This window comes from Esox lucius, chromosome 25 (assembly GCF_011004845.1).
Source record: "Esox lucius isolate fEsoLuc1 chromosome 25, fEsoLuc1.pri, whole genome shotgun sequence".
Classification (NCBI taxonomy): domain Eukaryota; kingdom Metazoa; phylum Chordata; class Actinopteri; order Esociformes; family Esocidae; genus Esox; species Esox lucius.
The window spans coordinates 16,198,402-16,342,580 of NC_047593.1; the positions used below are offsets into that span (position 1 = coordinate 16,198,402).

The 144,179-nt window shown below is 44.5% G+C and overlaps 4 protein-coding genes across 9 annotated transcripts; 1 reads left to right on the forward strand and 3 right to left on the reverse strand.

Annotated features, from left to right (window-relative positions):
* Nucleotides 1–4,524: 4,524 nt before the first annotated feature.
* fbxo8 (F-box protein 8) lies at nucleotides 4,525–12,362 on the reverse strand. Of its 2 annotated transcripts, XR_828778.5 has the most exons (7): nucleotides 12,085–12,362; nucleotides 9,388–9,761; nucleotides 9,110–9,236; nucleotides 8,356–8,474; nucleotides 7,294–7,490; nucleotides 5,454–5,698; nucleotides 4,525–4,987 (listed from the first exon to the last, which is right to left on the reverse strand). XR_828778.5 is itself a non-coding variant. In XM_010888255.5 (6 exons), the coding sequence occupies exons 2-6, from the start codon at nucleotides 9,750–9,752 to the stop codon at nucleotides 5,511–5,513; spliced, it is 996 nt and encodes a 331-aa protein (XP_010886557.1). In that variant the 5' UTR covers nucleotides 9,753–9,761; nucleotides 12,085–12,362; the 3' UTR covers nucleotides 4,525–5,510. The 2 variants fall into 2 exon arrangements, 1 of the variants encoding a protein (XP_010886557.1); XM_010888255.5 differs by having other exon boundaries at nucleotides 4,525–5,698.
* A 430-nt stretch (nucleotides 12,363–12,792) lies between these two features.
* Nucleotides 12,793–24,402, forward strand: cep44 (centrosomal protein 44). Of its 2 annotated transcripts, XM_010888253.4 has the most exons (11): nucleotides 12,793–13,066; nucleotides 13,241–13,340; nucleotides 15,866–16,013; nucleotides 18,746–18,892; nucleotides 19,125–19,220; nucleotides 19,346–19,513; nucleotides 20,672–20,887; nucleotides 21,134–21,200; nucleotides 21,382–21,500; nucleotides 24,171–24,208; nucleotides 24,295–24,402. In XM_010888253.4, exons 2-11 carry the CDS (start codon nucleotides 13,249–13,251, stop codon nucleotides 24,341–24,343), a joined length of 1,140 nt encoding a protein of 379 aa, XP_010886555.2. In that variant the 5' UTR covers nucleotides 12,793–13,066; nucleotides 13,241–13,248; the 3' UTR covers nucleotides 24,344–24,402. The 2 variants fall into 2 exon arrangements, with proteins under 2 accessions (XP_010886555.2, XP_010886556.2); XM_010888254.5 differs by lacking the exon at nucleotides 18,746–18,892.
* Nucleotides 24,403–42,095: 17,693 nt separating this feature from the next.
* Nucleotides 42,096–51,872, reverse strand: hpgd (15-hydroxyprostaglandin dehydrogenase). Its single transcript, XM_010888252.5, has 7 exons — nucleotides 51,530–51,872; nucleotides 51,178–51,301; nucleotides 50,429–50,535; nucleotides 50,017–50,113; nucleotides 45,290–45,366; nucleotides 44,810–44,973; nucleotides 42,096–42,915 (listed from the first exon to the last, which is right to left on the reverse strand). Exons 1-7 carry the CDS (start codon nucleotides 51,620–51,622, stop codon nucleotides 42,792–42,794), a joined length of 786 nt encoding a protein of 261 aa, XP_010886554.1. The 5' UTR covers nucleotides 51,623–51,872; the 3' UTR covers nucleotides 42,096–42,791.
* Nucleotides 51,873–52,117: 245 nt separating this feature from the next.
* On the reverse strand, nucleotides 52,118–108,847 carry glra3 (glycine receptor, alpha 3). 4 transcript variants are annotated; one of them, XR_003778094.2, is made up of 10 exons: nucleotides 108,422–108,847; nucleotides 81,659–81,789; nucleotides 80,142–80,209; nucleotides 74,182–74,405; nucleotides 71,903–71,985; nucleotides 69,078–69,215; nucleotides 58,823–59,037; nucleotides 58,540–58,686; nucleotides 53,394–54,673; nucleotides 52,118–53,127 (listed from the first exon to the last, which is right to left on the reverse strand). XR_003778094.2 is itself a non-coding variant. In XM_029118182.2 (9 exons), exons 1-9 carry the CDS (start codon nucleotides 108,490–108,492, stop codon nucleotides 54,362–54,364), a joined length of 1,389 nt encoding a protein of 462 aa, XP_028974015.1. In that variant the 5' UTR covers nucleotides 108,493–108,847; the 3' UTR covers nucleotides 52,118–54,361. The 4 variants fall into 4 exon arrangements, 3 of the variants coding, with proteins under 3 accessions (XP_028974015.1, XP_034146975.1, XP_028974016.1); XM_029118182.2 differs by having other exon boundaries at nucleotides 52,118–54,673; XM_034291084.1 differs by lacking the exon at nucleotides 108,422–108,847 and adding an exon at nucleotides 91,981–91,999 and having other exon boundaries at nucleotides 52,118–54,673.
* Between the last annotated feature and the right edge of the window lie 35,332 nt (nucleotides 108,848–144,179).

Below are 144,179 nucleotides of genomic sequence, written 5' to 3' on the forward strand. Positions count from 1 at the left end.
GGCTGAACAAAACCAACACCTCAAAAGTCCAGCCTCGGTCCTCTCTGGCCTGCTACGACGAGGGTGACATTCAGAGGTATTTTCGTATTATAGCAAAACTGTACATTTTAAGTGTAGCCTATGCCTACATTAAAAACAAAAATAATGGAAACCGAATTTCCAGTTACCTTTGAAGAGGCAGTTGGGTTTTTGCTTTTCATTGGGATGTTGGGAGGAGCGGTTGAGAACTTTTAGAACATCCCCAAGTTTGGCATCTGCTTGACATTTGGACCCGAGGATGCGTTGCGTGAGAGTAACACCAATAAAATCGCTAAAGCACTAACATTTTTGGGCAGAAATCATTATTGGCGGTTCCATACCAAAATAATGAAAGGAGATGAATGCGGTGCACGGTTGCCTCTTTTATCCAGTGATGTAATGGATAGTATTGCAAAAATGTAGGTTGCAGTGTTTCTGATTAACATAATTAGTCCAGCATGATAACGTTTACGGCCTGACGGTCAGTTCACCACAGTTGGTGAGAGACCAGTGGCAGTAGGCCCATGTTGCTGGCGGTGTCATGCTGTACCAATAGAATGGATAGCCTAGGCCTGTTTTGCGGAATCAAAAGAATCAACAAAATAATTATGAACCATTTCCTCTCTTTTAAAGGTTATATTTAACTCTCGGCCAATGTAGCCTATAGCCTAATCGTTGCACTTAATAATTTTAGTAATTGTTGATAATAGGCGTACTCTTCAGATTATCATAATTTTTTTGTGAGCGTAAATGTAACGTTTTTTTGGGGTATTCTAACAGTAGCCTATTTTATTTTAGGCCTATTTTTAATGTTTGTTTTTTTATCATAGTTTATTTGCATAGATTATTTTTTAGATTGTTGACACATTTTAGCCCAATAAAATCTATGTTCATTGCCTATATTCCCTTTCGTTTAATAGGCTCTCGGTTCGAAGGCTACACAGATGTCCTTGACTTTTATCCAGCGAGGCCGGGAATATCGGCGGCGACAGCTTGGCGTCAAGCTCCGTCCGCAGGTAGTTGTGTTGACAAACTGCAGAATATGGAGAACCGTAAGGACTTCATCAATCATGTCAAATTAAAGGCAACTTTGGTGTCAGCCACCCCGAACATAATATTACCGTTATGAACAGCATCAACTGACGGAAACTCTGATTAGGCTCTGGGAACGGAGTAGAATCAACTAAAGCCTATTAATTGTAAGTTAGGAAAAACCCAATTTGATTATATATTTCGGTTTCAGATAATCCCAACAGACTAAATTAAATTAACGGTATAGCATATTTAATGAACGGGTAGGCCTATGATTTAATAAGCATAATATTCAGAACATTAAGAAAAGGTTCCAGTATTGAACACGTATTTTTCAATTAAAATGTCATATTAAAAATAATATATTATCCTTCCAACGTGCATTTATAATCTAATATTAATACGGTACCGTCATGAACGAGACTACCTCATCTTGCATGTCCCATTTTATGGTCTGTTCGGTGAAGTCACTCCTATCCTTTATGTTTTATATCATTTTCCCATCCTGTTTAAGAGTTTAACTCGATTGTTTTCTGCTTTGTCTAATTTATGCACACGATCCACTTTCTCCGGTTAGGATTCTTGACCCAAGAGAAAGTAATAGATTTTTATTGTGTTTAACATGACGAGTATGTCTATACAATAACGGGACTTCCGCATGATTTTCTTATTGACTCTTGGATGGATCGCCCTTTGGCAAAAGTCGTAGGTCCTCAATGTTTAGTAAGGCAATGGTTGCTACAATTAAATTAATGAGGGCTATTAGGTTGATTTATAGGTTATTAATTCAGGATAACACTCGTTTAACCGCAAAAGCTGACAGTGAAAACATCATCAGGCAAATGGGTTGTGTCAAACGTCGATTTTGCAATTGTGTTCCATTCAGGGTCCCTATAGATAATATTGGCTTCGTTTGTTCTCCATAGGCTCTAAAAGTCGTATTAAAATTTTGATTTTCAAGTGCACGCTCGCCATCCTTGACGTGGTCTCTTAGCTCAGAGAGGAGTCTTGGTATTGCATCACTCCTCTCCAGCCGTTTTCCTCAGATAAAGCCCTCTCCCATTCTGCTTTAAGTGCCCTGTATCTCTCTGCCGTCCGACCCTGGGAAGCTTGATTTTTCCATTTACTGCACATAGAACACACACTGCTATAGGTCAGGGGTCTTGTTGTGTCTGAGGCAGATTTACTCAAGTCTGTCTACACTAAGAAGCTTTAGGAGAGCTCTGTGGTTCATTTTGAATGGGGTGGGTGGGTTGGGTGGGGGGTTCAAGGCTTTTGAGTGGATTTCAGTCATTTTCAGGGCTGTGTTTGAGGGGAATGTGTAATCTAGGAGAGATTTTTAAATTCAGTGACCGGAGAAAATAAGAGTCTGATCCAATCACTCAATCTTGAATGAAAAAAAACCCCAACCCAAAACATTTTGAATATGATTATCAATGTGGAAATACAGCTCAGCACACAAGGGGAGAGTTTATTTTTTTATTTGTATACAATCTAGACATTTTATTTCTGGTGTGGTAAATCAGAATGTCAGTGGTTCTTTTTGCTAGGTTGTATGAATGAAATTCCCTACGAAAAACCTACCAAAAATACATACAGAAAATGGCTTGTAGACAAATGAATGAAATAGACATTTTTGTCAATGTCACTGTTAAATTACAATTACACGGTATAAATATTTCTATATTCTCAAATCAGTTAGGTTGATCATTGAACAACGCAGGACTCGGTGGTCAGCATGCAGTTGAGTGCTCATATAAATGCAGTTGAGTGCTCATATAAATGCCACAGAAGTGCCAAAACAGATCTACTTATCGGAGAGAGAAAAAAAATAACAAAAGTATATTTTATAAATCTCTAAATACATATATGTACATGTGCAAAGAAAAAGGGTTTTAATCATTAATCGGTCCTATACAAACATTGATCAATAGCAGTAATTACGCTGACATGTCAGTTTTTTGTTGTAATTTTCAACATGCTCCCGATTGGCATACTACTGTGCAAAAACAAGATGACTTAGTAATACAGAAAGCATAGCCAAGGCAGCGTAGAGAAACCAGAAGGTCCTTCAGATACGGGAGCATGGAAGTGGTGTACTTATAGAAGCTTCTGGAGACAGCAGTGTGGACAGAACAACGTTCCCGTGGTTAAAGTGCTCGCTGATTAATATTCATCAAAAGAAACCACCTCTGCGCCCCCGCGTTCAGGAGCATGTCAGCTAGAAATTTCGGGAATAGAACCGACACCATTCCTTGTTCTTCATGTCGGAGAAGCACGGCTGTTCTACATGACCCATTTCTATCTGAATGTCCCACAACGCTGTGCTCTGCTGAACACAATGGCAATAGGAAAAGAGGTGTATTAGTAGGAAAATGGATTAGTCAGCAGCTAGTACACAGTGGCTAACGGCTGGTAGCAAATAGAATCAAGCCTGTATAGAGTCAGAGAATAGACTAGAGAGCGAGAGAGTCAGAGAATAGAGAGAGACAGAATAACAATAGACTAGAGAGAGAGAGAGAGAGAGAGAGTCAGAGAATAGACTAGAGAGAGAGAGTCAGAGAATAGAGAGAGACAGAATAACAGAATAGACTAGAGAGAGAGAGAGAGTCAGAGAATAGACTAGAGAGAGAGAGTCAGAGAGAGTCAGAGAATAGACTAGAGAGAGAGAGAGTCAGAGAGAGACTCAGAGAATAGACTAGAGAGAGAGAGAGTCAGAGAGAGACTCACAATAGACTACAGTTTGACATTGTGACTTAAGCTTGGAGGCATCAGTCCAACCCACAGAATGACACACACACACACACACACACACACACACACACACACACACACACACACACACACACACAGAGAAAAGGATGGTGAGAGATTGACATTCATACCTGTCCTGTCACCATGGTGCAAGAATCAGTGCCTGGGCATTGGCCTGAATGGTGTCCTAATCCCCATCTAGTGCACTGTTACAGTAATAACACTACGGACACATGTGGAAAGTAGTGCACTGTTACAGTAATAACACTACGGACACATGTGGAAAGTAGTGCACTGTTACAGTAATAACACTACGGACACATGTGGAAAGTAGTGCACTGTTACAGTAATAACACTACGGACACATGTGGAAAGTAGTGCACTGTTACAGTAATAACACTACGGACACATGTGGAAAGTAGTGCACTGTTACAGTAATAACACTACGGACACATGTGGAAAGTAGTGCACTGTTACAGTAATAACACTACGGACACATGTGGAAAGTAGTGCACTGTTACAGTAATAACACTACAGACACATGTGGAAAGTAGTGCACTTCATACTGTAGGAGAGATGGTGCCAAATGCGTCTTTCGAAGGGCTACAGCGCGTGCCAACGCGGCAAAAGATTATATTAAAAACACCAATGTATACCATTTACCATCCTTAGTCAGCTCAGCTTTGACTGAGGTAAAAACTCACACAGAACAACATGCCCTTAATTTTTACATTATCAGTGACAGGTTCATTTGGCGCCAAACTGATTTTAACAGCGAGCAACTCATTTGACAGGATCAATCATAAACAAATGCTTTAAATTTCACGTTGCAAAATAGTTTGCACCCACTAGTGATCCAACTGAGATACATGCTGATGAGAGCACTATCAATCTCAAGTGGATTTGGACGTACTGCAAGATTCCTATGGACCTTGGGGTCATAAACAATTTAGAGAATGACACGTGTTAATGACTCAACCCTTCAAATACTTTTCAAAGGACACAAACAGTACTTGAAGATCTTCTGTTAAAAGGAAAATAATCTCATGCAGTAAAAGTGGTTGGATTAATTAAAGTTGTGCTGTTAGAGAATTTATGTTCATTCCATCCTCACACAAAGTCAGGGACAAAAAAAAAAACCAGTGTTTAAAGCAGACCAGCCCTTCTTTGAAATTCTTCCAATCTAAAAAATGAAATAAAAACAGCATTTAAAAAGCAATTCAGAATATTTCTCTTATAAGTCTCATAGTTAAATTAATTCACAAAAAAAAAAAAAAATTATAGACAAAGCATTTCTGTTCCTGTAACAATATTAAGTTCTAGCTGATTTCATAGCGTTTGACTTCATTAACAAACTGTAGCTACACTTCAGTGTGGTTAAGCTGGTGGTAGTTGGTTATGCTGCTGTATGCTACTTGGATATACATAAGCCTGTCAGTGGACCGCCCCTTATGATGTCTATTCCTGTGGGCGGGCCCAATCTCTACACTCCCCAACTGGCTCTACAACCAGAGGGCAGCTTGCCTCACAACCACTATGGAAGCACCATCGCTAGCAAAACAGAACCCTAGGTTAACTTTTAGAAGGACCAGCTATGACTTCTTTTAGAAGTAGTACACTGCACTTCCTGTGTCAGCACATTCACTGGCCTGTTTTCAGTGCAATCACCGGCCTGTTCATTCACCCGCTCCTCGAACACTTCCTGGTTAAGCAGCCACATGGCCGATGAGATAGATGTTGTCGTACAGGTGGCCGACAAAGTCCTCGCTGATGTTCTGGGCGGCGCGGCGCGTGTTCCGGATGAACTCACGCTTGGACATCTTGTTCTTGACGTGCGGGCTCGTCAGGTCTATGGACAGCAGGATGAGGGAGTAGCAGAGCACGTACACCGCGTCTGTGGGCGAGAGGAGGGAGCGAGTGAACGTCGGGGGGGGGGGGGGGGGGCTGGCGGTGTGGGCAGCCGACGCGAGGCTCCTCAGACAAGGCTGGCCGAAGTGTGTGTGTGTGTGTGAGTTACTTAGACACAGGTACACAGACAGATGTACAAAGAGACAGCGACGTCTGGCCCTGAGCACTGGACCACGGCGCCTCACACCGGAGAGCTGTGCTCCATGGTCTCCACCCGAATGTACAGACGCATCACCGACACACATTTCCCACAGATCGGACAGACCCGCGGAGAATTTGAAGAGGCATCAGCCATGAGAAAAGGACAATCAGCGGAGTACAAACAACATAACCAATATTTATCTCTATTTATTTTCCTGTCATTCATAATTTATTTGCACAAAAAAAAAAAATGACTAAAGTGGAGATTTATCTATTTTCCATTTGCTTTGGCAATGTAAACATGTTCCCCATGCCAAAAAGTCCCTTAAAATTAGAGACTAAGAGAGAGATAGAGAGACCGACAGACAGACAACAGGAGGGCGAGAAACTGAGGGAGAGAACAACAGCGAGACACAGACGGACAAAGAGAGAGACAAAAGATATATAGTAAGATAAACCCGAGAGACACAGCAAAAGATACTGACAGAGGGACAAGAGAAGGGCCACAGAGGGACAGCGTGAAAGAGAGAATCTCATTGTGAGTCGTCTACTAAATCAGGACCACTCTGATGAGTGAAGTGTCCTCAAATACAAACATGGACGAGACTTGTCTCCAACTGAACACCGCTGAATGTTCAGACCGTTAAGTAACAACAGTCATTCCCCCTTTGCAGGCAGAGAGAGAAATGGAGAGAGAGAGAGAGAGAGAGACAGAAATGGAGAGAGAGAGACAGAAATGGAGAGAGAGAGAGAATGTGTACGCTTGTCCGTGTGAAAGCAGCACATCTCCTCTGCCAATTTCATCAGCAGTACGTTTATAATAAATCAACCGACTTCTCCTCCAGGACGACCCAGGACGGCCGAGAACCGCGCCAGATGTTATTACAACGCTGTCCTGGGATTGGCTGGAGCGCTGCCCCGACTCTTCTAACACTTTAAGCCTGCGGGATTACTGTGGCTTTAGGGGCCAATGACAGTGTTAGTGCAAGGATTTCTTACACATTTCATTAAAAGCAACAAAGACAAGACAAGACTTTGGTCAAGTGCAACACCAGAGCCCTCAGAAAGAGGCCTTGCGGGAGATTACGGCTAGGCTAGTTCAAGGGGCTTGGAACAGATCAGCACGAGAACCTAAAGCCTGTGGGATTTGCTGAGCTTGGACACGGAGGTCGAAGCCGTCGGACTGGCAGAGGCTGTCAGGGGTTCACGGGTCCTGCAAACGGAACAGGCCCGGCCAGCTAGACAGAAAGACCCACTGACCAGCGGCGCAAACTAATTTCCCACATTCACAGTACTTGTGTGTGTGTTTTGCACTTGGTCCTCCAATCACGCCTAGGTTTAGACCTAATACGTCCACGGACGTAGCTAAGCCCCCCGCTCTCCATCTTCAGACCAGAACTACACCACCCCCCCCCCCCACACACACACACACACACTCACCTGGGCTCAGGCCCACCTCCCGGACCAGGGCGGGGTTGCAGGCGCAGAAGCGGTGGGAGAACTTGGTGATGAGGGTCTCCAGGTACTCGCCCCTTTCCTCTGGGGCGTGGATGTGTCTGAAAAAGTCTCTCAGCGCGTTGGGGAGAAACTGGTTGCTGAAGTTGTGCAGTGTGACCAGCTCGTCCAGCACGTCTCTCCTGGGAACAGACACGTCCTTTTTAGTCGACACTGTAGTCATCGTACAAAACGGTGGCACAGTCTCGTGTTGCTCAGTGTTTGGAGAATAGTGCTTGCAACGCCAGGGTTGTCTGTTCGATTCCCACAGTGTTTGCAACACCAGGGTGGTCTGTTCGATTCCCACAGTGCTTGCAACACCAGGGTTGTCTGTTTGATTCCCACAGTGCTTGCAACGCCAGGGTTGTCTGTTCGATTCCCACAGTGTTTGCAACACCAGGGTGGTCTGTTCGATTCCCCCAGTGCTTGCAACACCAGGGTTGTCTGTTTGATTCCCACAGTGCTTGCAACGCCAGGGTTGTCTGTTCAATTCCCACAGTGTTTGCAACACCAGGGTGGTCTGTTCGATTCCCACAGTGTTTGCAACACCAGGGTTGTCTGTTCGATTCCCACAGTGCTTGCAACACCAGGGTTGTCTGTTCGATTCCCACAGTGCTTGCAACACCAGGGCTGTCTGTTCGATTCCCACAGTGGACCACTACAGTATGAAAATGTATGCGCTTACTCCTGCAACTCATTCTGGATGAGAGCATCTGCTAAATGACTTAAGGCTTTATCCGTAATTTACTCCCACCTTGAGGAAGTTGGATGCATTTTATATCCATCCATATGTAACTCTATAGCCACTGTAAATAATTCTACTTGTAGCCCAATTCAATATCTTCTTTATTATATTCCATATAGCCAATACCATCCCTGCATCATGTATGGACCAGAAGCCCCTCGACTTCTTTGATGCATTTTTGAGTTTCCACTAAAACGTGGCATAAACTTTTGATAACACGATTTACCGGGAACGACGCAGGTTGCCCCCAAATATGCACTCACCTCTCGTCCAGGTACACCCTTAGCATCTTCCAGTTGAGTGTGCGCGTGCAGAAGATGAACTTGGCCAGCTCCTTGGGGTGGTCCACGAGAATGCCCCTGGACATGAAGTAACTGATACCCTGTAGCACCGGCGGGCCGGGTCGACGTGGAACAGACGAGAGGGAGAGAAGGAGGCGAAAGGAGAGGGGTATTGAGAGAGGCCCAGACACAGCATGGATCTCGGCGGATCTCGCGGCGCGGCTATCGCATGTCCTCTAAGTGGCCCGGGCAAAGTGGGCCTAATCCCCCCTAATGACACGGACGGACCAAATAACGCGGAACGAATGCTCAGTGGAGTCTGCGGAACCAGGCTTTGAAATGCCGTGACCTCTGCGGCTGTGATGTCACGGCGAACCTGAACCCGTTGGCGTTCGGGGGGTGGGGGGGTGAATAAACAGATTCAGTAACGTCATGTGAGAAATGCTAACCGCATGCTAGCAGCTAGAGGTTTGGGATGGTTACAGGAAGGCTGTAATCATCCTGAACCACCCCGAACAGCAGACAAGCAAAAAAAATCCACGGCTGTGCCTCCAAGCAAGGCATTTAATCTAAAGCGCTAACGCTAGTCGCTCTGGGGGAAAGTATCTAAATATATTCACCCGTTGTGTCATAAACGTTTCCCGGACACAGAGGCCTAATCTGATTTTGGGATTTGTTTAACCCCGCCCCCACAGGAGGCTGGCCGTAGGGGTGAGAGGGCGGGTGTATCATTTACCTCCTGGTGGTTAGCATTGAATGTCAGGCTGCCTTCATCCAGCTGCATGTAGAGACGTCTATAGGAGAAGCCAGAGGGAAGCCTTCTATTGTAGATGGAACAGTGACCCCAAGTGGACTTACACAACCTAGGGCACAAACACATGGACACTGTGTGGAGGGGAAACGCAGTTCGGAAACACCACAGAAATAACACCCTTGTCACACGGAACACAGGAACCTTTTTTAGCCTGCCCCCCCCACTCGCCCACCCACCCACGCCCTGCCCCCACCACTCACCCCTGCCAGAGGTACTCGTCGTGGCCCAGGTCCTGCCATACACAGGACGCCAGGCAGAGGTCGGTGGCGTTCAGGTAGGACAGGATGGTGATGCTGAGCTCCGGAGGAAGCATCTCCAAGTCTATGAAGCCCGGCTGCTCCTTCCCCCGGCGGGCACGCAGCAGCTGATAGATATCTGCCCCCTGGCAGTGCTGAGGGTGGCGCCGGGAGGCCCAGGCCAATGGGGACGGGGGGGCGTGCCCGGGGGCGGGCCCCATCTCCATGCCCAGATCCTGAGGATCTCCGTCGGCGCCGGCGTCCCACTGGTCCCCGTAATCCTGCTGCAACTGCTGGTTCCTGGCCACCCTCCACAGCCCCTGACCCATCGGCGGAATCTGGAGGACACAACAGCGCAACGGGCCGCACGGTCAAGACTTTCCTGCGCTCTTCTCTCTAGTTGGTAGTCAGACTCGCCTCGTGCAGATGCGCTTGGTTTCCTGGCGCAGATTCCAAGTCGGGTTCACGGCGGAACTTATAGTAGTGTCACAATATTTATATTAGTGCGCAAGGTGTGCTTTGAATACTTCTGAATCTTGGCCAAATGAAATGAACTGGGAGATCATTTAAATACTGTCAAATCTTAAAAGTATAAATAATGTCTAAATCATCTTCTCAAGCAACCAGAGTTGTGACAATCTGGACATTCGACAGTTGGTTTTGTGTTGACAGCTTTTATTGATTAGGCTTTAGAGCTTTGTGAGTTAAAGAAATCAAATAAGACTAGAAAATAAATCTGTAGTCATGCTTCGCCTTAAAGACAAGCAAACCTAATAAGACTGACAGAAATCCAGAGTTGAGCTCTGCCTTTGGCCTTTATCAAACAGGGGTTGCCCATTGGTTCCTTTTGTAGCCTTCTGAGGGAAATTAAAAAAGGCCATTGTGCTAACTCGTTTACGTATTTGGGCAACTGAATTACTTCCTGGTTACTTTTGTCACTGTCATAGCAACAGCTGAAGGTAGGCCTGTCTGTCTTGGAATAGCCCCGCTGTGCTGAGTCACTTAAAGGCTCAGCTGTCACAAAACACAAAAACAGCAGCGTCTAAATGTGGTCTTTGGCCTAGCTGGGGTTTCTGCTGCAACTTTTCAGTGCATTGAGTCTTTGCTTTTATATTGTAATCTTACACACATTAGCCTGATCAAAACATTTGCTTTCTGGAGGTGCACTCCAGAACATTCTTCGAGATGTGGCAGGGACGTGGAAATTGCAAACAAAGGTGCGTCCTCTATAACGTCACCTTAATAATTCACTGGTACTGAAAGACTGCATCGTACCCCTTCGCATTTCCGCCATCTAAAAACAGTTAGCTCATTAGGCAGGAGAGAAACACTAACCCACTTAGGCTTGGCCTGCTATCATTTAACATCCCCCCGCAACACCAGCTATATGGACATTAACATGTCATGAAACCATCCCCAACACAGATTGACATATTATTTTAAAAGGCAGCATTAGGTTCAGTCAATCTGCTCAGTGATAGACTATGCATACAACTCTCCTGGACCCCTCTGCCTGGGGGGGGGGGGGGGGGGGGCTATATATCAGCAAAACCTCTTTCTAAGCCAGACACTGGCTCTGCTCTCTTATAATTGCATTTTAGAACGGTCCAGAGCTGAATCATAATAGGCCGGTCCCAGATCTGTTTGTTGCCGTCTTGACGACTCATCATAATGACGACCAAAAAGACAGTCCGAACATATCCGGGACCAGGCTTGAATTTTTAGTCCTCTTCTGACGCTACAGCAGAATATCAATTCCGGTCAACTAACCGACTTGTTTCCCAAATCTGTTTCCCATATGATGTGGGCATGACAAAAGTCCTCCCATCAGCGTCGCTGCAATGCTGTCACACGTGTTTTTCAACATTCTCTGCTTGGTGCTGTAGCCTAAAGACTGAATGCTGCTCTAAAGTCACGGTTAATACGCCGGGGAATCTGTTTTAGTTATATGTCAAATAGGGTTACTGTAGGTCACAGATGTTTCTAGAAATCCCGGCATTAATGTAGGTCTACATAGTCTTAACCTCACTGATCTACGGTTTTACTTGTTAAAATGTGAATTATGTGTGACTGCCATTACGTGTATACCCATCTAGAGCGGTTGTTGTGTTGTTATGGAAAAACAGCTTGTGCGTGCGTGTGTGTACAGTGCAGGCCAGCGTTACAAACCGCACAGATTGTTTGTGCACGGACAAGGGTCTGTGTACAGTCAATAAAGTAAAGCAGCGTGACAGATTCTGAGAAATCATTCAGATCTCTGATCTCTGTGCAACGAGTAACAAACAAACGCATCCGTTACGCGAGGGATGAAATAAGTGCATACGTGCAGCTATTGAATACATATCCGAGTAAACATCGGGGGTCAAACTCTTGTTGACCACGAGTGATGTGCCACATCGTCTGTTGACATTACTTAATTCAGTAGCTAATTGGATAAACTGTCATATGACATCGGGCAGCAGTGGACCGGAATACATTCAGTAACACACCCTGTAAACCACATAACATTGAAGTTATGTTCAGCAGCTGATCCGTCGACCTACTGCCAAAATAGACTGACCCAAAGCCCTCGCCTTTCTTCAATGTCGGTTTATGTACAGACAAGTCAACCAGCCATTGGTGGAGGCTCTTGTCATCGACTAAACATCCAGCGCCACCCACCTGAATGCTATGGAACGATTCTACCGCCGCCGCGACGTACACACTGCTCAGATCGTAAACAACTTCGTTGGGAATAGTTTTGGATTCTTCTACCGGTAACCAGAGGATCCCATCTCCGTTAAATGCAGGCCAGAAAGACCCACTCTCGTCACTGTTGTAGAGAGGAAAACTGCCCAAAGTGACAACAGCCCTAATCTGCCCTTATCACACAACCTAGGGCTTCCTCAACTCCTCCTTTCACCCACCCATTTTCACACGCACAATGTTGTCCGGTTTGACGTTTCTCTTTCAGTTGAAATGACGTAGTCGTATTTAGGTAAATCTATTTTAACATCGTAGATGGTACTTACCGATGACATTAAACGTTATTCTTGGGTCAAAATAAATATCGTATTCTATTTTTAAAAAGTTGGTCCACTTTGTTACAGAGGTGTTTTTGTCCACACATGTATATGTATCCAGTTTGTAATTAATGCAATTAATTGTTGGTCAATATAAAACGCCTGCTATACTACAAAATAAGCAGGAATACGTTGTTTTGCTTCTCAGACACAAAGTTGCTAGACCTTTGGAAAATATATTTTTTTGTAAAAGATGTAGGGATTAGTTTTATATGCGTTCAGCTTTGACGATCAGCTGGTTTAATAAAGTCTACAAACATAAAGTGCTTGCGTTAGTAAGCTACGAATGTGCTCTCTTGAATTCCATTGTTAGTTTTTATATATCCTTGTTTCGTCAAACAGAATGAAACCAGGAGGGACCTACACTGAGTTGGTCCAATAGAAACGCTGTGTAACCAAACGTTTCACGAAATTGTTTCTTGTTTTTACGGAATGAATACAACCCTGTGCCACAGCTAACCAATTGCGGTAATTCTGTTATTCACCCGGGCAAAAACAAACTGAAGACGTGCCCAACTAGCCAGCGAGCTAGTCTAGAACTTTCAACAGTGTATTTGCTTTTAACTGCAATTCAATATAAGGTAACGCTTGACATTCTGAGTCATTGTTATGGCATGTTTCAGTAGCAGGGTAACGTTAGGCAGATTGTTGCACCTGAATAAGCTGCAAAAGAGTGTTAACGTTCCATGTCGCTACAGTACAGAAATACTATCGTGGTGCTAGATACTGTACCTGTCTGATTTGCATTTTCTCAGGGTCCACGATGATGTCAACAGGTGATTTGAAAGGATGTCTTCGGAAGCTTGATGCTCAATTACGGGCATTGAAGTATCCAAGGGAGGTTGACTATAATGGGTATGTTTAAGTCATTATGAATACAAACACACTACAGATCATACCAAGACCTATAGGAAACAGTCATGTGAAAAAAGTACACACCCCCTGTAAAGTTGTGTATTAATTTGTTTTTGGACACAGATTTTTTTTTTATAGCTAAATCCATGTTGGGTGAAAACAAAACACATTCTCATACCAACAGCAAAGCTTGGGAATGGTTAGATTATGATTTAAGTGCTTTTTTTTAAGCAGTGCTTGCATGCCGGTAAGCCCTTGAACATGGTTCAGAGTGGGCAAAAATGCCTTCCTTTTTATGTAGGAGACAGTTACAAGGCACTCTTACATAAAGTTATGTCAGCCAAAGGGGGCAGCACCAACTATGGACTCTGCACCAGCGTAGTGAGGAACTTCCGCTTTTGTCTAGAAGTCTGCATTGCAGTTTCCGGTTTACTTACTAATACTCATCCGCATAAGTAAACACCTAAACTCACAACAAGATGAGTGATGCTGTTGTACGAAAAAAATAAATATATATAATGTACGTGACTCATTTAAGTTTCAAGGTACACGTGGGGCATCATTTAAATCAGGAGAATGTCCTCTTTTTAATAAAATATGGCTTGCGCCATTCAATGACTTCAAACGCTAGACTAGAAATAGTCAGAAAAGGCGATTTCTTTATATAATTCCACGTAACGCAGGTTTAAGCGCAATTAATACCATGTAGGACCAGATGTTTACTTCCTATGCCAGTTGTTATTTTTCAGTTTCGTTGCGAAATGAGGTTACAGTAGTAAAATTAAAGAGGAGACCTGTTTTGGTGCTTTTTTGAGGCTATGGAATTTTAAGCTTCATTCAGGTTAGAAGAGACTGAACGAAGGTTTGTTTAAATTCACTTGCTATGGGGACGCGCTAGCGTTCCAGCTCAGCCAGCTTTCTTTTGCCGTTTTTGAGGCTAGGGTGAAGTTTTATGCGTTCTATTGTCCTGCATAATACTACACTAAAAAGGAACACGTCGCTAACTAGCTTAGCCGACTACTTACCTTCGTAGTTGTGCAGATAACTCGATAAGTAGTTTGAATCCCTTGTTCCGCTTGCTTGTTGGAGCAGGGGACCAGGCATCAACAATTCGATGAACATCACTAATGCTTATTTTAGGCAGGTCTTGGAGACATCTACTAAAAACTGAAATTTTGGGCGACGCGGGTGATCACCTTAAGTAAACCGGAAAATGAAATGCCAACATCTGGCTAAAGCGGAAGTTCGTCCATACGCTTGTGCACAGAGTCTATTGAAGCCAGTGTTATACTTATTTTCTCGGCACTATAAAATTGTATTTCTGTGGATAACATAATTTTTCTGATAACATTCTTGTTTGAGGAGTACAAAACGGTTTCAAAATGTACTGCTCAAAATCTTCATAAAAACAAGGTTGAGAGGCTTTATGTAAGTACATATATATTGATGAATAATCTCTTTTGCCATCCATAATAGAAAATGTAGGACATATATTCACGGATTGTACGTCTGTCACTGGGTCGTGTCGTTGCCATGGTTATTAAGTTTTCAAATTCATATTTGCATGCACTGCAGTCAGTCAGTCAGTCAGTCAGTCTGTCTGATGTTCCATTGAGCTATAGGCTAACCTGTCCCCTATGTGCAACCATGGAGAATAAAGTCCCACTCGGCACAAAGCCTAGATTTGTTGGCTGGTGGACAGACTAAACACATGCGGTCATATAAACATCCTGATAGAGGCTGTCGACATGGCAACGCTCTATGCTCCATGTTTGTTTTGAAGTCCCCGGCAGGCAGCAGGGATGGGGGATGTACAAGGCCCTGGTTGATTCGTAACTGTGTGTGTAAACAGGATTTACATGGATCCCCGTGGTCCCCCTTCTGTGATGAAGACCCCAGTCTGGGACGCCTTTTGAAGTGAAGAGCACCAAACGCAAGACACTTGTGGCTCCTGAACAGATAGCAACCTTTTGCTCAGATGGCATTTTGTCTGGATGAAAGACTATTTAATCAGTATTCTTTTATTAGTGACCAGCTTTTTAAAATGTCTTATTGCAGTGCCAAAATCGGATATAAAGTAAAAGGGAACCCGACCAAACAAATACAACCTTTGAATACTTATATCCAAGGGAATTTAGTTGACAAGGCTATACAACACCAAATGCCCCTTGTGAAAAAGTCTGTCCACTTACACTCAATTACTGGTTGTGCAACTTTTAACCACCGTAACTGAAACCAAATCTTTTCTTCAGTTGTTGTTCAGTTTCTTACATTCCTGTGGAAATGTTTGGCCCGTTCTACCATGCAGAAATGCCAAATCGGTTTAGTCATAACCGGGGTTGAAGAGAGAACCTCCCAGGCGATAGCTCTCGAGGAACAGGGTTGAGCGGCTCTCCTCGGTAGAATCGTCTCTCACCCGTACGTGCAGGTCCGGCTTCCGACAAGACGCCTTTCGCAAGGCTGCTCATGTTCGTACAGTTGCTGAGACATTCAGACAATTGCAACGATGCAACTTGTCTCCACAGTTTGTCCAAAGGAGACCCGGCTGCCTTCCTGCCCATCGTGAGTTATGCCTTCGTCTCCTTTTCACCTCACCTGGCGGAACACCTGGTGGGCTTCGGGGTGGAACTCACCGGAAAGAGCGACCTCCGTTTTCTTGAAGCTGTGTACAAGGTAAAGTCTCACGCTGGTTCTGTTCTGTTCAATTCCGTTGGTTTTGAGACTGTTGTTTTACGTCCGTCCGTGACACAGGCCAGTTTTATCTCACACAGCTCTGTGGGATTTTCACTCCATTGGGCTCCGTTTGTATGGCAGGATGAAAGAGCTTAAAGGTCAGTACTTAGAAAGCACTGCACCTGACGACGAACTTCTTTCGGACCCGTTTCCATTTTAGACTGTGTCTGCCTTACAGCCAACCTACATCCAGACTAAGACCTCGCAATGAAACGCAGTGATAACACTCCCCAGTTGGCTGTTTATCTGCCGGGACCGGTCACATGATCAATCCGTCACATGATCAATCCGTCACATGATCAATCCGTCACATGATCAATCCGTCACATGATTAGTCTGTCACATGATCAATCCGTCACATGACCGATGCTCCATTGATTCGCTGTGTGTTGGGATCTCCAGGGACCCCCAATTCAAGTCAGGCTCCCCGTCACTATTTTTCCACATGCTCCCCCAACACAAAGCAATTTCTCCCCCAGACCCCTGCCCACCATACAGTTATCATCATAATGGCTCAAAATGACAAAGTATTTCCAGTTGTTTCGTCTCTCTCTCACACACACACACACACACACAGGGACTGCAGTTCATTGCTTGAGTTCTCCTGAGGCCAACGGTGATCTCCCTTGACTTTTAACTGTGGTTTGGTAAATGAGCTGAACTCCTTCAGATTTTCCCTGAGACACAGGTGGAGGACATTACATCACTAACGATAAAGTCATTTTGAAGTAGTGCAGGGCTCCCGTGGCAGACATGGAGGGTAGGCCACATGTGGAAATCCTTTTTATTCCTGTGGTTTTCTTATGACAGGAGTATACATGGGCTATAGTATAAGTCAACAATATTCATTTCTTTTTGCCTGATACTGTGCTTGGTCACTATTAAATCCTTTACCTTAAGTGGTAACCCACCTCTCAGGAAGGCATCACAGAACCCAGATGTGGGTCAGATTCAAATGCATCGCCATGGTTTGTCTTCTAAGGTGTCTGTCTGTCAAATCCGGGGAACTGTGTAATAATTAAATGCAGCTATGAAGTTCTCATGCCTGAGACAGGGTGACAATACTCTGTTTCATAATGTGTAAAAAAAAAAAAAAAGAAGATTGGCCTGCTGTCTAGCTCGCTAATTCAGCCTGTAAACGGTGCTTGTCCAGAACAAACCCCTCCGTCTGCATCATCATGATGGGTTTATTTCAACTGTTTTGTTAGAATTTTCAGAAAACCTCTGAGACCCTGGCTTTTTAAAGACCATTCGAAAATAAGACAGTCCTCGCCTTTGTGTTTGATTTACTTATGCTTGCAAATCTTTTTTTTTCTCTATCTTAGTTCTGACTTTGGTGTTAGCTTTATTTAGTAGGACAGTCTTAATATCTCTGGGTCTTGTGTTTGTCCCACTAAGCTATGTTGCTTTGGATGAGAGCGTCTTTAAAAATGTAGTCTCAACATCTTGCAACAGATCTCGTATTTGGCTTGCTAACTCCTTAGCACAAATTGCTATTAATATAAACATTGTTCTCACACATTTGTTTTATTTCACAATGTTAAATCATTGGCATGTGTGGTTTTGGGTGGATTACCCTTTTAATCACAACATCTAAGAGAGAAGTTCCTCTCTCAATGTGATCACAAGCAGCCGAGGATTTGGATGGAGTGACTCGTGTAAACCGATCTGGGGCTTTTCAGTGTCTTTCTCCAGGCTCTGCCCTGGCCTCTGTTCAACCTGCTATCACAACCAGAAGGGCTTTTACTGAATGGTCCCTGATCTCTTGCATCTGCAGTTAAAAACACACACACACACACACACACACACACACTCCGGTGGTGTTCCATTCCAACTGGCAACCGGGTGTTGTGCAGCGCAGCGTCCTTGACAAAATAGGCTCCTGCGAAGGCCCACATGATGTCTTGATTCGTGCGGTGAACACAGGAACTCCTTCATGTCGGCCCGAGTCCTCGTCTCGGATCAGCTCCGCGTCCCCCTTCTACCCTCTAATACTCTGGTGCTTCTAGCCGTGCGGCGGCGGACGAGATGTCTGCCCTCTCTCTCCGCACCAGTTCATTTAGCAGAAACACACTTGCAGGACTGGGCCGACGCACCAGCGGCATGTTACATGGAGGCCAGTGCAGAGAGGAGACAGGCCATTTGCTCTGCGTTATACTCTTTGTAACAGCTCATTTAGCCCTCTGGTCATACCTACTGCCATCTGTCCCTGAGGTCCCGTTTCCTTTATGCCGTACCAGTCAATAGTTTGGACACACTTGCCTGTTCGAGTGAGTGTCCAGATGTTTGACTGGTTCTGTGCTTGGATGTGTCTGTAGATGATTCTATTCCATCCATCGCATAAGTCATGTTTCTAATATATTAAGATGTATCTGAGGACGGAATCTATTTCATCTGTCCCTGAAGTCATGTTGCTAATATATTTAAATGTCTATGGACTGTTTCCTTTTTTTTCCTCTTTCCATTGGCGCTATTCCAAGTATATGCAGGCCAGGAATAGTAGATACTATGCAGTGTAATTATAAGGAATACTCATGACAATATTAGTTGGATCCATGCTTTGTTAAAAACGAAAAAAGTTCCATATATTTGAAACCTCATTTGTCGCAGCAGGGTCAATCCGGTCTTCCGTGCGCCCGTGTCATGACGTCCTGTTGTCATCCCGTGTCTAGGTATTACGGGACCTCTTTCACTACAAGCCTGCCCTGAGCAAGCAGCAGTTCCTGCAGTTTGGCTTTGCGGAGAGGAAGACGTGTGTCCTCTGTGACGTCATCGCCTTTGCCCTGCAGAAGCACAAGGAGCTCGGCAAACTTGGCAAGGCATGTACGCCCCCGCCGTCTGGTCTGGACCAGGCCGCTCTGATCAGACGGCGTAATAAATCTAAAATGTCGGCTCTAGCCGTGATGAAAGAAAATCACGGTCGGTTGAGCACTCTTGCGCCTAATGACTGATGCGTGTTTCGTAATGACATTGTGTTTCGGTTGTGTGATCGTGTCTTTGTTGTAAAAGTTGTTTCTTCGGTAACTTACCTGGTTGTATATTCTGTTGCAGCCAAAACCGAGGGCTCGTTTTCAGGCCTGGAGTTCTGAATCCAAAAGCGAGGTTGTTCCGTTTCAGGGCTATACCATAAAACCAACAGCCTCCGCAGTAAGTCTTTGCTAGCAAAACATGGAAGTGGAGATTGACAGATCTGTTCAACTTCACTGACTTTGTCAAAGAGTTGAACTGCATGAGTACAAGGCCACAGTAGCTTACATGGCTCTGTCCCCCAGTTGTCCCTCAGCAGGCCTCTAGTGGAGAGACACCTTGGCCGCGGGGTCTTAGTCTCCTCCAGTATGCCTTCAGAAGACGAAGAGTCTCAGGAGGAAGAGGAAGATGACCTGGAGAAATGCCCGGGAGTGGAGGAGAGCCTGGAACAAGTGTCTACACTCCCTCAAACGGTGAGTACAAGCACACTGTTTTCCATGTTGTAAAGAAACACGGGGGGGGGGGGTGTCCTGAGTGGCGTTGGGGTCTCAGTCACCATCACATAGGACAGCTGTCTTGTTACGCTCATTAGTTGTTGTTTTTGGTGGCAGCATTTCTTTTTAATAGGGGCATTGGTATTTTAATTTCCGTTTAGGTAATTTAACAATGACCCCTTGTACAGCAATCCACAAAAATTATGTTTAAGAATGGATCTCGCCTATCCATCGGAGTCCGGGTTAGTCCTAATTTAATCGCCCAATCCGATCTGGCGTTGCTCTGATGAGGCTAGGCCATAACCAAAAATTAAGAATTGGGAGGGGATTTTAAAAAAAGGGGGGCGCGGCCTGTCTCTTCGTAACACAAAGGAGGCCTGTCTCTTCGTAACACAAAGGAGGCCTGTCTCTTTGTAACACAAAGGAGGCCTGTCTCTTTGTAACACAAAGGAGGCCTGTCTCTTTGTAACACAAAGGAGGCCTGTCTCTTTGTAACACAAAGGAGGCCTGTCTCTTTGTAACACAAAGAAGGCCTGTCTCTTTGTAACACAAAGGAGGCCTGTCTCTTTGTAACACAAAGGAGGCCTGTCTCTTTGTAACACAAAGGAGGCCTGTCTCTTTGTAACACAAAGGAGGCCTGTCTCTTTGTAACACAAAGGAGGCCTGTCTCTTTGTAACACAAAGGAGGCCTGTCTCTTTGTAACACAAAGGAGGCCTGTCTCTTTGTAACACAAAGGAGGCCTGTCTCTTTGTAACACAAAGGAGGCCTGTCTCTTTGTAACACAAAGGAGGCCTGTCTCTTCGTAACACAAAGGAGGCCTGTCTCTTCGTAACACAAAGGAGGCCTGTCTCTTCGTAACACTAAGCGGCCTGTCTCTTCGTAACACTAAGCGGCCTGTCTCTTCGTAACACTAAGCGGCCTGTCTCTTCGTAACACTAAGCGGCCTGTCTCTTCGTAACACTAAGCGGCCTGTCTCTTCGTAACACTAAGCGGCCTGTCTCTTCGTAACACTAAGCGGCCTGTCTCTTCGTAACACTAAGCGGCCTGTCCCGAACCCACATTTAAATAATTATTTTCACAAGTCAATACCCGACAAGTGACGAACACACTCTAACTGCATCACACCGACCCTCCAGGACCCAGCGGTGGAGGGGAGGCTGGTTGCGCTGGAGGCCCAGATGCAGGAGGTCCAGGCCAGGCTAGGGAGGCTCCTGACCCTGGTACAGAGGATGGATCTCCTGGAACGCTCCTCAGCAGGGCCGGTCACCGTAGACAAACGGCAGTGGGAGAACCTGGAGAGCAGGGTGCTCCTACTGGAGACCAGACTGGCTCTCTCCACAGCCAGCGGCCAGGTACGTTCGTCTGTCCGCGGTCCCGGTACGAGACAAAGACGTGTCTTGTACGGGCGTGTCAGACATGGCGCAGGGAGGGAGGGATCTGTTGGCGCCCCATCGATGGATTCTGGAGACACTTTAAATGCCGTCCCTCTGGCCAGGGTGACCCTGGAGGAACTGACAATGTCTGTCCCAGAATGTCTCTCGTCTTCCAGTTCAATATGGAAATGGCAACTTATTTCATTGGCTTCTTTTCTCCACCAGAGGGAGTCACTGGTCGTCAGTGAAGGGGGGAGCCATTATATGGTCGAAAATGCAACAGAAATCACAGGTTGGAGAAACCAATTAAAAGTTGATTATTATATATTTTTTTAAGCTATGGTAGTATTGACAAGCTAATCAGTCATAAACAACAAATGAAATGTAGTAACAGAAATATATTATTCCTAATGTTTGATTAAAAGGAGTAATACAAAAACAACAGTTTAACAGATGTTTGTATTTCTCTGCAGAGCCCAGGCACAGTTGTCCAGAGAGCCTCCCTCACACTCGAGGCTCTGAGCACGTCCAGTCCTCCATTCCTGGTGCCAGCTATCCCATCAGCCCCTCCGTGGAGACAGAAAGGCCAGAGGTGAGGACCACACCTCAATAGTGTCAGAAAGTAAAGAACATGTATAGGCATCATTCTAACCCCAATTAAAATGACGAGTAGTTAATGACTCAACCAGAGTTTTTATTCCCAGTGCCGTGCTATAATGGAGCAACTAATTGCTAACTATATGACAGGTTAAATTGATGGCTGTAGTCTATTAAACTATTTTTTTGCTGTTGGCATTATGCCCCTTATGTAAACATTGACATTTGAGGCCCATATCAGACAAGTGACGACAACAGCTTTTTACCATTTAGGGGGCAAAGGTCAGCCCGTTTCTCTGCTAGGTAAACACTGAAGTCAGCCTGTTTCTCTGCCAGGTAAACACTGGCAGACTAATTAATGCATTCATCACCAGCAGGATCCACTATAACAACTCTACTGTCTGGCCTGACCCAAAAAAGTATTGGCAAATCTGCAATTAATTCAAAACGGAGCTGCACGTGTTCTTACCAAAACCAAAAAGAGAGAACAAATAACACCTATTTTAAAGACTCTACATTGGCTGCCGGTGAATTTTAGAATTGATTACAAAATCGCCCTCTTGATTTTCAAAGCAATACATGGCCTTGTGTCTGTGTACGGTCTTATGTGATATGCGCCTGGTCGGACCCTCAGGTCATCTGGTACAGGTCTTTTGGTTTAGATATGTGCCTGGTCAGTCCCTCAGATCATCTGGTGCTGGTGTTTTGGTTTAGATATGTGCCTGGTCGGTCCCTCAGGTCATCTGGTACTGGTGTTTTGGTTTAGATATGTGCCTGGTCAGTCCCTCAGATCATCTGGTGCTGGTGTTTTGGTTTAGATATGTGCCTGGTCAGTCCCTCAGATCATCTGGTGCTGGTGTTTTGGTTTAGATATGTGCCTGGTCAGTCCCTCAGATCATCTGGTGCTGGTGTTTTGGTTTAGATATGTGCCTGGTCGGTCCCTCAGATCATCTGGTGCTGGTGTTTTGGTTTAGATATGTGCCTGGTCGGTCCCTCAGATCATCTGGTGCTGGTGTTTTGGTTTAGATATGTGCCTGGTCGGTCCCTCAGATCATCTGGTGCTGGTGTTTTGGTTTAGATATGTGCCTGGTCGGTCCCTCAGGTCATCTGGTACAGGTCTTTTGGTTTAGATATGTGCCTGGTCAGTCCCTCAGATCATCTGGTGCTGGTGTTTTGGTTTAGATATGTGCCTGGTCGGTCCCTCAGGTCATCTGGTATTGGTCTTTTGGTTTAGATATGTGCCTGGTCAGTCCCTCAGATCATCTGGTGCTGGTGTTTTGGTTTAGATATGTGCCTGGTCAGTCCCTCAGATCATCTGGTGCTGGTGTTTTGGTTTAGATATGTGCCTGGTCGGTCCCTCAGGTCATCTGGTACAGGTCTTTTGGTTTAGATATGTGCCTGGTCAGTCCCTCAGATCATCTGGTGCTGGTGTTTTGGTTTAGATATGTGCCTGGTCGGTCCCTCAGGTCATCTGGTATTGGTCTTTTGGTTTAGATATGTGCCTGGTCAGTCCCTCAGATCATCTGGTGCTGGTGTTTTGGTTTAGATATGTGCCTGGTCGGTCCCTCAGGTCATCTGGTATTGGTCTTTTGGTTTAGATATGTGCCTGGTCAGTCCCTCAGATCATCTGGTGCTGGTGTTTTGGTTTAGATATGTGCCTGGTCAGTCCCTCAGATCATCTGGTGCTGGTGTTTTGGTTTAGATATGTGCCTGGTCGGTCCCTCAGGTCATCTGGTACAGGTCTTTTGGTTTAGATATGTGCCTGGTCGGTCCCTCAGGTCATCTGGTATTGGTCTTTTGGTTTAGATATGTGCCTGGTCAGTCCCTCAGATCATCTGGTGCTGGTGTTTTGGTTTAGATATGTGCCTGGTCGGTCCCTCAGGTCATCTGGTATTGGTCTTTTGGTTTAGATATGTGCCTGGTCAGTCCCTCAGATCATCTGGTGCTGGTGTTTTGGTTTAGATATGTGCCTGGTCAGTCCCTCAGATCATCTGGTGCTGGTGTTTTGGTTTAGATATGTGCCTGGTCGGTCCCTCAGGTCATCTGGTACAGGTCTTTTGGTTTAGATATGTGCCTGGTCAGTCCCTCAGATCATCTGGTGCTGGTGTTTTGGTTTAGATATGTGCCTGGTCAGTCCCTCAGGTCATCTGGTGCTGGTGTTTTGGTTAAGATATGTGCCTAGTCGTTCCCTCAGGTCATCTGGTACTGGTCTTCTGGTTTAGATATGTGCCTAGTTGGTCCCTGAGATCATCTGTTATTGTTCCTTTGGTTGTCCCAAGGGTCAGAACCAGAACATTTGGTGAAGCCTCTTTCAAACACTATGGACCTTTCCTTTGGAACAGCTTACCAGATGATCTGAGGAAAGCAGATACTATTGACATTTTCTATTTTTTTATAGATGTCTTAAGACTGTCTTAAGGCTTTCTAAAACATTTTCTTCAGCTTGTAATTTCTCCCCTTCGTTTTAACCTTTTATTTTAAGATGTTATGTTAATTTATATCTTTGCTGTAATTCATACATTTTATCAAAGCATTATTTATTAACTGTTTTCATTCTGACTTTTACCTGTTAAAGCCCCTTGAAATGCAAAATATACAATACATTAGAATACATTAGGATACATTCATTTTAGTTATTGGGAAATGTCTGATCCCTTTCCATTAGGATAATATGAAGGAGAGATTGGAAAGGATATCCAACATGTAAGTACTGTAATGTTTCATTCCAAATATTGTTTACAAATTCCACTGCATTCATCATTTTGTCATTTTTTCCCCTGTTGTTTTAGGATGAAAGACACTTCCAGTCTTTTACAAAGTATCGATGCCTCAAAGTAAATGACTTAATGAATCCCCGGATTGTATTAGTGTGAATAAAGATATAATGGCAAAATGTTGACTTGTGTTCACAACTCTTTATATGAATCTTTATTTCATTGGCATTTAATATGATGTGGCGACTGTCTATGTAAAAGTGCCTCACGCTAGAGAGGCACCCCCACTTAGGACCTGGAAAATAAATGGTGTCCCTGCCTCCCATCTAAGAGATTCTAGGTATGTATATGTCCTGTCACTGTACTAGTTTTAAACTTTGTCAGACCTATTTGCGTCAATCTGATAAATTAACCGGCCTCAAAGAATTCTATATTTACAATGTAAATCCTTCTGACGACTCATTGTAAATTGACTGATAACGAAAGGTTTAAAGAGAGAACCTGTTCATCTTCAATGTAGTTGTCGGGTCCGGATGTGATTCCCCGAGTTGGCCAGTAGGGGCCAGCAGACCTCTGTATTTCAGTGTATTCATGCCCGCTTCGCTGTTTCCCCCTGGTGGTCATTCTAAGTAAGGGAGAATAGTGAAAATTAAAATGTAGGCCTTTGTGCGTCCGTCTGGTAAATATAACGTCTATATAAAATGAGTTTTTAGAGTGCGTGGATGTAAGTATCTTAAGTATTCAAATTGGAATTGATAATACAGTTCAGCTGATTTGGACTAAAACCGCCCCAGATCAGTGTTAATCACTTAGACACCTGTGGAATATTTCTAAGGTGCCAGTCTGTGCAACCTGTTCTTGCTCTTAACTGCAATACATCGCAGCCAGTTACTCATCACTGGGATAGTAACGGAAATCACTGGATCAGCAGGAGCCTCCCCAGCCCCAGCCAGTGCTATAATGGCTTTTTAAGCGTTTTCCCATTGAAGCTACTCAATACGTGTTCGCTTTGGGATTCGTCGTACACCTGCCTCGTGACGGTTCTTGGGGAATCCGATCCTGCCCGGCCTATTGATTCAGGCCTGGGTTTCTGCCGAAGGTGGTTCAATTAGGACCTGCAAGATGGAGTGTCTCAGAGCAAATTGATCATTCCTAATGTGTCTGTTGTGTTGACCCCTTGTTCTACATGGCAAGTTGGAACAGTGCTAGCCTTTACTCTCAGACTCTCCACCATCTCTGCCTCCCTTCTACGTGGTATTTAGCTCAACTCTCAGGCCTCTTGCTGTCCTCGGGTGTTGGAGAGGTTAAACAACCAGGTCATGTGGGAACCTGTCTGTAAGCATGAACACATTAGTATTCTGGAACAGTGTGTCCTATTGCAGACACTGGATTTAGTCCCCAAACTTTGTTATTGACTTTCAGCGTCAGCCAGGAGCAACTGTGTGACCGGGTTCAACAGAAACAGTTGTGGAAGTGGTGTGTGTTCGTGTGTGTGCTTGCGTGTGTACTGCTATACTTGTGAGGTCCAGACGTCTTCACGAGTAGTGACCTATGGAAAATAGTGACTAGTATTCACTTATATGAATATTTTTTTCAGGTTTGGTGTATCGGTTAGAACTATAATGCAGTTTTAGCGGTTAGAAATACTTTTTCGATTGTGAATACAATAAAAGTCCTCACAGGTTATGTAAAACTAACGTTTGTGTGTGTGTGTGTGTGTCCGTCCTGCTTTGTGATGGTGTGAATGTTTTTTGTTTCTTTGTCTCTGGTTGTTTATATATATATATGTATGTTTGTGCTGGCAGAATGCAGAATGTGCTAAACAATTGTAGACAAGAATGGTGTGCAACAGAATGCCAAAACCTGCCTGCCAAAACAAGGAGGTCCAATGTGCAGTGTTCTGCTTGCCAATATCCCAGGGGGCCCGGCGTGCAGGGTTCTGCCTGCCAATATCTGGGGGGCCCGGCGTACAGGGTTCTGCCTGCCAATATCCAAGGGGCCCGGCGTGCAGGGCTCTGCCTGCCAATATCCAGGGGGCCCTTTCTAATCTCGACTATGGGTCGATGTGGGCCCCCCCGCATGGTCGTGGGTCCCAGTGAGCTGTCGCTGCCTGACGTTACCTCTCGATTTTTGGGTGTGCAGTTCAGGAGAGCTGACGGCGATGCAGGCTAGCTCAGCAAAGTGCCACAGCTGTCACATTGAGTTATCACACATGCATTCCTTCACTCCCTAAACATCTGTAATCCCCCTCCTCCTTTCCTCACCTAAATCTTGCAAGAGCCCAAGGACCTCTCCGGTCCCCCCCCCCCACACACACACACACTCATCCAGCACTCTGGCTTATTACAGGACTGCCACTTGTCGGACCTGTGCTAGCCAGATGTGGCTAAGCCCCCGGAAAGTGCCTAATCGCTTTTTCTCCACTCGTACGTTTCCTCAAGATTGTTCTCATTCTGTGTGAGGGTTTTACTTCATCTCTCATTCTCCACATCCTGTGTCTCCAGGGTGTTGACTGCTACTGGGACTGTGTGTCTTGCTGCATGTAGCCTCTCTCTTCCACATGAAGTTTCCTTCCACCGAAGGTGGAGAATGCTATATGAATTTAATACTGTGGTTAATGAGATTAAAGAGTACAATGAAGCACTGTTGGCTGTTCTCCTGTCTGAAAGGAAATCTCCTGAGGTTTGTCATTTCAAAGAGGGACGCTCCATTTCAGCTTAAAGTAATCTGGAGCCATAGGGCTTTTGGTAGGGAAGGTAGTGAAACGTCTTGTATTCAAGCTACATACACAATCCCGTAATGTCGATATTTACTAAATAAAGGCACTCCAAGCCTAATGCATGTTGAATGAAGCCAGTTGACTCCATTAATCTTCTGACTTACAATTGTCTTTAATTTAATTTACTGTGAAATATAGTAAAACCATCCAGTTAATAGGTTGGGTTTATTTAGCTTTGTGCCTTCATAATTTGAACGTTTCTTTTCTTGTGTTACGGACTTCAGCCCTCAAGGAATGTGTCAGTCACACGCCAGAGAGCACTACCAATGTAGCACTGCAAATGTACAAACAAACACCAACTGCTTAAGACGCAGTTTTAACAGGAAACCCCTGCTTTCATCCTTCACTCGCGTCTGCCTGTTATCCAGTACCCCAAAGCCAACTTGCATCAGAGTCCTCATTTACTCAGCTTTAAAACCAACATGCTTGCCAGCACCATGATTCATGCTGTAATTACCATGCATCGCAATACGATGAGTCCCATAGGCTGATATTAAGAGGGTGTAGGCCATCAATAATGATAACAATAATAACAGCAGTCGGGGGGGGGGGGGGGGGGGGGGGGGGGGGTTGATGAGTGGGAAAGGAGAAGGAATGAATGCGTCATTAGCTTTCTTGATTAGCTTATAGCCGTGGCTGAAACACATGGCTTTCTGTGTTGGTCCACGCCTCCACCATAACCTGCCCCATCGTCAATCACAGCAGAACTAAAAATGGACAGAAAAGGAGAAGGAGTGACTGGGTAGAATCTGAGCAGGGGTAATTCCTTGGCACATATCACAAGGTTCCTGTGTGTGTGTGTGTGTGTGTGTGTGTGTGCGCGCGTCTGCATGTATAAATGTCAGTGTGTGTGTGTGAACCCAGACGCTCTCTCCCTCTAACACCCTATCTGAGCCCCCCGTTCACATTAAAATTCCGTCTAATTAGCTGGACCTCAAGCATGCTAATGAACTCCCTACATTGCTGATTGGTTAGGCCAATAGCAGACAAACATGGCAGAGACTACCACTGCTGGGGACCACACAAGGGTAATTTCAGTAATCAGTCATTGCAATGATTGCTGCAGCTATAGATGACTGAAATGGGGGCCCAAAACAGCTGCTTGAGACTGAAATGCATGAGCCCAAACAAAGTTTACCCTGAAATTGTTGTAGTGTGGATGCTGAACAGTGACTTTTTCTGAGTGGATTTTTTACTTAACTGCTCAGTAATATTTTGATCTATTCATGTGAACATTGTTATCATTGGCATTGGTGTGGATCCAGACTTTTCTCCTTAACTTATATCGTCACCCCGAGCCTGTGCTTTGAGCTGCGTGTTTCTTTCATGTTGAGTTGGCCAATATGACCCCTGGTTTGCTCTGCTCTATTGGGTATTGCAGTATTGTATTTGTTTGTGAAAGTCAACATTCCTCGTCTAGTTTGTCAGGTTCCGGCATTTTTTTGTCAACAGTGAAAAACATGGGACATATGAGGGAACCACAATCTCCCCATTGTGACTGCCCTCTCGCTCTGTCTGCTTAACTGTTCTGTTCTGTGCTGGTTGGTGGGCGGACAGCCAGAAGAGGATTGGTCACCCCTCTGAGCCTGGGTCCTCTCTTGGTTTCTTCCTAAATTTCAGCCTTCTTAGGGAGTTTTTCCTAGCCACTCAAATTAAACACTACTGTTGTTTGCTCCTTGGGGTTTAACAATCTCCCCATCAATGTGTGACTCACGCTTAGCAACCACTCCCTCTAGATAAGGATTCCAGTTTGTCATCCTGCACTTTTTTTTCCCAAGTACAAGTATTTTTGTGGTGGTTGATTGGTGTTGCTATCCATGGTTTTGACTACCTGTGGAACTTCAAGGCACGGCGCTTATACTGGTGTGTTGTGATGTCCTTTGTGGAATGTGCTTACAGAATGTTCTTAACTATGTTAGACTGGCAACCCTATATATAGGGCTGCCAGTTTAACAGGTCAGAAAAAGGAAGACAAACGCTGTCATTGTGTTGTACATTTCAGTTGGGTTTTGTATGTGCCCCTAAACGGCAACATAACATTATTTCCCTGTAATCCTGTGGGCTAGTATATTCAAATGTTTTGCCTTGGTGTTAGAAAGCCAGTGGTCATCGGATTTAGTTGACAAATGATTTTTACATGATACCGCCTCCTATGTGTCATCTTTGCTATGGACTACCTGGAGATCAAGGACCACACTGTTGTAGGCCAGAGTGGTGTTGGGTGGGGCCCATGAGAGCCCCACCTCCTCTGTCCTTCCAGTAATATCCGCTGGCTGATGATTAAACTGTGTGGGCCTTTGCTTGGTTTATTTATTGAATTTCCCTCTGGCCTGCTATCAACAACAACGTGTTGTCCCATCAGCAATTGAGTAAAAGTAAAAACACACAACCTACTTTAAAAAAACATTACCTGCAGGACCTTTTGTACTTGACTCACATTATGGTTTCATAATGCCTGAAGCAAATATACTTACCTCACCAGGGGGAGTGTTTTTCTAACACCACATTCTAACTCCAGTCTTTTCTTTCTCTTTTTCTGCTTCATTGTTTTGGGAAGTGTTTCCTCTGCTCCATCTCTTGATTGCAAATTAAACCCCTTTTTCCTCATTCAGTCAATAGAAGGCACATTGTTATGGTTGGCCCCAGGCTAAAATCCCCTCTGGTTGCCAATCAAAACAGTTTCCGAAGACCTATGGGAAGTCCTATATTAACATCATATCATAAGGAGTGAGCCCCCTAGCCAAGCAATGGGGTGGTGGGGGTCAGGCACGGAATAGAAAAATAAACACTAAAATTCTTGCACTCTGACTCTGTGTGGATGTGTCATGCGCTGCTTCGCGGCTACAGTGTTAGAGTTCAGGGCGAAGTGGGTCCTCGTCAGAAAATGAGAACAAATGGCCATGTGCACATCTGTTGTTAAAGAGTCAAGTAATGGGTCTCAACTGCTGCGGTGAGTTCGTTATGTTCACAGGGGACTTCACTGTGTGAAGGCTGTTTTGAAGAAGAAATACCATGACCCTATCTCACTTTGCAGGCGGTTTATAGGACACCGAACCAATAGGCTCTTGTTTACATTGAAGATATCTCAGTTGGAGCAACAGCGGGAATTGGCAGAGAGGTCAACACTGTGTTCCCTGTTCCCATCGTGGATCGTGAAGATGGTATAAACTAACCTCCGGTAGTCTGTATCGGAAATTGGTTCCGACAACCCCCCCCCCCCCAAGACAAACTGCATCCTTATTGTGGATAACCAACCACTAGTGGTCAAGGACTGGTTGAGGTCACTCGTGTTTCCGTAAACAAGCGTAATGCAGTGTGGTTTCAGTGATTAACATGGAGCGTGAATAAACTGCCACTGACAAATGAGGAATTATTTTTTTATTTATGGTGTTTCCAATAGTACTACCCTGAAGTGGTTTTAGGTTTTCAGTGGATAGGCTATATCATGCTTTAAATGTGGCTGTTATTTTTGGGTGCTTTAATCTAATCCTGGTTGTCAATCATGAGCGCTTGGTTTGCAGCATGATGTCATATCATACTGCGAAAACAACAATGCTGGGAAAGTGGCTTGCCTTCCAGATAAACACAGGCGGTTGCTCTGTGACCCTTGACTTTTTGGTATCTCTTAGGCAGAGGCACTAACAGCACGCTTTCCTCGAGTCAGCTTTATTGCGGTGCAACAGGAAGTAATTCTTGGCGTTACACATACCACATGACTACTGACGAAAGGTTGTTGGCTCACCTTATCCACATCATTAAGGCCCTTTATTATGAACACAAAGGGAGCTTGTTCTTTTGACACCTGCGGTTATGTCAAAATGCCTGGAAGCCAGTCAGTGACCTTCACTCTGTTCTAGTCTGGTATTCATTCTGTGTTTGCAGACCTGCCTTCTCACACAGGAGCCGTTTGACCTGTTTGGCTTTGTTCAATTTCAGTTGGCTTGAGCCGTATACTGTCTGATAGAATGGGGGGGCAAAGAATTCCATTAGACATTTGGATTCATAGAAAATGTAACCCTTTGACAGGTAGTCTTACACAGAGCAGCTTGTAAGACCTCCCGCTTTATGTTGATAAATTGCAGTGTGTTTTCATTGCTGTTGCTACAGAGTTGGGCTAACTGAAGCTAGCTTTTTCAGACTGTTGTCGCTCATTTTTAGGCATCAGAACCAAACTTTGCAGTCTTTAGTCCGCTAATGTGCTGATCATGTTCAATGGTGTGCTCTGCTGAGCCAAATGCTCAGATCACCTGTGTAATAAATGTTTCCCATTATTAAGAAAACACTGCAGGTAACTTTAAAACAAATGTGTATAACCCAAGATTAAAATCCATATCCCCATAACTGTAGACTGATTAAGATCCTCTGGTCCTGTTTAGGGTAATGCTCCCTGGACTTCAAGATATTTTAGTTACATCAAGAGTCTTTTGTTAATTGTGATTATATTGCTTTGTGTAGAAGTGTTCAAAATAGGCTAAACATACCGTAAGAAATAATTTTATACAGCTAAAAATTACAGGACAATTTCAGAGGTTGACATGGTTAAAGAAATAGTTTTTATTGATTTACCCTATTTTGCTTTCTGTTAGTTTAGACAAATTGGGGACATCAATGTTTTTGTTATTAGAACATCATAAGCCACAGAGTCAGTTGAGACTCCTATTTCTGGGAGAGCATACAGAAAATGAATCGTGGAAACATATATTTTGTGAAAGGTCATCATTTTGTAAAATCTGTCAAGAAAGAAACCCCTTGGAAAAAGCGGTAAGCAAGTTAGGTCAGGAAAAAAAAGTCCCAAGATCAGAAAAAGGAAGACATATGCAGTCATTGTGTTGTACATTTCAGTTGGGTTTTGTATGTGCCCCTAAACAGCCACATAACATTATTTCCCTATAATCCTGTGGGCTAGTATATCCAAATATTTTGCCTTGGTGTTAGAAAGCCAGTGGTCATCGGGTTTAGTTGACAAATTATGATTACATGATCAGTTATATGCATATTATGAACTCTTCAACTGTATTGCAGGATTTCCTTAACTACAAGATGTCAATTAATCACATTGTTTCAGTCTTCTCGATGCAACATTTGGGGAAGTGGGAACTAGTGCCTTTGCTTTTCTTGTCTCGCAGTGGAAGTTGAATAAGCTGCAAAATTAGCTCAGTGTTGAATAATGCATCAGTCTGTGATGTAAGATGTTGCTTGTTTGCTTTGTAATTTAGTTGTCCGTGCTGCTATATTTAGTTATTTCATTATGTATTAAACCTATATGATGTAACAATGTGTACTGTGTGCAATAGAGGCTGTTTTTGTGGAAAATAAGTTGTTCATGTTAACTTGCCTTTCATTACGGTAATTACACACATTTGGTTTTAATTGGATTGGATTGTAGCTATTTGATGGGATTAAAGGGAATCACTCTAAGATTAGGAAACAGTTTACAGCAAACCAAGAATTGAAACTCATTGGTGTAAAGACAGTTGTTTGCTGTTCTCTAAATGGTCTGCCCTGTCTTGCCCTCTCCTAACCTCAGCTTCAGTGCACTGATATAAAATGACTCCCTAAGGATCAGCTTCCCGCCACATAGTTTTATAATCTGTGTGTTTGTGTAAACCTTGTGGTAGTTCATGCTTTGAGCTGCCCTGTCTGATTTATTTACGGTCCTGTATTTCTTAGGCGGTAGGCCCACACAGTTTAAAAAACAGAGAAACTCTTTAGTTATGAAATTAATAGTTGCATTTCCTTTTTGTTGGGGACAGAAAGGTTTTCAGAGAAAACCTTTCAGCACAAGGTTTCTGGAGCTGTCTTTGTTTCTCAGAACAGTTTGAGGCCTTCAGGGTTGATTGCTTTAACTTGACAACATGCAATGTCTCTTTAAGGCGTGGTTACGGCTCTGTGTAATGCTGACAGCCAGGACCAAAAGGAAACTGCAACTTTTTTCGACAAAGTAATCTCTAAATCACCCCCCGATACACAAACGCCAAATTGACACACAAACACACTTTAGTAACAGTGTGATTCCTACTCGGCAGTGTGAAGAATGTGTTTTCATCCCGTTGTGTGAGAACGGACTTGTTTCTTCGGTTTCTCACAGGGTGTTTTGAGCCAGATGTGGGACATTCAGTCTCATTTCCAAGGTTTGAAGGGCGGCGTAAACATTCAGTTGGTGGTGGCGAACGGGAAAGCCGTTTCCTACCTCCTTGTTTAAACTATATAGCTCACACCCAGCTCCTAACCAAAGTAGACACCCTGTGATTACACACAATCAGGGACACGACATTATCGTACTTATCGTGGGTGTAAAGTGTTGTATGACGTTATAGTAAAGTGGCCCTGGCTTGTGCAAACTGGAACTGCTCACTGGAGCCAGGAACTATCGCTTAATTCAGTAGTGTGAGCGGGACTGCTCAGGGAGATTTCCTGCACAGTATGAGTCTATAAAAGCACCTTACCCCAATCACTTACATATTTTACTGTAATGTAATAAAAGGTCCATAATATAGTTGAAGTAGTAGTGAAACAATAGTGCTTCAAAACATTTACTCAAAACATAGTGCTTCAAAAAAAAATTGCCATCCCTCATATCTTTGATAATTGATAACCTCTCCTCCAACTAACAACGGTTGGTAGTGAAATCCCTCAGTCATTTCCTGGTTTTTAAAATTCTACAAAGTTGGTTCAGTTCCCGTTCAACTGAGAGAACTTACACTATATAGTTTAGCTGATCATTGTTCCATCTAAATGTATTCTAGGAATATATTCTTGTCTACAAGACTGGTGGGGATTTTTGAGCTTGTTGTTTTCAAATTCTGGGAATTACCCAACAGTGTTTTAAATATTAGTATTTAGTTCAGAACAACACAATGGGACCAGAGTATGTGAGTGAAGTGGAGCTCGAGAGGAGCAAGGAACGAAGAATAAGGATTAAAATTAGTCTCCCAATTTGTCCTGCTTTAACCTTACTTTTTGGCCCCCATTTTTGTGATGTGACCTCCTTTGTCACAGAAATCCCCAGCGGACTCCGTACAGTCAGTGTCTAGATGTGTATCCTGAAGTACTTCTGATGCCATTTTAGGTTCTTGTAATGCTGCTTGCTCAACCAGGAAGTCTTGACCAAAATCCTTGTTTGGTAAGGAATGCGCACTCCGGCCTTCAACCTCGACTGATCTCACAAGGCATCCAAGCCACCACAGGGAGATGCGACATGGCAAGGCAACCGATTTTAAATGACTACAGTGTAACAGTCGTGAATCTTGATTCATGTCTCAAACTATGCCATGTTTGGTCCTTGAATTTGAGGGAATTGGGTCTGGAAAGTCCTTGAAAAGTCTTTGAATTGGATGTTTATGAAGATGTGGGAACCCTGGTATTTACTGTTGGATGTACATTTTGAAAGTAACGTCACATTCACATAACCTTTCCTTCATATTTACCTACGGTGCCAATACATTTGGACAGCACTGTATTTTTAGACGTTTAGAGTAATTTGCAGTTTGAAATGCTACATGTTCAGGGTCCACTGATACAAGGCAGTTTCCCAGCTCTGTGGAGGTAGAGGAGGGCCTGAACAAATCCAGTGACAATCATGACAAAGAAACTAATGGACAATCCAAAATTATACTCCACTAGTTCTATAAAATGATAAATGGTCAGGTGAAGGACCTGCGGGAGGTATTGGACTTGCCATGGCCACAACGATCAATAACATGATCCTGAAGGCCCGCCGCTTTGTGTGGTCCATCCCTTCCATGTCTCCGTCCCCTGGGCGGTGGCGTTTTAGAGCCCTGAGGACAGAAGAACTCCTTAAAACAGCCGAATGTGCAAAACCTAGCTACCACAATACTTATCATACCACACATTAACAAACATCATGAACTAATAACATTAGGAAAGTCCAGTTACATTTAAACTTCTAACCTGTGTTGATGGGGAAGGGGGGGTTGTGGTGGTGGGGCAGGATGGAATCAGCTATCTAGGTTTACCATGGAGATTCTTGGAATAACCAGGAAGTGTCTCTCTCACGGTTGTTTTTTCTTGCCACCCTGCAATATAGGCCAGTTTTATGTAGAGGTTTCGAAATGGTTGATCGGCCTTTATGCCCATCACATCCGCCGAACTGTAGCTCTTTCAAAGTGATAGTTGACCTAACTGTGACTTCTTTCAAGAGTCTCCTTGTTTGAGTGCTGAGTTAAGGCACAGTCTTTTCTCGTCACTGCCTGGGTGATGCGATGCCACTTCCACTTCCTGATTATTGATCCAACTGCGCTCACTGGGAAACCCAAATACATGGATATTATTTCCTAATATCGAACTTCTGTAGTCTTTGGTCTTCGTTTTCCTTAAGATTCACAAAATCCAGATTTTTTTTTTTATACATTAAATAATGTGATAGCTGCTTTAATGGTTCAAAGGATGCCCTTGTTGAGGTAATTGTGTCCAAGTTAGGGTTGTTTATTTCATCTCTGTAACCTGGGAGCTTCCACAGCTCCATATACACACACACATCCCCCCACAATATATACAGCTCCGGAGAAAATAAAGAGACCACTGCACCTTTTTCTTTCCTTTCCAAAAAAAGTCAAAAAGGAAGTTTTTGAGTGAGGAACTGAAGGGTTAAAATTAAGAGACCACTGCAAATTAAACGCTTCTGTTCCTCACTCAGAACTTTCCTGTTCAACTTTTTTGGAAAGGAATGAAAAAGTCGTAGTGGTCTCTTTATTTTCTCCGGAGCTGTACATATAACAGGAAGAGACACACAACAGACACTAGGTGTTTGGAATGCTTTTATTAACAAAGACACAGTAAAGTTTGGGGAAAAAGTTAAATGCATACGGCTGTGGATGGATCGCTGGCATCACCATGGGCTGCCACATGTTAGTGGTTCGAGGGTGTGGGTACAGGTGGTCTTGTTGGCAGCCTCTGCACTCTTCCTCCTATTGGCTGTCTTTTCTCTCTTCCCAGAGCTGCTGTTCTGGGACCCTTTCCTCCTTGCCCTGATGAGGCTTGATTGAAGTCATGTGTGCCCCGTTAGGGCGTGGCAGCTGAGCTGCATTCAAGGCCCCCCCCCCCCATTTTGCGGCTCTGGGTCAGATGGTTCTCACTGGAATGTTGGTCCCATATGCACACACTATATTCTACATGTACATCAACTATACAGGATTTACCAGAAGTGCTAGAGCTTCTTAGGGCCCCCTGATGCAGGGCAATTTCCCAGCTCTGTGGAGGTAGAGTAGGGGCTCAATAAACCCAGTTACAATTGTGACATGGAAACAAACTGACATACCAAAATGGAATGCCATTGGCTCTAAGAAGTGATACATGGTCATGATAATGGTCAGTGGGAGGTACATGACCACCATGGCTACCATGATCATTAAAATGATCCTGAAGGCCCTCCGCTTCGTGTGGTCCATCCCTTCCAATTCCCCCCCTCCATTCCCTGGCCGTGGGCGTTTCAGAGCCCTGAGGACAGCCAGGCAGCAGAACAACATCACAGAGCACGTTACCACGATTAAAACCAATGTGAAGTCGTTTAAGGCAAGTGTGGTTTTAAAGCAGTAAGCAAAGCAGGACCCAAGGACCATTACCCAGACAACAGCGCCACACGCAACCCTGTACCTCAGGGGTTTATACAACAGGAATGTTACCGGGTGGATCACGGCAACGTAGCGCTCCAGACATATGCAGCCCTGGAACAGCGGACGACCAGCGAGGATGAAACCGCTAAAGAAAACTGCCACACCCCATAAAGGACCGGTTTCAACGTTGGGATCATAGATATTATTGTGGAGTATAAACATGAGACTGGACAGGCAGGTAAGGGTATCAGCGACAGCAAGGTTGAGCGCGAAGAAGTCTGAGGCCACCTTCCCTCTGGCCGCAATCAGCCACAAGACGTAGACATTAGTGGGGAAACCCAGGACGAGGTGTATTGAGTCGGCCCCTGTGTATAGTATGTACTTGTAATACTGAAGTTGTTCTGTGAGGTCCGTGGAGTTGCCATGTTCAGAAGTGTTCATCCTGCCTCCGTTGTTTGTGCCTGTGAAGAGAGATCCATAAGGAAGTTGAATGGCCAGTTGCGGGGTTTCCTTACACATTTCAAACGTGCCGGTGGTCGTGCTTCCAAATGTCAAGTAGTTACAGAGGTCTTCAGTGGTGAACCATTAATTCAACACACACACAACAAGAATTGTTTACATTTTAAAATGTTCCAAGTCAACAAATATATGGAGAAAAATGAAAGGTTACATAATAATCATTATTTCTGTCCATGTGACTATAAAGTGATTAAGTGATCTAATATTTTAACTGACCACAGATAATTTTTTTACCTATTCCAGGCTTGGAAGCTCTTAAACCAACACTGATAAACCAACACTGATATATTTATATATATATAAGATTTGGTTTAAGAGCTTCCAAGCCTGGAATAGGTAAAAAATGTATCTGTGGTCAGTTAAAATATTAGATCACTTAATCACTTTATAGTCACATGGACAGAAATAATGATAATTATGGAGAAAAATTAAGGTTACAAAACAATCATTAACTTTTTCCGCAAGTTGTTTTTGTGATTGTGAATATTTTTATATCCAACTGCAGAATTGAACTTATTCCAAAATAATTGCTATAACCTGGAATGTCTGTTTGACCTTCATAACCAGAATATGACAGAGCAGAATATGTGTGCCCTATAGAAAACGTCTTTAAACCAGTCCTGTACAATAATTTACTGATGCTACCTAACAGTATCTGTTCTCCTTAAAACATTCAGTGTATGTACACATGCTCGGTTTAGAAAACCAGTCATTCTAATCCAGTATATAATCATGTGTTAATTCTGTATTATATAAGTGTGTTTGTGCCTGTTTGGAAAGTGCATAGGCTATGATAAGTGTCATAAGTTATGTTCACCTTAGCAGACTAACGATGTAAAAAGACCCCAATATAATAGTCCTTAAGACTACCAACTGCATCACAATACTGCAATTCTGGAAACAAAGGTAAATGTATTTACTGTATACTCAATTATAAATTCAACACAAATGGAAATTGCCTGCCACCAGGGAGGCTAACATTTAATTTCACTTGTTAGTTTAAATCCTAGGAAATCCAAGAGCGTTAGGTGACATGCATTTTTAAACCTAGTAGACTGCAATAATTAAGAGTCAATTGTACTGTCTACACCAAACATTAACATGCAACATGAAACGACAACGACAGTCGGTAGCATTAGGACTTCCCAGCTTTAACGTCTAACCTGGGTTGTTGGAGCAGGCTGGTCACAGACCGAATGCACTGGAAAAATTGCAGGACTACGTTGGTTGAGCAAAAGCTTGGTGATACTATTTTCCGTACGTGACTCTCAGGCTGGTCAAAAGTATTGTATGACTCTCAGGCGGTTATGGGGTCAGAGTTTTGCCTAAAACGGCTGACATTTGCATATGAGCGTTAGGCCCATTCTTCTTGGCAGATTTGCTTCTGATTGTTGAGGTTGGTTGAATGGACCGCAAATTTCCAATAGAGCTACAGATTCCCAATGGAATTGACTGGATGACTGTTCGATATTAAGCTTTTTATTTTTTAGCCACTCCAATTTTATCTGGAATTGTTTCAGGATCACTGTCCTACTGAAATATATATTTCCTCCCAAGCTTTTATTTTTTAGCAGACTGAAACCGCAGTAGTTTCCTGTATTTTGCTCCATCGGTTAGTTTAAACAAGATTTATACTTCCTACTGATGAGAAGCCTCATCTGACCACAAAACTTTTAACTATTTGGATGTTCAATATATAACACATACTGTATATACAATAACGCCTATTTCAAATAATTTGTTTAGGTGAACTGAGAGGTGTACTATATTATATTTAATAGCGTACAGCAAATCGAAAAGTCTAAATTTCACTCTAGTTTGGATAAAATTAACTTCATTAAATATGGGGGAACTTCAAGTATTTTAAAAAAAGTGAAGAAAATGTACTTCCTGGAACCAAATGTTGTACCACCATGCATGAGATAAGCATTGTCCTTAAATTTTCATGAAATGTTCCTCAAATATTGTACGAACATGCGTTAGATAAGCATTGTCCTTAAGAGGTTCAAGGAGTGGTGGGGAGGAGCCTTTGGGGTTGTACTGTATAAAATAACATTCTTGAAAATAATTTAAATACGGTTCAGGTTTGACATCCTGGTGTGAGGATTCCTGGTTTCATGAGTGTGACCAGGAAATTAATGTGTATGCCTTCGTAATGAGACCAAATGTTTCATGCTTTTTTACTCCTACAGATGTGAAATAATCAGCCAGGAAGAATTCCTATCCTTGAGATTATTACTTTTTGTAATGTTCTGTTCAAACCACTGAGCATACCCTTCAGTGACATGACAGATGTAGTATCCTGTACAACAGCTCTTTGAAAACTATCATTCACAGTCCACAGAACTTACAAATATTTAGGTAAATAATAGAGTTCTGCTATCTTGTTTGGATTTGTGTGTGTGTGTGTCTGTGTATTTCCAGCTCTGTGGCAGTAAAGGAGGGGCTGAGCATATCCAGTGACATTTGTGTTGGAGAAACAAATGTACCTACCCACAGTACATTTTGTTTCTTCTATCAATTGATACATGCATATGATAAGAGCCAGTGGTAGGCACATGACACCAGGATTGCTAAAATGATCCTGAAGGCCAAAGGCTTCGTGTTGTTTTTCCCTTCCCAGTTCCTGTCCATTCCCCGATCGGGAAGTTTTCGGAGCCCTGAGGACAGCCAGGTAGTAGAACATCACAGAACATGTTACCCGGATCAAACGTAACATTAATGTTTTCTTTGTTTATTAGCTGCCAAACCTATATAAAAAGTGTTCCTTAAAGTACCACTCTCATGTTGGGGACTATAGATTTTGGGGTGTATAAACACCAGACTGGACAAGCAGGTAAGAGTATCAGGCACTGCAAGGTTGAGCGCAAAGAAATCTGAGGCCACCTTCCCTCTGGTCCCTATCAGCCACAAGACATAGACATTAGTGGGGAAACCCAGGATGAGCCGGCACCTGAATTTAGTGATAATATAGACTTCTAACCTGTCTTGCCGCCAACTGTACCTTACTGTTCCACATTGTGTGATATGTTTTACAAGATATGGATCTCAGGCTGAAATACAACACTCATTGTACAGTTATAGAAGCAGTGACCATGTCAGAAGTTTGACTACCAAAAGGTGAAATATGTAAATATGTTTAGGTAGGTAAAGTTTGTGGTAAAATGTTTTTTTTTTCCTAGCCACTTTGTGCTAACTCTTGTTGCTTGATCTTTAGGCTGTCTGGCTGGGTATCTGTAGAAACACATTGTGACAACTTCCGATGTACTGTAAAAAGGGTTGTCTAAAATCAAGTTGATTGATTGAGAGAGTCCCAGTCCCTGTGAAACCATCAATGAAGACAAAGTGTAGCCAGAGGGGTCAGACTCAGTACTACAGCACCAGTTTCAACACACAATGGAGATTGTTTGCAACTAAAGCTACCATTGACTCCGATAAGTACATTGAAACATGCTTCTTCCATTCTGGATTTCATTAACATCTGCATCAACAACATCACCAACCATAAACTAATAAAGACCTTCCCCAACCAGAAGCCTTGGATGTACAGAGAGGTCCAACAACTGCTAAAGGCACGCAACGCTGCTTTCAGATCCAATGATGCAGAGACCTACAGCTCTTCCAGGGCCAGCCTGAAAAGGAGATCAAGATGGCTAAACAGGACCACAAACCGCGGACTGAGGAGCACTTCATCAACTCTGAACCCTGACACATGTGGCAGGGCATCCAAGCTCTCACAGGCTACCGGCCAAAGAACCCTAACTCCACAGCCTGCGACTTCTCCATCACCGACAAGTTACACAGGTTCTACGCCCACTTCGACAGGGACAACAAAGATCCAGCCATTAAAGCTGAACTCCCCCCAGACGACTTCCCCCTCAGACTGTCCATCGCAGATGTTTTGTCTGCACTGAGCAGGTTGAATACACGCAAGGCTGGTGGTCCTGATGGCATATCCCGGCGTGTGCTCAGAGCATGTGCTGGGCAGCTGGCAGAGGTCTTTACTGACCTTTTCAACCTGTCACTGGCCCTGGCCACTTGTCCCCACATGCTTCAAGACCGCAACCATTGTGCCAGTGCCGAAGCAGTCAACTGCATCTAGCCTGAATGACTTCCGACCTGTCGCCTTTACTCCCCGCGATCATGAAGTGCTTCAAAAGACTAGTTCTGGCCCACCTTAAGTCCTGCTTCCCCCCAATGCTGGATCCCTACCAATTTGCCTACGGGTCGAACAGGTCTACGGAGGATGCCATCTCCCCAGCTCTACACTCTGCCCTGACCCACTTGGACAAGACCAACACCTATGTGAGAATGCTGTTCATAGACTTCAGCTCAGCATTCAATACGGTCAACAAACTCCAGGCTGGTCAACAAACTCCATGAGCTGGGGATCAGCCCCTCTCTCTGCAACTTCACCTCCTCACCTTCTTTGTATATTGCTATGTTCATCCTCTCCTCAATCCTGACCAGTGTCTAAGTCCCTGTTGCTGGAAGCATCCCCAGAACACGTTGCTCCCACCATTATGCTTCACCATAGGGATGGTTTGACATTGTTTCCGACCAGACGTTTCAGTTCATCAATTTCAGTATATTGGTTATAAGACCAAATGTTATGTAAGGTAACATTTCTTTTTCATCAGACTTTCCCTTTGACCCATATCTAAGGTGTCTTCATTCCCCCCCCCCTTTTTTCCTGCTTGTGGAATGTCCTGGATCCAAGCCAACACCCCCCCCCCCCACCCCCCCCACCCCGCCTGTCTTATCTCTGCCTGTCAAAATGCATGACTGACATTGCCCCTTTACTGTCTCTTGTGTCGTCAAAGCCTGTTCTACTGCATGGCAGTGGGGGTGGCAAAGGGGACACTCCCATGGGCAACATCCCCTGCCAAACGACAACCCAGGCACACACACAGTGTTGACACATCCCTAGCGATCTTTTTGTCTGGATATACCCGCTCTCTTAAGGATATCGTCATGGGAACAAAGGACTAAGTAGGAGAGGTGGATGTAGACAAGACAAAGTTTAATGTGAGACGACACATACTCTTCATGTACTCTATGATAAATGTAATCATGCTGTAATGACATGCATCGCTACAGATTGATTTCGATTTTAAAAACATAATGCCGTGTATTACATGATGTGATCACTATAGTGCTTGGTGATAAATAAAAATAAACATAAATCACTGAGTAAAGAGGTACAAGTAACTTGGCTTTTTTGGTTCCAAGTATAGGGGTCCAAGCAATAAATACATAGAAAGTAATTAACATATTCATAGAAGAATATATAAAAAGCAATAATGGCAGTCAATGTGTCCGCAGAAATGTCTCTCAAAGTAGTCAAATCAACTGCAGGGCGTGTCAATACCGACAACTAAACCCCCCCCCCCTGCCTTCCCATCTTTATACCCATCAACAGACACACTACTGGAATGTTGGTTACGTCACACCGTAGGCCTGCATTAATACATCACACCGTAGGCCTGCATTTATACGTCACACCGTAGGCCTGCATTAATACATCACACCGTAGGCCTGCATTAATACATCACACCGTAGGCCTGCATTAACCCTTAAGGGTTTACTGGGTGCCACTGGCCGACCTCCCGAATGACCCTGTTCGCCGTCAGGCTACTTGAGGTACCGTCAACTGTCGGACGTCGGTGCGGACCGCATTCCAATGGAGCTGCCTGTCGTTCTCAGGCAGACTGAGGCTCGTAGGTGTGGAAGTGGATCCCCTTGGAGCATGTGATCTTCATCACGGCCCCATTCAGACTGGTATCAGTTATCAGGCGCAACATTCCCTCCGCTATCCGTTCCGGCCTGCAGACAGAGATGTAGAGATAGCGGGATATTTAAGGTAGCACGGTTACAAGACAATTTGCAACGGAAAACAGTTCCTTTCTAGATAAGTCCAGATGGTTCCTCTGGTCTTAAGTTTAAATCTGAAATATTATCTAACTAAATTCCTCAACTTTCCTGGATGAAATCTAAACTTTGAGGGAGAAGTCTTGGTTATCTTTGAGCGTCAGTGGGTTGTGTCTAGCCAAAAGATTCATCAAATTTCCTTGCTTTATTGAAGTTGGTCACGGTTTTGCGAAATACAGCAAGCAGCTGGGAAGCAAAAATGTAAGCATTCAAAGCTCCCACCCACTTTCATATTGAGGAGATTCCAGTAATATGGATGATTATATTTACAGTCAAACTTTTAAGTTTCACAAGAAGGACAAACTATCTACAAGTTAAACTTTATGAAAAAGTTATTATCCTTGTAATGTGTTGTACAATAACAAAAACATTAGAATACTTGTCCCAAACACAGCTGTGTTAACAAGACTGCCGATAATTGAGGAAAAAACCCCAAATTGACCCCATTGAAAAAGGCCTCACTTTTGAGGTTGGATACTTGACCATCGACTCCATAACCGCATGCACTCCAGAATACAGGCAGGAAGGATGACAAAGGACATTACTTAATTTGGAAATGACAATTTCTGGACATTCAGGTTGACCCACCCGATCCTCTTTCAGTAACAACCCCCCCCCCCCCGTCTAGAATATCATTTAAAGCACAAAAAAAAGTATATAAAAGAAAAAAAGTGCCTTGTCAGATTTCCTCCAAACCACTCAGAGACATTCAAGGGGGACAAGACGCTCTTAATAAACTGGCCTGGCAGCTTCCAAGGTCCTCCATTGTTCTGTCCAGGGGAACTAATGAGGGCCAGCCACCAAGACCTCCCACGCGGCTAACGGAGGAAACTGATGCTGATTAGGAAAGCCTTGCAGGTCCAGCTATACTACGACCCCATGCAGGACAAGGATCTTATTTGCTAAAGGTCGAGAAATGCTCTACGCATGTATTCATTCTCTGTAAGCTCCTTATGTATAGCTGGCTAGCAGCTAGTACCATCCTCACTGTTTCTTGATAGTCTCCCTCCCCTTTGAGGTTAGCTAATTTGTTTAGGCATTAGTCATGATGTTGAAATAATTGGTACACCAGATGTGACTTGACACAAACCTATGAGGACCTGAAAAAAGATATAATGGAAAAAAGATAATGTCTGTAATAGTAAATTGTCTGTGTTTCGAAACAGATACAGCCTATTGATTTGATTAATGGCAAAGGAAAACCCAATTTAGGAGTCAATTGCTGTGATCCCCAAAATGTTTGTTTGATTCAAAACTGAGGATGAACAGAACAACCGTTTGCTCAGGGCTTCACAGGCATATTTTAAGTTTTGATCATGATTTGTTCATTGGAGAAAGTTTATACGTGACAACAACGCACTGCCCCAAGTCCTGGGTGGTGTGCGTGTGCTGCCCATTGAGCATGCTCCAACTCTGGTCAGTGTTGTCTTGTGTTGCTCCCGGCCCACATTTTCCCCATTAGGAATATTCTCATTATGTTGCCGTTTGAATCCAGAGTATTTTCAGATGCACAAGTTCAGTTGATCTAAAATCTACAAAGTGTAAAGCTTGTATTCAGATGGCTTTGTCCTAGCCTTTGGTGGCCCTTTGGTCTGGTAACTCAAACCTCCCTGTATCATTTCTCTTCCGTAAGAAACATTTCGACGTGACCGTCCTTTCGCAACCACTTCCCAAGGTGTGAAGTGTTTAAATCCAGACCCCCCCCCCCACCCGAACAATGCGATTAGTACTGAGTGAAACAGGAAAGGCGCAAGGCAGCGACTACAGGGTGCCCTCTGCCCGAACTCACTCGAGCACCCCGAACTTGAGCATGCTCTGCTTGAAGTCGTCCTTGAACTTGACGAATTTGCCCATGTTGTCCTCGTGTTCCACGGAGCGCAGCAGCGGGGTGTCCACGAAGGCGGGGCACATCGTGTTGATCCGCACACCGTTGTTCTCCACCTCCGCCGCGTCCTGACACCGGGGGGGGGGGGGGGAGAGCAGAGGAGCACAGGCGTGTCAGAGGGGAGGAGCAGAGACGCGTCAGAAGGGAGGAGCAGGGGAGCACAGACGTGTCAGAAGGGAGGAGCAGGGGAGCACAGACGTGTCAGAAGGGAGGAGCAGAGGAGCACAGACGTGTCCGAACACAGTCAAGGATAATGGAAAGACAGTGGGAAATGGCCTGGACAGATTAAGTACTATGCTGCAGTGCCATATGTGCACCTCCAGGCAGTAGACTAGACTGCTGTAGGCCACATAAACGTGTGTGTGTGTGTGTGTTGAAACTCACTGCGATCGCTCTGGAGAAGCCAATCACCCCGTACTTCGTGGCTGTGTACACCGGCTGATGGGGAGAATGAAGGAAAGCTGAAAAATGGAGGGGGGGGGGGGGTGGGGGGGGTGTAAACACGAGGCAGACGCTCGGCGCAGTTCAAGAGGTCCACGTGGGACCCATTCAAGGCTCAGGTGTTTCATGTCGACGGTGTGAATCCACTGCTAGCACGTGGCATTTAGTGTGTGTGTGTGTGTGTGTGTGTGTACTTGTGTGCATGTTCTATTAATGGTTATACTGAGAACTCATACCGCTGTCAAGAGAGGAATTAGTAGTGTAACTTATTGTCTCCGCTTCCCCGATCAAGGCAAAAAAGCAGTGGCCTCCAAGGCCAAGTGTTTCTCCCTATTTGGCTGAATTCAAACATGAAAAGTGTGTGTGTGTTCACACACACATTGGGGCCAGCTGCCCAGTTCTGTTTAAATCAGAATGAACTCCAAAACCCCAAAGTGCTGGATAACGTTTCCTGCTAAATAAGGGGATTGATTTTACTGCACTAGGCCTTTATAGACAGTTGACACAACCCATTTTGGACAGCTTGAGCAATTTGTTACACCGCCATTTGATGTCATAGTCATGGTCAAATATGCAGTGTACAATTTTCTTCTTTTTAAAAGCTTACACTTTAGCTCTCAGCTCATCCCTCCTAATGTTAATAATTCCTTCACCGAATCAGGTTTCCTTCCTCTTGCTGTAGGTAGAATTACGTTAGAATCAGAAAACACAGGCTTGACATCTTGTCGGCCCGTCAGAAAGGAAAAAAAATTAATAAAACAGAAGCTAAAGTGACAACGAGGAAACGCATCCATGTGAGCTACATGTTTGCCTCTTTCACATGCAGGAAGTGTGCAACAACACGACAATGAGGTAATGTACCATAAAGAACCACCACAATCACTGGTGTCATGAATAGCTACTCTCCCTTTAGCCCGACCAGCTTGAATGCACAAGCCTTCACAAAACTATGCACTGAAGCTTTGGCTGAAGGGTCCGAAAATGACGGTATGACTGGAGAACTCCTGTTGCTGAACTCTGTCTTAACGGGGTTGTTATGGAACAAAACTACGAGGTTAAATGTATTATTTTTTTAAATTAATAATGTATATATATATATATACACACACATATAAACTTAAAATAAACATAGAACACGAGAAAGAAAAAAAAAGTAAACTCCTGACAATCTTCCTGCTTTACATAGTCTGACTGCTTCTGGTGTGTCTTTGGCTCGGCACGGCGATGTTGTTTTAACTGCCTCGCCCGGGGCCCTTCATCCACACCTCTGACATTCTGTAATTGGTACCTGTGAGTTTAGCACGATTCCTGATTGGCACATAACAAGTAAAAGCGAGAACGGTAAATTATAGCCTGCAATTACATTGTACGACGTCTTCACAGTCCTAGTGCACAGACCGACAACAAACCAGGTCGGACACCAGAGTGTGGGCGTGTGGGGAGGTACATATCCTGAAGAACAGGGCAAACAATCCTGGGACATCAGGTCTACTGTGATGTAACTTAGGAGCTCTCTCTCTCTCTCACTCACTCACTCAGATGGGGAGGAAGCCACAAACACTGTGGGTTTAACCATAATTCAGTGCTCCTTGTCCCACTCACATCGGCCCTAGACTAGGCTTACTCCACTGATGGCCGAAGGTTCAGGGGCCAACTGCGGATGATGTACTTGCTGACAAGCACTTCTAGATTAAAGAGGCCAATCTGCTGTAATGTCAGCCTTGCTGGTGGAGAGGAGGTGTAACATTGTCGTCTGGCCTGTATGTGTGTGGGTTAGGAGGTTCCACTACACTGTCAGGATGCCAAAAAGCAATGTACGGTCTAACACCAACAGATGCAATCTGGGACTTTTGCGATTGATCACAGGTGTTTGTATAAACAGCATATTGGGCTGGATTTGTAATAAGTCCGTAATCTATCAATTGAATTACTATCATACCTCAGGTAGCCATTAAATTGAGTTTGAAAGCGACTGGTTTTGATGACAACAAGGCACAAATCGGAAAACAATATGTGACTTAGTATCTGAAAGCAGATTTGATTACATTTGATGCAATCAGACAGGGATTGAATGAAGGAACAAGTCTGTGTCAATTACAAACATGATACAAACCTCACTTTCACTTTTAACCCAGACTCTCCAAATATTAGGTAACCAGGGTTCAATTAGGGTTCACTGACATTAAAGGACAGATTTTTTTCATGTTATTGACTCAGGGATTAGATCTCACAACCTTTTGGTGCCCGGCCCAAAGCTCCTAACTGCTAAGCTACCTGCCACTCAGGGATGTGTTTATATATTCTATAAAATATTTGGATTATCTGGGACATGGACAGTGTCATTACAACTGCATAGCGATACCACTTCAGGCAAACTTGTTGAAAGGAGGTCAGTACAGAAACTTTTTTTTTTTTTTTTCACTGGTTATAATGTCATAATTACAACCTGATTTTATCAATTTCTGGTTGGAAAACCATGGTTATGAAATCAATTCAACCAGCTTTGCCAGCTGTGCCGGGCCAACTTGAATCCCAGGCTTCTTTCTCTGACCTGTTAAACAATGAGTAAATGTGAGAACAAAGAAGCTTCTTAGACACGGAGAAAAGGGGAGAAAAAAACACCACAGGCTGAAGAGAGTCCAACCAGGTGTGAAGTGAAACCGTCAACTCAGCCAATTCAGCCCAGAGTTCAGTGGGAGTTTTAGCTCCAGCTCAGGATCTAATGACCTCCAAGGGACACTTCTAAGACTCCCTCCAAGTGATTCAGCTGGACGATCGGATCCAGAGCACCAAACCACAGTAAAACCGTGTTATCCAACCGAGTCCTGCGCACAATGTAGTCCAATCCGATTCGGACTGAGACTGCCAAGTCAGGCAAATAACAAAACAACAGTGGGCGGTTTGAACACAAGCAAAATAAGAATGGCAGCCACATGTTTTCAGCACCGATGTTTACATTCCAAAGGGGCTGAGAGCAACCTACCAACAATACCCTCTGATTGCACTATTTCAGAGGTTGCCCTGGAGATTAAACACAACATTTCTAGTTATGTTCACCTGTTTCGTATTTATTATAGGAATCAAATATTCACTGAAGGGATTATGTACAAAGTTGTTTTCAAGTACAATTCAACACGCAGACCATTGATAGACAAAGCGATGTTAGCAGCTGTACTTGTCTCTAGTCCACATATACTGGGGGAAAAAACGTTGTATTTTGGCACAGAGCTGACATCACATGGCCACAGCCCAGAGTTAGGCTTGCGCAGTGTGTACTGTGTGTGCATACATGTTATTTATCTGAGGCTGTGCATCAAAGAGCCTCATGGGAAATGGAAGATCGGCTGCTTACTAGACCGGGGATGAAATACTCAAACTCTTATTTTTTTAAGCCCATCTGTTGAAATGGATTCTACAGAAAGGTTCCAAACTACCAAACACCACACCCACCCTTCCCCAGATCTGCTTGAAAATATTTTCGAGTAGTATTTGAACCCAGTTCTGCCGTGTACAAAATCATACTTAATGACACTTGGGAGTCTCACAGTGAGTGGGCTGCCTGCCATTATATTTCTGTACAGCCTATGTTTCCCCGATCCGACCAAGACTGCCTCGCACCGAATAAAACTTCCTTCTCCGTGATAATCGTGTTGTCAGATCACAATGTAATCCACCACGCAGCAGACAACTCTTTCACAAGGTCCCTGCACACTGTGATTGCACTAATGACACGATTGCACTAACCAATGTCTCAAAGAGAAATGAGAGGCCGGTTTGCATGGGCCGTCTGGGCCTTAGCCTTCCCACTTAAGCAAATATTTGACTCACAAAACAAAGAATGGTCTGTGGACAGTGAAAATATCAAAATGAATCATCTCAGGTGATGGTGTTTGGTTCGCATGGTGTTGGGGACTTTATTAAAACAACTATTTGAGACTACCCACAATACTATAAAATGGAGTTCTTGGCTACTGACCTCGCTTGTTATTCTTAAATCCACAAACTATTTACCCAGCTATGGAGAGGGGGCGGGGCTCTACGCATTGGCACTGCATTCTTTCTGACAAAGATATGTCTGTTTTATCCTTTGGAATCATCAGAACAATTGGGGTAGATTGCTGTTTAAAAACCACAGTTTGTCAAAATGCACTGGCTATCCTGTCACAATGTCATCAGTCCCCACCACTACCCATTTTAAAACCATATCGACTTCCTTAGCAGAACTCAACGCATTTGCAATTACTTGTCCGCAAATAGTTTTAAGCATCTTTAAGAACAGGCTTCCAGCAAACCGAATGTACTTCAAACAGGCCTTTTGCTATAGCCAAGAAATAATACCTTGTATTAAGCCCATGAGTCATTGGCTCAACTCACCCTAAAGTAAACAGCATATAAGCACCCACAGCGACTATTGTGCCCTTCCATGCTAGATTTATGAGCGCTTATTAAAGGCTAGCTCAACTGTTGTACGCAAGACTTGTTTACTGAAAGGTTTCCTGAACCTTGTAGGCAAACTTAACACGGCACGTGATGTTGTGAAAAGCAATTTGTAAATGTATTAACCGCTTTTTCCAATGCAACACAGGACTTACGTTAATGTATGTCTGCATCTACCCCTGAGACAGACCCCATGCGACGGAAGCATGCGACGTTTGGGTTAAGCGGCTTACCTGCCATAGACGAGACATTGACGATAACGCCCCCTTTTTTCCCGAACTCTTTACTCATATGCTCCAGGCCCAGGTAAGTACCCTGAATGACTGAAGTCTGCGGAAACAGACAAAGCTGGTTTGAGTTTTTAAATCCACCATTATTCGATACTGGCACTGACTACAGATTTTGGAGGAAGCTGTTTCTGACAAGGTTGAAGAGCAGTATTTATTCATGAATTCTTAGTCAAAAGTCTGCGAGAAAACTCATGGTCCACTTCCATGGGTCATGGGGAGGTTTAATCATTGTGAACTGGAAGCATTGAATACAAGTCCAGGTCTATGTAGCTTTTTCATCTTTAATGGATATCTTGTCCAGTTCTTGAATGTCTATCTACCTACACATAAAAAAAAAACATTAAATCACACGCACCAGATTGACTTCAATGGTTTTCTCCCAGTTATTCTCATTGGTGATGCCTGCATTGTTTATCACAATATCCAGTCTTCCAAACCTGTCGACCGTACTTTGAAACGCATCTGCAACATAAAATACCGTTGATTCGTTATTGAGAATCGTATTATTAGGAAGTAACATGAATACTTTGTCTAAATGCATCCAAACTATATATAACAGAGCTTATATGCTGATTTATACAGAGTAATTACTGCACAAACACTCAATGTTTATCAAAGTACATTTAAGCAGTTATCCGAAGCGCAGAATTTAATCGCGGTATATTCATCAGCAGCTTCATTCCTGCTGAAAGAATCCCTCCAGGAAACGTTCAGAAAAAATAAATCCCTTAGGTAGGACCAACAAGTTCAGTGAGATTACCACGAGTCAAGGATGTTACAAGCAATCTCCGAAAAATGTCTACTAAAAATATTTTTAAGTTGCAGTCGTGTATTGCTGGGTGTTGTTAGAAAGGCCTCGTAATCAGTTTAAAGCTACTTCCAAGAACATTCCAATGCATTTTGCCTGAGGCGTTTTAGAAATCATGTCAACAGTTGCCTAAAAAAATTATTTCCACACGAAGACTTAGTGTTCAACTGGTTACTAATAGGAAAATGTGAACGGAATGTAGAATATAATAAATTCAAACCCACAGGGCAGAGTCAAATAAACGTAACCTTTAAAATGAAAAACAAATAGCATAAAAATAGCATTAAGCCTGCTACCTTGAAGTTTCGATTTGTCCGTCACGTCACACTGAATGAAAATGCAGTTACCATCTCCAAACTTTCCATCTAAATCCTTCTTGCAGGCTTCCCCGACAGTTTGATTCAAATCAACAAGTGCAACCTGCAGACATTAAGCGGAACATCAACAAACATTGCCGTGTTATCGTTGCAAGTTCACAACACTACAAAAATCCTAATATTTACAGCGCTTCTTGTACAACGAAGTTGTAGGGCTGGTTTTGGCTGTAAGTACAGCTCGTAAAAATCACCAAGTAGGCTATCAGGAACCACCACCGTGCGTTGACAGGCAATAACTAGAATATTAAGTTCGTATATTTAAAGCGCTTACCTTTGCTCCATTCTTCAGTAGGCTCTCCACCACGGCTCTACCGATACCTTGCGCTGCACCGGTTACTAGAGCCACCTTATCGCACAGATTCATCCTTGACGCTTCATATGGCTACGACACGGCGGAGCTTTATGTAGTCTATATCATCTCCCAGATCAGTTGTCATAAGGGGGCGTGTGGTGTAGAGCAGTAATAAACGTAAATAAACACAATTACAACGACTTGTTTTTCACTTCTGTGACATTCCTTGACTCACTGACTCTGCCAGTAAAGACGACAATCGAAGCACTTAATGGACATGGCATCAGAATTACATATCCCATTCCAGCGCAATGTAATAGGTGATCTCTGTGGCTGGCAAGAAGAATGAGGGGATTTTTAGAATAGTTACTCAACACCGATGATAGTCGTTAAGTTCAGGCAGTATCGCCTGCAATCTATACAACACATTGTATGTTGAGAAATGAGTGATATCCATTTAACATCAGAATTTGGCCTCTGGTCTGAAACGTTGCGGAACGGCAGCTTTAAATGGAATATACATTTTAAATGATAACCCTGAAGCTTAATAAAAAACACGACGAGATATTCATTTAGAAAAGCTAATCCTTTTCCTCTCTCCCATTATTCTTTCGCCTTAAGGACTTTTATTAGATTTATGAAAATTATTTACAGATGTACATACTATGGAAGAAAGCACGTGTGTTTCTCATCTTTTTTCACAAGTGCAGCAAACAAAAAAATCGTCAGACTATACAAGTCAAACACAGGTTAAAAAATAAATACATCAATATTGAATTCAGGTCATGCGTTTTAACATTTAGTAATACTGTATATTTTGTACAAAATAAATGTGGTAAAAATTTTAATATACTGGCCAACAAGGAAACCTATGATAATGAACACTTCACCTTGTGTAAAGCTGTATGAAATTCCAATATGAAGTGGTATTAAAATCTTGCAAGATATAGGCCTAGGAATTTTGTCATTCGTGGAAATGCCTTATCCAGCATTTGTTCATATCGTTTGTTGAGGGGGGGGGGGGCATCACAATGGTCTTTGAAGTCAAGCACCCTTAAAACCATCCAGAAAATAAAGGAAATGGAAATATTGCACATTTCGTAGACATGTCCTTAAATACACGTGTCCTCTCCTATGTGAGTGAACTTAAACTTTAGTATTTTTTTTTTTTTACATTTTATTACACAGCAGTATCACAAGGGAAAGGGCGTAGGAAAGAAGTATAGTGTTACATCTGTGTGCTACTCAGTGATGATAAAACACAACATAACACTGTCTGAATCATTGGCAGGTTGAGAAATATTACAGAAAGGGCTGTTCATATTGTAGCGTATGAAGAAAACCCCTCAGAACCACTGAACTCCATTTTCTTTAATAAAAAAATACTTTTTTTCCCTTCATAACACTTACAATCTAGTCTAAATCATTTTCTAATTTCTCTACATGCACGTTTACCCCCCCGCAATTTACGGCGAGGGTGAAGTCCGTTCTCTTATAAGTATTCGACGATTCAAATAGTTGCTCCAGAAGCGGACCCAGGTCAGGTGTATTGAAGACGTGCTCCCCAGGATTGTGTTCTACCAAAACAGTTATAGGATTAACAGGAGGAATAAACCACGGAGATAAATGTGTGACGGTTATTTGTGACTGTTCGACGGAATTAGAAAGTGTTGTTAAATGGAAGGCAAGAAGTAAGCTGTTAAGGTAAAATGCCTGTGTATAGTAGATGGGTTATTTACAGTTGATTTTGCTATCCATAGCTTTCCTGAAGTAGGCAGGGATTCACAGTGACTAGATTAGCATCATGGTTGTCTGTCGGTATTGTATTTCTCTGGATACTCACCCTGTTCACTCACTTCCCAGTTACATTTTGCAACAAGTGTTGTTGACCTTTCAAGGAGAAGTTAGGGTGTCCTTTTATATGGGCTGTACCCATCTTCCCGATTTAACACCCTCGTATTGGATTCAGCCGGAGTTCGACTTAAGTGTCACTGGTTAGTTTGGAGTCTATCATAACATATGTGAGTCAGTAGAATAGTGATTCATTAGAATAGTGATTCATTGTTGTGTTGAAATAAGGAAGTGATGCAGAAATAATTAAACGTAGGACAATAATGCGTGAGAAACATGTCAAGACAAGACGGAATTTGAGCTAAACACGTGGAGGTCAGCTGTTTAAACTGTCATCCAAGTCGCAAGGAGGCTGTGTTTGCTGTACGTAGGTGAGAACTGTAGGTGAAGGGAAATCTGTCCGTTGCGACTTTTTTTTTATTTTCTTTCATCTCAGGATTATAATACAAATCTGATATATATATAACATATATAATAAACTAAAACAAAGGTCTGCTGAAAAATCCACAATGGACCTGTGTACCGGGAGGTTTTTCCTGTGTTCACCAGTGCCATATGTAAACAGACTAGAACATTGGCAGTGAAGCTGTAAGACACAAAAGTGGGGGTACAGTGTTTTTTTTTTTTGGGGGGGTCCCGTGTGAGGACGTCCGTCCGCGGCGGAGGGTTTGCTGGGGCGAAGGAGCGCGGCGCCGCACGTTGCCGGGATGGGGGCGTTGACGTGGGGCTACACCGATCCTCCCGGCCGGGGTCCAGTTGCATAGTGAGCTTGGTGTCGGCGGGGCGAAACGGACACCTGTCTGCACGCCGCACACCGATGGGTCCGCCGTTCATCTCCAAAAATCTTTATTTTTTTTGTACTGAACCACAGGTAGCTTGGTAAGCAGTCACATGTCCGACAGCCCCCCCCCCCCCCCTGACTGTCCCGTGGCGTACCCAGCAGTAAGACGCTGTCCCGCGTCAGTCCTTGTGAACGTCCTCGGCCCGGAGAATCTTGTACAGGACCCAGTAGAAAATGTTAAAAAACAGGAAGGCCAGGGGGAATCCGGCCCGCGACACCGTGTCGATCTTCTTGGCGCGGTCGATGAACAGCTTCCTCATCTCCTCGTGGGTCCTGGCGGCGGAGTCCTTCTTGGCCTGCTGGGCCGGCGGCGGCCCGGCAGAGCCCGGCGTGGTGGCGGCCACGGCGTTGTTGGAGGCCTTGGGGACGGCGCAGTCCTTGGTGGCCACCCCGGCGGTGAAGCTGAGACGACTCTCCCGCACCTCCTCGTCCTACGTACGGGGACGGAGAAGGTCAGGGGTTAAGAGGGTTCGACAGGGTGGCAGCGAGGAGAGCAACTGCCGGTTGCGTCGGTGGACATTTGGGATCCTAATAATATCTGATGGGGTCAAAGGACACCGTGACCCTGACCCTGGGCAAAGGGAAGACCCAACGAAGATTTGGAGCATAGGCTCTGGCCTGCACAGTGACTGCTCCCAGACATACATTATATAAGTCATCCAGCGAAACTGGACTTCAGCCTTTGGCATCAGTCGGAGTCATTCCCTATCCCTGCTTAGTCAATAACTCGACCAAAGGGGAGGGAGGGAGGGAGAGGAGAGGTGGGGAAGGAGGTAAAGGGGAGGTGTGTGTGTGTGGGGGGGGGGGTGTCCCTCTCCAAAGGGGGTGGGAAGTATATCGTTGCCGTCCGAGGGGGAAGGACTGGGGAAAGGGAAACCGGTCTGTCCTTGGAGGAGAGGGAAGGAGACAGATGTCGGTCCTCCCTTCCCCTCCCCAGACATCCCTCCCTCGCTGTCCCTCTCCCTGAACTTTTCTCAAACTAGGGTGGGGAAGAAAAAACATTTGACCTAATGTAATACATTTAAAAAATAACCCAGGCCCTTAATGTGACATTTGTTTGACATGCCCAATAAAGAAATGACTTCAGTGCAACCAAAACAGAATCAAAACCTCAGCAATAATTTTTCCTAAAGCAGATTCACAACAACCCGTGACTTGTGGACATGAGGGGAAGACTAGGAAATGAGTAAACATTTTGATATTATTAAGCTGAACTTTAATTTTCAGTCACATTTGGACAGGGAAATAAAAACAAAACAAGAAGAACCAGGAACAGGGAGTGAGTTTGCTGACACATTTCAGGGAGTACTTTCAACAACACATTCCCTTTGAAGAAAGACTGGAACAATTTTAATGTCGCTGCTATTCTGGTTTCTCAAGTCCCCAAGTTCTTAGACACGAATATGGAGAGTAAACTGAGAATAACAAAAACCCAAGAGGTACAGTACACAATTACCGGAATCACAAACACACAAAACATGAGTAGATGGAGTTTGGGGGTTCTTCTAGTTGGGTTTCTATTGTTCTTTACCCTGTCAGAGGAACCGTAGATCTGGCCCATAGATCCGCCAATGGCAGCATCGTTGTCTTTTAAACCATTAATACGTCTCAATGAGTCTGCCAGCTCATTGGGATCAATGGAGTGATCCTCATCGTCATTCATCAGAGAAGCATGCAGACGTAAAAGAAAAGCAAAGGACACTGAGTAACAGTAGCACATTGACTCAACGCGAGTCATTCGCGTGACAAAAACAGGTCCACTGTGGATGTGCCAGAATCACAAATATGGAAAGACGGGTCAAACACAAAACGGATCAATTTGAAAGTTCTCCCATCGACCACCAAGGGTTAAATCAGAAATGGTTAAATAAAACATTCGGGTGAAATGTGTTTTGTCTCATGTGTTGGACTTTTTGCGTTATATTGCGTAATTGTTTAACTCCACATCCACTTTTTAAACTTCCGAGTAACTTTCTCCTGAGAGTTACAAGAAATGTCCATTCATATTTCTTTCATGTTGGTATTGATATATATCTTCCTCTGTGTCTTTGATTGCATTGGCCTGAATATTCCCTTTGCCCAAACAGCCTGGCACAAGCCAATTAACTTGCAATCTATGGTACAAAGAGTCAGCCTGGCCTTTTTTATGTCAACATCTAATAGTGATGGAGGGAGGGATGTGACGGTATGCCGGTATCAACCAAACACTTCGCGATCCTTCAGGATGGTCTGACGGGGAACATGTCAGATTCTGGAACCTTTATCTTGGGCACGTGACATGCCCGATTGGTGTAGTGGCAGTAAATGGACACAGGGGGGCAGAGTTGCCTGGAAGCTGAACGGCCGACAGAACATTTTGCGGCTTTTCGTCAGCGTCAAATGGGGCTGTTCTCCAGAAATGCTACCCTTATGAAGGTGGACGTTAAAGTTTTTAAAGGCTACTTCAGCGCTGGCCAAATCAACCCCCCAATCCCCGCCACTTGGCAACTGAAGGCATTAACGTCCGAGTAAAGCAGCATGGTTCTTTCCAACCAATCCCCATTCTGTCACCTCCTGTGGCTCTGTTGTCTGACCGAGGGTAACTTTCCCACAAAACTATTTGGTCAACAACTTGAGATCAACCTCGGGGGTCCATTGTTGTTCCTCTTCCTCGGGTCCCACCTGGTGTGTGTGTGGTGGGGGGGGGGGCTACACAGCCTCTCCATGTCTCCGACCTCGAGCTAAAGGGGCGGCGGTGGGGGTTAGGCTGTGGGAGAGACCTCCGAGGGCGGGCACTGACCCTCTGTGATGGTAATAACACTGTTCAGGGGTGCCGGATTAAATCGGAATGTAGTTAAACAGTATTTTCGCCATACGGATTAGTCGTGTTTAGAGTTCTTCTATTTCTCCCGGAGGGCTCAGTATTTTTCATGTTGTTTATTTTACTGTAAAGTTTGTGTAATTTTTTTTTTTTTTTTACTGGGATGTTGTGCAAAATGTATTAACAGGAGATCCCACATAATCCCCTGTAGTGTCTCATTACCATCACTCTAGCTTGTCCAAAACAATGAGACAAAAGACAGGAAAGCTTACACATATTCATGAGGACATCAACACAATAAGACGTAGGCCACTCCATCTTTCAAAGTACTCGTCCACCCGGCGGCCATTCGACACGTCATCCCCGTAATAACATGTAATAGCATATGAGAAACACTCCATCGGACGATGAAGAACTCCGAACGCGTTAGTTTTAGCGCGCGCACACTGACGTTACTTTCATAAATTTTAAGTCAGATCAGACATCGCACCTGCGAGCGCCTGTCATTCCATGAGCAGCGTAGGGACTCCTCATCCATATGTTGTCCCCTCAAGGTGTGTCGTCCTCTCTGAGGGATGTAACTGTCCTGACAGCATCCCTAAATAGTCATTAACGTCACGGGTCCTGTCAGCACTTAGCTGTACCCAGACGCGTCTTCCTTTTTGAAGCAAGCCCGTGTAGTAAACAGTACAATAAAGGTTTTAATTGAAAAAAAAAATATATATTTTTAAATACACGTTCCGATTGTACGTTTACACGCAAATGATTCTCAATACAAATGTCTGTAGCGAGCCGGTGGTCTGTAGAGTCACCAGTCAGTCACCAGCTGTAGCCCAAATTAGTCTCGTCTGGGGTCAGCTTCAGTGACATACTGTGTATAATTGGACTTTTCCGCCGTAATCTTTTTCGAAGTCCAAAAGGCCAGAACCCCAATTAAGCACAGAATCACATCCACTAAGCTGCCTCTACATCTATCAAGTCCCATTTCTGGCTGACTAATTCCCAGAGCTGCTTCAGGAGTATTCAGCCTGCCTCGTCATTTGACGTTTCTCAACATCCTCAGACAGTCTGCAGGCAATATTTGAGGTACAACTTCTTCAAAGTTGTGTTTTTCCTGCATCTACTTCTTAAATTTGATATGTAATTTCAAGATGGAAACTAAGAGGAGGTATAAACCTTACACCTGACTGAGAAGGCTCCATAGTGTGACTGAGAAGGCTCCATAGTGTGACTGACAAGGCTCCATAGTGTGACTGACAAGGCTCCATAGTGTGACTGAGAAGGCTCCATAGCGTGATTGAGAAGGCTCCATGGTGTGATTGGGTTGGATATGATTGGATGATTGCATGTCTGATGGTTTCCGATTGGTGCTAAAGCATTGAGATGAGTTATTCAAAAGGCCTAAACTAAAAAGACTGATATGCGGCTATTGTTGTATAGATTTGTTTACTCAGTCTGTTGCTAGGAATGAGTGTAGACTATTTTGTGAAATTGTACCTTTTTCTTTGTTCTCCGCCGGCGGAATCTTAAAAGTTCCTTGTGTTGCCTGGAGACAAAGTTGACTGCGGCATACTCAAGCAGAGCGGAGAACACGAAGAGCAGACAGACGGCCATCCAGATGTCAATGGCCTTCACATAGGACACCTACACCGTCAGAGACAGACAGTCAGTCAGAGAATCAGTCATTTGGTCAGACTGAATCATTCAGTCAGAGACAGTCAGTCAGTCATACATACATGTACACACACACAAACTAAGAATCATCCACATGCTGACCCACCTTGGGTAGCGACGTCCTCGACCCAGAGCTCTGGGTCGTCATGGTGAGCACGGTGGTGATTCCCAGGGCCACCCTAGCGGGCGCGGCATCCATGTTGATCCAGAAGGAGACCCAGGACAGGATGACGATGAGGAGGCTGGGGATGTACATCTGGATCAGGTAATAACCCATCTGTCTCTCCAGGTGGAACCGCACCTCAATGCACGTGAACTTCCCTGCCGGGGGGGGGGGGGGGGGGGGGGGGGGGGGAGACATTGAGACACAAGCCTCCCTTTAATCCTGTCTCAACAGTAGATGTATAGTTTTGCCTCCTGAAGGGAAACTGTGTCTGGGAAAGGCATACTCATTTGGGGACACTTTAGGTCCTGTACAGAGACACCCGCATCTGGAGATTTCAAAACAAGTGACTCATCCAGAGCAAGTAAAAAAAAAAGCCATTAAATGAAGTGCCTTGCTCAAGGTGAACAACGACATATTTGCCAAGCTTTTTTTGGGAGTGGTCTTAACTGAAATGTTTTAATGCCTATATGGCATTGTCAATTGTTGTCAATTGTGGTTGTTTTTCTTAATGTATGTTTTCATTGTTGTTATGGAGGGCTCAGCTGTCAAAGTGACCCTGGTCATAGTTGATTTCTCTGTATGAATAAGAAAATAATCATTAGAATTTCCATAAAGTAAAGCTGATAATATAATTCAGGGTCCTCAGCCGCCATCAATACAGAAAATCCATCGAGAGTAAAGGCATAATTTATCCACGGTGTGTCATGAATAATTTCCTTGAAAGAGCGAAGTCAGTAGCATTGGGGAGGAATACAAAGCAACAATCCACACGACTTTCAAGAAATGGCTACACCAGAGCTTGTTTATGCTGTCCAGACAGACATACAGCTGTGTACTTGAAGCTCTTTTTAGTAGTCGCTCTCCTCGCTTTGATCCGAGGAGGCATAAAAACTGAGGGATTTGAAAGAGAGGAGGGTGTCTGAAGCCTCTTCCCGCAGCCGTCTCTCTCTTTGCCCTCGGCCTCAACGGTGATTTCAAAACAGATTTGAACAGTGGCTCTATAGCGCTCTCTTCTAAAGGAGCGGAAGCACTCTGACTCCCTGTGGCCCCGGGGAGACTGACGCCGAGCTGGGAAACACAGAGATGGAAGGGGCAAAGAACACACAACCGCACAGCGGCCCGGGCTATACGCCAGGCTCACAACACACACTCGCCGACGTGTGTACAAAAGACAAACTAAATAAACCGCACGCGGTTTAGATACACACCCACTAACCCAGTGGAAAACACTTGCGTGACACTGTTCTCTCTCGCACACGTCCGAGTCCTGCAGGCGGATAGAGCTGTCAGTGGTGACCAGCTTAGAGGACCTCCAGAGATTAACCAAAGGAGGATGACGGTAAGAGAGAAGGCGCGGGTGGGTGTCTATTCTGGACCCTGACAGGACCTAGCCACTAATAGGACATTAATTTTGACGAGCTGTCAGGGAGAGCCCGGGGCAGACAACGGACAAACTGTTTATTTAAACCACTTTAGGACGACAGACCTCATCCGCTGCAGCCTGGTCGGACAGATAGGACGCCTTTTCCAATCGTTATTTAATTTCACACGACTGTTCTTGTCTCCGCTTTCCAGCTGTTTTTTTGCGCTCCGGTTACATATCGGACCCATGGTAATGATTTGATTAAACACATTCACTGACAATTAGCTAGCTGAGCCCAAAGGTATATTTTCACACTGCAAATATGCACCAGTTCATTTATCCCACTAGAATCCTGTCTCCAGTGAAATTCCCTTGCCAGCTGTGATTTTAGGGCCAAACTACAGGCCTAGAATGGGATTCTTTGCTTGTCCCTGGTCTAACAACACCGCATTCCACTGCCCATCGCATAACAACCCTCATAGCACCTCCTGCTCATTTCAGATATCACCTGTTTTTGCACAATGCTACTGTACCATTTGCTGATCAAACGTGAACTGGGTTCACTCCCGAGCAACAACCAGGGAAACAGATTTAGGGGCAGAGGAGAGAATGAACACGCTACTTGGATGCAGGTAATGGTCAGACGGCCATGATGTTATGAGGGAAATGACCAGTAAGGACACTGGTTAATAATCCTACTGTTACGGTAAATAGGGTCAAGACAAGGTCAAGACACTTGTTAAAAGTACCAACTGTGAGAGTCGATGTCCCTTCACTGCACTCAGTCATTGATATTTAGACCAGAGGGAAGAGTGCCCCCTACTGGCCCTCCAATGGCAATATGAACTCTGATCCAAAGGCCAACAATAAATGTCATGGTGAAAGTCGGACGGTAAGCAGAAACTAGACCTTATTTGGTATTTCCCAGCATTATGTGTAAAGCTAGGGTTAGTGATTGATTCATATTTCTACTCCGGCACTCGATTTGTCTTCACAAAGGTGTGTGTGTGCGTGCGTGCTGAACAGGCCAGGGGGTGCAGACTGGCTGCTAGGAGCTAGCGTGTAAACCCTGTAGAGGACAGCAGTCATGTCAAGTGCACAAACACACTGCCCGACTACACACATAAACGGAGCACTACAGAAACCACCCTTAAACTGGGGCCGCACGTTCTGCATCCTGATTGGCTTGATTTGGCCTGCTTTGAAGTCCACACCCACCAAACGTTGCTCCGGCAACACCAGTGTGGAGACCCTGTGGCCAGTCAGTTTGATTGACATGGCTGGCTGGCAGGCTGAGCTAGCCAAGGGAGGGGAGGACTCTGAATCCAACAGCAGAGTGCAGTTTCTCCTCGCCCCGACTCCCCTTTCATAATCCCACCTCACTGCTTTCGTAATCACACCCCCAGACAGAGCATCCCTGTTGCCTCAACAAGAAGCCTCTGGGCCTGGAAGAAAGGTCTGGAAACTTTCTGTCTCTGGATGTTTTGTAGCGTTGCTATGGCCAACAGAAGAACATGAAGCAGAGGTGTTTGTGAAGAAGATAGACGTCTCCAGGCTTTCTCCTGCAATGTTGTGGTAGCAACTGGCGAGTCTGAGGTCTGGAATTGGTAACTAGTGTATGAAAATGAAAAACTGCCATCATAATTTAAAACAACTAATAATCAGTGGATCGTGCATAGACATGATTTACATAACTTAATCACAATGCTGATTTATTACTGTAATTACAATAAAGAGCATATTACTGTGTAATGTGTAACAATTATTTAGATTCTTATAGGATCAGGTGAGCTTGCCAACATTCGTAATCGAGAAATGGAAGCAAAATGGAATTGTCAAAGAATCTGGGAATGTTGTTCCCTTGATATGTTAATTGCTACATTTACTGTTGTCCTACCCTACATTTATCTAAATGCCCTTAGCATAATGACATGTGACGTGAATATAGGGTTAAATCTTAAACAAACCGGCTACAGTAAGTCTGGGTCCTGAGCCTAAACCTATTCAGAAACACAGATGAACAGAACATCTGCATTCCTGTACTTGGAGGCCTGTTTTTATAAGAACTATCTGTCTCTCAGTCAGTTTACTGTGTCCTTCTGGTATCGGTGTGCCTACCTTTCAATCACAAACCCCAGCGGTCCAGAAGCTTCTTCAATAACTGCACTATTACAGTAAATGAGTCCCATAGAAATTGCAGACGATTCCACCACGGATCAATAGGCCAAGTCAAATCAGTGTGCGAGTACGTGCGAGCGTGAGCTTGAACACGTGTGAGTGGGAGTGCGCTTGTACGTGTGCGCACGCGCGCACAGCACGTCTGTGTGTCAGGACTCGATTTCTGCCTCCAGTGAACTCAACACCTGCGCGTGTGCGTGCACACGCCTTAGTCCTTGCCTGGGTGTGTGTGTGTGTGTGTGTGTGTGTGTGTGTGTGTGTCCATCAACCCAGTGTAACCTAGACGACCCAGAGGCCAGCCCACTGAACCCACTGTGGCATAAATACCGCCCACTGCTTAGACCCCGAGTGGATGTTAATCAGGCATAAAAGAACACGCCCACAAAGGCCGAGAACCAATAAACACACAATGAAGTACGTGTCGTACCACCGCGCCCTTCTGATCATGGACATGCACACTGGCCGGGAGCGATCCCGTTCATACTGAACGAGCGAGCAGTCGAACCCACAAATGCAACCGGCCGACGCGGCAGGAACCTGACACCGAGACGCGACTTGTGTAGCGCGGCGCCGGCACCCGTGCCCTCGCTTGGAAACGATACACACAAACGCGTGGTGCCGCCGATAGCGGTCAAGTGAGCGGTGGTCCACAGGGAAATGGTCATCACCCGTTGCAGAGTGCCGAGGTGATTTCGAAATGTCCGTTCGAGTGTATGCCTGGTGAAAGACACATTCGCGTTCATGGTCGGTTGCACGCAAGGTCCGAGCGAATCTCGACCTCCGCTCCTCAGCCCCGGCGAATAAAAGAGGTGCAGGGGGCTGGAACACTGGGACTTGTGCTTATGCGATCCTTCACATTTCGTACCGAATCGCGGCGCAACTATTACCCAGACGGGGTGAGGGGGTAGAAAGGCCAACACGAATAAGTAAAAGGTAAAAGGACACACACAGACTTTGAGGAAGGGGTTTGTGACGCGGTCGTCAGGATTCGTCCAAACACGATGACACTCATGCACAGACATGGAAGAGTCACATCCTGTACGCCACCCTAGACAGGCCGATCCCCTAGATCGACTAGCTCTGCGGTTAATCCTTCTTTATGTTGCGTTTGGAATCAAAACATGCCCTACATGATGTAGTCGTCTAGCAAACACGTTTTTTTTTCCCTTGGGTCTTAAAATCAGCTCCTCTAACTAGATGAAAGTCCAGGCTACGGGGTTTCTACAACTTGTGGTTGTGTTTCACAGGTTTTTGCCATCGTTCCTCTCTTTTCCCTCTACAGTTTTTGAACTTGGCCTTCCCAACCTCTAAAAAAAAAACTTTAAAGCCAAAAGCAGGCGTTCCAGGCAGCTTGGTGATCAGTGAGGGAGCCCCAGGCAGCTTGGTGATCAGTGAGGGAGCCCCAGGCAGCTTGGTGATCAGTGAGGGAGCCCCAGGCAGCTTGGTGATCAGTGAGGGAGCCCCAGGCAGCTTGGTGATCAGTGAGGGAGCCCCAGGCAGCTTGGTGATCAGTGAGGGAGCCCCAGGCAGCTTGGTGATCAGTGAGGGAGCCCAAGGCAGTCTGGGGCCCAGTGAGGGAGCCCAAGGCAGTCTGGGGCCCAGTGAGGGAGCCCCAGGCAGTGTGGGGACATTTTTCTTTTCATGACAACGTAAAGGTTGTGCAGGTAGACACAGGCTGCTAACTAAAGTAACCCCACCCACCCCACCAAAAACAGCACATGCTAAATGTTCAGCTTCATCTCGAGGCAGTCAGTGAGAAAGGTGCTCAGGTTGCTGCCAGCGTTTGAAATGAAAATAGCCCAACAGATTGTCATGGGATCCAGAACACTTTCGTCCATGCTACAGGGGAAGCATGTTATCTACAAAGCCTATCTGAGCAGCTGAGGGTTCGCTTTCATTCGGCCAGATTGGAGCTGAGGGGGCTGAGCTCTCGTCTGGGATCTGTGGTTTACCCAGCTTTCCATTAATTCCATCACACTGAAGTGTCCTGCGCTGTCCGGGCCATTTCTATTGCCACATAATTCGTCTGAACGATCTACAGGTCTTTACGTAAGTGGTACTGCTGATCTGGGCTCTTACACTCTAAAAATAAAAAAAAATAAAAAAAAGTTAGCAGTAAATGTTAGTTAAAGATATCTTTACATTTGTTGGACATCAGTAACCAGATTTTTTGCTCTTAAATATGTTTAGGAAAAAACATGCCAACTTGTTTGGAGGACATTTTCAAACCCAAGAAACACTGCCTGACAATCTCGACCGGTTTGTTTTATTTATTCTTTCAAGTGTTTTATCTACAAGTCAACGATTTAAGGTAACGTTTTTAGTATTTTATTTCATATGTATTTGACCTAATCTCCAACTACCCACTGAGGGATGGGACTAACCACAGCTGGGGAAATGTTGCAGGATATATCAGAAAATGACGGAAAATTATTTGTTGTATGGAGTTGTATGGAACTCTTCTACCACTCAATATGGGTCGAGACTGCCAACTTGGATAATTACCAAAAAATTCTAAATGATCTTGTCTAACAAAGATTTTAGAATCACTAGTGATCTTTGTTTCACTAAATATGTTGTTTTGTAAATCAGGGTCTAGACCAGGATGCAGCACTGTAAAGTGCAAATATACCCGTTGTAAAAGATTTTGCCAAGACCCTGTTATACATAACTAATGAGCCACACATACAGACATTCACTGTTGGGTTATGTTATTCGTGTTAAAATGTGTTTCTACTTTTTGTATTTAGATGCCATACTTGCCATATCTATAATGTTCAATACTACTACCAATATTGCTGCTAGTTTACAGTACTCGTTTTAAACTGCTTCTAGTGTAAAGTGTAATGTATATAAAAATTTGATATATTTTTGCTTTATACATTTTTCCTTAATTCTCACTATGTAGTTGTCGGGTGCCATGTCACAAGGAATTGGGCAGGATGACGCTGTGTTATTAGGCACATTTGACAAACTTTAAAACTTGATCATTGTCAATTGCTCTCTCTCTTCACTTTTTAACACTGCATTGTTGGAGACTCTCCTGCAAGCAAGCGTTTCACTGTTAGCCCACACCTTCTCTTCATGATGCTCGTGGCAAAAACGATTCGATATGACACGGCCAGCACATTTGTTCACACATACATTTAGCCTGGTTACAGTCTACCACCCTTAAAAGTCTGTGAAAGGTTTCTGAGGTATGTTATCATCCTACTTATTACCGTTCTACTTCCTTTGAGGGGTGTTTGTCATAGGTGTTGGATGAAGTCCCGTTAAAATGTGACATACCTGAACCAAAGTGCCACTCCTGCTATATTTCACTTATGGCTTTAGCCGTAATCTGTGAAACCTGACGACGTGTGCTCCTACTAAGCCTCTACGTAAATGTTTCTCCTCTCCGTAAGTAACAGGACAGAGTAAATCAGTAAAAAGAGCTCGAAAACACCCAGCGCTTAACCCTGCAAATTTCCCCATAAGACCAAATACTGTGGTATACTTATGATCCAAATACTGTGGTATACTTATGATCCAAATACTGTGGTATACTTATGATCCAAATACTGTGGTATACTTATGATCCAAATACTGTGGTATACTTATGATCCAAATACTGTGGTATACTATGCTCCAAATACTGTGGTATACTATGCTCCAAATACTGTGGTTTATTATGCTCCAAATACAGTGGTTTACTATGCTCCAAATTCTGTGGTATACTGAACCTCAAAAACTGTAATATACTATATGCTAAATTCCAAGGTAAATTATGTTCTAAATACCGAGGTAAACTATGCTCTAAATACTGTGGTATAAATGTACTGTATATGCTGCACTACAGTACTGACAGTATTCCCATGGGAGTACAGATTAGTATACAATTGTTTTTTTCTTGCAAATTTGTAATACACATTTTCAAATGAGGTCACTTTAAAAATAAAAGGCCAATCTAACATTCCCTTACCCAATAACATTTTTGCTTACGTGAACTTCCAAACAGGATTTCAGGAACTCATCAGTTAAGTAATAAAGTGCTTCTTCATCACAACAGTGACAGCTATTGTCAATACATTCTGCTAGAATACTGTGGTATACTAATGAAAATATGAGCTGGCACTTCACCCTAGCTAACAATGAATGTATATCACAAGTATTTATTGTTCAGTCATGAGTGAAATGCATGGCTAGCAACAAGACTGCAACATATTAAGCATTTGAACTAAGTAGTTTATAGTATTTTAATATTTGTAATGTTTTCACTACAAGACTGACTAAAGAGAACTCTGAAGCACTGTGCTGCAGTGTTTTTGCAGATATTGCTGTAGTCTTTACTGTGGTCTTTTTACCGACATTACTGCAGTATTTTCTGCGGTGACATTAAATGTATCTGTCTCTGACAGAAAGGAGGTGAAAGCCTCAGAAGAATCTTACTAGAGAATCCTACTGGACAAACACTAAGCGAGTTAAAACTGGCCATACATTTTTTGTTGTTGAGTGTGATCTGGTGTTGATCATACACTCTTCTCAAGGACATTAACTTCTTTCTTGTTTGTTTTCTTTGCAGACTACACCAACCGCAACAGTGTCCTGCTGCCACCTAGTGTGCCGGATGTAAATACAAGATCCAACAAAACCTAATACAGCAACATGGTAGGAAATCATCACCAAATAGTCCCCGATAAAGGATAAAAACAAGTATAATAGGAGTTCCGCAACACAGTGTGTATGTAGTCTAGGTGTGGCTTGTAGGTTTTTCCATCCATGGGGAAACGCTTCTATGTTTAACAACTGAGCAACAGTGTGCACGCCCAAGACTGAAACAAGACTTTTGCAGGTTCGTGACAAGGCCCCAAAGCTAGGCAGCCAACCGCAAACTGGATTCCCTTATCCGACCGTCCTGGAGTTTGTAGAAGGATGAAACAAAGCTGATACCCTAGACCCCTTCAGGTCATAGTGTCCTGTGCACAATTTCGGGTCAAAATGTCCAGTACTGACTATACCAGGTGTTCCAAAATGGCTGCAAATTGGGAGGAATGGCTCTCAGCTGTGTCGAGATCCAGCAGACCAAAACCTTCAGATCTCCACTGTGAATTCGTATGCCGCCAGTAAACGTGTAAATCTTTGGGAAGCCCGTCCTCTCTCCTTTAAAAGCGTGGGCGGACTGGACAAAGAGCAGCGCTTTATTTCCAAATAAAGTCTCTGGGGACGTGGCGAAACATTGAGACACACGCCGTTTAACGTGCGTGGTGTACATTTCCAATTTTTTTTCTGCCAGATTATGTCATGAAAACAAACAGTGGAAAAATATGGAGTACTACGCGACGCCTTCTGGCCCTCCTCCCACCGTCTCCACCAGAACAGGACTCTGTCTCATGTGACATCTCTCCCACTCTCTTCTCTCCCTCAACTCAGGAGGAGACAGGAGACAGTTGTCAGGTTCTAAAAATAGCAGCCTGATTAGACACGTGTTCTGCCCTTCTCCATTCATATGAGACGGCTCCATAAAACATAGCTTAATGATTACTATTTTTTATTTTAAGATATTTAAATGAGGTCTTGGCCTTTCCAAATACTTTTTTCTATTTTAGCGGTCGGTGGTGTAGCAATTTGCCCGAGATTGCACGTTAAAATTGGTATCATGGAGTGATGCAGTACACAAGGGGGGATATCTGGAATCTACTTTGCAGCCATATCCAAAATATATTCATTTATGCATGTCGCTCTTCTTATAACTAAAATTGCCCGCAATGGCCGAGGGAAGCTATAAAGTAACTAAAACAGAAATCTCCTTTCACAGAGTCAGCCGCCAGGACAGTTTTTATTGAGCGATGACCATTACACCCATCCTAACACATTACACATTTTACCACCACAGAAGCTTAGACTGGTACTGTGCTGCTTGTTTCCTGGGCTCCATACATAATTGACACCAGCAAAACAGAGAAAACAAGCATTTTCAATTATCATACGATAAGGAGGATGACAACTCTAACGCGCCCCTCTCACTCTCTCTCTCTCTCTCTCTCTCTCTCTCTATACAGACCTGTTCCACTCTCTGTTTTTGGCCTGTTCCTCTCCATATCTGTTCTTCTCTCTCTATATCCAGGCCTGTTCCCCTCTCTATATATCCAGACCTGTTTTTTTCTGTGCCTATCTAAAAAGTCAGCTTTCTTTCCTTAACCTAACCATTATAAGCCACTAAGAAAGAAAAAAAGAGACAGGAAAATACTAAACATTGTCAGAACAAACTGTGTCTATTTCTAGTGGGCTAGAGGCACACGTCCATGAGGCTGGTTAAGGCCATAAAATGTTTTGTCCGTCACACGCTGGTGGTTTAGTCACAGTGTGAAGAAGGCATTCTAGTCATCTCATTAAATCTCGATTGTTCTTCCTGTTTTCTTTGAATGACTCATGGATCTCAGAAGCAGGAGCGTTCTTAGTGTTCATTATTTCACATGAAAATACCAAGGTCTCATGTTTCACATCTAACTGTGACTGCCTCTGACACATTCTAGGTGGTATTCAGCGTTCTGCACATTTGCTAAACTTGGTCGCATAATGAGTTGTACTCCATTTTAGGATGGAAGATTTGTGGAGCAGTGATTTTGCATAGACCTATTGCAAGATGGTTGATCTGAAAGACTCATTGTCTCTTACCTGTATTGTAGTGCTTGGTGCAATATCTCAGATCTGTCTCGTCCTTCATTATAAACTGGGGCAGTGTCAACCCATCGGCTACCTGGACTGGTCCATTCTCCTGCCACTCAAATATCAGGTCATTCATTGTGTAGCCAACTGGAAGAGAAGAGAGGCGGGACATGCATCAGATAATACAGCCTAGGTCAGGTGAGTGTAAAAACAGTGCTGACGTAAAAGAAAATCTCATAAATACATGTTATAATAAATAAATACACTTATTAATATGTTTTGTTTTTACTATTGCTGTCAGAAACTCCAAACAGGTAAATATTTCTAGTTCCCCCTTCATTTCATACTGACTTTCAGTTTGATTTATCCTTAGTTGAATGTCAATAAAAAATAATGTATGCAAAAGTATGTGATATTGCTCTGTGATCTACTTGTAACGCTGGTTGACCTGAAAAGATAATTGAATAAAACACCTTAATGTGAGGCCAAATATTAGGCCAAAGCGATCAGTTGAATGGGTGTTCTGGTGTCTCTGGGAATGGTAGGGTTAAACATTACGGCACCAACCATCGGCCATGCTGTAAATGCACCCGAAAATTTGATGTGGTCAAAAATGACTATCAGTTAAATTAATGATGTCCGCTCCATTTAATTATTTATTTTGTATCTGTATCCATTTTGTACTTCTGTTTACATGTTGGGGAGGGGGCGAGGAGGCAAGGGAGTAAAGGGGGAGGGAAACGAGGGGGGGGGCGGAGGATGGGGAGGATATTGGGGGAAGAACTGCGGAGATGAGGCGACACGGGTCATAAAGAATGATCGTTACTATTAATACAGATGAATAAACTCTCTGACCTTCCCTGCGTGAACACATTTCATTTGTACATGAGGGAGTGAAGGAAGACATTAGGGAGGGTTTCCAAGCAGCCGGCGGGCCTGGATTCACTTCGCACTCGCCGCGCACTTTCCTCCGGCAGAACGCCACTATAAGTCTCAACCGTCTGTAGGCTAACCCACAGAGATGGAAGTAAACAGCCTGGGAGCCTCCCCCACTGAGCGCTGGACTGGTTAACCCATGAATACACTCAGCCACCAGTCCTAGTCTGGCTACCAAAGGCTACACCATGTCTGCAGACATGAACTATTTATGCACAGGACGTCTTGATCCGAGTGGCTCGATGAGGTTGAGCCAGAACCAGAACACACGGTAAAAGCAACATGTCGAACATATGTTATTGGACACTGGGACCAGGCAGAGATGATCAAATAGCTGGTGACAGCAACATGCCTCATTTAGACTGCCAGGTAAGGAGTCTCCAGACTGAAATACGTGGCGAACGGTAGCGGCGGTAGAAGACAACGGTAGGAGTAGTCAGGCGAGGCCAGTGCGCCTCTCATGAAATCATTCACATGAACGCCGATGCCTGTGACACCCTTTCCCGCGCCTAAATGCCTACGCGGTGTTACTTTCTGAATAAACGCTTTCCTGGAGCAGTGTTGCCCTGCGATTTGCCTGCTGACATGGAGAAAAGAAAGAGAGAGAGAGATAGGGGGAGTTACAGAGTGATGCCGGGGGACGAACTCCCTGAAACGGGGAGAGAGAGAAGTCGCAGCAAAAAGCAGCTGCCGCTACCAGTACCACACAGCACGGTGAGGGGGGGGGGGTCTCATGAATTATTACCACATTCGACACACTCGGGGGCCCCTGTGCAAATGTGAGCACTTTGCCAATTTGCCACAAACTTACGGTGGGCAGCGGACGAGCCACCCGGCACCCCGCCGTCCCAGAGTGCACGGATGTTTTACCGGGGTGCAAGAGGACGCCCCTTCGCTCCGTGCGGGCACAGCTAATGGGGGCGGGGCTTGCCGGGAGGCTGAACGGAACGCGCAGTGATAGGTGGTCCACACGGACAGTCCTGTCGCGTGCAGCTCCTGCGTACTTGTGAGTTGAAGATGATCTTGGCGGAGAGAGCGATCGGTACTTGGAATCCACTCGAGGCTAACGGCAAGTGCCACGGGTCGAATGTGATTAAGATCAGGTGGTGATATTACACGCAGGCTGTGCGTACATATGGATTTGTGTCTGTATGCATGATACTGATGTGATGCCGCATCAAGGACAGGGGGTGAATGTAGCCCTTTGAGAATGGGCCGCGTGCGTCGGATAGGAAACTGTTCAGCTGGCGTCTGATATGATCGCGCGGGTCTGACCTCATCGGAGACTTTTGAAATGGCGGAATTCTCCGCTCTCCACTAACAAGCATTCTGGAACGTTCAGGCGCGTTAGCCTTCATAGAAAATATCCACCGGCCTCAGACGCGGTCCGGTCTGGATAATCAGGTGAGTGGGGTGTGTGTGTGTGTGTGTGTGGGTCACGGGGTGAATAGAGGACTTTCCACCCACGCTGGCATGACAAGCTAGGATTATCCTTCCCAGGTCAAGACATGACCACGCTCTCTGCAATGCATGGGTCGCCATTGTCATATTTTATAGGTGACCCGACTACAAACAGCCCCCTCCTGTCCATCCAACGAAAAATATCTTATGTAACAGGCTTACTCATTTGAGCTCTAATGTTCACAATAGATTACTTTTCTATTTTTTTTCCCTGCTTGATTTAACCTTTATTTTTCCAGGTTAGTTTAACAAAGATTAAAAAACATTCCAAGGGAAACCTTGAACAAAGAGCTGCACGCAGTTCCCAAACACGCCAAAACATAACACTAATCACATCAATGTGAAGAAATTAATACTGGAGTGTATTAATAACAGTGTATCAATAAAACAGTAAAAAGGACAGTATTATTACAGTTATATCATGGTACCGTACTCACAGCTCTCCAGCTGCATGATACATGTCTGCACGTCCATAGGGAAGTTCTTCAGGTCCATCGGACAGGAAAGGGTTAACGTCAATCTGGAAAACGGAAACAAATTAAACAAAAAAAACTGTTTAGTTCAGTATATAAGGCAACGATAAAACCGATGTAAGAGCCTACTTGGAATGGGCAACACCCTGTCCTTCGCAATTCCATTGAATATTTCATCGTTGTTGTCGGATTTCTCACTTGTGATTTGAATGTGTGTTTTTACTGCATTTTGAGGTTGTAAAGCAACATTACATTGAGTGTCGGCAGACGGTCGGCTAACCTAACCGCACGTCTGTTTCATGCCTGGACAGATCCGCCAGCATTTGTCTCGGTGTTGAGACAGAAGCGCGGTGAAACACCAAAGAGGACTGAAACAACAGGAGGCCGCGGGTTCGATGGGGCGATGAGTGGGAGGTGAGCAGGACAGAGAAGACCGAGGAATGGAAAGAGGAATCAAAGAAAGAGAAGAAAAGGAAAGAAGGAGCGATGATGGAACAGGAAAATAATGGAAACAGAGTATAACATAAAGAGAGAGAGCGAGAAAGTGGGAACAAGCAACAAGAGAGTGGGAACAAGCAACCGCCAAACCAGAATAAGTGGTTTGGCGGTGGATCTGTGATGGTATGGGGTGGTACATACTTGGAGGGTCACAGAGAAATCCACGTGCTAGCCAATGGTTTAGACATGTTTTAATTACATCCACCCCCCTGCATGCTGCTGGCAGATGCCAGTGCGCCCCTCTGCTGTCGTGTCTTATTCCCTCAGCCTTCTATCAGGGCTTTTCTATGGCCTGCAACCACGTGGCGCCGTGACTTTACCGCACGGTCGACTCCCGCGGCCCGCCTTGAGATTTACCAAACCATTAAGTTAACGGCGGCAAAAGACGAGAAGTGTACCGGACTGACTGGCGGCAAAACAGCGTTTGCCAGAGGTGGACCGAACATTAGCGTTGGGATGAGATGCACTGTGAGTTATGGGCTATTAGACTGGCCTACAGGCTGATTATGTGATCAGTCATGTGTTTTGGCAGGGGCTTGATTGGTGTGTACATTATTACATTGACATTTCAGTCACTTAGCGGGCGCTTTTATCCGGTGTGACTTATAATGAACACATTCATCTTGTGATATCTAGGTCAGAAAACCCCTTATCACAGCTGTAGCAAGTAGTGCTTCTGTCTACAAAGTAGTTTACTGTGAAGTTGAAGAAAAAACAACTGGGCGCAGCGGGAGGGGTGGTGTTTAAGACTGTTTCTGAGGCCAAGCGAAGTTGACAAAATATCAGAGGAAGTTCTGTTCGATTGGGGTTTGGAATTTTACTGTTTGTAATAGTTTACATTATAATGAAGGGCATTAACCCAGCAGCAGGACCGGTATCTGCTCCTTTGTGTGAGGAGGAAAAGGAGGAGCACTGCCAGAGCCCTACAAAATGACCTCCAGTGGGCTACTGGTGTATATGTTTCTGACTAAACCGTCAGAAACTGACTCCATGAGGGTGGCTTGAGGGCCTGACGTCCTCTAGGGGGACCTGTGCTCACAGCCCAGCCCAGTGCAGCTCAACTGGCATTCCCCAGAGAACACCAGAATTGGCAGGTCCACCATTGGCGCCCATTCTCTTCACAGATGAGAGAAAATGTCTGGAGACACTGTGGTGAATGTTATGCTGCTTGTGACATCATCCAGAATAAGTGGTTTGGCGGTGGATCTGTGATGGTATGGGGTGGTACATACTTGGAGGGTCACAGAGAAATCCACGTGCTAGCCAATGGTTTCTGCTGACTGCTGTTATGTTCCCGGATTAAATCCCACCACCAAGTAGCACCACAGACTCTCCAGGAGCTCACTGATGCCCTGATCCAGGTCTGGGTGGAGCATGCCCAGACGTTGTCAGGAGTGCATACAGGCCCGCGGGGCCATACACGCTAATGAGTCACATTATGAGTTGGAACAGCCTATGATTTCAATTGTTTACTTAGATTTTCGGTGTGAGTTTGAATCCAGCCCTCAATCGGTCGGTGATTTTGGTTTCCGCTGACCGTTGTCATTTTATTCAGTAAAGATTTTGATCTTTAATATATTTTGTCCATCGAGACCCGATGTGTGATTTAAGTGTTCCCTTCATTATTTTGAGTAGTGTATAATGTTTGGTTGGGGTTGTAATTATAACGTTTGGTTAGGGTTGTAATTATAATGTTTGTTAAGGGTTGGTAATGTAATATGTAAATGGTTAAGCTACACAATCACCGTATAGAATACAGAACGTTGCCATTCTTAAATATTCTCAGGAGCTTGTTGTCCGTGGTGACCTCGTGGAAGTGGGCCCCTTTCTCGTTGGCGAAGAACAAGTCGGGCTTCCAGATGGAGTCCAACATGGAGGGGTCCAGGTCCAGAGAGCCGTCCGGGTACTCCGTGTACGCCAGCCTCGGGTCGTTCCACTTCTGTCGAAGGAAGATGTTCACCCTGTAGTCCTGGTGAGTGGACAGAGGGAGGGAGGCAGAGAGGAGACGTCATTCAATCAATCAATCAAATTTAAGCAACAAGAGCTAATGCACAGTGGCTAGGAAAAACTCCCTGGCAGGGTCAAAACATAGGAAGAAACCTAGAGAGGAACCAGACTCTGAGGGGTGGCCAGTCCCTGCATGTCAGTTGCACATGCACCTTAATTGCGCATTTAGAATTGCCATTTGTACTTGCATTTGCCTTTATTGCACATCTACACACCCCACTTGTACCATACATTATACTTACTACTTGTAAATACTTAATACTTATACATTTTCTGCTGTCTTCTATTTGCACTACCGGTTAGATGCATTTCGTTGTGCTGTACTTCTTCAATGACAATAAATTTGAATCTAATCAAATCTAATTGGCAATAAAGTGTGGGGCTTCCAGAGTAGGGCACGCTGTTGTCAACATAACGGTACAACCCCCCCCCCCCCCCTCGCCCCCGCCCCCCCACACACACTCCTCACATCACCCCAGATGTCAGCGTAGGGTCCTGGGGGTCTGTCTCTGCTCTCTGACGGGAAACAACCAGACAGCGGGGGAACAAGAAGTCCCTATATGGCGGAGATCCTTCAGCGAACCCGGAGAGTCAGAGCCGAATCCTGCCCTCTCTGAGGTACCCGTCCACGTGCAGGGAGATGAACCCCATGTGATGGGGGGACGGGGGGGACGGACCATGAACACCCCATATGGTGAGGACACTCTGGGGAGACTGGGTACCGATGCATAGGGGGTTTCTGATGCTTCTGGGATCAACCAACAGTACTAGGAGCCACGGATGCCTTCCTTCAACAAGCTGTTGTGCACACGCAGTCCGACGGCCAACTGTTGCAAAACTCACTTGTTGATCTTAAGCCGATACTTAAATGCAAATTATAACCAAATACAGAATTTTCAAGAACATTCAAAGAGTCTTTTCACTTAAGTGCAATGAAAGAGAAACAATTTGCATGTCCCATCTGTAGGTATCTGCTGCTAGGAAAGACAGCAGCTCTCTTCTATCAAACACATTATAATCACTACCTACATCAACTCTCAATCAATAGGGAATGACGAACTCACACGGGTCCACCTGCTCCTCTGTGACAACCACCTGCAACATGACAAAAGGTTTCGGCACTACTCAGTCCCCTGGACTGGACATCTGTTGAGGTCCTATTGTAAACTCTCAGAACACTGACACTGTGTCCCTTTCTGTTGGTGGCGCTCCTCCAGAAATAACTATTGTCCGCTATGTGGTAGTGTGCTAAACCACTCTCGCTGGCCATTTTAATAAACAATGGCAAACCAGTAGAGGCAAGAGAAAAACCAGAAACACTTCAACACTCTCTGTAATTAGTGTCACCCTGCAGTTGACAATGACACACATGCACGCACACTTCGATCTTAACTCGACTGTAAACCCAGTCAACCGTAGCTTCCTACATGCTCGCGTTGCCGTTGTGAGAGGCTTTTCATGTACAGGGGATATAAAAAGTCTACACACCCCTGTTAAAATGACAGGTTTTTGTGATGTCAAAGAATGAGACAACAATAAATCATGTCAGAAGGTTTTCTACTTTTAAATGTGACCTATAATTTGAACAATTCAATTGAAAAACAAACTGAAATCTTTGAGGGGGGAAAAATGAAAAATAAAAACCTTACAATAACCTGGTTGCACACCCTCATAAAAGTGGGGATGTGGCTGTGTTTAGAATTAACTAATCACATTCAAACTCATGTTAAATAGAAGTCATTACACACCTGCCATCATTTAAAGTGACTCTGATTAATCACAAATAAAGTTCAGCTGTTGTAGTAGGATTTTTCTGCCATTTTCTTAGTTTCATTGTTGGATCTCATTGTTGAAAGATATCAGTCAGGGGAAGGTTACAAAAGAATTTCCATAGCATCAGATATACCATGGAACATAGTGAAGACAGTCATCATCAAGTGGAGAAAATGTGACACAACAGAGTAATTACCAAGAACTGGATGTCCCTTTGATAAAAAGACGAGAAGAAAACAACTGGTCAGGGGGGCTTCCAAGAGGCCTACAACAACATTAAAGGAACTGCAGGAATTTCTGGCAAGTACTGGCTGTGTGCTACATGTGACAACAATCTCCCGTATTCTTCATATGAATGGGCTATGGGGTTGGGTGGCAAGACGGAAGCCTTTTCTTACAAATAAAAACATCCAAGCCCGGTTGATGTTTGCAAAAACAAATATAAAGTCGCCCAAAAGCATGTGGGAAAATGTGTTATGGTCTGAAACCAAGGTTGAACTTTTTGGTCATAGTTCCAAAAGATATATTTGGCAAAAAAAAACAAATAAATAACACCATATCCACAGTGAAGCATGGTGGTGGCAGCATCATGCTTTGGGGCTGTTTTTCTTTAGCTGGAACCGGGACCTTAGTCAGGGTGGAGGGAATTATGAACAGTTCCAAATACCAGGCAATTTTGGCATAAAGCCTTCAGGCGTTAGAAAGCTGAAGATGAAGAGGAAGTTGACCTTTCAGCACGACAACGACCCAAAGCACACATTCAATTCCCCAAAAGCATGGCTTCACCAGAAGAAGATTAACGTTTTGGAATGGCTCAGCCAGAGCCCACACCTGAATCCAATTGAACATCTATGGGGTGATCTGAAGAGGGCTGTGCACAGGAGATGTCCTTACAATGACAGATTTGGAGCGCTTTTGCAAAGAAGAGTGTGCAAATATTGCCACATCAAGATGTGCCATGCTAATAGACTCCTACCCATAAAGACGGAGTGCTGTAATAAATTCAAAAGGTGCTTCAACAAAGTATTAGTTTAAGGGTGTGCACACTTATGCAACCAGGTTATTGTGAGTTTTACATTTTCCCACTCCAAGATTTCAGTTTGTTTTTCAATTGAATTGTTCACATTATAGGTCACATTAAAGGTGGAAAAAGTTCTAACATGATTTATCTTTGTCTCATTCTTTTACATCACAAGAACCTGGCATTTTAACAGGGGTGTGTAGAGTTTTTATATCCACTGTACGTGTCCTGACAAGGAACCCCACTTATCACTGCCGCACATGTGTTTGGCCCGGAACAGGCGTTCCGCGGTGTAGGCTGGAAGAATGGCTGAACACGGTCGGCTGGCTCACACGCCGAATCATCCGTAAATTTCTAGAAAGAACAGGCACTCACAGTGGGACCTTCTGAACTGAACTTAGATGTTTGCTGCCCACCAAGTGGAGGGAAAGTCAAAGAAGAGAAATCACACCAAAGTCATCACATTCTCTTCAATCAATCAATCAATCAATCAAATGTATTTATAAAGCCCTTTTTACATCAGCAGATGCTCTATTCATGTACCTCTTTGTGCATCTCTCACTTGCCCTATTCTTCTCGTCTCTCTGCTGGTTGGTTTCTCCCTCCCTCTATCCGTCTCCAACTCTGCTTTGCTCCAGTCCTGTGTTTTATCATCCCCTGGTTTGCACAACTGTCTGATTATGATCCATCCTTCGGTGGCTCGGTGTGTGTGTTTGTGTGTGTGTGTGTGTTTGTGTGTCTGTCTGTGCGAGTGTTGGTGTGTGTCTAATTGTTTCTGTTTGTGTGTATGTGTGGGGACAGACGGCAAGAGTGAAATTAGTGTTGCCGTCTTTAAGAAGGGTCTCCATCCTCCAGCAGTGACTGACGGAGAAGCCACGACAGAGAGGAGTGAGTGAGAAGGTCCCCACACCAGTCTTTCCCAGTCGCTGTAACTTCCCCAACGTTGACTGAACACGTTCCCTTGCCACTTCAGACACACTGGACTGTGAAATCCCTCCATTATCTCGTTATGTTTACCTTCTGCTCCCACCCACCTGTACATGCTTTTGCAGGATATTGTCCCTCTTCATACAAACCTCTTTAAAATCGTCTGTCTTCGGACTGACCTTTTTTAAAGTCATCAGGACTAGATTGTCCTTTGTATCTTCTCTACACCTTGAAAAAGTTCATATATATCATTCCATGTCTTATTACTCACGTTCGGATCCATTTAAAAAATGAGGGAAATGTCCAACCAAGTGGAAGCCAAGGAGCCGGTCGTTATGGGTTGTAGTAAAAGCTTTTCCAGCCTCCACATACATCGGCTCATAACAAAACCCCGGAGAACAACAACCACTTCAAGGCCACTTGTCTCTGAAATCACCCCCCACATCTTCATGTCTGGCTTCACCGACCAACCTCCATCAGGGCGTATCGATTATGTAACACAGAGGTCCAATACTTTTACAACCACCGCTGGTGCCGTGTTTCCTAAAGTAGTTCTGTAATTGCTGAATGATTTGCGAGGCGCCTGCTGTTTGAGTATTTATGAGGCAGGAGCCCTCACGGTGGAGTGCGTGTGTGTCCTCGCTGTGTGGAGGGCCTGCTTGTCTTAATGACTTCAGAGTGTGTGCCTTCTCCCTGAACCAATGACTTATTCAGAGCAGATGGGGACTGGGAAGGAAGAGAGAAGGACAGATGTGGAGGGATGAAGTGAGGGAATGACAACTCTACTATGAAGGAATTGGGCTAAATGGCACTGGGATTTGCTGGCCAAATCTGTCACGATTATACATTTGTGTTTGGCTCTAAATGTTAAAATAACAAATGCAGGAATCAAGCACGCCACAATGAATTGTAAAATAAAGAAGTTCAAAGTCAAATTTCAATTATGCATTGACACATCTGTCAATACAATGTGCATGTTTTGAAATAACCCAAACTGTTTTCTCACAGCGCAAACTTGTGCATTGACGAGAAATGCCCAGCTTTCCGTTAATCGTCTCTCACATTATACACAACCTGCCACTAACACTCTCCAGTAAACATGGGCTTTAGTATCATCTGTGACTGGGAGCTGCACAAGTTTTAAATAACTAACTCTTATTTGTCTGCCTGTTTGTGGATGTGTAAGTTTGTGTCTGTGGATGTGCATTTGTGGGTTTGGGTCTGTGTTGGCTGTTGTTCCTCTGTGCCTTCCAACAGTCTCTCAGAGCCTTGCTTTAGGGCATCTATAGTCCCCTTTCTCACTAATTTTCCATCCAAAACCCATCAACATCTTCAATCTATAATCCGAACATTAAAAGGGCCAGTGTGTGGAATATATTTTCCATGTGAAAGCTAGATGAATTGCCGTGAGGTTAAGTTAATTATGGTGGATATTCAGGTAACTGACGAGAGACCCTGAATATTTACCAAATATCTATTAAATGTGATTGCTTCACCACGTGCTGGCTCATTTGTTATGATATTAAAGTAGTAAATATAACTTTATCAACGGATATCTCATTTGCGGGCAAGTTTATCAGACTCTTGCCATTAACAACCCTCGCTAACAGCTTCACGGTGCTTATTTTATCTGTTTGGTGGGAGAGGAGTGAAACAGCTTTTCACATGAATCCACTCCAGGAGAAAGAGGGAGAAGAGGCCAGAGAGACACGAGGCCCTGGAAACACCTTTTCTGGTCTCCTTGACAAAATGACCATTGTATTTGTGTGTATGAAAACGACATAGAGAAAGTATATTTAAGTCACTGTGCGTGAAGAGTGTGTGTGTGTGTGTTAGTGTGTGAGACACAGAATGTGTGCGTTTTAATGTGCGAGAGACCATCATCATGTCGTTAGTCCACCTCGTGGATTTTCCTTTGGAATGACGTTTCTTACTCGTGGACTTGAGAGGGAAGGCCGTGTGTGGACAGATACGTACCATGGTGGTCTCAGCTATGGACCCAAAGCTGTTGATGAATATGTTGCATGAAACGTTCACGGGCGGACCTGGAGAGAGGAAACTAGCATTAGGAGAATGTGATACAGCTTAAACCGGGGCTATAATAGCATAGACATGCGTTTATACATATATACAGTATAGCCTGGTTGTGTCAGATGTCACTGCACCGTGTTGTCTACACTGATCCTGGACATGTCCCCCAAAAATAACAGCAAAAACCTTCTGTCAGCAGTAATGTCCAGAAGTGTACAGGTCATTTTAAATTTTTCCTCCAGAGTTTTGTGATATTACCCGGGACCAGGCCCGGGACAGTCGATGACATGTCCGCTGTGCTGTTCAGGGGCAACAGTAGGTTTTCAAGTGAGTCCATTGGTCCCAGGTGATCCACAATCCTGCGCCTCATTGACACCAAGTTCTGGGTGTGTGTGTGTGTGTGTGTGTGTGTGAGAATTAGGACCGGTTCAGAATAGTGTGGAGGCAAGCAATTGTATATGGCCTGTTCAAGAAGCTACTCTTTAAATAGTCATGGCAATTCTTACCTGACTGGTATTTCTGCACATGTGACAAAGAGCCAGGGTGTTGTACCTCCAGAGATAGACAGGCTTACTCGGTTGCCTCCAACCCAGGGCCAGGCCTCTGCCATCGGGGTCTGAGCCAGCGCTGGAGGCCATCAGCCCTGGGTCCTAAGTCTGGCTATCGCTAGCGTAAACACATGACTCACTGCCGGTACCTCTTGGCCAAACGGGGGAGTTCACACCGGCTGTTCTTTCCAGCTAGAATCCAACTGGCATTCTGGTGTCGGTTGCTACTGGCAACACGTAATGAAAGGGTTTCTAGAAATGTTACAGGGGCTTTCTTCCCCCTCTGGAAATCACTTTGTGGGTATTTTGTGTCCCTGATTAGCTCAGTTGGCCGAGTATGGCGCTGAAGACACCAAAGGTTGTGGGTTTGAGTCCCATGGGGGCCCCAGCGCAAACAAACATGAAAATGTAGCCACTTACTGCTGTCAGTCGCTTTGGATGAGAGCGTCTGCTAAATGACTTCGAAATGTAATTGACGCGAATATGTTAAAATGTAAATGTTCTGTGCTGCTATCAAATCTGTTGATGAGCTGAGGATAATGACTTGCTTATTGGTTAAAGAACAACAGTTACATTTAAAGGGATACTGTTGAAAATCTGCCATTTCACCACCGTTCTTGTGGTTGCCTTGCTTATTTGTCTGCCTACATTCACCGTGAAATAAATTAAAAGTAGTTGAGTATGCTACCACTCCTTAAACTTCCAGTCATTGCACACATGCAATTTAGCGTTGGCTTGCAAAACGACGTCCAACTTCCTTCATTATGCATGCATCAAAAGTTTTTCTGGGAGAATCGAAAAATGCCCTGATTGCCAGAAACTCACAGTATCCCTTTAATGCTTGGCCTGAAATGTTGTTGTCTCTGCCAGTTTCACGTGTTCTACTTCAGAACAGACCATAGACCCATACTTTACCTTTAAAGTTGGGCCTGATTCTGGCATCGTAGCCCGAGGTTCTCCCCATGAGTTTGTCCAAAAAGTCGGAGGGTGACGGGGGGTGTATCGCTCGGCCCCGGGGGTTCTCCGTCTCTTTAGACGCCACCAGACTAAAATGAGAGAGACAGGAGCGACTTCAGTAAAATGTGCAGCGACAGTCACTAATTAATGTAGCAGTGCCGCTAACGTGTTCTGACATCATAATGAATATTCAGGACTTCTCCTTTCTGGCCGAAGTAGCTGAAGCCAGACAAATGAATTTAGATTTTAAGAGACCGAGACACATGGTGGGAGGAGATACAGAGCAGGGGGGGGGGGGGGGGGCAGACAGCCTGACCAGGCATCTAACCATCTTATACCGAATGTGTTCGTAAATTATAGTTCCTCACTCCAGACCGTCCCAGCATCAATTCCATAAAAAGTCAAAAATGGCATCACTCCCACAGTCTGTTAGGTTATTTAAAATAAACTGCGGAATATAACAGGGATTCAGTGTGGCACGACTTACACATGGTGCTGAATATTTGAACGTCACTGAAATATATATAGCCGTCAATGAACGAATGGTTGAAAATCCATTTGAGATGGCATCCCAGAAGTCCTTATTCATTATCCAGAGGGAGGCTCAGGGGAGCACATGCTCGTTCACTATTAAACTGGAAGGAAACCGCTGTTTAACACTGTAGCCTCCGTCGCTAAACCCTGATCCCTGAGAGAAGGACTGGGAACCTGATCAAATACGTTCAGGTGCTTTGCCCAGATGAAGACACGAGAAAAGATCAGCAACTAAAAACTAAAAAAAAAAAAGCCTCTGGGGGGTGGGTGGCAAAGACAAGCTGGCTTTGAAACACAAAGACCGGTGACAGCGAGAATACCGCCACCAAAGCATAAACAGTGATTAACTGACAACACCGCCCTCCTCCCTGACGGAACACAGTGCCAGCACAAAGGACCTCCATCGCGTAGGATTTCCTATACGGCTGTCAGACCGCGTTGCCAGTGGAAGTGAAATCCCGCAAGGAGGAGAGTGAGTAAGAGACTGAGAGAGTGCAAGCCATTACTGTACTGTCCCACTAGCCCGGTGATTACTAAAAACATGACAGAAGCCTGGCATCCCCTCTCCCCCTCCCTTCTCCTGTCTCTCCATCTCTGTCACTCTGTCTCTCTCTCCATCTCTCTCACTCTCTGTCTGTCACGGTCAGAAAATTCAATACTGAAGCCACAATGCAAAATCAAGAGACCACTGTAACATATCAGTTTCTCTGGTTTTACTATTCATGGGTATGTGTGAGTAAAATGGACAGTTTTATTCTATAAACTACTGACATTATTTCCAAATTCCAAATAAAAATATTGTCATTTAGAGTATTTATTTGGTCAAAATAACCCAAAAATATGCATTGTTTTCAGACCTCAAATAATGCAAAGAAAACTAATTCATATTCATTTTTCAACAACAAAATACTAATGTTTTAACTTAGGAAGAGTTCAGAAATCAATATTTGGTGGAATAACCCAGATTTTCTTATCACAGCTTTCATGCGTCTTGGCATGCTCTCCACCAGTCTGTCACATTGCTGTTGGGTGACTTTATGCCACTCCTGGCACAAAACTACAAGTAGCTCAGCTTTGTTTGATGGCTTGTGACCATCCATCTTCCTCTTGATCAAATTCCAGAGGTTTTCAATGGTGATCAGGTCTGGAGATTAGGCAGGCCATGACAGTCTTGATCTGGTGGTCCTCCATAACACACCTTGAATGACCTGGTTGTGTGGCATGGAGCATTGTCCTGCTGGAAAAAACAATTCTCAGAGTTGGGAGAACATTGTCAGAGCAGAAGGAAGCAGGTATTCTTCCAGGATAACCTTGTACATGGCTTGATTCATGTGTCCTTCACAAAGACAAATCTGCCCCATTCCAGCCTTGCTGAAGCACACCCAGATCATCACCAATCCTCCACCAAATGTCACAGTGGATGCGAGACACTGTGGCTTGTAGGCCTCTCCAGGTCTCCGTCTAACCATTAGAAAACCAGATGTTGAGCAAAGCTGAACATTTTACTCATCAGCGAAGATGACCTTACTTCATTCCTCTACGGTCCAATCCTTATGGTCTTTTGCAAACTTCAGCCTGGCTCTTCTTTGCTTCTCATTGATGAAGGGCTTTTTTCTAGCTTTGCACGACTTCAGCCCTGCCCCTAGGAGCCTGTTTAGAACCGTCCTCGCCGTGCACTTCACCCCAGCTGCTGTTTGCCAGTCTTTTTGTAGGTCACTTGATGTCATCCTCTGGTGGTTGAGTGACATTCAAATGAGTTGACGGTCATCTCGGTCAGTGGACAGTCGTTCTCGTCCTCTGCCAGTCTGTAGCTTTGTTGTCCCCAATGTCTGTTGCTTGACCTTGAACCCCTGACTTTGAAACCTTCAGGATGGAAGCAACCTGACGGTCACTGTATCCATTTGCCAGTAAAGCCAGAACTGACCCTTCTTTTGCTCCCTCAAAGCTTTTCTTTTTAACTCTTTTGTCATGCTGAATAGTGAATTTTTTAATTCAAATTACCTTTGAGGTACTACTTGCACGGTTTTCCCATCCAACTGGTCCTTTTGCAAGAGTATAGTGATGACCACAGCAGTGGTTTTGATACTTTTCCTTGTTAAATTAGATTTGGTTCAGGTAATCACCTAATCAGTACCTCATTAAGTAAAATGAGGTGTGCCTGTGTTGGAATTTAACAGACACTGGAATGGAATGGCTGCCTTACATATAGAGTTGCTGATGTAAGAAAAATTAGGAGTGGTCTCTTCATTTTTTCCAGAGCTGTGTGTGTGTGTGTGTATATATAAATAAATAAGTAAAGGTTTGTGGGTACTGTAGCCACCTAGGCTACCACCACACAGCGAATGTTTCCACTTTACTGTAAGCACACACAGCTCAGTGCATGCTCTGCTCCCCCCCCAACGCATCTCGTTCCCCCGGGTGGATTACATATTAGCCGGTGCTAGCGGAGCTCTATTTCCTATCTAACACCCAGGATGAAGCAGGCGGTTATTCCCCTCTTCCTGGAGAGGGTTAGAAAGCATTTGTGATTTAATCCTGGTTCTTGGAGACTCACAGGCCGTGCAGGTTTTGGTTCCTGCCCCGCACTAATGCAAGTGCTGTAAATCAAGGTTGCGGCAAATTTTTCAGTATTGCTGTGGGGATATTAATGTGCAATCTAATTTATTACCATTTCCGGGCCATGTTTCTGTTAAACTGGTGTGAAATATTTTACTGTCTAGTCTATATGGAGTAATTTGAGTGTTAACACAGTAGGCTTATGCCATGCAATGCCCAAAACAAAACAAGCTAGTCGGTGAAAAGAGAGAGGAGAGAAAATAAAACCAATAATTACTAAAGAAGATTTAGGTCAAGAAGAACAAAATACGCCCCCGGCATGTTATGTGAATTTAAATAAGAGGGGTGTATTTTGAGCAAGCAAACCGTTGGCCGGTTAAATTAAGTCATGTTATGTGAATTTAAATAAGAGGGGTGTATTTTGAGCAAGCAAACCGTTGGCCGGTTAAATTAAGTCATGTTATGTGAATTTAAATAAAAGGGGTGTATTTTGAGCAAGCAAACCGTTGGCTGGTTAAATTAAGTCATGTTATGTGAATTCAAATAAAAGGGGTGTATTTTGAGCAAGCAAACCATTGGCCGGTTAAATTAAGTCAAAGAATCACACAGAATGGAAAAGCATGGTGACACATTTCACGAAGCCTAAATACTCAAATGTAATTTCTGGTCAATATTCCCAACATACTGTCAAAACTGCTTATATACCACTAAGTTAAAAACCTTCTCCCTTTACCTGACCAAATCAAATGTATTTTTTTTCCTGATAGTCGAGTCATGTGATCAGGCACTCAGAATGAACAGATACTGGCATCTTTAACAACCGCTACAGACACTAAAACACCTTAAACTGGGATTTTGAAATACACTAGAAAATAATATGAGCGGCTGTGACACAATTGGTTAGCCTCGGCTAACCGTGATAGGTGAAATGTCTGTGCGAGCAATTAGGATTAAGCCTTCTTCATGAGAAGTGCTGCAGAGTGGGTGCGCATGTGCTCACGCATGCATACGTGAGACCATGTTTTCCTGTGCATGCATTTTCGTCTCTGTGTCTGTGTTCCCTAGCCGTAGAGGGAGAGAAAAGGAACATGTTTCAGTATAACCATCCTCCATTTTGGGTGTCCACGGTCAGTGTCCAGAGCTGCATCCAAGCCCCAAGAGACACCCACAGATCGAGCCCAGCAAGGATTTAGTATTTACTAGTATTTTTTAGCAACATAAATAAATTAGCATTTATTTATATTATTCATAAGTATTAGTAGTATGTGTTTATATCTACAGTACAGGCCAAAAGTTTAGACACACCTTCTCATTCAATGTGTTTCCTTTATTCTCACGACTATTTACATTGTAGATTCTCACTGAAGGCATCAAAACTATGAATGAACACATTTAGGATTATGTAAAAAGTGTGAAATAACTGAAAACATGTCTTATATTCTAGTTTCTTCAAAGTACCCACCCTTTGCTCTGATTACTGCTTTGCACACTCTTGGCATTCTCTTGATGAGCTTCAAGAGGTAGTCACCTGAAATGGTTTTCCAACAGTCTTGAAGGAGTTCCCAGAGATGCTTAACACTTGTTGACCCTTTTGCCTTCACTCTGCAGTCCAGCTCACCCCAAACCATCTTGATTGGGTTCAGATCTGGTGACTGTGGAGGCCAGGTCATCTGGGGCAGGACTCCATCACTCCCCTTCTTGGTCAAATAGCCCTTACACAGCCTGGAGGTGTGTTTGGGGTCATTGTCCTGTTGAAAAATAAACGATGGTCCAACTAAACGCAAACCGGATGGGATGGCATGTCGCTGCAGGATGCTGTGGTAGCCATGCTGGTTCAGTTCAATTTTGAATAAATCCCAAACAGTGTCAACAGCAAAGCCCCCCACACCATCACACGCCATTTTCCGGACTGACTGACCTTCATTTGTTAAAGTAGTGATGGCCACTAGTTTCTCTTTACTTAGCTGATTGGTTCTTGCCATAATATCAATTCTAACAGTTGTCCAATAGGGCTGTCGGCTGTGTATCAACCTGACTTCTGCACAACACAACTGATGGTCCCAACCACTAATTAACCCTGACAAGGCACACATGTTAAGTGAAAACCATTTCAGGTGACTACCTCATGAAGCTCATGGAGAGAACACCAAGGGTTGGGAGCTCTATCAGAAAAGCAAAGGGTGGCTACTTTGAGGAATCTAAAATACAAGAAATGTTTTCAGTTATTTCACACTTTTTTGTTATTACAGTTTATTAGTGTTAATTAGTTAGTGTTAATTAGATATTGTTAGCTACACGTCCACACAGAGATGAAACTTAAATAAATTACTTTTCAGAACAATGTGGCTATATGTGGGGGGTGTGCCCGATGTGTGTGTGTGGTGATGGACCCCACCAACACTCAAAGTGCTACACAGTCCACAGTATTAAGTGTGTACCCTATTTGCATTCTGCCTTGCCAAGATAATCCACCTGACAAGTTTGGCATATCAAGATGATTACAGAGCATGGTCATTACACAGGTGCGTTGGAGACAATAAAATGCCACAGCAAAATGTGCAGCTTTGCCACAGAAGTCTTGAGTTCTGAACTGCAGCAATGTCCACTGGAACCGGTGCCAAAAAACGGAATCTTCCATAAGCAGCCTGTGACTGGCAGCAACCGCAGACCACACATTACCACGCAGACCTCTACATCTGGCTACAAATCCCGCCTACGAGATCACCTGAAAGCAGTTCGATCACCAAAACAACGGCTCAGTTCCCGGCCGCATGCGTATTAAAGCCACCAGACGCCCCCCCCCCCACAACGAAACATTTTAAGTCAAACTCAATTCAGTCAGCCTACTGCTCTGTCCTGGCTCCAGAGGGAATGTCAAAAGGCAGACAGACAGCAACATGAAATGCGCCAGAAGCTTCTATCCTTCCACGGATACACATTTCCGCCAGAGTACACATTACCATGGATACACATTACCACCACAATACACATTACCACCAGAGTACACATTTACACAGACCCACGTTACCACAGGAGTACATAATACCACTAGAGTACACAGGGGATAGTTCTGGAGGCTACAAACTACCGTCCATTAAACTGAACCGAGAAACCTCAATGACTCCGCGTACCGGACCCCTGTGGCCAGTCTCCACTGTGTTTGGCAGCCGAGATATTTTCTCAGCCCTCAGAATAACCCGGCGTATTGATAGGAGACACATTCAATAGCAGTCTTTAAAATGGGATATGGGGGGAATCCCAGGATGAATCACTCACTGTGGATGGAGCAGCTGTGTTAACTAGGAGGATGTGGGCAATTTGTTTTCTTATCCCTTGTGACAGCAGATACTGAAGGAGGATTTAAATGAGAGAAAATACTGCTGAGAGCAACGGGGTTGTCTCACACAGAGGTTTTGGCCGGATGAATCTCACCCCCCGTCGCTGGAGATAAAGGGGCCGTTGGCAAGGCCTCCCGAGAAAAGCAGGCAACCTCGACGACAGAGGACGCCCTCAGGGACCTCTACCACAGAGTGACAGCCAGTTCCCTCTCGCGGAGCTCTGTGACAGGGACACTCAGTCTCTCCCTTCTGGAGCTCCGCGACAGGGCCACAGCTTCTCCTCGGGGTCACACAGTGCCCTCGTCTCCCCATGAGCACACGAGCCGTGCCTCCGCTATGACTCACGAGTCCTTCGGGGGAGAATCGTCTGGCCGTTGTCCTCGCCTTCATCTCTCCACTGAGTACTGAGGAGCCAAAGTTGCCGCATCTCCGCCACTGACCGGGGGGAGGGGACGGACGGACGGACGGACGACACCTTCCGGCAGCTAGCAGATGGGACGGACAGGACGGACGGTTGTCATGGCAACCGCGCCCTGACCACCAGAGCGTCTATCCGCCGCGGCGGTCAGCCAAGCGGAGTGGTGGGCCGGCGGAGTCAGTCTGTTCCTGTCGGGAACCCGAACCGATCACACGGCGAGACCAACGAGAGAGAACCCCTCGGAAGCACAGTCGTCCTCATTAGGTTCTCGTCAGATTGGACACGCCTCACACAATAACGGTCACAGAGTGGACCCAAGAGAACCCTCCGGGCTCCATGGCTATTATTGGAAACGGTGCTGTGATATCCAATTCTGGGTACTTGTTTGGGATTGTTATCTGAAGCTTACGGTCTACTACACCCGCATCAGTGGAAGAGTAGAGAGGAACCTGCACCACAGACAGGGGTAGTGCACCACAGACAGGGGTAGTGCACCACAGACAGGGGTAGTGCACCACAGACAGGGGTAGTGCACCACAGACAGGGTACAATACAAGTCAATAGTCTGGTGAAGAAAAAATCTGTTTGGGCTACTACTGTGACAGGGCACACATTTCTCTCCCTCTACATGTCAGATATCAGTAATTTACCAGAGATAACACATTATCTAACTGGCCCACCGTAGAAAACTAACACACCAACCCCGTCTCTGGTCCTCTCTCTCTGACTCTCTCCCTTCTGCGAAGTCAAGGTAACATCCAGAACCTACAGCTCCCACACAGAGATAAGAGAGCGTGACACGCTGGCAGAAAGAAAGCGGGACGGAGACCAAAGAGCCTCAGGATGAAGAAGGGGGGGGTGGGGGGGGGCTAAGAGTGCTTCCCTGCCTTCCTCTCACCCTGTGCCTTCTTTCTGGTGGAGAGGGACAGGCGGGGGGGTTGGACAAGCAGACAGCCAACTGAGATTAACCGAAAGCAACAGTGCACAGGCTAGCTTTGAGAAAGAGAATAAGAGAAAGAGGAGGAGGGAGGCCGGGTGGGGAGAGAGAGAGAGAAAGTGGGGGTGGGGGTGAGGGTTTAACTAGCACAGACCCCCCCCCGCATCTCTGCACTGATAAATAAGCAGGACAGATGTGCACTCACACTGTGCACTCACAGTCAGATACAGAATAATGGAGCATCTCACGAAGCATGCACAAAAACGTGCGCGCAAACACACACACACACACACACACAGGCCTGCTGTCACGTCCTCAGATGCTCACGTGACCCACATGCCAACGCTCAAAGAAGCACCTACATTTCGGTGAAACGGGGATGTGACGTGGGCGGGTCGGGGACGTGATGTGGGAGGGTCGGGGATGTGACGTGGGCGGGTCAGGGGTGTGACGTGGGCGGGTCAGGGGTGTGACGTGGGCGGGTCAGGGGTGTGACGTGGGCGGGTCAGGGGTGTGACGTGGGCGGGTCGGGGACGTGATGTGGGCGGGTTGGGGATGTGACGTGGGCGGGTCAGGGACGTGATCTTCGTAGCCCGACGGGGGCATGAGATTAGCTAGCCCCGCCTTTGGCTTCACGATCGGTGTTAGGGTCAATAGGACATTCCCTCTGGGACAACCAGTTAGGACGTCGACATGCTACCTGCACAGTAACATCAGTAGCAGACGTCGCCACACCTACACTCGGACAACACAGACACTGTGAAAACAACATATATAAAGAAATGACATTGACTGTCACATTGATTGATGAAAAATTTGGCATATTATTTCTTCCCCATCAATTTTAACTGAATTCACGTCTGACTGTGTACATGTGTGCGACAGGGAGGTGTATCCCAATGACACATTGTTGCCAGTCTCTTTCATCATCTCTGACACAATAATACCACAAATTCTTTCATGTAGCCGTTATATTTCCCTAAACAAATTCCCACATTGTGTTATGTTCATGAATTATAGCACTCGAACTCTAGGCTCCTCCGTCTTGACAAAACACAATACAATTATGAATACAAACCACAACAAGCCACACATAATTAAAAAACAAAAACGGCAACAGCAGCATGGTGTCAATTATTTACATTGTGAATTAGTGTGGAATTTTATGGTTTCACCTTTTCGTAATTCTAACGGAAAACCGAAAGCAAAAGCAACCTTCCGTTAAGGTTAAACATTAAGGAAAATGTTAATCCGCCACTTGCCCTAGTTACACTATTTCACTATTTACTACTTGATAAGCACTTTCCAAAGGTAATTCTGCTATCACACTTGAGTACAGTGAACCAACAAACCACCAAACAAAATGCCAGCTACGATGTAGAGAACCCCACCAGGGAGAGTCGGCGTTACAAAGAAAAACGGAGTGGAAAAAACAGAGAGGAACAAAAAGATAATGAGACGGAGTGAAACAACGGGAGAGAGAGGGAGACAGTTGTTAGAGAGAGAGGAGAGAAAGGGAGAGAGCAAAAGAGAGGGAGGGACAGATGGGAGGACTAGTAACAGACAAGCAAACACAGCTAGTAGGCGGTATATCCTTCCACATGGATTCCTTCAGTCCAGTCTCCCTTAGTAGCCGGTGGGTTTGTACAACACCTCCGTGGCGTTCGCGCAAACCAAACCACGTCTGTCACGTCTGTGTCACAGGCACCCGCGATATCTACGCAATTAGTGACTGTTGCTTAGTGACTAACTAAAATGTCCCCGACGTTGTTTACGGTAATTTAATCTATGTATCTGAAAATAAATGATGCATGAATTATAACAACAGCAAATACACACTATACATTGTTTGAATGGAAAATGCATGCCCACAGAGTTAAGCCAATGTGTCTATATCTTATCAATAATGTAAAAGGAAATATTCTTAAAAAGGTAAGCTACACATTTGACATTAGACACGAAATCTAAAAGAATAGTCTGACATTTCAAATGTGCGATGAACAGAGATTATTTAAGTACATAAATATTACGGTAATAAGGCCAACAGGTGACACAATGAACTTTGGTGAAGGAATGTGTCAGGTAGAGTAGTTTGTTCTCAATGTAAGTCATTATCGTAGGAAACATTTTGATAAGAGAAATTTAAATGAACCATTACACAATCCATATTACCTTCAATACATTGTGGGAATCAATGGCTTTCGGCGTTTACGTGGAAAACTAGACATTATTTAAACACCTGCAATTAAACTTTAATATTGCCTTAGGCTAAAATTACCGGAGGACACTGACTGGAAGGAATTTCATTTTAGCCCTCTATGTTACTGTACCAGAAATTATATTTTTCCTGTGTGTGCCTGTCAATGCCATGTTAGAAAATGTGAAACAAGAAAGTATAACCCATCATACAGAACTATGTAGTCTAGATCCCTGAAGCATGAAGGGGACCTAGCTGAACAGCCGAGCTTCTGAAAAGCATGGCTCACTCCTACTTAACCATATGGTGAGAGTGTGTGCGTGGGTCTCTGCGTGTGAATCCCTTCTTAGCGTCACAAGTCACTTGGCTGCAGTCAGATGTCTCGTCTAGTCAAGTCCCCATTAGCCCTGGGAGCATGCACGGGTGACGGAGGAACAAAGAAGGAGAAAGAGAGAGGGACAAAACACACTCACATTAAATTAGAAGCAATGCATCAACCAGGCAGGTTAGTTTGGTAAGAAGGTTTAGCCATAGCAACGGTCGCCCCCAAGCTCCTCTGTGCAGGACGTCAGTGTACTATGTGGAAAATGGTAATGGTGGCCATTTTGAATTAAACCTTAACTTTTAACCTCCAGAGTTGCTACCTACATTTTTGGACCAATGAATCAATACTATGCAGCCGATGATTCTTAAGGACTACAAATGATAAATGACTCGGGTTTACTGTTCTCATCTGGACCCAAAACATCTCCTTGTTTAACTCTGTTAAGAAAGTAAATGTAAACGATCTAAAGCCACAGAACATGGATTAAAATATAATTTACATGTCCTGGATGTTAAATATAATTTCCAAATCTCTCTCTTCAGCCTGAACCCTCAGCTTTTTGTGGCAGCAGAGGCGGGGGGGGGGTATGCTTTGTTATCATTTCAACTGACGATTCCCCACTTTAACTTCCCACTTTATTTCAGCATGTCTGGGGAAAGCTCCACACCACGCTGTAAGACAGACGGGGGATATCTGGCCAGCAAACCTTGATTTGAAATGTGCTTCATCCATGACGGTTACTCATGAATTCTATAGTAATATGGGGTGCACTTGGGTGCTAGGCTTGGTCATGAAGACAGGACTGAAGAGGCCACGGCAGCCTTGACTCAGTGCAGGGAACAGACATTATTCTCCTACTCTGAATAAACTGACCTCATAAACATTTCTAGACGTGAACATGTTTCATCATGTCCGGACAACAACAGGCTACACTGATAGCTCTCCCAAAAGTATAATGTCTGTCTTAAATATTTCAAGAGGTTTTGATCATGAAAAAATTCAGCAATCCACACTAGATATCAAAAACATCTGCTGGTATAAACAGTCATTTGGGCTTGTTTACACCATCAGGCATTTAGGACCTCCACTGTGGACGGGGAGTTTTCCTCATTGAGAAATCTGGCTTTGCGATCTACCATCTATTGGCAGCAAGGGTTTGACATGGTGCTGTAATTTCTTCCAGCTCCCATCAAGAGCAGCACCTTTCAGAATCTGACAATTATCTTGGGGGGGGGGGGGGGGGGGGGGCTCTACCTCGAGAGTGTGATGGCAGTGCGAACACAAAATAATTCGCTGTACATTTCACAAAATGCATTGTAATGTCAACAGTCCATCGGTTCCTGGGTCTCCCATAGTTCTTCAGCGGAGGTCGTGAGCTGTCTGATGAAGGGCCAGAGATATCACCCACAGCGAAGATGGTACAACTGTTTGCTTGTGTCTTCCATCCCTGGTAACCCCTCTTCCTGTAAGTCTCATCGGCTCATGACGGACAGACCCTGAGTCCACAATCTATTTTAGAGTCCCTCCCCGAACCATGTAGATGTCTGCATCTCTTTCCGACAGCATTTGCTCAGTCTGTAGTCAGGGAGGTTAACCTCCTCCTGTACCGCCCCTCCCGTTCCACCTGACAGAAACATGGATTACCCAGGAGAACACGGCTACTTATCTGACTCTACCGTAGGGTCCCTTATAGTCTGTGAGCATCTGTTCATTGTGGTGGCGGCACGGAGCTGCGCCCTTCTGGAGTATCTACTGCCAAAGCTGCTTTCTATCACTCAAAGCCTCGGCCCCGTCCCTGGGAAACTCTGTTTAATCTGTGTGTGGGGCCGTGCATGCATGCGAGTGAGCATAGGAGTGTGTGTGTGTGTATGTATGTGTGGGAGCCCTTAGGGGTCTCCAGAGTAATTGGAGCAGATGAAGTCCAACAGAATATCCCGTATCCAGCCTGCCTCTACTGCAATTAACATGAACCCCCCCCCCCCCTCAGATTGCTGGATCTGCTTTCATTCATTTTCTGCTTCATGTTCTTGCAGTACTCAACAGTGCAAGTCAAGACAATGTGGGGGGAGACACACGTCACTTAACGTTGGGTTGTGTAACTAGATGTGTTTTATTTGCTACACGTTTTCCATGTCCCCTAACCCTTGCCCTAACATTCATCTCAACGTCCTGAACCTTCATGCCTAAACATAACCTAAATGCTTCAGCCCTGAAAAAAAACTTGTGGGGACAATTCCACATTGTCAGGCTTTGCAACTGAATAGTAGAACCCAGATCTCTCACACACAGTTTCCCTCTCCCCCTCTCCCCGTCTCCCCCTCTCCCCTTTTGATGACAGTAGTAAACAGAGTGCTTCAGCAAAGTTCAGCCCTATTTGCAATATTCGCGAGCTCAACATCAGAAGACAGACATGACAAATTCACAACGATGCACGATCAGCATCTCAAATTGGACGTCTCTTTTTGGGCACCCCAACTCCCAGCACGCCCCCCCCCCCCCCCACAACAGCCCACGCTGCGACGACCATCAGATGAAGCCTGACATTAACCGCTTTATTTAACCGCTCCCCCTCCATCTGAGCGCTGAGCTGGGGGTTCGGGCCAGTCCGTCACAAGGGGGGACACGTGAAGAAAATTCCACAGATTTGGACACATGGCCTGGCTTCAAACTTGGGCGAGGTGGAAAGTACAGCGCATGCCCGAATCAACCATGTTCCACGGTCCAGAAGGTAGGCCGTAAGGGTCTATCGGGGTTGGACAGTCCTCGTTATCCTGTGTTGACGAAGACCAATTTCATACAAACATTTACGTCGCCTCTCAAGCGATGGATCTCCTCGGCTAAATAACGGAGCAGACCTCACCTGAAAGCAAATCTCACCCCCCCTTACACATTTTTGTCTTTTTATTCAAGTAATGGTAGCCTGTTGTTAGCCCCCACATGTACTAACACACACACCCAAACAAACACACAGAGCCAAACTCAACACACACGAGCACGCGCACACACAAAACATAAACAGCAAATAGAACACACAAAAAAGCTAATGACTACTACATTGTGCAGTAGTGGAATGAAATGAAATATTTGGCTTCCATACAGCAAGACGCACTTCCATTTTCTATCAGTTGTCGGGGTCTTAGTTGGTGCCTGAGCGAATCTGTCAACAGCCGTATATTACATTTACAAACCAGAAAACCTCCTACATTGTCCAGCATCTCAGTCTGGTCGGGACTAAATAGGTTGTATTTCTCATACCAATTGTATATCTGCATTGCCTGTAGGGAAAATCCATTCCAGACACCATCCATACACTTTGCTTGGTTGGACGGTTTCACGGAAGGTTGCTTTGGCTTTTTAAATATCTCAGCTCAACCTCTAACTTGTTCCAAAGGGTCGACTATTCTCCATAAATGCATAATATTAAATATGACACTTTACTATTACTATTAGATATTGTTATTCCATTTAGTTCTCCTAAATACATTCACCCACATGCGTGTGCATGCACAGACGCCAGCTGAAAATGCTTGTTTTAATCGCATCCTAGGCTAGATTGAAAACACAGACATGTGCGCACACACACACACACACACTTCCAGGGAACTCTTCTTCTATGAGCTATATGCTCTTGACTCGGCCTGCTGGTCCACTGACTGCATCACTCCGGAAAGGACCGGCACAATTAACCTCCCGTTGCCAGATGTTCTGATGTATAGCCGGCAAGCTGACACACACGGGGAGGATTTGGGATTGATGAACTCATCAAGACCTCTGTGTGAATCTTCAGCTGACTCCCCCGGGGCGTCCTGACCTCTTGAACTCAAACGGCTTGTGTCCTTTTGAACCCTGTCCGCTGAGGTCACTGATTAGGGTGCACAGGGATTGAAGGGAGGCTTTGGAAGGGGGGGGGGGGGTGTACATTGGGGGGCAAGGCCATGCTTCACTTGTTTTAAGAAAATCAATACTTCATTTTACGTGCAGGTTTACACACTATGCATATAACAGAACTGGATATAACAGAACTTCAACAGACAAGCAGTGATTTTTGAATCCTAAATACTAGTGTCAACTTAATGAACTGAAGTCTCTCTATCAAACACACCCACACACACCATTACATCCATTTACGTGATAGTCTACCTTCCAGATCTGTCTAAATAATGGACTAATTGTGTTTGCCCGACTGGTGCGCCACAACATCAATACAAACCTCCGCTAGCCTAACAATCAATCTTCACAGAGATATGGGCTCCCTAGGACATCGATACAGTCTGAGTCACCATTCCCCATCATATCTCGCAAACACACAGACACACACTCACACGGCCTGACTTGCTGCATGATATCACTAAAAATGTAATATCCTCTTTCTTCCGCACTTCAGCTTCACATCCGCCATGTGATGCAGAAAACCCATCCAAACTCATAGCCGTGTTGATCTTCAGGGGTACCATAAGGAGCGGTGGGGTACGGGTTGATCTTCAGGGGTACTATATGGAGCGGTGGGGTACGGGTTGATCTTCAGGGGTACTATATGGAGCGGTGGGGTGCGGGTTGATCTTCAGGGGTACTATATGGAGCGGTGGGGTGCGGGTTGATCTTCAGGGGTACTATAAGGAGCGGTGGGGTACGGGTTGATCTTCAGGGGTACTATAAGGAGCGGTAGGGTACGGGTTGATCTTCAGGGGAACTATAAGGACCGGTAGGGTACGGGTTGATCTTCAGGGGTACTATAAGGAGCGGTAGGGTACGGGTTGATCTTCAGGGGTACTATAAGGAGCGGTGGGGTACAAGCTGTGTCTCTCCCCGGTCTGACTCCAGTGACAAGTGACAAAACAGTGGGCCACTTTATCGACTCTGACGTGTTCTCCTCTCCGTGGTGTACGGGTTGATCTTCAGGGGTACTATATGGAGCGGTGGGGTACGGGTTGATCTTCAGGGGTACTATATGGAGCGGTGGGGTACGGGTTGATCTTCAGGGGTACTATAAGGAGCGGTGTACCCCTGAAGATCGCTTACTTGGGTAAGCGTCATTTTGCAAAACCCACAATGACCACGTCGTCTCACAAAACATGAGATATTAGAGTCGAGATATTTCATAGCATCTCTTTAGACTGGTGAGGCCCAGGCATAAAATAATTAAAATCTGATTGCCGGCGGAATTATATTTTTTAAAAACCTCCCTCGCAATCCTTGCTTCCTTGGCGTCCGCCTGAGTGTCAAGCAGGCTCACGTTAAACCCCTCTTGGGCTTCACCCGCCTTGCATTTGGTGCCTGTCAAACACACAGTGGGATTGAACACTCCGCTACAGCGCCAGCAGAGAAGCCCTTCAGATGAGCTCCACCACGGTATAACTGGAGAAACAATCCATCTAAGTCGCTAAGTAAAATATACTACTAGCACATAAGGCTAAAGGCTAACAAATCCAGTTACCTGGCACAGCATACATTCCCCTGAAAAATGCAACGTTGCGGTAAAAGATTCGGAATTACGTGATTCTTTTTCATGCTCTATATCCGAGACAGCTGACTTCGTCATTCGTCCAAGCCATGCAGATACCTGGTCCGAGAGACAGATGGCATTCGACGTCGTTTTGTGGCGGTAAACTATTGCCTTCTCTTTCCCTCAGCTCAAGCTGTGTCTCTCCCCGGTCTGACTCCAGTGACAAGTGACAAAACAGTGGGCCACTTTATCGACTCTGACGTGTTCTCCTCTCCGTGGTGTCAGGTTGTGTGCTCGTCACAACAGTGATATTAACTTCAGGGTCAGGCCTTTACTCAGGCCGAGACACGCACCGGAGTGCAAGTACACATGAATGCAAACCAACAGACGCACATACATACCTTTGATGTTATACACACGTCTGGCTTATAAATATCACATTATCCTCCGCAAAGACAAAAGCGATCGCTTATATCGCTGACGCCTAGAAGCGGCCCCTGACAATGCGTAGCCTGCAGACAGAATCACAGAATCCAGACAAATTGAACAATATCCGGTAATGTATTGCATACTGTGCGTGTGTCTATTGCTGTGTACTTCAGATTATGGATATTACTTATCCCACAAATCCAATGACCGATGCTAATTATGCCGAACGCCAAAGCCGGCTCAGCACCTCGCTGCGCCAGCGCGGCCGGGGGTGTCGGACGCCACGCCATGACCTCACACGGAGGTGCATGGACGCGGGGGGGGGGGAGGACTACAGCCACGGCTCAGCTGTTTGGGACTCACTCAGATGGCCGACTCACAGGCACGAAGACGGGGACATTCATGGATGAAGAGATGGCCAAGGCAAGACGACGTGAATACCTGTGGCTAGCCATCTGGCTTGTTTACTTCCTCACTGACCATAATCCCTCAGGTCATGTATTTCAGGGATTCATATAACCCCAGTATACAAATATTTCACTCAATATTTACAGAAATTGACAATAGTCCTTAAGTTTGATTATTCAAATATGTTTCACAACACAACATAATGTGCAAGGGCTAATTTCATAGAAGAATTTCTAAAGCAACTTTTATCAAATCAATCATATGTATTTATAAAGACCTTTTCACATCAGCAGTTGTCAAAAAGCGCTTTTACAAAACACCCATCCTGAAACCCCAAGGAGCAACCAACAACAGTGTTGAAGCACAGTGGCTAGGAAAAACTCCCTAAAAGGGGCTAATAGCTTTAGGAAAAAACCTAAAGAGGAACCAGGCTCGGAGGGGTGACCAGTACTATTATGGCTGTGCCGGGAGAATATTTTAAGACTACAAATTGTAATAATTAGTAAATGCATTTGGTCTGTGTCCAGAGCCTATAAAACCTATGGAGGGGCAGCAATGAGTCTTTCGAGCCTGGTACTGAGGATGTGGACAAAGACCTCATGTCCTCAAGTTTAAACGGAGCAGGAGACATGTAAAAGGATTTACAGTGGAGAAGAAGAACTGACAGTGGCCCCCCGGCACAATAATATAGCAGTGTAAAAGCTTGGTGCTGAGACGGGGGTCCAGTGACACTGTGGCCCTATCTGGGGGAGGCCCTGGACAGGGCCCAAAAGGGCAGGAAATCATCCACCCACAATGCCAAGCATCAAGCAAAGGGACACCAACTAACCGCAACCACCCTGAAATGAGGGCTGAGTATTGCCAGCAGACTTCACCTGAATTGCACAATGGGTGCAACTGAGAGACAACAACAAGCCAGTGACTCCGCCCCCAAATGGTATTGGCGAGAGAGCATCCCAGTGGCAATGAGAGCCCATCTGGCAAGACAGCAAGGGTGGACATATCTCTTAGGTCTTGCAAAGCAAATACTTCACAGCTTAAACCATATGTTCTTATCTATTTGATTTCATTTGTGATCAATTTAAGTGATAATTGTACCCATTTAGTTTGTTTCAGTTACTATGATACAAATACATACTGAAACAAAATAAGATAATATTCTATAATGGAGTATCAAATATTATGTTTTTATCTTTTAATCTATCAAAAGCTTGTTTTGTCTCACTATATGTAGTGAAAACATGAAGGGTCTGTAAAATGCATGTGGAAGCCTGATGAATAACAATAACAGCTGTGACATGGGTAACAACCAACCTACTCCCCAATCCATCGCTTCACACTCACACTTGGGTCTTTACATTCATTTTCAGTCAACAAGCCATAAAAAAGCTTTAAAACCGATACGTGTTGACATTCTAAATATATTTCAAGCACAACGATTCCTTGCACTGGGCAGTGCTTGTTTTTCTCCCATGAACAGACATTGAGTGAAGGAAGGGAGGGATTTCGTTTGCCCCCGTCGGCTATTGTTTGCAGATTTGCTAGATGAGATGATCATATTCCTCACACCGCATTCACACACAGACCCAAAAACACCAAACTGTTATAATACATTTGTCATTCGAACCCAGAAGTGCTTTCTAGTTATTTAGCCAAAGAATCATATTTAGGCAGCACTACAAAGCTGTGACTATAACAGCAGAGTGGTCCAAGCGATGGCACAATAACTTCGTATATTCATTGATAGCTGTTGAAAAGCTGAACGACAAAAGTTAATGTTAAACTTTGTAAAAACACGTTTCAAACTGGTCCGAAACAGAAAACCATAGATATTAGTTTGATGTTTAGCACTGTTTAGTCTACACACCCCTGTTAAAATGCCAGGTTCTTGTGATGTAAAAGAATGAGACAAAGATAAAACATGTCAGAACTTTTTCCACCTTTAATGTGACCTATAACGTGAACAATTAAATTGAAAAACAAACTGAAAACTTTGAGAGGGAAAAATGAAAATAAAAAAACTCACAATAACCTGGTTGCATGAGTGAAGAACATCATGTTTCAGAGGAAAACGCTCAGCTTTTACATTGTAAAATACCGGTATATTATAATTCTCATAATATACCGGTACAGACAGGTGACAAATTTAAGTAAAAACCTGAATAAATGAGTGGGGAAAAATAACTAATGTAAACGCATCCCATCCATGCGTACTGCATGATACAAATAAGCCATTAACAACCTATCATGCTCTGTTGAATGTCTCAAAATGCTGAGCAAGGCCAGTTGACCTGGATGTTGGATCAAGATGGCAAGAGGAAACATGCAACTTTGACAGGGGCTTCGGATGGCAGGAGCTTCATTCACAAAGACTGCTCAACTGGCTGGTGTTTCAATAGGAACAGTGACTAAAGTTATATCTGCCCTTCCAGTTCAGTGGTGCGAAAACCATAGTTCTACAGAGATGTGGAAAAACGTGATACAGTCAGATGATTCGTCCTTTACCATATTCTCAAAGAGTGGGCGAACACCAAGAAAACAGATGCTTGAGGGGGGGTCCGGAGTGAAGGGGTCTCTTATGCTGTGGGGGGCATTTTCCTGGCACGGTTTGGGTGAGTCGTACATTATGGCCTCCACGGTCACCGGATCTCAACCCAAATGAACACCTACGGGAGATTTCGGACCGACTTGTTAGACAGCGCTCTCCATCGCTCTCCATTGCTCTCCATCGCCATCACCAAAACACCAAATGAAGGAATATCTTTAGGAAGAATGGTGTCTCATCCCTCCAGTAGAGTTTCAGAGAGTCGTAGAATCTATGCCATGGATGGTGACAAGCTTCCTGAGAAACTTCTCACCATCCGTATGTTAGCTTAGTCGCCACACAGTGTAATCAGGCCTCAGTGTGTCTTCGCTAGAACGTGTACAGCTCTGAGGACTTAAAAAAAAATTATGCAAGCAGCTTAAGGCCATTGCTGCTTCTGTTTTCTCTCTGAATTCCAGAGGCGTCTGAAGAAAATATTCACCCGGCATAAAAAGACAGAGGAATGTAAGAGAAAGAAAAGAGGGAGAGAGCAAAGACACAAAGTAAGAGAAGAGAGAGCAAAAGACAGAAGAGAGAAAAAGAGCTTGATAAAGCCGGAGGAGAAAAATAAATAAAAGAGCGTCAGGGCGACGCATCTAACAAACGTTATCAATAATGCAACACCCCCCCACCCCCAGCCAACACCCCCTTAATCTGCCGGTTACAATACAACCCTGTGATAGAGGGTGTAGAAAGGAGCGGAACGAGTCTCTCCGACATTTTTTTTGTTGAAAAGACGGCGATGCAAAGACCTCAGAGTCAGTCTCTCTCAAAGAGAGTTATTACTGAGAGACAGAGTCCCGGCGGCGTCGAGCACACAGCCTCTGTGTACTAATGTAGTCAATGGTAAAACATAATGGATATATCCTGGAGCAGGGCAAAACAGAGATTGAAAAACGCATACATGGAGATGGAAATGTCCCAAAGCGACACGCGAGTCAGATTACAGCGGAAGAGCCCGCTGCTGGAGCATAGAAACTTTGAGTTGACGGAGACATAAAAAACGGACATTAAAAATAATGGACGTAATGGAATTGTCCCAAAGCTGCCCTGGAAGTAGTTACAGTTTAATGGAGGGCCATAGTGCCGGAGCATAAAAACTACAGCAGGGCCCTGGTCACTCGAGGTGCCATGTCAAATGCAGCCTCGAAATTAGCAGTTAGTGTCGAGCGGTTAGTGCCCTGGCGGGTAGGGTAGATGCCAGTCTCATGCCCTCCGCCCCGTCCCCGGAACATTCCGCTCCAGTGAGCAAGTTGAGAAAGGAGGCACAGATGTGGTTTCACATCTGCCTTAACATCGTGTTGGCGGGCGGGCGGGGGGGGGGGGGTATTTTGTTAGTCTCTCACATTAGGTACCATACAAATATTTCAGAATCTGCGTTGGAATACAGCGTCGGTTGAGAAGAAGGTCCAATTGACCAAAACAGAAACTAGAAAATGCACAGCTGTGGATCTATGATGTTGTTGACGCTCTCAAATCCAGGATGCTCACATCCAAGTCCCATGCAAAGCATGTTAACACAAACACCGTGGGGTCATTCCACTGGGACCCTGGCTGGATTGTATTCAAGTGGTGTTAGTTCTAAGGCAGCAGGCAGCTATCAGAACTTCCCACACAGCCACATCTTGAAGCCTCCTAAAAAAAAAAAAAAAGCTTCTTAATAGTGCTCCAGAACCACTACAGTCTAGGTTCAGGGCTTGACTGTGCCGCAGGCTGATGTGTCTGGGAGTTCGGTGATACCTACTGGCCAGGCAGCACCAGGGGTGGGGTCGCATTGTCAGCAGGGATTTCCTTGTTTCATCTATGCTGCCTCAGGCAGGGATGGGCGTCTGCAAAATCAAGGATGACAGCGAGTCCTCACACGTGCTAACCTGACTGAATTCCTGGATATTTTCCACATGAGCGAGAGAGCGGCTTGGTGGGGATGCTGAGGAGGCAGGCATGCTATGATCTTCAACTCTCCTGAGCCCACATGGAGTTGCTGTGATGAGACAGGCTTGAAGGTATGGTTGGATACCACAAAAAAGGAAACAGGAGATTTTTAAAATGTATTTATATAAATTAACAGATCATATTTTATTTAAAAAATGCTTCAGATTAGTATACCTTGTGGGTTTTCATGGTTATAGCCAATTGGTAGATATCCAGTTTTCCGGACTACCTCTCCTGTAACCTCAGTTACAGGCCATGACCCTGTGAGCTGCTATTACACTGAGTGAGAAGACACTCCAAGCCACACGCAAACATTTAAACTTTATAGAAAGTATGCAGGACTGTGAATTGATTAACTGTTTATTTTTTCAATAACTGGCCACTTGACTTAAGTAATCAAATCCACACGCTGAATAAAACCTGCCGTACGGTTGGGAAATGTCCTCCAGACTAAACAATGGCAGAGATTTAAGTGGAAGGGCTTATATTATGATCCTTCCATCTGCATCAACCGAGCAGATCTGATTATATAGATAATACATACTTCTTAAATCCATCTAAAAGGGAGATCGCTATAATGCCCTGCCTGCTGAGGCTGGGTAGAGTGGAGAGAGTAAAGGAGAGAGAAAGAGAGAGTGAGGGAGATATTCAGACAGACACCGACAGAGAGATAGAAAGAGACAGAAAGACCGAGAGAGATGAGCTCGACACTACACTAGAAACCTCTAAACAAATCAACAACAGCAAGTTACAACAGCACGTCTGACACTATCAGTTTAAAGTTTAGCAGATGCACTTATCCAGAGAGGGTCACAGTCATCGCATTCATTTTTAGAAGCGAGTTGGACCACAAAACTCAGTAGCAGTAGGAACACGCTGGTTAATTACTTACTGGCAAAAGTCAGCGCTGGGAAAAAGACAAATACTAACAACCAACCCAAAGGAACGGGCAGCTGAAGTTATTCTAGGTATTATTTGAGGAGGGTGGGTTTCAGATGTTCGACTGGCTTGACCATTGGTCCCACCATTGGGGTGCCAGGACAGAAGAGTTTTGATTGGATAGATTGGTAGCTGCACGGTTTCAGCATAGTCTGACGGTAGGGAGAGGATCTTCCCCTTCCTGCTGAATGGAGACTTTCGATCAGTCCAATTGGTTGGATTGGATTGGAGGAAAGGGTGTATGTGGCAAGACAGATACGTAGCTGGTACTCACTCAAGATGTCTGGTGACATTCAGGTCAGGTTGTCTGATGGAGGATTAGGACAGTGTGTTTTGGTCTGTATGTAGTTCAATGACTCACTAGCCTGGGCTGTGAGTCTGTGTGTGTCTACATTTCTGATATGTTTGAAGAGTATTAACCAAGCAGGGCTCTTAGATCCATGAACTCAGGTCAGCTAGTAGAGCCCAGAGTCCAGACTAAACATGACAAATCTGCATCTAGCAGTCACGCTGCACACAACTGGAATAAACTACCAGAAGATCTTGGACGTGCCCCAAACGTATAAATTTTTTAATCCAGGATAAAAACACTTCTCTTTTCACATGCCTATGACTGAGCACTTAAACTTAACCACACAGTTTAGCCATACAGCTTTTATAGCTTCCTCACAGAATCTAATACGGAATCTACCAGTTACGGTTTTATTTAGTTTTCATTCTATTTCTATTTTCTCATTCAATGTTTTATCATGATGTTTTATTGTTGTTTATTGTTTTTATTCTAGTATTTGTTTTTATTCTATTGCATTTTTATATTTCTCTTTTTCTTTGCAAAGCACATTGAATTGCTTCTATGCTTGAACTGCGCTATATAAATAGTCTTGCTTGCTTGCTATGGTGGTTTGTGTATACTAGTTTTTCCCCAAACCCCTCCTTAGGTACACCCACCCAAGCTGCTATACACGTTTGACGTGTTTATAGTGGAGAGATTGTTCGTGTAAACATGAATCTGTCAAGGTTCACATAGACCTGTGTGACTACACGCTGCAGTGCTTCCTACTTTTTTTGTCATAGTTATTAGGACCGATCGGGATTAGGCAAAGGATTAGACCTTTGTGAAATTTGAATTAGTGTGGATTTCAATACTGTGTGCCCGACGACAAACTGTCTTTAAAGGGACATTCGGCATCCATGAAGAACCTGCTTGGGCCGTCGCTGTGGTCCCAGTGCGTGTGACCGGCGCACGGCGACGCACAACCGCAACCATACATAACCAGGTTTGCCGACGACGCGGCAAAGGCAGGAGCGGTCACCGGTGAAGCCGAGACAGCCCGTAGAGGCCCGAGCTCCGCAACCCCGTTCCTGAAGACCTGGGGGGGGGGGGCGGTGGGTGGAGACAGCCTACAGAATGCTATGTCTCCTTGGAAAAGGACGCCAGAACGACAATCTGACCCGCAACGACAGCAAAAACCTGGTCATGGACTGCGGGCAGAGGGGCAAGGGCACCCCTTCCACAGGCCTAGTGTCCCTTTGTCCGTATCGCTAACGCCGTCCACCAACGCTTGACGAAAGTGCACATCAGGGCCTCTTCCGCTTTAGAAGGAAGACAGGGTCGGTCACGGGTCGTCGAGCCTTCAGACGGTTCCGCAGGCGCACCGTCGAGAACCCCGTGCGTCGCCGATTGGCATGGCAACAGCAGCGCCGTCAATCACACAGCGTTTCACAGGGTGTTGTGGATGGTTGGGTTCATCACCGGGACCGAGCTTCTCTGTCATCCGAGACCTCTAGATCGGGGCGACATCAGAGGAAGGCCACGGAAATATTCAAATACACACTCTTCTGTATATTAGGCCACACGGCAGGCATTGGGTCACGTACCAGAAGCCGCCAGAAGCCATCAGAAACTTTCACTGCCTCTACATCCGGACCACGAGATTGATTTCCCGGGCTCCCCAAACGAAAGATGATCGACGTCAACGTATATGAAACTTTTGCACAATCCCTTCAGAAATTGAATATATGCACATATTCGCACACTGTTTCATACCATGCATTGGAGAAGACTAACTAGGAGACGTTCATGAGAAGCTGGTGTAGACGGAAAGATTCACTCCTCAAAAGCTTGACCACATGCCTAAATGTCCACAGGGGAACTCTAACACGAGTAAGTTCAGGCGTTACATCCGCTGTTAAATATTAAAAGTTCTGCTTTCTAAAAATCCAGCACCCAAAACGCTTGTCTCTTCATCCAGCTGCTATTTCGTAAGCGGTCCGACAATGACACGGATTCAGAAGCCAGACGCAAAACATCCCAAATGGAGGACATTAAACTTTGAAAAGAGAGACAACTGTTTAAGCACTGCCGACGAGGGCAACTTTCAGCGGAGTGGATATGCGAGATGCTACTGAAACATCCCTTCACCGCCGAGTTTCCAGGAAACCGGTAAACGAGAGCTTAAGACACAAAGTACTCACCTGAGTGCTGGCCTGGCAGCGGCCGCGTCTCTCTCCAGCCGTGGCACAACAGTAAACACAAACGGTCCTTTTAGAAAGGGCATCCCCCCAGCTCCCTCACCTGTCATCTCATCACCGACTCCACAGTCCTGTCGCGCCACGCAACTACGGTGTTCCCATGTTGCCACCCCCCCCCCCCCCGAATAAAACATCAAAACGTCTCCTGGGGAGTCCCAGCCGACTCTCAGCTTTTGTTGTAGGCCTGAACTAGCTGGCCTGAATCAAGCAGCCATGGCCTTGATTTCTGGTTGATTCGCCAACACCGGGACACGTCTAACACACAGGACGGCATTATCAGTTCCAAACAGTTATTTCTCATATCCGCGTTGCCTCACGGACTGTCTTCAGTCAGAGCCGACGCCATACTCGAGCCTGAAGAGTGTCTATGGAGAGCATAGGTGATTTGTTTGCCAGTCTGATGAAAACATTGCATCTTGACGTGTTCGTGCCACATTCAATTGGATTCTTTCCCCAGTTAAAATACACATCTATAGTATTAAGCCCATGAAGACGTTCTTGTGCATACAGTGGACACCCTCCCCCCCCCGACCTGATATGAGTAATTCAACTCAGAGGAATGTTAGCGTGGGTGTCACCAGAGGGCCATTAGGTACACACAAACATCTCCCATTAATAATGTAATGAGTCACTGACCAGTGGAGGTCAGAGGGTGTGAACGGATACTCTGAATGAGATTCACAGGGTCGGCAGAGACAAGTGCTGCGCGAGTGGGTTTGGACCGCAGACCAGTTGTTGTGATGGAGACGGAATCGAGCAGCAAACGAGAGCTCGCGGGGGAATTGTAGTAGGCGAGTTTCGGCGACCGTAGTCAGTTCGGGGGCGCCGGTCCGTCCCCAATTACAGTGACTAAGACGCTGCAACACGTTGTGCTTTTAGTGGACGTGAGTGGGCTGGACTATTGGCTCTGTAGCTGTTTGGTCCGACAAAATGTCAATCGACGTGACCTTTTTCATGCGGGGCAGACGGTTGAACAGTTTTCACACATGAACAGAATCAAGTAGCGTGTGAACGCTGCACTCGGCTTTGGCAAACATGTGAGGACGCAGAGTGGAGCAGGTGTTCATCTGTGACCTGCTCTCTGGGTAGCCTGGACACATGGGTATGTCCTTGAATTGTAGCAGTTATGGAAAAGGGCTTTGGTTGTATCTATGAATGTTTAATAGCATGGCCTCTGGGCACACTGTGGAACTGTGTGTGTGTGTGTGTGTGTGTTTGAGAGATAGATAGTTTTGGAAGTAGTGAAACAATAGAATTATCCGTCATGCAGCTAAGCCCTATATATATGGCCACATCCAACAGACCGCTCCTGCGATGTTACATAACAAATTAGAATGGCGAGCAGACTGGAACCAGAATGCACTAATACAGACAGACGCTGCCTCAGAATCTGCGGTCACATCCAACAGAACACAGATCGTTATCGTTTATGACAGTTAATCATAAGGTGTTTATAGGTTAAACTAATTTGAATAGGTATACATCACCCTGGCCATTCGGATTCAATACCAGTGTGCAATGTGTTTGGTTATTTCTAGCAGTATTCCCTTTGATGTCGCAATCCCCCCCCCCCCCCCCCCCCCCATTTCTCTATAATGGCACCTGTTACTTGAGTATAAAATATATATATATATATTTTAAATATATATTTATATATATATATAACTCGTAGGTATCAGAACAGTTTAGAGTGCAAGCAGATCAAATTCCACCGAGGAAAATAGAATTTGAGAAATACACAGTTTACAGGATCTAAATGTAATAAACACCGAGCAGTTATCACGAAAACTGAAGGACTCACTTATTGCGCGCATCACAGTGCTACGGTTTCTGCCTGAAGGCAACAGCCAGAAACCGTAGCGGAAGAATCACAAACACGGTAATTAGGTCTACTAGTACATTTTTGTCGAGAATAGACCGCATGCATATGCCTATAAGAGGCATAGCTGATTATCAGTGGCACGTGCATGTTAAATGCACTCCGTATCCAATTCCACGTTTCCAGATGTTTCAAGAGTAGCATAGCCTTGCTTAAATGCAAGCCGCTCGAAATGTTTGGAGAACTCAAAATGCTTGACAATCCAACAGTTCAGGAACTTCTATCGAGTAAATCAAGCCGCGTCATTCTGGACGCCGTACGACCTCTTACCTTAGCAACACAGCTATTTTCCACGCGAAGAATCCCCATACAGCTACACAACGCAGCCTTTTCCAAGTCATCTCAATACTTGATTCGTAAAGGCATATACCCGGGAACACCTCGGCTGCCTCTGTTCGGCACTCGCGAAAGAGTCCGGACCTTCAGCACCCCGGACAGCGCAGCAATTGATGTCGCCACAATCCAACACACGACAGGCTCGTGGCGCACGGTATATGCAAACACATAGCAGTTGCGAAATTCCACATAATATACTATGCAACTTCGCTATTTGAATCTGTTCGGTCCATACAGACCCATATACGACACTGACAAGAGGGTATAGTAAACTTTGAAACACGACTCTAAAGTACAAACACGGGTAATCTGAGCGCCGCTGCGGGAGAGATTCTTGCCACATTCGCACACATCACAGCGGTCTTGGAGAGCGGGGGCAGAGAGCCCGCCCTATTGACTGACAGCACATTCCTCCAATCGCTCATATACATTTTCCAGCAGAGCAACGTTATATCGTTAAATTAGACAAGCACTGATGTGGAATATATTATCTGCATGAGCATCCTACCATTTCTAATCTCTCTCTCTCTCTGTTTAGTAATGCTTTAACTGTTATGCAATTTGTTGTCATATTAGATGTCACTTGACAAGTTACAAAAGCTAGGCTATCCAAATTATATTTAATGTAAACTCCAGCAGCCATACAAAACAGACTATTTAATATTTCACACACACACACACACACACACACACACACACACACACACACACACACACACACACACACACACACACACACACACACACACACACACACACACACACACACACACACACACACACACACTATATTTTTTATGAACTTCCTTTCAGATATCGTCAAGGATTTCTCAATGATGCACATTAGCTCTATAAGTAGGCCTCTGGTAATCAAACACTAAGAGTGTAAGAGCCATTTATCATATTTTTTGTATTAATTAATTAATGAAATTCGCATACCACCCATACAGCACCTGACTGCCTCCCCTTGATTATTTGTCTGTGCCTAGTTATTGTGTTCAACCGCATCTAATCGCACCTATACCATTGTATTCCATTTGTGACATTGATTTAATAAATTAAAACTGTATGCATTCTAACTAACGCCCTGGTTACTAGATCAATTAATTTTAGTCTCTTTATCCTGATAGTTTGACCATGAGCCTAGCCATTAGTGCCCAACTATTTCAAAGTCATGGGTCTCGCATAGGACTATTTAGATTAGGAATATAGCACGGAAACGTGACCCTAGCAACCAAAGCTTTTCATCCTACCATGAGTAATATGTCCATTCGTGGATAAAATATAGAATATCACTATTCCTATTATGTAGGTTGGGTCTGTACACACACACACACACACACACACACACACACACACGATGACAGGTTTTACTGTGCGTGTTGCCAGGATGAGTGACGGAGACTGGCACTGTGATGCCTTGGGCAGCGTCAGCACAGCTGGCTGAAGGTGGGCGCATCTGCGCGAACCGTACTGAAGCCACACACAAACCCACTTATAGCACCAGGATCACCCTGTTCCGGAGACGAGCATTTCTCGCGAGTAATATATAGAGCAGGAAGTGTTCCATATTCGCCGTTCCAAAGCGGGCGGTATCATCGGGCCCGTCGCATTGTCCGATGTGAACAGTAGTAGGTACTGATGCTATCATCCAGTTACGCGTGTAGCGCATTTCAAACGTTGCGAGAGTACGTGGTTCGGCGTATCGTACTATTTAAACTGCGTGCACTGTGTACGTTGGCGGCACCTCGACGACAGCAGCTGATAGGCCGAGATGAACAAGTGACGCAGACGAGGCGATTGGGTGGACGGTGTTCGATAGAAGTGTAGTAGTGTTTCTGCTCTCTAGACGAGATGACCTCCGCCCGGGTCTAGAGGTGCTGGCAATACGTTGTCGAAGGTGTCAGGAGGAGCAGCCTCTCCATGGAGGTGTGGGAGGAGTGTGTGTGTGCACGGAGCTGCGGAGGTGAGAGAGAGACCCGAGTGCACAGTCAAAAGACACATTGGAAATAGAGTTCAGCTGTTAGAGAACATATTTCCTATAAATACACACACACACACAACCTTCATAAAGTGTTCAGACCCTTTCTCAACACTGTTGTGTTATAGAATTTAATTTATTAAACATTTTTAAATCAACGTACACAGAATACTAATGACAATTAAAAACCTGGGCACCAAAACATTTCACTATAATCCACAGCTAAGTGTTCTAATACATAGAGAACTATATATTTTCAAGCACTTCTTTCCAAGAACACTGCATACTATCCATCAATTACATTTAATCAAATATTGACATAGGTGGAGTTCTAATAACATATTGGAGGGGAGCTCTGCACCCAACTGGCTCATGTCTGGACCATTGCTTCCAGGGCTCAGCCCCTACAGGCACTGGCCCAATTTAACCTCAATATCTTCCCCTGGCTGGCTGCGCTTACTTTCTGAGCGTCAAAAAGCCCTAAAACAAACTGTCATTGCTCTCTGGCCAGTTGTTCTCTGGGGAGAAGGTTGATTTTAGTCCAATAGACCCTCACAGTTTGCTGTGTTCCTTTTAACCGCGGCCCGTGTTTCCCCGGAGTGCCTGCTGACTAACTGGCATATGTCACACAGTTTCAGGACTCTAAATGTCCCCTGGTTCGACATTTTACAGTCAAATCACAAAATGTTGTACTTCTAAGTGCAATGTCCTGGCTAACCCTGGAAAGAAAGAAACCAAAAATCGGTTTAGAAGACAAAACAAGAAAGACAACTGATCCTAGTATATTGCAGCTAAGAGAGCGGTGCTTCCCCCTCTACAAACAACCTGCTGCACACCTGAACCTGATTTTGATCGGGAATGTGATTGGTGGCGATGTGTCAGAGACACGTGGAGGTCACTTTTAGACAGGGTGGGTTACTTTTTGAGATCACTATGTTTTTGGTGAGCCAGAGTCACTTCTACTCTTCTTACCAATACGGTTTCACTGTTTCAAAACCTTTTGTGCGTCAGCTTACTTTGGAAACATTCACCTTGTCATGCCATTAAACATGTCCTGTAATAATCACTAGTCCTGTTAATAAGCAGCTCAGTGTGTACTGATCACGTGAAAGTCCTGTTGTATTTTTCAACGGTAAAGATACACTCGTTATTAGTTGAGGATTGCATCGAACAGACCCTCTGTTTGCAGTGTTTGATCAGAGGGAGAAGTTCTGACAATAGTAACCTTCACAAAACACCAACAGTGTGAACTAGAAACATTTTATGATAGATTGAGTCGAGGCTACAAGACTGTGTCGTTTGTTGTTCCGCGTGAATTTTTGGCCAGCCACTCCTATGATCAATTCAGTCTTTTCGCCTGAATTTATTTTCCGACGGTCGGGACTGAAGCAGTTTGGGTTACAAATTGCCACCGCAGTCATGCTCAGTGGATCCTCAGGAACACCCAGGTCATTTTTTTTCTTCCTTAGAAAAAAGTTGGTTACATCTTGAGGTCACCAAGCCTCCAAAAGATTAGATGCCAACTCCACGGCGAGTTATTTGGAAGACCTGCCATAAGAAAGCCTCTGCTGTCAACGGACAACAAACAAAAGCCATTGGAACTTTGACTGGAACCATGCTCGAATGGTTTGATGAGACTAAATTTGAGCTTTTCAAAGTTGTTCTTCAATCAATAAAACGTTAAATTCACGTTTTGTTTTGAGTGTAAGATCAAGCTGATTGTACATATATTAGATTAAACTTTGTCATTGAACAAGTACAAGTACAGTACAATGAAATGCAGTTACCTTCTAACCAGAAGTGCAAATAGAGGGTAGAAAATGTACAACTATTTGCAGGTATTAAGCATATGTATATTCCACTAATGTATAAGTGGAAGACATAGATGTGTAACGAAGGCAAATGCAGTATAAATGGCAATACTAAATGTGCAATTAGGTGAAATAGAGGACAGCAGTAGTATTAAGTATTGTGTATGTTACAAGTGGGATACTAGTTGTGTGGGTACTTACCTAGGGTGCCAATAATTTGGGTGCTCACAGTATGTCAGATACTTTTAAAATCGTAGTGAATTTTAGAGAGAGTTTGAGGACAGAGAGCAGTTATGGATGCATAGTGCCTCAATTTATCTCTGCCACTGTCGCGGTTTTCAGTCAGACTGAGTACTTCCGATGAGAAAGTGGTGTGTCACTGTGAGAAGTTGCATACAGTGAGAGTGTGTGTGTGTGTGTGTGTGTGTGTGTGTGTGTGTGGGTGCTTAGACGAATGGGGAGGTGGAGAGGGTGGGGAGGTGTTTGAGAGGAGGTATGGTAGATTGTCTGCTCGCTAAGGGCTCGGTGTGGTGACAGAAATGTACAGCAAAGTGTCTATTTGCCCTCTTATAATTTGCCCTCAGAGAGAGTTGTTCAGCACGACCACAGATCCACGACCAGTCAGTGTCTGTTTCTTCCTTATCCCCGAAATGGATTGACATCAGCGGCTACCTTGTCAAGTCCACATCAGAATGATAGGAACATTGTTTAGTCTCAAGTGTTTTGCTGTCGCGGTTAATGGAACAGAACTCAGGACTCACACATCCTCGCACAACACATCCCCAAACTGAGTGTCAGTTGGCGCAAATGTAAAATGACACGTCGGAGAACCGGAACAGGGAGCGCCTTCGGAGCCGAGTGGCCCGAACATCAGACCAGATGTGGAGCGGCGCTCAGGAGAGGCGCCCTCCGCCAGCCCGGGCATGCTGAGAGTGGAGTCTGAGTGGAGTGTGGACTTGCTTCATCACGGGTTTATTTGCTGAAGACCCTTGTGGGTGAAAGTAAGCATGCACAAAGTAGCTCTGTTGGGGCTTGGAGATGATGTGGTGATGTCCTGTGGGCTAACACGTTTCATGCCCCAAGTGAATGGATAACATCAGCCCCACGTAAAATCAAGATGCCGCCTAGTTCACTTCACTCGCAGGTTTAGCGACAAACAGAAAGTCTCTCAAAAACAAAATAGCATCCGTCTCTTCATCGTCGATGACGTATCCATTTACGAAACGGAGCTCAGCAGGGACTTTTTTCTTCCACCTTCACATTATTTCAGGGTCCAATGAATGACCCCAGAAAAATAATAATGTAGAAGAAACACCCAATACCCCAGTGGATTATATCAAGTTATGTTGAGCACCACTAAAATGATACGCATGTTCACAGATAAACAGAGCAACCCCCATCGACATGGCTAAAGGTTGGTGATAGAACCTTATGTCACCCCCATCCCCTGACCGCACACCGAATGGGACCGGTTAGCAGTAAATCGAAAGCCCCTGATCTGGTTATCAGACATCTACATTTAGGCGATTTAATCACAGGACGAAAAAGTCAAGCATGACATGAAGATGTGGCTCTTTACAGCAGCGTTTACAATGAACTTTTTTGGAGGTTATGGTTTTGTGTTATGGTTTTGTGTTATGGTTTTGTGTTATGGTTTTGTGAGGTATAGCAGCACATTATGGGCTGTCAGTGGACCTAGAGTTTATCCACTCCGGAACCCTAGGCATTATTAATTATTATTATCATCATCATCATCATCATTATTATTATTTCGATTATTATCATTATTAGCAACATTACTTATTATCAATATAAGATCACTTAATGAATGCCCTTCAATGCGACATTGATAGAAAGTGGAATGTGAATTATATAAGGATGATCGTTGAGCATTCTGTACACAGTGTCAACAGTATAAACCAATCATAGCGGAACCTCGGGCCACTCGTTGTGGGCTACTTCCGAGGAAACACAGAACTAAACGTTCAACCGGGCTCGGTGCAGAGCGAGATAACTTAAATCAATGTGACCCAGCCGTTGAATATAACTGTTCATGAATATAATTGCGTTGAAAATACCGATTGGAATTTGAAAAGACACAGCGAAAACCAACCAGAACACAGGGTCCATCACGCTCTGACAGAACCCACGCTAGTTGTCATGTGTAGCCTGGAACAAATGCAAAAGACTGGATATCAAACAGGCCATGCACAAGCACGCACCCTCACCAAAGTCTCCCCACTGCCACTTCATGAGGAGTTTTGTGCTATTTTTAGTACTCCAGGGGCAGGCTAATTCTGGGACCTTCAGAACCGCTAACGTTTTATTGCTAGCTGGCAAAGAGGAAGCAAAGTAATGGACAAACCAGATTCAACAGCTCCGCAACTCCCTCTAACGCTCTTCCCTTCCCAGGCAACTGTGAAAATGAGGGGGAAAAAACCCCAAAACTTGTAAGGGGAAGCCCTGCATCTACCAGACCTTGAAAATACATCTTTCAGCTTGAAAATAAGTATTTCAAATGATTTTTTTACCCAATTTTTTCTTGTGCCTTTAGTTTTATTATAAATATTTACTACAAGCACAGAAAGAGAAAAATGGGTCCACATGTAAAACCATGGTTAAGACCATTACAGGCAGGTATTCATTTTAAAATCAACATGTTCCTTGGCCACTGAGGCGAGACCAGTCATGAGCAAAGAGAAACCAGCAGAGACATGATTAAATAATGACATTTACAGAGATAGGCGACCTTTGACATTGCACGCTGGGCTGTTCCATTCTGCGCACTGGGAATCGCGACGTGACGTGACCCACACTGAACATGAAACACTTCTTCGGTTTCCAGTCGACAAGCTCTTTCCTCGCGCTTCATTTACCAGAACATTACCACGGAACACACCACTGTGGTCTGCAAAGTCCTGCGTTATTCCTGAAAAAACACGTATCAGGAATAAAGGACACGGTTCGCCTTGAGCCAAGCATGTCTTCAGATAACATGTTGAGCTAACAGAGAGAATGAGATCAAGGTTGGGTTGGTGTGTGTGGAGATAGAGGAGATGTTGTGAGAAATCACATTAGACAACATACTTCATGCCATAGTTCTACGCTCTAAATATAATTACTTAATACCTCCCACACAATTTTCCCACATACTGTGTGCTTGCTCTCATATATGTGCTAGCCAACAAAGCTGAAAGGACACTATACTTAATTTATCTTTATTCAACCAGGTGATACAGTGACAAAAATATAAATTTTTCAGTGGCTTCCTGTATTCAGAATGATCACAGCTGATCAGCAGATGTTCCTAAAGCCTTCTGCTCTTTCTGCCCCAATTGAGTTTTCACGGAGAGAGAAATCAACCATAACATGAAATCCAAATGTTGACCTGAGCTATTTTGTTTTAGTCAATATCAATAAGAGAAAAAGGTCTGTAATGATGAAATGATCGCCCTAACTACAGCTCACAGTATTTTATGTCAGGGAGGTTGCCTACAGCGGGTTACAAAGAGTTTGGTCAGCTTCATTTATTTATTTTTGACCGTACTGGTGTCAACAAAACCCTTGGAAAGAGGTCATCATGAAGCCAACAGTCACATCACGCCCTTCTACAGAAACCAGGAAGTGAACCGTCACTGATACAACCATCTCATGGGTTTGACAATTCCGACCAATCGTCATTTTGTTGCTATGCATAATTCACCCTAATGGCTGCTCGCTACAGGGGGAGATCACCCAGGGAGCTATGTCAGAGTCAAGAGTTCACCAGCCCGTCGGGCCATTACCCCACCAACCCTGCTGACCGCTAGACCGCCAAGCAAAAGGGCAACACTCGTATCCCACTGTCACACTAACCGCCACTGCCCGCTGTTTCATCCACAGTACCCACAAAGGAAATAGCCCATAAATGATGCAATCAAAATATAGACATATAATGACTTGGATGTGGGGGGGACACACACACTTAATTTCCCAAAGGACATGATGTTTCGGGTAGCATTACACTAACAGCACGACTACTGCCTACTAGTTAAGATACTCTCCCAGTGGATGACACCTCATAGATATTATAATTATAATACCTATCAAAAAAAATATTAATGAAAAAAAACACTTTGAAGAAGAAAAAAATAATAAAAGAATTTGCCTCACTTTGCCTCACTTTTTGTCTTCCAAGTCATTCTTTCATTAATATTTCTTTTGATAGGTATTATAATTATAATATATATGATGCATCATCCGCTGGGAAAAGAGTATACACAAGATGACAAGCCCTCCCCCCCCAATAAAAAGCAATGCTATATTATCCTTTACTCCCACACTGTCTTACACATGGATACCCCAGGGCCTCTGAGCCTGCCGGGAACGCCCCCATCCAATGAGATCGAAGACAAGTCCAGAGAGCCTGTAGAGTAAGGGCTTAAATAATGCATTTGTCCAGCCTCGCTAATCCCCCGCAACATTCTCCATATCGGATTGGATCGGAATCTGCATGCGTCTCGGGAATGATAACGGGAGCGGAATAAGTAGCCAAAAACCCCTGCGGGGGGCAGACGTGTTGTGCAAAAAACCTTGCATGCTTCATTCACCACACTGCATGCGATCCGGGGTTATGACACACATAAACAATCAACCTACTCTTCAGTGTTGTTCCGTGTAGAAAAAATCCAACATACAGTATTTGGTAACAGGACGGGACGGGGATTTATAATGCGTCGTCATGGAGAGGCCACGAAAGATTACTGCGTATGTATACATAATGTGGACAGTGGCACCAGAATTACCAGCCCATTGGAAAAGACAAGCTAAAAATGCTATGAAGAAAGGTGTTTTTTTTTTATTAGCTTTAGCTTACACAAAATATAATGGAGAACGTTAACCTTTAATTTTCAAGGGGGAAATATACAAACAAAAAAATATTATTACAAAGTGTGTTATAAATATTATGAAGCAAATCTAACAGAGTAATCAAATAGAGTATGTTTTAAATTTAACTGAGTCAAAAGAAACTCTTAAGTGTTTATCCATGACTTCCAGTTTCACTGGGGTACAAATATGAGGTGGCATGCAAGCCAAAATCCCTGGCTGCACACCAGCCGGAAAGTATACTGGCCCTCGGCCCTATACCTTCAGTCCTTATGTAAGGTTTTGCATCGTCACATCAGAGTGTACTTGTGAGTACACCTGCCGAAGCATTGGAGAATGACAAATGGCACTTGAGTCTGATGCAAAAATATAGTTGTTTCGAGTAAGCCCACAACTCATTTACAAGCCACGACTAACATTTATCACCGAAAATGTACACGGCATGTACCACAATCGATCTGGGTTCCCCAACTGTGCTTTCGCTGTGACATTAGAACATTAGTTTTTCACCTAGATAGTAGTTATATTTCACCAAGTCCCATCAAATCATTTTGGTGGGGGAAAGCAATGTAACGTTGATGCTGCACTCGCGCAAGCTTTACCCTAGCTCTGAGTGAGAGCGCTGCTTGCATGGAGACATGATCCAACGAAGACTTCAAGCGATTTGTTATTCATCAAACCTTCATTTTCCCAGGCAGGTAATTTCACGAACACATTTTTATTTAGAATAATGGCCTGAACTTAGGCCAAATGTTAGATATTTGGTGGTATTCCCCTTTAAAACTGGTAGCCTGTATTTTAACTATATCGTCATGATAGAATTTCAATTCCAGAGTGTTGGGATACAGAGCCGAAAGAAAATATGTTTCTTTGTCCTTATTCTTTTGGAGTGCACCGTGTTTCAATATAGAGACATTGCCCCACATCCCTGAGTAACTCGCTTGTTAGTGCTAGTTAATGTGGGCCATTAACTGTTCAGTTTACAACTACCATCATTCACGAAGAAGCAACGATGTATTCAAACACCTAAAAAAATACATATGAAAAAGACATCATGTTCAAACATGCAGATTGATGGTAAATGGTCAGTGTCAAAGCCTATTCGCTAGTACGGCCAGAAGAGGGGTTCTCTCTGGGTTCTCAGGCGTGGTCACTAGGGGGGAGGGGAAGGGAGGTCAGTCTACGTACCTACAGCCAGGTGGGGGTCGGAGGATGAAGCCTTGCACATCGCCCGTCAGCCTAAATTGACCTGACATCTCACTAGAGAAATCAAAGGGGGAGGAATTGACGGAACAGTCTGGGGTGAGGCGAAATCATCCGTCAGGTTTCCTGAACCCAACAGGATTGGTCATTATTGTAACGTAGATCTAGTTTGCCTGAACACTTTGGATTTGCTCACACCCAGGTGAAGCTGGTCATTTGAGATTTATGTACAGATTTTCACTCAGTGAAAAGTACAGGTTCTGCTTTTTGAATTTGCGTGACACAGATTAAAAAGTTAACCCTGTTTTCCACTGTCTAATTGTCTAATTAGAAACGACGGAACTGAAGATAATCGTAGCATTAGGTTTGAATAATTCCCCACAGTTTTATCCTTCACAGACAGCGCATAATGATATCCCAATCGTACTGCCGTTAGCCATGATGATAATTAACACGATACTGACACCGAGCCCTATGGTGGCAGTAATGCACTTAGCGGAGGATGAGTATAGTTAAACCTGACCTGGGATCAGATTTGTCAATTAGGATTATAGGGCATATGCACCGGGTTGACGCCTTATCGGCTGATGAGGATGTGCTCAGAGAAGCCACATCAGCAGTAGATAGTGGATGTGAGGGGTGGATGTGAGGCATTACGGGTTAAAGCTGGAGCCAGAGGGGGATCAGAGCACCTGGGTGTGTCAGGACCAGCAATGCAAGGAAGAAAAGAAGGGGAGCTAGGACTCAGAACATCCCATCAGTTCAAACTGGGTTACCAGGAGCATCGACTAAAGCTATGGCCTGTGTGAAATGGTTCCCTTTGGGCCTTCTCAAAAATCTATTTTTGACTTAGTGGCTGTCCAGTGATAATATACATTTTTGTATTTATCTTTTAGTTAAGCAGAGAATACACAATGACATTTCGCTCTGTTTTTCTTGTTTACCCTGGCCAAGTAAGCATCTAATATACTAACCCAATGACAAAACACCACAAAAACACAACATTTAACGATGTGAGTGCTTTGGATAGTTTAAACGAAGCAGGCTGACTTGCATTTTGTGGCCAAAAATCTATAATAATCAATTCATGAAAAACCCCACCTTCAAATAATGTGAAAAGATTTTGAACTGGCCAATTAACATTTTCACATCAAAAATGTTTCATGACTGGGATTTACCAACACATCACATTTAACAGGGTAAGCCCACAAGATTCCCACCCACAAAAACTGCACTAGTAGTTTCACAAAGTTTACTTTTCAAAAGTTATTTTGGTAGCATCCAAAACACATTCTAAAAAGGCATAATTTCTTCTGAGCAGCTTAACCAAGGCGAGGAGTCACAAAAATGTAACTCGATTCGTCGCGTGTAATGAACTAGCAAACACCACTTACATAATGCACAACTGCTTCGCAGAGTATCATTTAAAAATGTAGATATTCTTAATTCATGGTGTTCCCAATGCATCTCCTCCCTTCCTCTTCTCTAATGAATGGAGCATTTATAAATAATGCTTCAGTGTAACATGGTGAAATATGCAGAAGCCTTCTGATGTAGATGTCGTTCCCGCATCTAATGGGTTTGTTTTTCTGCCGGCGTGTGATCAATTAAGGTGATTGCATACAGCACGGACTGACAGCTGCTACATGTTACCTACTGCACTATGGGCTTCATTTCCGCTAGCGAAAGTAGGGAAATTACACACTTTAAAAGATGCACCTGTAGACCCACACCATTAGTTGTCCCCGACATCTGAAATGTTATCTCCCTTGTCCCGCTGCTTTATCAATATTTCAAAAGCTAACTTTACATAGTTAAAGGGATTGTTCCAACAAACAAAAACTTTCATCAAAGGGATTTACTATTAATGAGCAATAAAGACATGCAATTTAAAGCAATAACTTGGACCCAGAAGATGCTTTGAATAATGAACTATTCATATTTTGTAATTAGTAATGGAGAGTACTAGGGTGATTCGGCTTTGTCTCTGTAAATAATAAATGGATCCATTTTATTGTTGCATCTGTATCTCTTTATGAGCACGAGATTACGTATTGGTTTTAATGAAAGATGAATAAGTGCGAATTATTCATGTCCTCGCAGATTCGTTTTGCTGTGGTTTATATGTTTGTTAAAGTTGAAAAAATTGGATAAATAAATTATTCATGAAAAATATATCCAAATATAATCTGTAAATACACCTCATCTAGGTACTATTTTTTTAGTCAGTTCCCAGTTTCATGATGACCAATTGACGATTGTTGTTCCAACAAATCCCTGGCAGCTATGAGAGAATCATAAAACCACGCTGGGTCTATGTATTGTTCAGCGGCTTGCTGGTGCCACCTGCAAGCGGCACATGCATGCTGATGGAGAGCACATTCCACGGACAACAACAATGATGGAGCTTGCAGGTGCAGGACATACCACTAGGGGTTGCTAGAGCGTGACAAGATGAGGAAGCTCGAAAACCGATTGACTTGATACCAAGGCACGGAGAGGGCCTCAGTCGCAACTAGTTAAATGGGTCAGTGGTTTGTCGGCCTTGTAAAGATGGAACAGTGCCCGTCTTTAACCACAACATTGTCTCACTTTGCAGGAGTCTGTTCATGAAAGGCGACAACGTGACAGGTTTTCGTTAAGTCAAACAACGGCCTTGGGTGGGATGTTCACTGCTTTTTCTGCAGGTGTAAATCGATCACCATGGAGACAAACTCTACTGTAATAAGAGGTAGGTGTGGGGTTGTTGTATTCCGGAGTATCCTATAAATGCACACAGCGTGCTGTCCCTGCCAAGCGCTTGCTAATGAAATGTAAACAGGAACATGTTGTGGTTAAAGATTGGCTGTTGGCCACGTTAAACCGTGCTGCGCCACACTGGTAGGGAGTGCGCACAGCACATTAATTTGCCGCTCACCACGAGGTGTTTCCTCTTGTCTATACGGATGTCATGCACTAATTCTAGACCTGCTTTCATCTTAAAGCGAGCACATGCTGGTCGGTTAACATTCCCCTTGCCTATCTTCTCAAAACACATGCCTGCTTTCTTCTTCATTTTGGACTGCAGCACTGAAATATGCATGAGATATTTTACATCGTTATTTGGAATTCTTTTGTATTCGTTGCCGTTGGTTATTATTGCTCTTCAGTTTTCCCGATATGAATTAAGAGCGAACGTCCACGAGATGGTGTAGAAAGGTGAAGGCGTAGATCAGTGAAGGTGTAGAAAGTTGAAGGCGTATAAAGGTGAATCTTGACAGAATTGGAAATGGCCAAAAACAATTCTGCCAAAATATTCACCTTTCTACGTGGTCTCCAACCTGAAGTACACCCTCATGTTAATTTCCCTAGCAAGCCTATGGTGTCGTGAGTGTTCTCAAGTGCCCCCTGTGGTGCGGCCAGGTACCCCTAGGGGTCCTAGTACCCCTGGTTGGGATCCACTGAACTACATTGTCCCATGCAATGCCATGCCAAATGGCCACATGGGGGTGCTATAGCAACCAATATGCAGGGACATTTCCCAACGCTCCAGCCCTTCCCCCTTTGTGGTGCGGATGTCTAACGTTAGGTACATAGGTCCGCCTCCACGCAAGAAACACATTTGCATCTTGGACCCATTAATTCTGCTGTGATGGATTTTCCCAGCATCAAGAATTTCATATAAAACAACCAAAATCTCCTCCGGGTACATTTGTACATAAGTCTGTGTGTAGCATCAAAGGACAAGGTTGTAATAACACTTTACTTTCCAGACCATAACATAAAAACATGTAGCCACTACTGACCAATGAATTTTCACATGGGTTGCGTCACAAATGGCTAAAAATCAGGAAGAGATCATCAGTTTGGCTAGTTGTCATGGTTACCGCAGATGCAAAAGTAGATAAAGGTTGCTTCCGGACAATAACATTTGGATCCGGATGGAAATTGTATGAGTCAGAAGTCAAAAGATGAGATTTTACACGTTGTGATGGCTGTTTATCCAGGGGGCATTCTACAGTATGAATGGAAATAACTGGCAACATATCTGAATTGGGCTGCCTGTTTAAGACAAGTTGAGATCCAAAAGGTCACCGTCACAGTCTTATCGGAGGCCCAACGCGGCTCTGTATATCAGTCAGGTGAGGCTATTGATGTGGAGAGAAACACTCAACCCACACATTGGTCATGGATCCCATACAGGTCAGTGACCTCCGGCGCAGGCACAGTTAAATGGTTAACGGAATTCTGGAGGGAAAGTACTTCAAGCAGATACCTAGATACAGTCAATACCTCAATAACTCATTGACCTGTGACCCTTAACCACAAGGTCGGGGCCAGCAAGCAAGTCAGGGAAATGCATCAGGGGCCTTCTAGCATACAAACAACAGTACGCTGGGATTTATTGAAGCTAAGATATTCTGGTTCACAAAAGATGCTGGAAGTGATGAAGTGATGGAAGTAAAAGAAGAAGCAATGGAAGTACTAAAAAACTAAACATAATGGAAAAACAGAAAGATAGAGCCTAGCCACACTTTCTTCAGAGAACCTAAACACTTTCATTAGAGAGCCTAAACACTTTCATTAGACATGACCAAACACAGAACCGTTTTTTAATCAAGGTTTCGCAGATCCTGCGTGTATAAGCCTATGATTGTGACAAGATCAATATGTCAACGGCATCTAGCGCCCGTCCCTCACCACCCACTGCCATCCCGAGAACGGAGCCCATGGTCACCCCGAGCCAGATGGGATTCCGAGTCGTGCCCAGGTATCCATCCGATCACCCCCTCACTCCCAGATGTGAGACGTCAAATGGGACAGCATTGCTCCCGGGGTATTCGAAGAATCTCATTTAGGGCATTCCGCTATTGACAGTGACACAGTCTGCATCTGGGCCCGGTCACTCCGCGTGCCGTCTCAGCCCACAATCCCGTGCGAGCGTGCGCGTGTGGTTTGAGACACGTGCCGAGGTTAGTCAGACGTGCCCTCGGCAACAGGGGGAGCGAGTTAACGAACGCGCTCCGATGTGATGGGGGGGGGCGGAATAATTTCTCCTTTGTCACAACGCAATACTCGACGGGAGGATTCATTGAAATGTGATTCCATGGCCATGGGAATGAGGTCTAGAGGAATATCCCCGCTTGGAAGCGGCGTTTTACATTTAGATCTCGGGGGCATTGTGTGAGACGAGGGATACACCGGGTTGTCTTCTCCTAACAGTGAACTCGGCAGTGCTTTTAAAGGGCTCACCTCACTCCTGTCCAGCCCGCTCATCTCAAAGACGAATCCAGTTTTCTGGGGCTTCTCGTGATGAGTGCCGCTTGCTTCTTTCCCAGTGGCCATGTCTGTGGGAGGGTGACTCTGAAATGAAGCATGCAGGAAGATGGCGTATGAGGGGGATAGAATGAAAGCACCTCTAGATAGGAAGCCACCACCGGCGAAAGTTGAGTCGACTATGTGAGGGAGTGCGGCAGGACAGTAGGTGAGCGGTAATATGTTATTAATATGGAATGAATTAACTATGGGCCCCCCATGGAGAAAAGACGGGCGCATATCCACCTAGTTCGAACAAAGCTACGGTTCAAAATAGCAACTGTATGCAAGTGTACTTTCAACCCTTTCCAGTGAAGCACGGCTGAGTCGATATAGTGGGGAACCTGAAACACCAGGTTTAATTGTTCATTCCCCACTTGGGACCACAATAACTATTTAAGCACTTACAACTGTCAGGATAACAGCAAGTCGTCTGGATAATAGAAACTTGGAATTATATCTAGTAACCAATTTAAAATGAATATTTTAAGGAAAAAATAAATGTCTTGAGTATAGAGAAAATCCAACCCACTCTCTTCCTTTTGCGTACATATAACATGGGTTCACACAATGTCGTGCTATGCATACGCCAAAGTCCTTTTTTGCATGCAGTGCAGACGCAATCTCCTCCCATTAAGAACTATGGTGAATAAATGCGATATTAAAGTTTTACCTTTACCCTTTGACGTTCTTTCAAGAAAAAAGTAAATCTACGGCTTTTAAACGATTAGTCAATCTTTGGGAAATCCGTGCCTCGATTATGGTGACGTCAAATAGGTTTCAGTTGGTGCGTGTCAATGAAACGATTTTATTGACCATTATTATTAATGGTAGGAGATCGCGTCTGAACTGCATGCAAAAAAGGACTTTGGCGTATGCATAGCACGACATTGTGTGAACCCGTGTTATTTTTACGCAAAAGGAAGAGAGTGGGTTGAGTAAATCACCTACTACATTGAAAAGCTTTGCCTCACTTAAATCTGCATTCTGGGACCTGGGAATGAATTTAATGTGACTGACTTCCTGATATAGAACTCAAACAAATAGCCCAGCTACCGCCACTGTGGGCCTCTGAATGCTGGAGTGTTTCTGTAGTTAAGAGTTTGTTAGTTTCACCTTTTCAAGAGGCATCTTCAATCAGGCCCCATCCCTCCCTTCCCGGACTCATCAGTTGACATGGAGGAAGAGGTGCAGATGGAGGGAAAGCTCTAGGGAACAGACAGTGATTTCATTAGAGATAATGGCCATTCCTTTCCCCCCGCTCAGTCTCAAGGGGTCTGGTCCAATACAATTTAGCAATGGCTGAGCACTCAGTAATCACTGAGTGGAATACTTTCACTATCCAATCAGGGAGAAGAGATGAAGATATTCCAATTTCCATTTCTCAATAATGGCCCTGTTGAGGCCTACCCCTTGTGTCAGCCGTAGTCGCAACTATGACAGATGGATCAACGGTGTCTAAAAGAAAAATTGATCCAGTCTTTGTTGAATGTTCCATGTAAATGATTAATGGCATTATGGAGGTATATGGGGTTTTATTTCCTATTTTACTTCCCCACTTTCTTTTCTCAATTGGGTACTCCCTTGTGCGTCCTCTCCCATCTCTCCGCACCTTCTCAAAACCATTAGTGGAGAAGGTCAGAAGTGTGGAGTCCACACACAAGAAAAGCAGAGAGTGGACACAAGGAGAGCGGAATTGAGAAAAGGCCCGGTTGTTTGTGGAGCGGCCATTGCAATTGACACCGGGGGAACACAGTGACTTGTTAGTTCAGGTCCAGCTAATGGTGATTCAATGGTGCGCTCATGGGGCAAATGTTGTGCAGATAGAAATGGAGAATTATTATCAACAGACCTGATAAGACCTCCTTATTAGAGAGAAAAACTAACATAATTCATGTTGAACAGGAACAGTGTGGCAGATTATTATCTTTCTCCCAAAATGCTTTTAAAACCATCAATACCTGACCTTGAAGTATGAGCATATGAACACAAAAAGCCACACCTGTCGGGACGGACAGATTATCTTGGCAAAGGGGGGATGCTAATGTAAAAAACTGGAAAGTTCCTGACAAGCTGAGTTAATCTCCATTTTAAAATCCAGTTGAACGTACTGTCCATTAGCTGACGATTAGACTAATTTCAAAATAACCTCAAAACCAACAACAGCTGAAGATGGCAGCAGTAATGGCCTGGCAGAGCATCACAAGGAAAGATACCCAGCATCTGGTGTGGTCAATGGGTGACAGATAAAAGCAGAGAATCTGTACTTCAAGCTCATTGTCAAGGTTTGATTTGAAATCCAAAAGAGGAAGCCCTAATAATTACAGACGGTAGAGTAGTATACGTTTGAACTGCATATCCAATTTCACTCACAGTTGAAGCAAAATCCAAATAATTCAATGCTATTGTCCTTTGACAGACATTGGTCACAAATCCTGCTGAAGCCTCGGCACTGTTAAATCAGCTGTCATGGCTGTTCTTCTAAATGTTCACAACATGCCACGTCACCTCGGGCCGTTTGTCCTTGAACGGCAGAAGCCAAGCCCTTCTGAAGCCGCTCAACACGCATGCTGGTTTGGTGTAGATGGAGGTCAACAACGTGCATGCATATTGTCTGAGGAGGGGTGTGAATGCGCTCTGGGTCTTCATAACACTGGATGAGGGCAGGTCAAAGGGGGGTGCAGGGGGCAGGGGGGGGGGTTGTGGGAGGGGGGTGGGTTCTTCAGGAGGGGAGCAGCCCTGGCCATCTCAAAGCGAGAGGGAACACACTCGTTAGTAAGACATGTTTATCAGCGAAGGAACGGGGGAGAGTCTCCGGAGATGTCCAGAAGGGAGGAAGGGCCTGAAATTGAGGGGGCAGATAGATGGTTGACTGAACATCACTGGTTGCAAGATTTGATCACCAGGTTAGGTTTAACCCTAAACCTAAACCCAAATGCATTGGATTAGTTAACAACCTAGCTGGGGGACTACAGATTTCCTTCTCATTCACCTGCTAATTCCAGGAAGTGTCCAGTTTTTCTAGAAATGTACTGGAATTTTGCAATTCTATAAAGGCCTAACCTTGATGTCCTCACATTCCCCGATTTTACTCATTTATGCTACACTTCGGTAGAAACATACCTTCGGCCCTCAGAAAGTTAAAAGAAAAAAACAAACACACACACCGGCACATAAACACAAATCACACTCATTAACATCTTCTTGTCTACAATTGTAGATCAATCAGTTCGCCAATCTGCCGTTACAATGACCATAATGGGTTCTAGTGCTAGGCAAAAAGGCCCCTTAACTAGCTCTCCACATTCGCTGCTCACACAAAACCCTAAAACCGGCAGACGCTATCCTCATCCACGATCACCGTCACAAAACATTTATGATAGATGAATATATCAAAGACACCGGGAATATACGGCTCTCCCATCTGCCGCAGCTCTGCCAGATTATTCCCAAAGTCTCCTGAAGGCGGATGAGGAAAGAAGCCAAGCCATCAACGGTAAACCACTTGGGGGAAAAGTTGGAGTCAGACAGAGGCTTCTCAGGCAAGCTCTTAAACACAGAGACACATTTCTTTGGTATCTTTACCCTACTCCTGAACAGCTTGCCCAACTCAGCGCAGTGAATTGGGCATGTGAGCGTTGGGGCGAGAGAGAGAGAGCGAGAGAGAGAGCGAGAGAGAAGGTCTTTTGTCAGCCAGGAGAAATGGGATTATCAGCCAACTGTGTGGTCCCACTGGCTCCGGAGAGCGAGAGCAAATGCGTGCGTGCGCGCGCGCGCGTGTGTGTGTTTTCGTGTGTTTTCGTGTGGTAGAGCGAGCAAGAAACAGAGAGAGAGACGGCGTGTAGATGGAGAGAAAGGCAGAGGAACACACAGAGGCGGGCCGAGGAAGAGGAGAAACTCCATGTGCATAACAGATAGGTGGTGGGCGGTCTATTAGAGAGGGAGCGACTTCAGGGTGACACAATATCCAGCCATGCCAAGCGGTCTCCATACGGCCAGAGTGTAATCACACACAGTGTTAAGCCTTAATGGGTTCTCTGCTTTGAAATGACTGAAAAGTGCACAGAACACAACAAGATATCCGAGCCCCTCAACCCCTAAAGCGTCAGAACAGCCGGACTCCCGGGGGACCCACGGAGACCGTCTCGTAATGCACGGCGATCACTGCGCCACGGCGGAACTGCCTGGGCGACAGCGGAACCCGGCCCAACCGTACCTCACTGCCCGTCCCACTCGGCGAACCAGCTACCTGGGGGGGGGGGCGGTCACGCGGAAACACCAGGGGACAGCCTATAGCTCGTCACGGCACCAAGCAGTAACCGAAGGCTGGCTGGCAGACAGTCAGTCCACAACTGTGTGACCACTGAATAACTGCGAGAGAAAGAGAGAAGGATGAGGGAACAGGGATGACGAGAGGAGGAAAAGGAAAAATGAAAAATATCTGAAAGTCATGAGGGAGAGGAGTAAAAAACCCTTGAGAGAGAGAGAGAGAGAGGTATGTGTGAAGGGTTGAATGCGAATGGGAGAGAAATATGTTTTAAGAGACACGAATATGGCCATAAGAATTGGGGAACGGGGAGGGACAGCGAAATGGGTGTGGGGTCACAGCAAGGGGCAGGCTCCAGAGAACCCCGGGGGGGGGGGGGGGGGGTGTTTAGAAAACGGCTGGATACTTCACTCCCCATTGAAACCCTGGCGCTCCTCTAATCTGATTCCACAGGAGGCGACGTGTGCAGAGGCGAGGAAAAAAGGGGGTGTAACAGACCTCCTGGGAAGCAGCAGCTCTCCATCGAAGTCTATCACCTCCGGATCAGTGACAACAGGCCTGAGACACGCGTGTCACGGACAATATCGTCCCCACTTCGCTCATTGTGTCAGTTCGACTTTTAAGTCCAAGACCCAATGATGGTTTCGCAATTCGGCTTGGAGATGTCGGCTCAGATGACAGGTGTCAAAATGGAATTGCCCAGGGGGTCTTCTAATTGCCCAGGGGGTCTTCTAATTGCTCAGGGGGTCTTCTAATTGTCCAGGGGGTCTTTTAATTGCCCAGGGAGTCTTCTAATTGCCCAGGGGGTCTTCTAATTGTCCAGGGGGTCTTCTAATTGCCCAGGGGGTCTTCTAATTGTCCAGGGGGTCTTCTAATTGCCCAGGGGGTCTTCTAATTGCCCAGGGGGTTTTCAGTGAGGTCCGGAGGGCCGCCCTGGAAATGTGCTGTTTTCTTTGGCCCTCACGATTTTGCAAAAAATCGTCAATCCATCCATCGCGTTATATATATTTAATTCTCCCTGACATCCTAGCGTCCAATTGGGTAACAACATTATGAAACTAGATGACCTTGGGTCCTTTACTGTCCTTTACCCACTACAGATTTCCCATTTGTTTCTCGTCATTTTAAAATATAGTGAGTTAACTCAAACAACCCACTGGGACACACCAGACCCGTGGTTAAGATTACCAACTACCAACTACCTAACAACTACCCTCACCTAATTCGCCTGAAAAAAACGACACCATTAATAACAGTGGAGGAATTAGGATAAACCACATCTCTATGCAAGGGTGTGTGTGTGTGTGTGTGCGTGCCCACATTGGTCAGCCTCCACCGCGACAAGGCAATTCCTCTCTCCTGCCAAACCTAGCATCACAAGACGGTTGGTGGGCCTCAAGTTAATCTAATCAACCACTGAATGGGAGCGCGGGCCTGCAACACAGATCAAGCCAGGCGGTGGAGAGTAATGAGAATGACAGCCGGTCGGTTTGCAGGGCCGGGGGGAGATGAGGATCTCATCATCGTCCCTGATCTATAGCTGAGCTGCAGGTGATGCTTCTCAGCCGCCACCATTCTTCACGTGCGTTTGATTTCCCAGACACTGCACGGCAATGTGTTGCTCTGTTTTGCCGGAGCGCGCAAGCCCGCTAGCGGATCCAATATCGGCTGGGTGACACGAGGGCTGAACCGCTGTTCTCTTGGAGCGTTCCAATCAATGTCAAAGTTCATACGTTTCTTTATGGAGAAAAAAAACTCCGGCAAACTAGCAGAATTCATGTGTAAAGGATCTAAAGCTGCCTGTCACACACATTTCAGGTAAGGTTAGATTAGTCTTCTCAAAAGTCCAGAGGGGAAAACTCTTCGCTTTTTCCCAGCACTAATGAGACCGACCCTGACCATCCATGACTAAGTGAGCTGTATCAGATCCGGAATGGTGTCAGGTTCCTCTTAAACCTACTGTGAAAGTGACGATAGAGCGGTCTCAAAACCCCATCGTGGCGTGCACCTGCTGACGGCCACCAACCAGGATGCTGACACCCACAACAGTCACCTTCGCAGTCGCTATAATTGGACAGACACAACTTTGCAATCTCTACGTTTTCTTATGTGACAACGAAGAGTGACTGAGGAAGTGTATGGAATGTGTTTTCTCACGACTACATCAGCAACATTAGCACACCTGTAAAACATCTGTCCCTAAAGATTTGTAAACCACAAAAGCTTTGCAGAGATCTGGAAACCACTACAAATGTTCCTGTTTTTGGGATTAATGTGGTTAGTGTACTGGGAGATGTCTAGCAATTGCTCTAAGCTAATGATTACGCTAAATTTAGCTATCTCCAAACAGCCTGCGGCATAAAATGGTCTCCATTAGTTAATGTGACTGTGGGTAAGTAAATATAGACCTAAATCTCAAAATTTGCAGTGTCAGTTTTTGTGATCTTTGGGATTTACACCACAACCCACCTCCAAGGAAAGGTGTGTGTGTTGTGTGTGTGTGTCTTTGAAGCACTTTAATATGAATAACATGGCCTTTGAAATGCCAGTCAGTCACATTACAACATTACTTATAATAGCAAATCTGGAGACCTGAATAAGAAATTGAGTCAAATGTATTTTTCATAAACTGGGCAAACTTCCCAATTTTGACAGGAAGGCATTTAACAACCTAGCAGTGTGTTATTTATAATAAATGATAGCATCATATTTATAGCCACTCTTTCTCTCTCCATCTTTCTCCTCCTCTCTCGTATTTAATCCTTGAGTAATTTAAAGTGCCTGCATTATGAATGGCGGAGTCTTGATCTTTTGAAAAATTCAAATGGGCAATGTGAGATGCATTTCTTGCAATTTGAAGTAACGCATGTTACAGCTGAGGCCAACGCCAAAACAGAGAGAATAATCGGTTTGCGCCTCCCTGCCCTTTGCTCAGGAAAGCCACACAAAGGGGGATACAGTCCACGACAATGAGAAACAGATCTTTAAAAAGGACACTGGAATTAGTTCACCCACTCAGTGCTGGACTGATGCGTTTTCAGGTGCCCAACTCAGGTCGCGGTCAGTTTCTGTGCTGGGCCAGCAATCGGCTGAGAAAAAAAAACAAGCTCTTGAACCCAGTCTGAACGTGCACATATCTACAACTCAAGCCACTTTTTTTTATTAAATGTTTCACTTACATGGCATAGAAAAGTGGTGAACTGAAAGATATTTCCTAAAGCAAAGATTAAGTAGAATTCAACATCACTGCCTGCTTACCATCTTGTTCACTTGTGTGTTTTGAAGCCAGGAGACAGGCAAATGGCCTTGGTTTCATAAAATCTTTTCTTCCTTTGCAAAGACCTTCGCTCAGAGGTTCTTCTTCGACAATGTTGGTCGGAGTGACGAACAGCAGCTGCAGTAGACGTTGTGTAGTTTGTCAACGACTGCCAATTAAGAAGACCAGCATAATGGATGGCTAGAGAAATCGCAGATTATTTGACAATAATGTTTATGTGAACGGGTCAAGGTCATGTATCACTAGATAACGTAAACATCGAAGAAGCTGATAGTTCCACTGCCACCATCTCTGTCTGTCCTTTTTTGTGAACATTGTTTAGGATGTCTTTATTATGATTTGAAAGGTCTTGTTAACAGCACTGACTTCTGTTTTGCAGATTTATTAATTGATTAGAACCCACTCAATTAAGTCGTGGTTGTTTCACCTAGTTTTCTCAAAATGAATGCACTTTATGTAAGTCGCTCTGGATAAGACCATCTGCTAAATGACTGAAATATAAAATATAATGGCTAGCTAACATTACTACTGCCTTGAATCCAGTTGGTGTCATGGAAAATGCTATTGTCTTGTTTAATTTCCTCAAATAAAATATAATTAGGAACTTATATCCAACAAACCTAGCTGGAGTTGACACAACTTTGTCTAGCAACTAAGTATAGCTAGATTATTAGCTAAACTAAATGTTCGATGTATTGCCTAACAGAACAGAACTTTATAGCTAACATTGACTCGCGTTTGGGCTTGGCAAAAATATATTTCTCATCTAACAAGGCTTTGGCATACTGTACAGGTATATGGCCTGTACTTACCATGCAGGGGTTTTGAATGTATTCCTCGTTATCCACAGAAATGTCAAATAAATAGTTACAGAGTCGTTGTTTTCACATTATATCTCACATGTTTATAATATACCACTGTTACATAGAAGGCGGCCCAGTATTAATTGTTTTCAGATTTGTAATTATTTTAGAACAATTTGTAGATTGACAATATGGACTTTTTGTGTTGATCTGTGGAAAAAGCACAATTAATAACAATTCATAATTAATTAACAATTAATCTTAACAATAACAAACAATTAATTGTTAATAATTAATTACCAATTACCAATTAATTCACAATTAATGTTGACTTTGTGTTGAACTTGGAAATGTTTTAGGGGGTGATTAATTTTGAGAGCCTCTGTACCTGACAAAGTACAGGTTTTAGGGGATCTCTGTTTTAGGGGTACAGGTTTAGCCGCTGCACCCCTCTCACTACCAGTGGCCAAACGTTACATACGGAATATTTAAATGTATCATCCATGTATGGTTGATGGCATTCATAATGTTCCTCCCTTCACTAAAAATGAGGAGTTTTTGTCTACCGTGTGTCAGTGTTTTTGAAGGAATGCAAACAGCATAACGTTTCTTTGCTACACTGGTTTTCACAAACCATTCATGCGGATACACCCTCGCCACTTCTGTTTTAATCAATTATCCTTCATCTGTCATGTCTCCTCTGGTAATAAACAGCCAGAGGCCATAATAATTTACAGAACATGTCAGTACTGGACGGTGTAGCAACAGGTATTGGTTCCGTGCCTGATTACGAGAGGACGGGCAAGCAAAAGTGGATTATTAGAGCAGGTACCAGGTGTTCAGCTTATCAGGCATGTCAGAGAAGATTACTTTCTGTTTTCGAATATTCGGGATGAGCACGTATGTTTGTACACACAGGAAGTGGAGCCAGAGCGGCTGACGTGATGCGGCATAACAGGATATCTGAATCTGTTTCATGTCATGAGGAAATGAAATCCACAAAATATTGTGTCAAATGTCACGTTTTTTAAGCGCTCTGCATTCTCACATACTAGAAAGTATGCTCTTTTGGGTGTCGTCAGAAGAGCTCGCTTAAAATGAATGAATTTAAACGAGTGGTAATGAAACCTGTCGACCTTAAATCCGACAACCTCCATTTTCTTCTCCAATAGACTTCATAAGGAAATGCTTGGAGAGCATGCCATAAGCCTGCCTGGCAAAAAAGGCCCCTGGGTCAAAATATTGCAGAAATAAAACCGTGGGAGCATTCAAACGTAGTCCAGCATTTATCTAACTTTCTTTCTTTGTAATTAAAAGATAAACCTTGGACCATGTCTAAATAGTGATGTCTGGCCCTGTCGTGGCCCAGTGATCTTCTTCTAATGCTCCCATTGGTTAATCGACTTCGGCCCGGCCGCGCTGCGGCTGAGCGTCAGCAATATATCTAATGAATGGCAGTCTGTGTGACTAAATGGAAAAGAGGCTCAGCACTCAAGCAATCAGTCCAGATTGGTGTCAAACAATAGCTGTCTCAATGGTCAATTGACCCTAAAAAGAGACTGACAGACACGCACACACACAAATACGACGTGGATGTTCATTTAGCCTCCCCCCCGTGGGAGGTTCTTCTAGCATCTTATTGGACCTCAGCCAGTGGAGCATGTCATATGGCAGTGAATCGGATTGTGTCACAGTGTATCTGGAGGTTGAGTCGGCGAGGAATATGTCGAAGTGTGTTACAGCGGTGGATGCAAGTTTCGCTGAGTGTAATTGCGTAGACTAGATGAAACAAAATCAATCCCAGGAATGTAGGCGCCAGAGAGTGTCCCCACAGACCTTAGTCAAATGAAGAGACAACGCACGAACCCCTAACCGACCATGAGGCTCCTTATTTTGTTTGTGTGTAGGACGTCCATCCCTGAGTGAGTGTATAATGTATTAGTCAAATGTGTTACTGTGCCACAGTGTTACATTATTTTGTGTGTAGGACGTCCATCCCTGAGTCAGTGTGTATCCGTCTCAGTGAGTAGGTGCTCCTGGGAAGCCCTCTCCCTTTGTCTGCTTGGGATTCTGGGTACAGCGCGGTCAGCCGCGGTGCCTCCCTCGGTGTGACCGAGCGGTTATGATCTGTGGAGCTACACCTCAAATTTTTATCAGTTCTTTCTCCATCCCCTCTCTCGCCTCTTTGCTTTTCTCTTCACGCACTCTCCCGTCTTCAGGGGCTTCAGAGCAGAAAGCGAAAGAGAGAGGATGTTGATAAAGTATAGACAGGGAACAGCAGTATAAGGCCCTTTATGTTCCGGGAATGAGTCAATCGGACATTGCGTCCCACTGACTGTACAACAGGTCAGTAAATTGGTGGCTAACAGGGCTCTCTGACATTAAGTCTCACCCGTAGATAACTCCCATTTCTCACCTGCCGGCAGTCCAGAGACAAAAACCTAAAGGTATCGCCCTGCACTCATTTCTGTGATGAATCATTAACAAGGGGGGTGTTCTATGGCCAAAGCGTAGAAACGCAGGGACCAGAAGCTGAACTCCAAACATTGCAGCTTGGCTATTTCTTTCTTTCCCTTTTAGCCCGTTACTTGCCATATGCCCAATGTTGGGCATTTAAGATAGATTTAATGGACTATAGATTTAACATTTCATTATGTGCTGCTACTCTCCTTTCAGGACTCTTGCCTGATTTTTGAGTGGAACTTATTGGGCTTTGTGCTACCTTAATGTGGTCTGCTGTTAGAACGGTCACGGCTTAATCCTCACTCCGTTCTCTATTGCAATCACCTGATGTTATAATGGAGTGGGAGAAATGGTCACATCCTTTTGCCTTGATTAAGCTGTCGTCAGTTTCTTTGGCTCCATCACAGGCTGTTCTTTGCCCAGCCTACAGGTACATAGCATAGAAGTCACTTAGCACAGAGAAATTCTAACAAATATTTTTACCAAACCGGTAATAAACCTTTTGAAGAATTTGCAAAAGAATTTACAGCCGGAACATCTAAACGCGGAATATATATATATATTTTTTTACATTTACAGACTTCTCAGGATTTCACTTGGTTTAGTGGTCCACAGCACAATGTGTCCCACTGGGGATTCCTGGGAATGCAACTATGCCGTTCCACGTCAGGTCAATACGCAGTGTCGTTATGCAACGTTGCAGCCACGGTTACATGGCAGGAACTGTTGCCGTGAGAGGTGGTAATGGTGCACGTGTCACTGTGAATCTATTCATGTAGACGAGCACTAATGCACAGCGTATACATTAGAGGCAAGGCGCTGTACCTGACCAGTCGCGTGCCTAAATGCATTGTGGGAGAGAGGAAGTGTGCCTGTTATGGCAGGAAGCCAATAACAAGATTCTTCCCTCTACCATGTCTGACTCGAGCAGCTCACAAAGGGAGGCGTCCGCGGGAGAGGACTGTTTGTTCAAATGCAACAATGACTGCCGCAGAAGATCTGAGGTGTGACATGAAAAAGACACGTGACTTGGCGGAACTTCTCGTCATTGGTTTTAGATTATTTGGATTATGGAATGATCTAAAAGTCTGTCACTCTTGGGTCAGTTTGAGGGGAATTCTAGATAAATCCATTACAGTATTTCTGAATTGCTAAAACACATTTTTTGAATGTTTCTCTCGCTTTCTCAAAACCTTAAACACAAATCACCAAACTTAAGCTACACTGTCAAAACCTTTGACTTGTCTTGCTATATCAAACAATTGCTTCAGAACTGTGTTATCTTTACCCAAAACCAAACACTGTTTTCAGGTAACACACACATCCAGCTAATGCATAAACACTACACAGCAGTCATTACACACTACAGAGATAAATGCAAAAAACTGCACTCAGGGCAGAGCAGGGGGGAAATTATATTTATTATGAAGTACTTGCACAATCCTGCACACATATAAATGTAGTCACAAACAAAATATGCAGCAGATCGATAGCAAGCAATGTCTTGGAATCATTCTGCCTCAGCATCATGCCTCTGGGCATGGTCAGGCCACAGGACCTCATCAACGTCACAGGCAATCCTGTCCCTTGCTAAACAACGGGGAAAGAACCCTTTAGCATGCCGAATCCAACCTTGAATCGCTTCCACTCCAATGTCGTCACATGCTGCATCCATTGACTGAATGAGATTTTCCTGCGCATAAGGATTTCTGTCATAGACCTTCCACCTCCATGCAGAAAAATATTCTTCAATGTGATTAAGGAAGGGCAAGTATGGTGGGAGGCACACATTCATAAAACGTGGGTTATTTTTAAACCACTCACGAATGCTAGGACCAGGGTGAAAGTTCACATTGTCCCAGATTACCGCATACATGGGATGCTCTGCCTGCTCATCACCTCTCTGTTTACGTCTCAGTAGTGCTTCCTGTAGAGCATACATAAACATCATAACATGGGCAGTGTTGTAAGGCCCTACAGTCACATGGCGGTGAATAACCCCGTAGCTGCTGATGGCAGCACATATGGTCACGTTGCCACCACGCTGCCCTGGCAACTCTACAATGGCACATTGACCAATAATGTTGCGGCCTCTCCTTCTCCTCTTGGTGAGATTGAAGCCAGCTTCATCCAAGAAGATGCACTCATGCACTCAGGCCTCTCCATGGAATCCAGTTGAAACATTCTCTATAGAAATGAACAAAGATTTATTTTTGAAGTAATGTAAATGACACAGCATTCCAGGCTTCATGCCTCTGTATACATGTGCTGCATTACATTCAACACAGTAAAGATGTACAGTAACTCACTAGTGCTGTATAAATTTTGGACATGATTACTTACTTGTACATATTGATATCGTAGCTCTTTTCCTCTTTCAGACTTTCTCTCTAATGGTACTCTATAGGCTTGTTTGAGACTTATCAGGTTGCGTTTCAGGACACGGTCAATTGTGGAGAGACTCACACTGTTGATTCCTTCAAAATTCATGTGGTCTTCCTCAACTCGCTGTTGTATTTCACGCAGACGAATGAGATTATTTTGAAGGACCATATTGACAAAAATGGTCCTCTGCTGTTGTGAGAACGTACCTCTCCTTCCACCAGCATGTGGCAGTCTTTCAATCCTAGCAAATAAAACCTCTTGTTAGAATTGTACAGACAGGCCTAATGCATTAAAATGTCACCAAATATGTACAATACATAAAATACTATTATACAAGTATATCACTGCAAGAAAAGGGCACATTTTTAGAGATATTTACTGAGACGTTCCATGACTGTACTGCAAGTTTGAGGGACCACAAATGATAGTACACTTACCTGTTCTCTTCTGAATGTCCTGACAATGGAGGCCACAGAGAACCTGCTTATATTTGGTTGAACACGTAGTCCTGCTTCCCTCATACTCATTCCATGAACCAGAACATGGTGTATGATTGTTGCTCAAAATTCATTGGAAATGATGGCTCATGTTCTTCCTCCTCCTCCTCCTCTGTCTCTTCCTCCTCCTCCTCTGTCTCCTCCTCGTCCTCCTCTGTCTCCTCCTTGTCCTCTTCCACTCCCACTTCCTCCTTCTCTCCTGCCCTCCATTGTGATAATCACACATGCCATTTGGATTTGACATGACTTTATATCCTGATTACTGATTAGGTGCAACACATTACTTATTTTGAACAGGTGTGTTCAATTTTGAGTGCTTGTGTGTTACCGATGACAACAGTGTGTTGCTTGTGTTTCACTTTTGGGGGCTGTGTTGTTGCCATTTTGAGTTAAAGTGCACCACAATGCTACATAAATGACTTTGTGAATGACAATGTGTTTACAGTTTTGCACAAAGAATGATTCCGATTTGCTAGTTGTGTCTAACCACATGAGAAGTGTTTAAGGTTGTGCAAACTGTGTGATTCAGTCAATAAAGTGGTTTGTACACTTGCAACTTTGGTTTTTCAAATGGATTTTAGTGTTCTAGCAATTCAGAAATACTGTAATATACCAGCAAAGGACTACAGGGAACATGAGCAAATCATTACCGACATCCGGAAACACAGTAGCTATTCCCGCATAGGATCTAACCAGGCATCAAGTCTTTCAGAAACATGGAACAATCAAAGCCAGTCAAACTCAACACAGTAACCAACTGAACACGGCACTTTGGGAACACGCTGGAAGACGGAAGACGAGAGCGAAGCCAAGGAGGCGCCATTGTAAACTAATGATCCCTGAACTCTGTTTGGCTGCGGCATTACGGCTCTGGGAGATGGAGGGGGAGAGAGGGAGGAGAGGAGGAGGGAGGAGGTTCAGACGAGGAGACCGCCCCTGGGACCATCTACCTCCACCGTTCCGCTCCTTCAAAACCCCTCCGCTCCCCGCTCACTCACGCCCACTCGGGTGCTGAGGCGCGGAGGAGAAAAGTGACAGAACATCCTTCGCCCTCGTTTCGGAGGAAGTGCTGCTGCAGGTCCCAAAAAGAAAAGCTCAAAGAAAACGCGTTTACAGACATTCATATGGTCGTAAGGGGGAAAGAAAGAAAGGGTAAGCAGAGGGTGAGAGACAGAGAGAGAGAGACTGGGAGAGAGAGACTGGGAGAGAGACGGGGAGTGAGAGAGACGGGGATAGAGAGAGACGGGGAGAGAGAGACGGGGAGAGAGGGAGACAGGGAGAGAGAGACGGGGAGAGAGAGAGACAGGGAGAGAGAGACGGGGAGAGAGAGAGACAGGGAGAGAGAGACGGGGAGAGAGAGAGACAGGGAGAGAGAGACGGGGAGAGAGAGAGATGGGGAGTGAGAGAGACGGGGAGAGAGGGAGACGGGGAGAGAGAGACGGGGAGAGAGAGAGACGGGGAGAGAGGGAGACAGGGAGAGAGAGACGGGGAGAGAGAGAGACGGGGAGAGAGAGACGGGGAGAGAGAGAGACGGGGAGAGAGAGACGGGGAGAGATAGAGACGGGGAAAGAGAGACGGGGAGATAGAGAGATGGGGAGAGAGAGACGGGGAGAGTGAGACGGGGAGAGAGAGACGGGGAGAGAGAGAGACGGGGGGAGAGAGAGACGGGGAGATAGAGACGGGGAGAGAGAGAGACGGGGAGAGAGAGAGACGGGGAGAGAGAGAGACGGGGAGAGATATTTGTAACGGCATCTTGGCTACATTGGTAGGGCATCTCGGCTACTCGGTAGGGCATCTTGGCTACATTGGTAGGGAATCTTGGCTACTTCAATATTTATAGGGCCTCTTTGCACTCTGGACTCATTCATGTCAATGGGCCATTACAGCTTTATATGAAAAAATACACATATGACCAAACATTATTCTTTGTAAGATTACATATCTCTCCTGTCTGTTTGTAATGATGCCCTGTAAACTACAAACCATTAAAAATAGAAATCTGTAATACAATGAAACAAAAACTCACTGACTCTATAAACCTAACCCTAATTCACAAAACTAAATTGATGTTAATAAATATTTTAGAACATTCTATGAGATGGTATTTGAAGTAGAGAGGACAAAAACATACCTTCATTGCTGTTAGAACCATGTCTTATAGGGCCATTACCATAAATAACCCTGACTAGAAAAAACATTTGGAAGTAATGGCAAAAGAAGCTTACCTTGGACCTGTTCAATACCCAAGATAATGTAACAAATATACAAATTTGTTATATGGGAGTATTAAATCCAGCAACATCACACTAATATCTATAGGTTGGAACCAGATCAGACAATATTAGAGTCGATTTTTTTTGTTATAGAACCTGAAAATTAACCCGCAAAGCATTCAATTCAAATCGCTATGCAATTTTGACTGTATGTGACTGCACTAAACAACCATACCAAAATAACAATAGGTAACATTTTGGGAGGATTAAATCTAGCAACTCCACGCTGTTATCTGTAAGTTGGAACCAGATCAGACAATTGTACTGTGGAATTCTTTAGTTTATTGATCCTGAAAATTAACCCGCAAAGCATTCAATTCATCCTTATGGAACGACCCCTGACCCCTGTGTAAAATATGAAAGCTTGGTAGTTGAAACTATTGCTTAGAATATGTCACCTGGAAAGTAGTCTTGAAGGAGTTGCTGAAGTGGCTTGCTTGTATCTTTTTCCAACGATCATAAATCCCAAAATAAATGACATAACATTATAAAACTGCATGCAACTAACAGGAGAGTTCTAAGGAACATGTTGGCAATGTTAGAAATGTCTGACAGCATCAGGTCATGAACATTTCTTATCCACCTTTGCAAATTGTCTTCGAACATCAGATGGATGTACAATCATGCAATCTACCGAGATTATTTCCCCCCGTTTGAGACAAAAACAAATTACCATGGCGAGAATGAGAGAGAACAATCTTATTACTAGCTACCTAGTTATGATCCCTCAAAGATTGAAAAAAAACTATGAATCTCTTTTTTTAGGTATTGCTATAAGATAGCAATACCTGTCTACTAGGCTACCTGTCTCCAGTGTTTTCGTAATTAAATTAAAAATTTTACAGATATAATATAACAAAAATTACTCTTTGTAGCATTTGAAAATGGAAGAGGACAGCGATAGCCATGTGTTAATTTATGAAAAAAATATAAAATGTAGATATTTATTCAAGAAGAGAGAGAGATGGTAACCTAGAGGCCCTACAATACTTCTAAAGAGAGAGAGAGATGGAGTGAGAGAGACGGAGAGAGAGACGGCAGCAGTGGGACATATGCAGATGCTGAATTTAAGATTAGTTGTGTGTGTGCGTGTGCGTGTGTACATGCGTGCGTGTATTTACGTTTTGTGACATCCCCGACTCAGTGTCTGTTTGGGTTGATGACTGAGATTTCGAGGTGCGTAACAGTCAGGAAAGATCTGAAGGCCTTAAAACACACACAGGACCCTTTCGGGTCTCAGCGGAGGATGTTTAAGGAGGCCCTTTTATGGAAAATGGGTCACACACTTCATACAGTATTGTACATAAATTAGCATAAGGCCATAGGCTGGAGATTACGTGTTCAAGCACATGATTATAATGTTACAGTAGAAGTCATTTTTAGACACACATGTATGAAAATAGCCCATAACAAAAGAAAAGCCCAAACATGAGGTTTTGTAGCTTAGATAAAGAGAGGCAAAGCTTTCGAAATGGGTGAAAACAAGGTGCCCTAATGGGAAATCAAATGGATATACACAATGATAAACCACACAATAAAAAAAACGTGACTAAATTATGAAACACTCTAAACATGAATCAAACCACTGGAATATTTCCTATATTATTAATGACGTGTTGAAGGATGCTTGACCCGCTGACTGGCCGTCTGACTGCTCGGGCAGACATGAAGACGATAGGTGCCAGTGTTGCTTTTCTGCATGACATCTGATGTTTTAATCACTGTCTCATGAATAGAGATTGCATCTGAATTGATATTTCTGGATGAGGTTTTTGAAAAGTGATAAGTGCGGTCTCAAGTACAAAGGGGACAAGAGATGGTTTGAACTGCTGGCACCCATGAACCTTATTAGATGTGGAAGTATCACCCGGTTGGCCTCTTTTCTCGCTCTCACTCTTTTCTTCCCTCTTTTGTCTCTCTATTGCAGTGTTTTTCCTGCCTCCTTGTGCTCTCTTCCTCTTTCTCAATTACACACACACGTGCTTCGCGTCTCCTCATCTATTCACACGCTAACACTCAAAGTCCCAGAGTCCCAAAGTCCTTGTCCTCCAAACAAGGAAGTTTGAGATTAAAAAAAGTATCCTCTTACTGATGTTCATGATGTAAAACCAGACAAAATGTCCACAACACACACACACACACAATGTGTCATTTCAATATTTGTCTTTAATTCAACCTTTTGTCTTACCTTAAAAAAAAAAACTGATAGAGAACCCAATCCCAGAAATGTCAAGGTGCATCTTTTACGCTTGTCAAACGACTGGACATAAGAGTAGCTGTTTTCAACATAGAGTACTTCAGGATGGGTGTAAAAATAGATTGGGAACCACCACTCTGCATTTTACCATCTGGTTAGGTTCTGGACTTTCCTGGCTCAGTGCCTCCCGTCTCTCCTCGTTCTCCAACTCCAGCCAGACAGTACCTTCTGCCTGAAAGGTCACAGTCCGGCTGGGACGATCTTGAAGAGGAATGACCCACAGATGTCACTGATCAACTCCAAGCCTCTGAAGGGGGGAGACATGACAGGGGAAAACCAACTCCCATGAGGCCCCTCTCGAAACAGAAAAGTGGCTGAGTCATGCTAACGTCACCACACGGAGCTTGCTCGGGCAAACGCTGATTCACGGAGACATGCTCGTCAAAAACTTTGTGTGGAGCACCCGTTTGACTTTCTGCCAAAGTAAAGCCGCTCTCTCTGGCTTGGAGTCACGCAAAGCGGAGAGCCTAGTAAGCATCGGTTGGAGAGCCTGGTAAGCATTTTATTTTTTTAAAGATGGCACAGTTGTGGAAAATAGGATGTTGTGCAACGAGCAGCTGTTGGTTGTGTCATAAGGGAGGCTGAACTCTGAATTGGGAATTTATCTTGAAAGCTGCGGCAGAGTGGATGAGGAAGAGATGGAGGGACAGAGTGGGAGGATCAGGTTCAGGAGTGCACAGGATGGGAGGAAGAGATGGAGGGACAGAGTGGGAGGATCAGGTTCAGGAGTGCAGAGGATGGGAGGAAGAGATGGAGGGACAGAGTGGGAGGATCAGGTTCAGGAGTGCATAGGATGGGAGGAAGAGATGGAGGGACAAAGTGGGAGGATCAGGTTCAGGAGTGCAGAGGATGGGAGAAAGAGATGGAGGGACAGAGTGGGAGGATCAGGTTCAGGAGTGCAGAGGATGGGAGGAAGAGATGGAGGGACAGAGTGTGAGGATCAGGTTCAGGAGTGCAGAGGATCAGGTTCAGGAGTCCATCAAGTCTTTCATTTGAATCAAGTGTGTGAGTGCTGGAGCAAAAACAAAAACATGCACCCCCCCCCCCCCCACACACACACACACACACAAACGCACACACACACATATATATAGTTGCTGTCTTCAGTGTAGACAGAGCTGGATTGATGGATACACTTGAGGGTCTGCAATAAGTGGTGAAAGGGCTAATGATTAAGATGCTCGCCTACCTATTTTACTGATAACTACGCTACCTACAGATTTATTAGCTACCAAATCCTCAGTGAACATCACCATCGGCTCTGTGTAAATAGGGGGCTGGTGATGGTAGGCCCAAAATCCTGATTTAAGATAAAAATGAATCTGCATGTGCCCCCGTCTTGTTAAATTGAAACTATTACTTTATTTAAAGATATTAACTGGATGCAATCTTAGTTTTCCAAGTGGACATTCTACCAAGATTCAGGCAGAGTTCATCTGAGAAAAATCAGCTGCCGCACAATCATGCATGCAACGGTTAGCTTTAGATCATGCTAAATAGCGTTAGATAGTGGCATGTAGCATTAGAGAGCTTTAGATATCCTTAGCATAAGCAAAGTGACATGTACAAACTGGCCCCTACATTTATGCATCTGTAGATAACTAAACATAGTGGTTCTACATCACAAACAGATTCCCAAAAGAATTGCTGAATAAAAAGCCTGCTTGATTGAGCCATGGGAATCACATAAAGCATATGGTTAGCTGGACATTTATCAGACATGAGTCATGATTTGTTAGGGTCCAGTGCAATGACCTGGGGCCTAGCCACATTGCTAACCTGGAATCGCTGCATGCTAGCTCTCTCTTGAATGGAAACAAGCTCTTAGGGCGAAGGTTGAACTTATTAACATCCAGCAACACTAAGCAACCATGTCACTGCAGATTTGTCAGTTGGTTTGGGGTCTACCCACCAAGGGCATTTCCAGTAAACACAAGAAATGTGAAGTGTAGAACGGGAGGTCAGGTTCTACGAGTGGAAGACGGACAAACGCAAACAGATAGTAACAACATGGGTTAGAGGGACGATGGGCGGGCTAAACAAGCCGCACAATTGGTTTCAGCGACGGATCTCAAGGTGGACGGCTAGTGTACACACCCGCTCCAGGCAAAGATTAGTCACGTCCAGTGCCGTCTGCGGCTGAAGCCTGCTGTGTCACTGTGAATGGGAATCAAAGGGTTCCTCAATGCGCCTGTCCTTCATGGTCTATTTATTCGTCCTGAGAGAATGTCTTGTCCCAGAGTCAAGGCGGGCCGAGAGATGAATGGACGCTCTTGTCACCCGGTTGTGCATCTGTCATTGAGCCCCATGATGA

Coding starts and splice junctions, on each gene's coding strand:
- glra3 (XM_029118182.2), bottom strand. CDS start 108,492: ATGACTTGGAAAAGGCTGCGTTGTGTAGCTGTATGGGGATTCTTCGCG. Junction 69,216..71,902: donor TATCATGCAGCTGGAGAGCT/GTGAGTACGGTA, acceptor CTTCTCTTCCAG/TTGGCTACACAATGAATGAC. Junction 58,687..58,822: donor CGAGGACGTCGCTACCCAAG/GTGGGTCAGCAT, acceptor CTGACGGTGTAG/GTGTCCTATGTGAAGGCCAT.
- fbxo8 (XM_010888255.5), bottom strand. CDS start 9,752: ATGGGTCAGGGGCTGTGGAGGGTGGCCAGGAACCAGCAGTTGCAGCAG. Junction 9,237..9,387: donor GACGAGTACCTCTGGCAGGG/GTGAGTGGTGGG, acceptor TTTGTGCCCTAG/GTTGTGTAAGTCCACTTGGG. Junction 8,475..9,109: donor TCAATGCTAACCACCAGGAG/GTAAATGATACA, acceptor CCGGTGCTACAG/GGTATCAGTTACTTCATGTC.
- hpgd (XM_010888252.5), bottom strand. CDS start 51,622: ATGAATCTGTGCGATAAGGTGGCTCTAGTAACCGGTGCAGCGCAAGGT. Junction 51,302..51,529: donor TACTGAAGAATGGAGCAAAG/GTAAGCGCTTTA, acceptor TAATGTCTGCAG/GTTGCACTTGTTGATTTGAA. Junction 44,974..45,289: donor GCTTCTCCAGAGCGATCGCA/GTGAGTTTCAAC, acceptor CCCCGGTGTCAG/GACGCGGCGGAGGTGGAGAA.
- cep44 (XM_010888253.4), top strand. CDS start 13,249: ATGATGTCAACAGGTGATTTGAAAGGATGTCTTCGGAAGCTTGATGCT. Junction 19,221..19,345: donor TAAAACCAACAGCCTCCGCA/GTAAGTCTTTGC, acceptor TCTGTCCCCCAG/TTGTCCCTCAGCAGGCCTCT. Junction 21,201..21,381: donor AAATGCAACAGAAATCACAG/GTTGGAGAAACC, acceptor ATTTCTCTGCAG/AGCCCAGGCACAGTTGTCCA.